At 32.7% G+C, this 119,242-nt stretch overlaps 3 protein-coding genes across 5 annotated transcripts; 1 reads left to right on the forward strand and 2 right to left on the reverse strand.

Moving 5' to 3' along the window:
• Positions 1-1,438: 1,438 nt before the first annotated feature.
• Wdr59 (WD repeat domain 59) lies at positions 1,439-78,712 on the reverse strand. Of its 3 annotated transcripts, XM_076462455.1 has the most exons (27): positions 78,302-78,712; positions 71,854-71,903; positions 69,348-69,477; positions 61,118-61,203; positions 60,530-60,610; positions 57,501-57,538; positions 55,434-55,522; positions 48,256-48,372; positions 47,674-47,751; positions 47,178-47,337; positions 46,603-46,673; positions 45,412-45,711; positions 42,422-42,586; positions 41,065-41,160; positions 40,603-40,756; positions 40,049-40,287; positions 31,065-31,210; positions 27,778-27,856; positions 26,672-26,784; positions 24,735-24,858; positions 21,910-21,936; positions 14,363-14,467; positions 11,366-11,429; positions 8,394-8,514; positions 6,617-6,759; positions 4,692-4,799; positions 1,439-2,929 (listed from the first exon to the last, which is right to left on the reverse strand). In XM_076462455.1, the coding sequence occupies exons 1-27, from the start codon at positions 78,353-78,355 to the stop codon at positions 2,793-2,795; spliced, it is 3,075 nt and encodes a 1,024-aa protein (XP_076318570.1). In that variant the 5' UTR covers positions 78,356-78,712; the 3' UTR covers positions 1,439-2,792. The 3 variants fall into 3 exon arrangements, with proteins under 3 accessions (XP_076318570.1, XP_076318578.1, XP_076318587.1); XM_076462463.1 differs by lacking the exon at positions 14,363-14,467; XM_076462472.1 differs by lacking the exons at positions 14,363-14,467; positions 21,910-21,936.
• A 3,933-nt stretch (positions 78,713-82,645) lies between these two features.
• Positions 82,646-85,808, reverse strand: LOC143256618 (uncharacterized). Its single transcript, XM_076514089.1, has 2 exons — positions 85,647-85,808; positions 82,646-84,311 (listed from the first exon to the last, which is right to left on the reverse strand). The coding sequence occupies exons 1-2, from the start codon at positions 85,719-85,721 to the stop codon at positions 84,039-84,041; spliced, it is 348 nt and encodes a 115-aa protein (XP_076370204.1). The 5' UTR covers positions 85,722-85,808; the 3' UTR covers positions 82,646-84,038.
• Positions 85,809-99,087: 13,279 nt separating this feature from the next.
• Vha36-1 (V-type proton ATPase subunit Vha36-1) lies at positions 99,088-113,807 on the forward strand. Its single transcript, XM_076462479.1, has 7 exons — positions 99,088-99,373; positions 102,606-102,723; positions 104,025-104,172; positions 104,492-104,536; positions 104,970-105,140; positions 110,444-110,522; positions 110,810-113,807. Exons 1-7 carry the CDS (start codon positions 99,333-99,335, stop codon positions 110,949-110,951), a joined length of 744 nt encoding a protein of 247 aa, XP_076318594.1. The 5' UTR covers positions 99,088-99,332; the 3' UTR covers positions 110,952-113,807.
• The last annotated feature ends 5,435 nt before the right edge of the window (positions 113,808-119,242 follow it).

Here is a 119,242-nt window from a genome sequence, read left to right on the forward strand (position 1 = left end):
CTGGATATTTGAAATCGTAACGCACGTAATACAATAAATTGGAAACTCGTCAAAGGTAAATTAGAATAAGTAACAGTAATTTGCTTTGAACCAGAAGAATAACAACAGAGTTTGAGGTCTTTTGTTGAGCCTCAGTTACACAACTTGCTTCAGAATCCAGATGATTAGAATATTGTTTGTAATTCATTTTGTCATAAGAAAAAGCTAATACATTAATGTCGCCTCAGATATCACCACTCAAACATATTTAGTCCGTATCTATATAAATTAATTAGTTAATATAAATTTATTTCAATGGCTTTATGGTAGAGACTTTCTTTAATGATTTCAAACCAAGTTAGGTTTTGACTGCAATTATAAAAAAGTAAAATAGGTACTTTATTAAAATTAATTATAAAAAAGTAACATAAGTACTTAATTATAAAAAGTGTCATAAGTACTTTATTAAAATTAATTATTATTAAAATTAAAATTAATTATTAAAAGTATCATAGGTACTTTATTAAAATTAATTATTAAAAAGTAACATAGGTACTTTATTAAAATTAATTATAAAAAAATAACATAGGTACTTTATTAAAATTAATTATAAAAAAGTAACATAGGTACTTTATTAAAATTAATTATAAAAAAGTATCATAAGTACTTTATTAAAATTAATTATTAAAAAGTAACATAGGTACTTTATTAAAATTAATTATAAAAAGTAAAATAGGTACTTTATTAAAATTAATTATAAAAAAGTAACATAGGTACTTTATTAAAATTAATTATAAAAAAGTAACATAGGTACTTTATTAAAATTAATTATAAAAATCATAAGTACTTTATTAAAATTAATTATTAAAAAGTAACATAGGTACTTTATTAAAATTAAAATAGGTACTTTATTAAAATTAATTATAAAAAGTAACAAAGGTACTTTATTAAAATTAATTATAAAAAAGTATCATAAGTACTTTATTAAAATAAATTATTAAAAAGTAACATAGGTACTTTATTAAAATTAATTATAAAAGTAACATAGGTACTTTATTAAAATTAATTATAAAAAGTAACATAGGTACTTTATTAAAATTAATTATAAAAAAGTAACATAGGTACTTTATTAAAATTAATTTGTGCCCATTTCATGTAATAACTTCACGTTTTTATCAAATGCTTTTTTCATTTTGTACATTATTTAAACTTATATTGAATAATACAATTTTAGAATATTATGTTTCAGAATCCACTCATAAGTGCTGCTAAGTGTCATACACGTTCAAACTAGGTGAACGTAAAAATACCTAAATAGTATAACAATTTCTTTACATGTGAGCTACAGGCAGTTGAAAATTTCCTTTAAAAATGTGATTAAATTAGAAGTTTGTGTAAATAAACAAGTGAGAAATATAACACCTCAGTAATGAAACACGTAAATATAACACCTCAGTAATGAAACACGTATAAATGGAAATATTTTATAGAAAAAAAACCCTGCAAGAGAAAAATCATGTACACAATACAATAAACTGGGTTCACTGAAAATTGCATTGTTCATGTAACTTTAAATAAGATAAAAACAACATCTGAGTCACTGTTCTAGCTAGAGAAAGTTCAATACAGTTTGTTGTCATACTGAATAGCTACCTATGGCTTGAAAACTGGCTTTTTTTTCTAGTGAAGAAATAAAACAAGTTTCCAACAAGATACAAGTTAGATGGTTACTTTAACACTCAACCATTAAAGATTGTTTGAGTTACAGATTCAGTTGAATAATACTGGAGTTTAAATTCTATGATCTGTTTACATTTAGTTTTGAGAAAAAAGTTACAGAAACAGCTCAATATCTCCAAACATTGTACATAACAAGGGATCAGCAAAGGTTTCCTGCATCATATATTTTCACACTTTATTATAAGCTATAAATTTAAATAATTTGATCTTGGTTTCTACATTCTTAGAATTTTACGAATATTTAAAAAGACATAGTAACCAAGCTAACAAAGATTCTTTGTTTTAGTGAAATTCAATTTTAATTTCTCATAGAGATATATTTAAAACATTTTAAATACCTAAGCATAACAGCTTACTCCAAAATATAATATTTATTTTTCAAGGTTCTATGTGCCAGTTCTTAAACTAGTAATAGTAGAAACTTCAAATAGTAGTACAATTCTTGGTACACTAAAACCAATAGTCTTTAATTATGATATTTTTACTACTATTTGTGTTTACTGACCATTTTTATGGATATATTACAGGTGAGCAACTATTATTCTGGTTCAATGAAAGCTAATAAAGCACAATTCATGTTAGTATTTGAGTCACTAACATGTGAATTGTAATAATGTTTTTTGTCTGATGAATTTCACACACAGTTCTACACAATGACAATTTATGTTAGTCACCCTTAACTCTGAAGTGACAGAAAGAAGACAGCTTGTCAACATCACCCACTGCTAACTCCAGTGAAATAGTGAAACTTTAATATCAGCCTTGTGAGGGTTAGGGGATGGGTACCACAGAGTTAAGCACTGCAGTATTGCATGCTAACAACATTATCTTGTTCAGCCATTGTTGTAACAGCTCTAAATAAAACATCAGGGTGAAAGAAAACAAAATCTTCACACACTAATACTGCTCTTGGATTAATGTATTTCAAGTTTTCCAGAGAACAAACAAATAGGCATTTAAGAAAGGTAAAGTATACCAGTTTTGTGGTCTTTCTATACACCAGAACAATTAATAGGTAGTTTACTTTTAGTTCTGGTAAGATACATTTTTACAAGTTTTACTAAATCACAATATTATAGCACAAAAACATTACTTTTTTCAACACAATGGCATCCACACCCCGATGGACAAACCTCCATTTCCTGGAACCATGCTAACATATGGTTTGTGTGTCCACCATGACCACACATTAGGCAGAAGTTTGATGAACCTAAATAAAATACATTAATAATCTGTTAAAATCAACTGTTCATTATGACTACAAATCAAAGAAATGCAAAATTGTTCTATTGTAACCACACATAACAATTTACTACCAATCAACAATACAAAATCTTTCCTTTACTGGTGTTTGATTATGCTTAAGAAACTGATTTAAATATGATGTGTTCATGTGTTCATGCTACTATCTTGCTAAGAGTACAAAGATATTTGTATCCTTATCTTTAAACACTGTTGTCATTCAATATAAAAGCTTATCTCAAAAAATAAATTATTGTCACATGAGACTAGGTGCAATTTTATTTGATCGTATGAAAATGTTTCATTTCAGCAAGCTGATGGACTGCTTTTGAAATAAATTTGGATGAAAAGGTAAAAGTTTTGTATTTCCAAGACATTAATTATATAGTTATTGAAGTATAGAAAGCTAAATGCACTGTATAGAATTACAAGTTTGTCTCCATTACAAGTTTCTTTCAGTTATATGCAATCAAATATCTGTATCAAACCTTGTATTTCAACTATTGTTATTTCAGGAACTTGCATTTTGTTTTCAGTTACAGGCAGTATTTTCAAGCAATTGTCAGACTAGAAAACAACACTTGGGTTAAGTTCTCTTACTGAGCATTTCTATCTAATCCTTGTCATTCTGCAACTAGGCAATTAGATTATCTTACCGAAATTTTATTTAGTCACTGTCATTCTGCATTTATGGATTTTTATTGAGTTTATTTAGCCACTGTCATTCTGCATTTATGGATTCTTATTGAGTTTATTTAGTCACTGTCATTCTGCATTTATGGATTCTTATTGCGTTTATTTTGTTGCTGTCATTCTACAATGAGAAATTTTCTAACTAAGTTTTTTTGATTCCTTCTGAACAAGGGATTCACACTTACTGAGCTTTTTACCTGGTCATTGTAATTCTGTTACAGGCCTTGTGGAACATCTATTAGCCACACACAATAATATATTAAATAACTTTCAGTTAATTAGTTTTCATAAGAACTAAAAGAGGACTCATCACTGTATGGACAGTTCATAACTAAAAAACCTAGAATATTGGATTGTTAAAAACAAAAAAGAAATGTAACAAAATAATCAAGTTTTTGAGAGAAGTCAAAATTTAAAAAAAGGAAAGATTACTGAAAAAATATAGAAGCTCTAAAATAAGGTTAACATCCACCATTTTGGAACAACAATTTTGAATACTTTCACATGTACTCTTCAGTCAAACATTTTGTTGGATGAAAAAAAAACAGTTTGTTTTGAATTTTGCACAAAGCTACTAAACAGCTATCTATGCTAGCCATCTCTAATTTAGCAGTACAAGACTACAGGGAAGACAGCTAGTCATCAACACCCACTGCCAACTCCTCTTGGGCTACTCTTTTACCAACGAATAGTGGATTTGATCGTCACATTAAAACGCCCTCACGGCTGAAAGGATGAGTATGTTTGGTGTGATGGGGATTCGAATCCACAACCCTTGGATTATGAGTCGAGCATCTTAACCACCTGGCCATGCCAGACCTTGTTGGATGAAAGAGGACACATGAAAGTGTCAAAAGTTGCTTCCACATAAATTTATTGTTTAACAATAGTGAATATTAGCTTTACCTTAGATTACTATAAACTGTATTTTGTATTTACCTCCCATTAGACAAAGCTATCTTTAATCACATGCATATTTTATTTTGAATTAAAGTGCTGTAATGGCTGACACTAGCAGTATTAAAAACCTACATTACCTTTGACAGCAACATGACAAATCACACACTGAAAGTTATATTCCTTGCAGTGAAAACATTGTGCTCCTCTTCCATCTTTGTGACAGTGTTGACAGTCAGTCACAAACTCTAGAAAAGAATGACTGACTTATTTTAGAATTACATAAGGTATCTTTTTCTTTAGATTCAGTAGTACACTGTACAACAGAAAGGTTAGCTTACAGGCAGTTACAGACTCTGTAAAAGCAGTTTTCTTTAACAATTTGTCTAAATAAGCCACCTATTTTCAGTGGTCACAACTAAAATTTATCTTAGTAATTAATACAATACGTTTAATATAAAGATGTAACGAGATGTATTGAAAGTTACAAGAGAAAAAAATTGTAACATTTAGAAAGTACTAATTTATTAGTTGGGTATCAAAGGTGTGATCCATATTTTGTTGTCATAATCACAATAATATAACGTAGTTATATGCTAGTTTATAAACTTTAGGTTAGTTTTAAATCTTTATACTAAACTAACAATGAAAAATAATCAAAACAATAAATAACACATAATATATAAATAAGTGGTTTAACATTTCCTTAAAAATGTAAGTAGAAAATTAAGGTAAAAATGTGATATTTTGTAAAATAACTGCAATGTCTAGAACTTAAAAAAACAAAAAAGATTATTTAATCTACCACAAACTTGAATAAATATGGTGTAGAAATGTATTAGTAGGAACTTCAGTTTTGAAAAATTAAAACAAATTTATGTCCACAAAATCTTGTAAGCAAGTGCAGCTAATAGTTAAAACTTTATTGGAGTTTTTCTTAAGAATTGTGAAAGAAAATTTAAGTTTGAATAAATATGTATCTCAAAGTTATGAAATTAAATTACTATCCTTCGGTATTCCCTATATTTGCTGAGACACGATGGCCAAGTTTTAAAAAAAAACAAAAAGTGTAGTCAAGTAAAAATAAATAGCTTTTAATAATTCAATAATTTATAAGTTACTATCTCTAGGTATTCCCTACAAGTGTATACCTAACATTGCACAAACATCAGTGTTTACTAAAGCAACATTAAATTTCCAACAATACTTAAAGTATTATGAAATCCCTGGTGATTTTTTTTATCAGTCGAAACACTACTGTGAAGACTATTATGACAAAAACATTCAGTTGTTTTTCTATCTTGAAGATTTTAATTTTTTTCTTATCACTCAATGAAATTACCAGAGATAATGAACAGATTAAAAGATATTTCACATATTTTAACATAATAAAGCTAGTTCTTTAACATATTTCACACTTTAATAAGTTTAATAAATACTCAGTTTTGTAACAACAGCAATAGACCTGTACTTGTTTCATTTTTTATGTAGTTTGGGATTACAAAATAATTTAGGCAAGATTTTTCAAAACAGATACCAAAGTCTCATTATATCATAATGTGTTTCTGTATGATACTTCATCAGCTTTATTGTATTTGCTTAGTGGTAACAAATCCACCATTAGAAATTCTTCAGAAAACAGACTAGTCAGACTCTAAAAGAAAGTGTAGGTTAATTATAACAGTTAATTACACACTGCAAAAGAAAGATAGTTCAGAAAAACAATACCAAGCTGTAAGATGGTCAGTTTGATGTTACAAGAGGATGGATTGACCAGTCAGTTTACAGTTAATCACAAACTTTACAAGAAAAAAAAAAAAAAGAGGCCTGACAAAGTTGACAGTCAGTTCTAAATTTTGTATGATAATATAAATAAAGGTTAATACTAAAGGTATATGAAGGAGATACAAATGGTTTTTAATACAAGCAGTCAACATTCAGCTTCTTAAAGTCAAATTAACCAGAAACTTGAAGCATTCTATATTATAAAAATATGCTGTCAAATAGAGGGAAAGTACTCAGGTTTTTCACAGCATATATTTTATTATAAGACCTTGAAACTTACCAACACCTTTATGTTTTTCAGGAACTGTTAATACATTTTTCAACACTAGAGCTCGCTGCTCAAGAAGTTTCCAGCGATATAAGATTTCAGCATAAGCCTTCTTAAACTGGTCATACTGAGTTGTCAACTGTGGATCAATCAGCCTAGAAAGTTATGTTTTAGAGCAACTATCAAGGTCACAGTTGTAGAACATTAACATAAATCAAATAGGTAACTTGTAAACAGAAAGTTAATGAAAATAATTAGCGACTTCCTAATGGATGATTTTATATGCAAAAAACATTGTATTACCTATTATCATTGAAATTGTTTATGTTTTAGAGCAACTATCAAGGTCACAGTTGTAGAACATTAACATAAATCAAATAGGTAACTTGTAAACAGAAAGTTAATGAAAATAATTAGCGACTTCCTAATGGATGATTTTATATGCAAAAAACATTGTATTACCTATTATCATTGAACTTAACACCAAAAGCCCTGTGTTACCTATTATCACTGAACGTAACACCAAAAGCCCTGTGTTACCTATTATCACTGAACGTAACACCAAAAGCCCTGTGTTACTTATTATCACTGAACGTAACACCAAAAGCCCTGTGTTACTTATTATCACTGAACGTAACACCAAAAGCCCTGTGTTACTTATTATCATTTAACTTGTGTTAGTTAATGTCACTGAACTTGACTAAATATATCGTGTTAGTTAATGTCACTGAACTTGACTAAATATATCGTGTTAGTTAATGTCACTGAACTTGACTAAATATATCGTGTTAGTTAATGTCACTGAACTTGACTAAATATATCGTGTTAGTTAATGTCACTGAACTTGACTAAATATATCGTGTTAGTTAATGTCACTGAACTTGACTAAATATATCGTGTTAGTTAATGTCACTGAACTTGACTAAATATATCGTGTTAGTTAATGTCACTGAATTTGACTAAATATATCGTGTTAGTTAATGTCACTGAACTTGACTAAATATATCGTGTTAGTTAATGTCACTGAACTTGACTAAATATATCGTGTTAGTTAATGTCACTGAACTTGACTAAATATATCGTGTTAGTTAATGTCACTGAACTTGACTAAATATATCGTGTTAGTTAATGTCACTGAACTTGACTAAATATATCGTGTTAGTTAATGTCACTGAACTTGACTAAATATATCGTGTTAGTTAATGTCACTGAACTTGACTAAATATATCGTGTTAGTTAATGTCACTGAACTTGACTAAATATATCGTGTTAGTTAATGTCACTGAACGTAACTCAAAAAAATAGTGTGTTAGTTAATATCACTGAATTTGACTAAAATATTGAGTTAGTTAATATCATTGAACTTGACTAAAATATCGTGTTAGTTAATGTCATTGAACTTGACTAAAAATATCATGTTAGTTAATGTCACTGAACGTAACTCAAAAACTTTGTGTTACTTAATATTACTGACCTTAACTAAAAATATCATGTTAGTTAATATAAAAACACTGTGCTATTGATTGTCACTAAAGTTCAAACTCAAGAGATTGTACTAAACATAAAAATAACAGAAAAGTTAAATCAGTTTAATACAAAAACTGAGAAAAGAATGAGTAATTAACTTTAAGTCAGATCTAAGCCATAACTAACCAAAAATCTGTAAACTAGTTATAGTTAAATAGATACCAATACATTAGTGAGAAATTTTGACCCAAATCAGTAACATTAGAAAAATTGTACTCATGCAGAAACTATTTCATGTATTCTCAATAATCAGCCGACTTACTTCACACACGATTCGTGCTTTTCTTGTTCAGCTTCCTTTGTTTTAAACATAGCATCCAGGAGCCTAAACTCTTCCACTGAATCTGTCCAGCTGTTGGACCTGTTTCTCTTTGTTTTGGACACTAAAATTGGACAGTGAAGTTATTGTTACAATGACCATGAATTATCTACTACTATTTGATTATGCTCTGCATTAAAGTAATAAATAACTGATGGACTAGGGATGAAAAGCAAGTTATTTACATTTTAAAAGATCAGTGTATTTTGATGAAATATAAAGTATACACATGTATAGATGAAACTTTAAAGCACAGGCTTGAAAAAAATACAAATTTTTGTGTCATTTGTCCATCACAAATAAGAGACCTTTCTTCAATTCCAGATGTCATTGCTTCTATACAACAATTATTACCTCAACATTTGTAAAATTAAATATCCAACTATTAACTATTCTTGCAAGATGACTAAATGTAGTACAACCTTCACTTACAATAGTGTCAGATAACATTGAAGAGTACCATGATATTTCATCCTAAAAATGTGAGTGTAATTCATTTCTTATATGTATTCTCCCACTGATTGCTACTAACCTCTATATCATACCTAATGAATATTTATGGCTACTACTGAATTCCAACCTCCAAGAAAGACTTAAAATGAATTGAAAGTTCACTAAACAAGTAATTAGTACATCACTTAGTAAAGTTTTACTTTAATAAAGTAAAAAAAACCCTAAAAATTCCTTTTTTAAATAATGAGTAAATAAAATGAAAGACATAACTGACAAATACATAACAAATAAATTAATTATTAATAAAGGTGAGTATATCATAAAAAAGTTATTGAATAATATTATTTACCATTTCAGCCAGCAAAACAAATAACCCACAATGAACCAACACCAAGGAACAGTTCTCTACCGATATTAACTATCTTCTTAAATTACAATGTTAATTGCCATATGTAATATATAAAATATATGCAATATCTCTATCATCACATATCTATCACTGGTGTCATACCCATGACACTGATAAACAAGTCACTTTCTCAAAAGTCATTCTTAACCTGTCAATGACATTGAAACATTATTTGTTTGATGTTTTAAATAAGTTTATTTTAACACCCACATCAGATATCCCTACTATATACATTTGCTTCAACAGAGTTCCTCATCATTGCGAGTAAATGTTATTTTTGTTTACAGACAACTTTATACTAGACTTATCTACAAAACAAAGGTTTAATATAAAAACATTAAAACCTACAGGTGTATTAACAATGTTAAAATAGATATTGATCTTATTGGCGAGCTGTTCCCTGATACAAGTCATCAAGAGTGGGTGTCAGAAATTTCAAAAACAATGAATTCTCAAGCAATGTTGAAGAAAATAGTATTCTAAAGATAGCTGATATTAGTTTTGGTTTGTTTTCAATTTCACGCAAAGCTACACGATGGCTATCTTCACTAGCCGTTCCTAATTTAGCAGTGTAAGACTAGAGGGAAGGCAGCTAGTCGTCACCACCCACCACCAACTCTTGGGCTACTCTTTTGACCAACGAATAATGGGACTGACCGTCACATTATAATGCCTCCATGGTTGAAAGGGCAAGCATGTTTGGTGTAACAGGGATTCAAACCAGCGACCCTCAGATTACGAGTCGAGTGCCTTCACCACCTTTAGAACACATTTTTACTTTACCCTGATCAACTGATGCTGCTACTTACAACATTCCCAGTGCTGAAGGATCAAAGTGGGTCTCTTATTATCAGAAAGAAAATATTATCATCTTCATTATCGTTTAGAACACCTTGAACATTCTTATAGAGTTTACAAAACATGGAATAATCTTTGAAGATTCCCAAAATCAGGAGTGCGATAATAAGAGAAATACAGGTCACCAGCATATGGGTGTGCAATGTAGGTCCTTCCAATAAAATATTTTTCACTTTTTGTGGCCATTGCAACTAATTAAAAACGTTATCTCCTCTTCAAAGAATATACACTATTTTGTAAATTTTGAAGTCCTTCATCAGTATCACTCTCAAACCTCCTTTCAATGCTAGATGGGAGTGCAAAAATAGTAAGGAAGTATTCCTCATGCAACTGTAACATTAGAAGAATAACATGTATCATAAGGATTTCTATTTTTTCTAATAGTTCAGTATTATACATTTATATAATTAAGCAGTCAAAAAGCAAATGCAGGTAAACTATGAAAACTAATATTGTTAATAATTTAACCAAATTCTTCTTCCATACAGAGGAAGCGGTTTTTTAAAGAGCAATATGAACAAAAGAACTGACAAAAGATCATCAACTGTTAACAATTACTAGAGACTTTGGTCAGATGGAAAAATGTCTTCCTAGTTGCAAATCTAAGGACCAAAGACCTTGAAGCACTTTGCTTTATTTACAAAAATGGTTCAAGAGCAGTGTAGCTCAATATGCAAGTTACTCTCATGTTCTTACTTAAACTGTTGTATCCACTGATAAGATTTTCAAAGTTGAAATTAATTAAAGCCAATCTAAGACTGACTGTGTCTCAGGAATGTCTCCATTGAAATCCATATTGCAAAAGGATGAATTTTTCAGAAAATTGTCAAAGAATTTGTAACAAATAAATTGTCATATTTTGTATTATCAATATGGTTGATATGGGTATTAAAACTTTAACTAAAATAAAGTACAGAATAACGTTTCAACCTTCTTTGGTCATGTTCAGCCATTTGAGAATACATTTTTACTTTAACTGTGTTTCTTATCACCACAAATTGTTGCATTTTAATAACTATATAAAAAGTATGTGAATGCAAACATTTGTAAGTAGAGAAGAAAAATTTCTCACTTTTGCACAAACATTATGTATTGAAAAAGGCCTACAATTGAACATCTTGCACGAGATACATAATTGCAGTAACCTAATATCATGTTTTAAGGTAATATGTTTTGTAGCAGTTGCACAACTTACCAAGACTCCAACCATCCCAGGAATTGTTAGTTGGGACTACTGTATGGTAAGGTGAACCACTAGGCTAGAGGAAAAAAAATCTTCATAAATAAATAAATACAAGCAGAAACAAAATATTGTCTCACAACAAACAAAATCAGAGCATACTGTATGCACATTAAAACCAAGTTTTCATGATCCAGGTTATGCTATCCTTTAAATCAATTAGATAAAAAGTATTAGAAGACAGACACACACACACAGAGGTTGAGTACATTATATTAAAATGATTTTCAAGCCTAATTACATTGTTAAAGTTTATGTTCCTACATTTAGTCTTGCTCTACCTGAAGACCATGCATCTTCACTCATATCTGCAGCATAGATTCCACCTCACAAGCATCTAACATAAGTCTGTCATGTTAAGAACACACTACTCCTTGTTGCAGGTTTTTTATAATTAATCTATTACAAGAGGACAATTATTTACCAGTGCCAATTTCATCACACACAAGTCCATAGGTGCTGTAACCAGCAACTTCCTTGTTATTTTGTATGGATTACAAATAGCATGAATAGTCATTTCATTTTCCATCTGACTGATGTATGTGATGATTGAACAAATGTCTTGTTTTTAAAGTAGGAATTATTCTTGATTATGATGTATACTGTCTCCTGGAGCAAGTGGATGAGAGTATTTATTATGATCACAGATAGACTTGTTGCAGATTTTTTTCTGGATGCTCCTGGTACCCCAAATTGATCCTTATTCATTATTTTTCAATGGTCTTAAGTATAAAAATATTTATGAATATTTTGCATTGGAAAAGGCTCTTACATACCTTTTCCAAAAGCAAAACATTTTTGGTGATGTTGCTCTACCTATGAAATGCAAAACAACCTTAAAAATGTAGTTGTGACACACAACATTCATTGCTTATTACATTGGTTGTGGGCTATCACATGCCTTGCATATTCAAACATTATAATATAGCATACTCAATCCTCTGTATGTGAACAACTATATTAGAAGAATAGTTTTATTTGTATCTTTATAAACAAACATACATAAATAAAGTCAGTATTAATATGTTAAGCTTGCCACAATATTTAGTTTGGAACTCTGCAGAAAGTAGTGGTCAAAATAAAGCATGTAAATAAATGTTTGTAATTGACCCACACACAAATATTTGAGATAAATTAACATCAATAAGCCACAGCTGTAACAAACAATGCAAATATTTCATATCATACTGCCAAAAAATAAGCCAAAACAGCACATGTAACTACAAATCAACACATGTAACTACAAATCAAACCAACTTGCATGTGAATTAAACCACTAACAAAACAGAAACTCTAAAATATTTCTTTTTTTTTTGTAATTTTATTAACATTTAGAAATCACATAATATAAATAAGGTATATTAACTACTTATCTTTATCCATTCATTTAAGACTATTTGCAATATGTATCATTCTTCTTTGTTAATTTACGATTTGTGATATTTATCATTCTTCTTTGTTAATTTATTATTTGTATTATGTATCATTCTTTGTTAATTTATTATTTGTAATATGTATCATTCTTCTTTATTAAATTACTTTGATCTTATACTTTAACTATTTTCACATGAAGTGAAACTAATACAATTCTTGAAACATACAAATGATATTATGAAACACAATTCCAAGCTTTAAACATTTATCTCACCACTAATTCTAATAAGAATTACAATTTAAACTGAAAAAGTCAGTTATATTTTTTATCTTATTTTATACTATATACCTCCCTCCTATTAAAAGATGAAGAGACTAAAAATCACTTTTAACATATTCCTTGGGCAATTACATAATTTGTATTGTAAACAATTAGAAAAGGATCGTCTTGTGATCTTCACCTACCAAAGCTTCTGAATAACAAGTTTTACAAAGAGAATACAGGTCACCTTTTAATAATCTATGGTTTCACTCCTAATACAGAAATTTATAAATGTTTGTTTTATGTATTGAGTTTCATTAAATTATAGATTTTATTTACTAAAACCAGATAACAGTACTTGTTTCTTTCACAAAATAATTCTAAAGAAGCCCACTATGAAAGTATAAAATAACCTTTTAAAGACCATGTACATTTTAAATGTTACACAAGAAATTCTGTCAAAAATAAAACATTCTGAAATTACTAGACTGAGAAACATTTACATAATTGTGTAGGTAAAGAACTAAATCAGTTCACATGACTTATTAAAATGCAAAGTAAACATGTTAAACTTCACTGAATTTCTGTTTCATTTGATCCAATAAGATGTGTTACTCCCCAATCTCTTCAGCAGATCAATGTAACCATAACTTTGTTCTCGTTATTTTTACAAAAAATAGCTGCTTTAATATTTAACATTACAACAAAAATATTTAATACAATTGTTTTAAAATTATACTCAACGAAATATAAACATCAACTGTATTTGCATAAAATAACTTTTTCCAAGTAATTTCTTTATGGGTTAGTATTGAACCATTCTCAGATTAAAAGTGAGAAGTCCCATGTTTCTAACTATACAAAAGTAGCAATATTTTTTTTTTACAGAAACATTTACTTAAAACAATAAAACAACTTTTCAACACTACAAAAATTATTTACACAAACTTTAAGGTGAATACAGGTAAATAAGCTCTCTGATATTCACTCAGTGAATATTTCTAGGATGATTTTGTATAAACACAAACAGAAAAACAAAATCAATAAGTAGGTAACCATAAACTACCTCTTCAGCTACACCCTACTAATGTGGGGATCACAGAACCTACTAATGTGGGGATCACAGATGCAAATCACCAATGGACTGAAAAATCCGAGTCTTTTTCACAACATCTAAACAGTTACTGAGGTGAAATATCATTGAACAGCATGCTAAACACATGACAAACTATTGGGATAAGAATTAGTGTATAACCAGCAGGCAAAGGGATTCTGGGATAACACACACAGTTGGATTCAGAACCTGGAAACTGTACCCTTGCTGTTAAGACTTTGGCTACTTGTAACAGAGCCCTGCAGCTAAGAGTCCTGGATACTTGCTGCTGACAGTCCGGGACCATGGAACCCTCTGTGGCTGGTTCCTTCAAATAAGCCCATTCTTTCTTAAAAACAATGAAGTATGAAAGGCTTCATAACAAAACAATATGTTCCAACAGCAAGCTTTGGTATAGGGTTACTTTTGGAACAGAGTAAGCCCAAAGAAAAACTTATTAGCAATATTTGTGTACATATTTTATAGGAAGTAAATAAATTTGAACAGTTTATAATATTCAATTTCTCTTGATTTTAATTGTCATACAGACCTGGAAAGGTTCACATATGATGTTAACAAAATGCTTACTTACAAAACTGTAGAAAAGTTTAAAGTAACAATAGTTGTAAAACCTTCAATGCTTCAAGATCAGTGTTGTGGATTTTTAAAAGAAACTTAAATCTACTAGAGTAGTGTTTAGTAATACAGATACATTAATATGGGAATTAAAATTTATCACAACTTAAAATTAGCCAGATTAAATTATTACACAGATTAAAGACTAATAATGCTTCAAAGTTAAACTAGGATTCAAGTACTGTTTGCTTTTAAACACACCTTCTTACCTTATTTATTAACTGTAAATTATAAAAAAGCAAGAATATCCTTTTAAAAAAATAAAGGTGCTGGATTTGAAATATTTCCCAAAACAATTTTTCAAAAAAATCACATGATTGCTAATAATCAGCAAAAGCCAACAACACACAAAACTGAATAATTAAGTTTCCAATACTGGAAGGAGAAAGGTCAATGATAATTTAGTTGTTTTTTTTAAATCACCAATATTAATTAAAAATTAACTTAAAATAATGTGTTCCAATAAAAATGTGTAATGTTCTAGAATTAAAAAAAGCTCTGCAACTGTATTTATTAAATGTGAATGTAGTACATTTCACTTCCATTGTTATATCAATCAATAATCTTTGTTTTTTAACAGTATGAATAGAAAGGGACATATGGGAACACTTTTATTCAACACCCATGTATCATACTTGTAAATACAAGCTAATATCTCACTTTCTTGTGGCAGTTCTGTCCTGAACAAGTTTCTTTATTTGGCCAAATGATGTAATATAGACACACATTAGCATGTTTTAGTAAGTGATAAATTTATACATCTATTATTCACATTATATTGGGAATTCAATGACCATAAATAAACAGGATATAAACCATTGTTGACATGATATTAAGTTTAATCTAAAACGTCAAAAGTTTGCATTAGTTTAAATTAAGGCTTGTTTACTTCATGTTAACGTCAGATAAAAAATCACCGAAACGTCTACCTCCGTGTCTTTTCACTGATTAACAATTATGCTATAGCACTGATAATAAATTTAACAAGTTGTATCAGATCAAGGTAGAGTTATGATAACATCCTTACTGGTTTATGCATTTATTCATATAATAGGTTGCTTTTTGAGTTATTTCAGTGTTTGTAAAACTATATAAACTTGTTTAATGTTGTATCATCAAAATAGAAAAAACGCACTAGCAATATTCAGTGTAGACACTATTGTTTTAACTTCATTTAAACACTACATAAGTAAAATTAAACCAGCTGGAACCCACACAATTTTATTTATCTAAGCCAAAATGTCAGAACTGATCTACTAATTCAGTCTTTTAAACATAAATAAGAATCAAAATACACATTCAGGAAAAAAAAACCCACCAAACTCTGAACAGTAAATGAAATAAACTAATAGCTGACTACAAAAACAATTATTAGTTGAAGTAAATTTTTAAAACTTAGAAATTGAAATATGAAGAAACCCAATAGAGTACTTATATGTATAAAAACACTAGAAATAATACATTCAATGATTTGTTCAAAATAAAAGGTGACAGAGAAACTTAAAGTCCAGCAAAAATAAAGAATAATGAAAAAAAATATCTTGTAAGGACTTAGTTACTGCATACTCTCGGAGATGTATAAACACAGAATAAAATTCTCACAATCTTTAAAATAATACATTTTGTCAGTGTTTCAAAACAGATTTAATTTCTTAGAAATAGAAAAATGAAAATAATAAATTAAGAATATGTTCAAATTTTCAAGTGACATGTAGAAACTCTAATACCTAGCCAATTAACAATTTGTGTGTTACAAACCATTTTCATGAGATCCTATATCTGTAGATTAAAGTTCTAATTATCTAAAAAACAAATCAATATGGTATAAAAGTTATTAAATAAATACAAAATTATATTGGTAGGAAATACAAATACTTAATAAACCTGAATTACCAAAATACAGTAGTTACTAAAGGTATCTATAACCCAAGTCTGTTTATTTAAAAAAATATGCATGGTTAAGTAATTCTATTGTAAAACTACAAAAGGAAAACAATGAATGTTTGGATTACATTTAACTAAATGAAAAAAGAAAATAATGTTAATTTTTTTATACATGCACAAGAAAATATGTTAAACAAAAAAGACAGTGTACCATGTCCAAAACTACACAATAACTACCTCTATGTGGCCACCACAAATATAATATCCAGTTTCTAGTGTTACAAGTCTTAAGACGTACTACTGGGTAAGTGGGAGAGGATTTGGCTTTTGTTTTGTATTTTGAATTTCGCGCAAAGCTACATAAAGGCTATCTGCGCTAGCCATCCCTAAAATAGCAGTGTAAAACTAGAGGGAAGACAACTAGTCATCACCACCAACTCTTGGGCTACTCTTTTACCAATGAATAGTGGGATTGACTGTCACATTATAATGCCCCAATGGCTGAAAGGGCAAGCATGTTTGGTGCAACGGGGATTAGAACCCACGACCCTCAGATTACGAGTCGAATGCCTTAACCCACCTGGCTATGCCAGGCCACTGAGAGAGAAAGGAATATAAAAATACCATTTACAAAAGTATGAATACAAGAAATGCTATTAAATGCTATTTCATGCTACTTTTGCTAGATGGGAGGATAAATCTACAAATATGTTAAAACAATTGTTTCCCTCATTGGAACATAATGAAATCGAATTGCTTAAGTGTGTGCAGAAAGAGGAAATATTTAAAAGCTTTAATTAATTCATTACATTCAATTAACAAAATAACTTACAATTACAAATATCCCATTACCAACATACCTAAAAACACAATAAAACGATGGAAAATATGAAACTTAATTTCATTCAACAGCATGCAAATCCTGTTCTACTACTGGGCCAAAAAAGTACATGTTCTACTGGCCAAAAAAGAAACAAAGTACATGTTCTACTTGGACAAAATAAAAAAAAATTCAACAAGGTAAAAATAAAAGAATAAAGGTACAAAAAAAATATGTAAATTTACCATTTTTTGCCCTATTACCCCTTGACTTGAATCAATATAAATAGTAACCCAAACATTTCAATTGCAAAAGGAAACAGGGAGAAGATGTAAAAATAAATAACAAAAGCTAAGTATCTTGCCCTCTTCCACCAATTCATAAAACTAAACAGTGACAAGTAATACACAAACACTTTTTTATCAAACATTTATAAGTTGAGGATCATTTAACTCCACGTACAACATAGTTATATTTTCTCTTTGTTTAACATAACATGTTTAGTGTTGTTCCTTATTAGGAGCAGAACTTGTATGATTCAGAGAAAACTACCACAAAGTAAAATCTTAATAGAATTACAATTATTTTTGCTTCTCAAGTCTGTTTCTCTCTATTTCCAAAAGCTCAGAACAGACTGCTTGCTGAACCATAAACAGTTCAATAATCTTGCTTTATGTTTAGCAAGTTTTGTTTCTTCAACAAGGATAAGTATTTATCACTCTTTGGACAACACGTTAATGTTTTACATCTGATAAGAGAATGTAAACATGATTTGAAAAATAATAATATTGTCAATATTTCAGATTTGCCAAAACCTTAAGTGTTTTTTCCCCTTTATTCTTTTCTTATAAATTAACTGAAAACATTACCAAAAGATACATTTCATGTTTAAAAAATAAAACATTAACACCAATGTTTGAAAAGATGCACGTACCGTGGCTTGATAGTAGACCAAAAGAAGGTTAGGTAAAACAAATCAGTCAAAAGTCATCTTTCTTTAATATCAAATGAATTTTCTGAACCTGTTGTACCAAACAAAGTTCTGGCTCCACATATTAAAAGGGCCAACATGATATGATAATTCAATAGGTCATAACGTTATACCTCCCATTAAACCTTTGCATAATTCTAGCAAATGAAATGTTTACTGGTCCGTTATTAGACATTATTACTAAGAATTTAGTAGAAGCATTAATTCTGATGTATCAGTACAAAATATAGTTGTATCATTACATCCATAATTCATCATTGTTTGCCCAATAATGCCTCAACTCTGTATGCATACACAAGTATAGTCTCTGTCGACTTTGTCACACTTCTGTTTATCATTGTGATGTTAGTATATGAACAATGTTTTCCTTTCTTCTGAAGTAAGATGGACAATAAACATGTATTAGAATCAAAGCTATCACATACCATTACCAAAGCCACCTGGTGGCAGTACCAGGCTTGTCACATCATTTGTTGTCCAAGGTCATGATTATTCACAATCAAATCTCAAAATATATTAAGATAAATCTAAATTCATCAGTCACTTATTTTTCAAATTAAAAGCCTCAGGTTGACAATTCTAGCTACAGAAAATCATAATCAATTATGTTGTTATAAAGTTGCTCTCCACATTTTCATTGACTAACTTTTTAACTTTTGTAATAAATAAATTTATTATATATAATAACTATAAGATACCATAAAAACAATTTTCATCATTGCCCATCACAAACTTTTATGTTTATGCATGGCTGTAAAATGGTAAATATTAAATTACACCAGCTTAAAGAACCTACACAATAATCAGCTGGGCAGAACAATTCCAGCTCAGCTAAGAGGAAGGCAATGGTTTTCAACCTAACATGACTCAAACAGAGATTTGTGTGGCATACCTTTTATATAGGTTTAAAGAATTTCAACTCTAAAATCACTTTCATACTGTTTCACCAAATTTTGTCAGCTCTCTATAATTGTTGTTTTTAAAAATTGTGGTACTCTGACTACCCTATGAAGTGAAGTTTGTTGTATGGAAACAAATCTGCACACTTAGATGTCATTGAGTCTGCCTGCATGTAAGGAATTTTAACACATGTATTAATTTATAAAACCACTTTGACTGCTAACAGTGTTATTCATTCAATGAGTTTTTATCTTATATATCTTTCAGTTCTGTAGTATGACCCAAAGAACCCAATATCCATATGAGCATGTAGATTGTAATAAAAAAACACATTAGTAACAATAAGAATTGTACAGTAAACTCAAATACATTATTAATGGTTCATGTACGATGTAAAAACAAAGAAAAGCTGTGATCAAAGTGTCAACAAAGGAAACATGAAATTAAGCATGGGGCTAAATATAACAGTGTATTACCTAAGAGGTTCAAATACTATCACCTGGTGCTGGTTTGTTTTTTCTTATAAAGCATTACAAATCTATGTATAAATTAGTGTTTATAACTGTATTTGACAATAAATATATGTTTTAAAAAAACTCTTTCAAGTTCATTTTTAAGTTTTACTTTCAATAATGTGTAATATAAAACAGTTTACCTTAAAGCTGTTAATATTATTAACATGAAACACTGAATGAGTAATATACACTGGTTTATACAAGTTAAAACTATATACATGTACTGTCTACACTAGTTTATACAGGTTAAAACTATATACATGTACTGTCTACACTAGTTTATACAGGTTAAAACTATATACATGTACTGTCTACACTAGTTTATACAGGTTAAAACTATATACATGTACTGTCTACACTGGTTTATACAAGTTAAAATTTCACACATGTACTGTCTACAATGGTTTATACAAGTTAAAATTTCACACATGTACTGTTTACACTGGTTTATACAAGTTAAAACTATATACATGTACTGTCTACACTGATTTATACAAGTTAAAACTATATACATGTACTGTCTACACTGGTTTATACAAGTTAAAACTATATACATGTATTGTCTACACTGGTTTATACAAGTTAAAACTATATACATGTATTGTCTACACTGGTTTATACAAGTTAAAACTATATACATGTATTGTCTACACTGGTTTATACAAGTTAAAACTATATACATGTACTGTCTACACTGGTTTATACAAGTTAAAACTATATACATGTACTGTCTACACTGGTTTATACAAGTTAAAACTATATACATGTACTGTCTACACTGGTTTATACAAGTTAAAACTTCACACACACACACACACCTTAGTACTGTTACTTACAGTAAAAGATATACTACAAGTATTACTTCAGTTACAATTTACTTTAAAAATGTTATCTAAAGTAATTTCATATTAAGTGTCTTACATCAAATTTTATGACAAGCATCATCTAAACACAACTTACATAAGAATATTTTTTTATGACCACAGTTTAAATTGTAATACACATTACCAGTTCAAGTGTTATGTAAAATTTATATACAAAAATAAATCAAGGTTATATGTTCACATGTATTAACTAAAACTAGGGTTCACTGGTTACATATGGGTTTCAGACAGCATATTTACTAATACGTCTTCATGCAAGATATCAAATAGCTGACTATTATTTACTTAACAAGAGGATACCATGCAGATAGAACAAGTTATGTCTAACTTACTGTCCAAGAAGAGACAATGGGATAATAAAGCTGTTGGATTCTGCTACCCAAGATAGAAACCAACACAAATTTATTTTGAACTCATTAATAAACAACAACAAAAAAATACCATTTTTTTAAATTTACAGTTAATAACAGATGTACAGTTAATAGGCTTTACATGTTAAGAGCAGATACTATTGGCTGATCTGCAACTTGGGGAGAGTGACCAATTCTGCTTCAATGGCTATAATAAAATATTATAATGTCTTCAAGACTAGTTAATTTAGCTGACATAGACATCAGGGAGAAGGATTAATTCTCTACTGTTAATTAACAGTTTGATGTCATAATGACACATACCAAATTAAAAGACACTATCAGCTGACTTGAAACTTGAAGGGAAAGACTGGTTGATTCTTAATTTCACTCAATTGAAAGATGTTATGATGAGCAATTAGCTAAAGAAGAAAAAAAAAAAGTCAGCTAATTTATAACTTGTGTAGAAGAACTGGTTCTCTATTTGTAATTAGCAATGGAGTTTCATGCTCACATACGGTGGGTAAGCAGGCAAAATAAGCCTGTTTATAACTTGGGTAGTATGGTCAGTTTTCTACTCTTAATTAAGAATGGTATTTCATGCTCAAATATGCTAGAAAAGCAAGTAAAATATATTGACTTAAGATTTGTGTACAAGGACCAGTTCTTTGCTATTTAATTAATACTTGGATGCCATGCTTGGTAAGCAACCAATACTGGATCTACAGAAGACTAGCCAAAAAAAAATTTATTCCAAACTACTGGGGTTTCATTGAACTAGCCAACATACCTTTTGCCACCATTTTCCTGACAGATGCTACAGTAAATAAAAAAATTACAACATGAAATACACGAAAAGTACAAAGAATAGATTTTTCAGATTGCTTCAGTGACTAACAGAACTTTAATATAAGCTCAGAAAATAAATTTATTGAACAAGGTTTTTTTTCTGCATGCATGTTTTATTGTTTTTAGAAACAAGCTTCATATGCAAGTAAAACTTAATGACAAAGTTGGAAATCTTTATAGATACAAAACAAATGAACCAAAACTTTGAATACAACAGTAAACGAATGTCAATCATAATACTAATGAAGTAATGAAAGTGTTCAAAATAATTAAAAAATACACGTCTATCACAAAAACGTTACATTAACTTGCAACTTTTTGGGCAGAAGCCCTTTATCAGGCTTTTTTAAACAAGGTTACAAATGGAAAAGGTTTAAAACTGCCTGAAGGGCATATGCCCAAAACATTGCAATATAAAGTTTTGGTCAGAGACATATATTTTTAAGTTTTCTTGAACACTTTTTGTAGTCATATGACTAGAATAGTGATGTATACTTTTTAAATCATATTATCAATCAAAAAAAGCTTATTTTTACCTTGTTGCAAAAAGGTTGTTTACCTATCATAATGTACTGTATGGTTATTTAAACACACAGATCCCAACATTAAAAAATAACTTAAAAGTAAGTGTAAAAGAATAAACAGTAATGCATAACAAGATGTTCTCAGTACTCAATAACTGTTATGGTGTGAATGCCTTCAAACTAGCAAAGTGTGATAATAATAATTAACATTTGTCATAAGACTTTAGTACTAAGCCTATTATATTCTTGAAGCTGTATTATTTGTCTAGTCCCTTAGGGATCTTCCAGAATTAGAAGAGTGAAAAGTAGTAGTATTCCAGCCTCCCTGTCTGTGCCACAGAGTCTCTCATGTACTCAGAAAAGGGAGATACTCTCAGCCTCAGGATCCCTTCTGTCATCTCTCGTGACAACAACAACAAATGCCTGGACAGATGTCACAGGAATCAGCTGATCACCGGTAACATTAGCAGAAGTACACTCAACCTCCTGTTGACCAGAAGGGCAAAGGCAGAGAGGATTTGTGACCTGCTGGACACACCCTCCGAGATGCCCACCGGCCAACCCAAGTAATGCTTTTACCCATCCACTGCTGACATGGTGGTGTTCTGACCATTACAATCAGATAGATGAGCTCTGGATTGAGTGAAATGTATCAACAGCAACAGATATGGCTAAAACACAATGGTTGAAATTCTGGTTTTATACATTATTCTAATTCACTAAAGGATGAGATAAAAGATGCAGTGTTTTATGACAAGTACAATACACTTAAAATGTGTTCGTGTCAAGTATTTACACTGCACACATACATATGCAAAAAATTTACTGTATGTCAAACAGCTCATCTGATGTGACACTAAACAAAGTAGGAACAAAATTCAGAAAATCAAAGGTGTTCATCACACAAACGGATGACTAAAGAACAAACCTATTATAAATAATTTCACAGAAAATGCAATGCCTCAGTGTTAATTATTTGAGGATTTAGAAATCACATTTGTTATTTCTGGTTTGTCCAAAATCTGGAACAAATATATTCAGATTATCCAGCGTTTCAAATGAAAAAATTATTTGATTTGTTCAGAAAATAGAATAAGTTGTGTAATCTATTTTATCCAGAAGTATTTCTGGATTTTCTGGATTTTTTTTCAGATCCTGAAATAAATGTGGCATACTTGTTTTGTCCAGAGTCAGTACTCTGACATCTCTAGTTTATCCACAATTTAAGTAAAGAGTATTATATTATCTTTGGCTTATCTGGAGTTTCATCTGAATGTACCATCTTTGGCTTATCCAGAGCCTGCTTAAGTATGTCACTTATAGTTTACCATGAGTTAAACTAAAACGTCAGCTTCTTCCCTAGGATGGGAGATACGAAACGTAAAACGTTCTTACTGACATGACAATTGGAACTAAATATATAATTAGAGAAAACTATATTAGTGACAAATATCTGTCACACAAAAAACTAAATACTATCTATAATAACACAAAGCACCTGTGAGTAAGCCTTGTCATCATAACAGTACCATTTACAAATGTTCAACTGAAAGTTATCTTTATGTACTTTCATTGATATAAAGGTTATAACTTAGTGTAAGTTTCTCAAGACATTGAATAAAATTCAGTTCAAAGCAAAGATTTTTCATTCCTTAGGTAGAAGACATTAAATCAGCCATATTTTCTCTTTCTTTAGAACTAACTACAAATTACCCATATTTTTAGTGTCAGAATGTTACTAACTGAATGGTTATTAACAATATTATATACTGTTCCAATAACAATGAACAGTGAAACACTACTCTTCTGAACTTTATTTCTGACAACTATGTAAACTTAGAAAAATTTTTATGTGCAAAAAATGTCAACATAGTTATAAAGTGTAGCTTCTGAGGCACGTACAGTGTAAAATTTCTCTAGATATCGATCCATTAACACAATTTAAAAATAACATGTGAAACCTTAATTTTAAGTATTTGTCTTCAGAATTAAAATTACACATTTTTTTCTTTATCAACATATTCCAGTACTGAATAGCACTATTACAGTAAATTTCTTAAAAATCTTATAATCTTATATGTGCCTTGTGACCTTAAATGATTGGTATTTAAGATGATCTGTCCGACATCTCGTCACTTCATGCAATAAGCAAGATAAAAAATAGATTTTTCAGTGCAATAACAAACTAAATAGAACACTGAAGTTTGTTAGTAGATAAAAAAAAAATTGGTACAAAGTTTACCGAAGTCAATCCAATGTCAATGACCAAGTGGCTTCTCCTTAAAATGTCTTCATGATAAGAGTGGAAGACACAACACAACATTGCTGCTGTCTGAATGTCGTGAATCTTGATAAAGTGATTGATACTGAAAATTTAAATACATTTATACATAAAGATATGTAAATGAATATAAATATCAAATAAAAATCTCTGATTTAAATCTCTATTTAAATGCATTTATACATCAATGTAAAAGAATATAAATATCAAATAATGTAAATCTCCAATTTAAATTTCTATTTAAATACATTTATACACCAATATAATATAAAATAACATGAATATCAAATAATGTAAATATCTCTCTCATATTCAGCATAAATAGCATTTTGTTCAAAATACATTTTCCATTGACAAAAAACTTGAAGTATTTTTAATGGTACTTTTACAAAAAACATGAATAAAAAGAAATTTCAAATGTAACATTTATAACCCTAATTCTGTCCCTTTTGTTTAATTACTTATTACAAAAAGTAATAGATGCTTTACCTCTTTTTAAATTGGTTAACTTATAATTATTGCTCATTTTCAGTTTTAAAGGAAGTAAAAATGAAATTTTGATCACGTAATTATTTATCACAATTTTATTCAAGTAGCCTGCACTTTGGGGTTGGTTTTTTGTTTTTTGTTAAGATTACAGATTTGTGAGGCTGTAACATTGGATAGACTTTGACAGTTCAGAATACATTACCAAAGAAAGGTTTGAACTTTTGATAGTACTAGATTACTAATGATGTTACCATAATTAGGTTCATATTTGATTCAAAACCCTCTTCTTTTACAGGTAATACACTTAAATAAAACATTCATATGTAGCTTAAAATATATTACATGAAATCCTAATTGTGTTTTTACACCTTGAATAAAAACACAACACATTTACGAACACATACTTGATGCCACATGCGATACTGATTTTGATATACACTGTAAGAGCACACTTTTGTGGCCAATCAAAAACTGCAGCCAAAACCAAACACAACAAATCTTTAATTAACAGTCACCATTCAAACTAAGCTAACAATCATACTCTTTTTAACATAATAAAAGTTTATTAGTTCAACATACCTAATAAACATAAAAAACAAAAGCAAAGCAACAACATTTTATCAGAAAATAAATATGGACTTCCAAGAATACCAAAAAACTATGAGTAAATGTTATTATCAATCTTATTTTTCTAAGCTTTTGCTTTGAAAAGTGGGGGAATATGAAGGTAAACAAATGCTCATTTTATAACATAAAAATCAGTGTTAGCCTAATTTGTTTGATTCATGGTTATCCTACCACAACACATTCATTAAATATTCATAACATTTTACTGAAACAAAGCAGCAAATTGAATGTACTCCCTCTGTGGTCCATCATGATGGTCTGCTACATATTATGCTTTAGTGGTGTGTTTTTAAAACACCTTTTATTTAAGTAATGGGCATTATACAAACACAAAAATCCATTTTTGTCACAAATGACATTAAATGTGTGATTACTATTCAAACATTGTCAAACTATTTCTATTCATGAGACAAAAAATTCTGAAAGTGCTTGATAGTTGCCTGATGAATCTTCGAACACATCCCTACTAATTGGAAAATTGTCTAAAATATGATGCTTATTACCTTTGAAATGCTTAGTAATGAGATCTGGCAGCAGACTACACATTACTCAGGCACAAATATGAATTCAAATAAGTTGGTAACATTCAAGTGAACAAAATAAACAATATCATACACATTCACAAATCACTTTCATACACAACTCAGGTGGAATAAGGGTTATCGCCAATAATATATGCAGAATAAACGTATATCGTATGCACACACACACACACTTCATTCATGTTGTCATGAGGACATACATATTAATCTAACAAATGTACAAACATCAGCATAATTTACAGAGACTGAAGAAGTTGGCGTCCAAAAGGATGTTGGGACCATGGAACTCCATCATCTGGATCACTACTTGGAAACAATTCAGAACTAGCAATTAAAGCTGCAAGTTGCCACACCTAATAGAATATCAAAGCAAATGTTTATCTACTATTACTAAAACAATAAATAAAAGAACTTAGTTTAGAATGCATGTTATTTTCTTTTAACAACTTATTTACAAAACATTTCACCAAATCTTTTTAAAACTACTGGAAATGAAATTTAAATTTTCAACCTGAATGGCAGTTTTTATACACAAAAGAAAACTGCCAGACGACAGACTCTTTGGTGTTCAAACTGATCACAGAGAAGGTACTCAGTTGCCAACACTTGCTACTAAATAGTAGTGTCTTGAGCTTTACCGTATATAATTGGATTGATTGTCACTTTTATAACATTTTCACAGCTGAAAAAGTGTTGCATGTTCACCTACATCCTATCTCAAACTTTAGACTCTTCAATTCACAACCTGGCATCCCAAGCAGTAGGTCACATCAAGCCTTTATTATGGATAAGATAATGTATTTTAAAACAAAAAATTACAATACCAATCTTATCACATTGACATACATAACACATGCATCATGACTAGAAAATACCTTTCTTGGTGTGTAGGCTTAATTCATACATTAGAACATGTGTACCACTAATACAACTACAGCATTAAATACCTATTCCACCATTTTCACAATGGAAACTTGTTAGTTTATAATGTATGGGTTTAACTTGTTTGTTGGAGTGTACGTATCACTAACAATTATAGAAATAAATAAATGGCAAACTTATCTTCATGATAGAAACTTGTTAATTCATTATGTGTAGGTTTAACTCATCTAATAAAATGTATGTACAGCAAAACATGTATTGAACAATACAAAAAAAAATTTCATTTATAACTTCAAGTTTCCCACTTTAGCATAAAAGTAAACAAATATATTCCCAGCCGATAACTTCTGGCTTCACAGACAAAATTATAAACTACCAGTGATACAACATACACATAAAAAAGAAAGTTCGACCAGTGATACAACATACACATAAAAAACAAAGTTCAACAGTTCAAGTATTACCTGCACAAGATCTTTCCTACCAAATTCAGCAGCCACTGATGCATTTTTCTTACAAACTGATTCAGTATCACCACCTAGACTAAAAACATTATCTACTTCTCTATAAAATAAATTTTAATAAAACATAGATGCACACACATATATATTGACTTTACAAGTTTGAATAAAATAAGAAAACATCTTACACAGCTTTAAGCTTCTGTTAGAGCTTATGCTTTTACTGTTTTACTTTAGAAGTTTTTATCATTCATTAAAGAGATTTTTTTGCATTATATGATGAGGATGTGTGATGCTTGGAACGTTCCCAAGTTATAGAATCGACATCACAGGATAAATTATCTTGAATTTTCTAAAAGCTTGGGAGAAAATTGTGTAACAATATTTAAACATTTGAGGGAATTGGTCATTCAATCAGTTGATTAAGTGAATTAGATACTTTGGCAATGAGTGATTAGTTCATTTATTATTCAGTAATTAGAAACTCAGTCTAATTTAGTATTTAAAAAAAAGATTAAATTCCAACATCAAGACAACATGCACTTGAAGTCGGACTGGACGATTGCTTGAAATGATGAAAGACAGAAAAGAATAGCAAACAGGAAGACAGGGAATTAAAAGGTGTAAGAAATACAGATAATTTAAATATTAAAATGAAGGAAATAGAAAATTAAATAAACATCATGAAGAAAGAACAAGAACAAATTTACAAAATATTAACAAAAAAAAAAAGGACAAATGTAAATGAAGATGAAGAACAAAAACAGAAAACTAACACATGATCAAGTGGTAGCACTCCGCTTGTTTTGAGTTTCGTGCAAAGCTACATTAGGGCCATCTGTGCTAGCCATCCTTAATTTAGCATGTAAGACTAGAGGGAAGGCAACTAGTCATCATGATCCACCCACCAACTCTTGGGCTACTCTTTTACTATCAAATAGTGGAACTGACCATCACTTTATAATGCCCCAATAGCTGAAAGGGCAAGATAATATTCCAATAGTGAGAATGACAATCACATGATAATACCACCATAGCTGAAAGGGCAAGATAATAATCCAACAGTGGGATTGTCCACAACATTATAATACCTCCATGGCTGAGGGTGAGGTAATAATCCGAAATTTAAGAAAGGAATTAGGAAAGAGAAAATATTAAAGATGAAATAAGAACAAAAATACATTAAACTAGAGATGTCATTGATGATATTTAAAAGGATTAAAATAGCAAAATTGAAACAATATATAAAAAAACAACTATAACTTTCAAAAACTAACACAGTACAGAAAAGCATTAATAAAATACAGAAAGTTTAAAACAGTAAAATCAATAAGCTAGAAAAGACCATTAGAGCTAGAATAAAACATCAATAAAAAAATTGAAATGTGCAAGAATCAAACAGCCACAACTCTCAGTGGATCAACTCAAGAATTCCATATTCTAACATCTTTTACTATGAAATAGAGAATAAGAACCAGATACTATTTAGTCTATACCTACTACCATTACTGCTGGTGTTCCATATATGACAACAGAACTTTGCTGGTTTACTCCAACTATCTCATTAATTACTCCAATTCCATAATTTAGTAAGCTGGTTTAACACCACCAGCTAATCAAGAAACCAGACTACGATAAAAGGTACCACAAGAGACATAACTTCCAAAGTGAAAAAATGAACAGCATTTATTTCACTGCCCATTTAAAAAAGCCAGCCATAACAACTGTTAATCACTGGTGGTTGACACATCAGAAGGAAGTTTCCAAAACAAAGAAGAATGAGGAAGGATAAAACACTTGGTCAAATTTGTGAAAAATGTGGAAACTTGTCAAACCATTTTAACCAGATGCTCCATATGAATGATGGATTCATTGGCACATAACTAATTCACAGATACTATAGTGCATTAGGATATGCAAATGAGGTTAAAGAAGAGTAGGTAACTTAAATGAAGTTCTCCAGTTGAACATCAAACTTGAACTCACATAAACAAAGGTCTGAACATCAAACTTGAACTCACATAAACAAAGGTCTGAACACCAAACTTGAATTCACATAAACAACCAAAGGGACAATCCAGAAGTTACAGGATTGTCTAGAAGAAATGAAAGAATCAAAGTGTTTATTCAAAATAAACCACAGGTGTTGCAACTCCAACTTGATACAACAGTGTTAGAAACTGTTATAAGAGTGGAAAACATGGACATTAAAACCAAACAATATTTTTTGAGAATAAAAATAGTTCATCTGGCCCTGTAGAAATAAGGAGTGTATTATTTAATGAAATTATTCCAGAAGCCAATGAATGTACTGATAAGAAGATTTGGTGTATATCAATTATCACTGGTTTTACAGCAATAATTGCTCGATCTGACCTGGAAATGAATGGTAGACTGTGTTACCATCATTTTAATTTAAGTTTTGTGTTGTTCACTACACTGAGTTGTCGTGACAGTGACAGTATGTGATATCTAGAAGTTTCCCAAGTTCTAGAATTAACATCACATGATAGATTACTTAGATTTTCTAAAGCTTTGTGGGAAATGTTTTATTAATATTTAAGTACCATGAGTAATAAACCAGTTATTCAGTCAGTTGACCAGTGAGTGAGAAGTTAGTAACTTAGTCAACAAATCTGTTATCAATAAATTGGTGAGTGTTAGCAAGTTGCAAGTTCTGTTGTAAATATAATGAAGATTTAACAAGTTTAACCCGTGTGTTACATAAACCATTAGTATTTAAGATTATGTGTTAAAATGTTTGTGAAGTTAGGCCTGAAAATGAACAAAGCCTGTATACAACATTACTGAAAATATAACTCATTGGTATGTGGACTGGGCTCCACATTACTATAGCAAAATAATCTAAAATGAGTTCGTCCAACAATAGACCCCCCACCCCATTAAAACTCTTTACTAACTTATAGAAAAAATACAATATTAATACAAAGTTTCATGTATCAAAATCAAATAAAAATATAAGATTGTACTATACAGTTTAAAAACATTAGAATAATTTTTAACCAACTCCCAACTCTTACTGGGCAAAGATATGGAAGTATAAACATCAAATATTTTGTAGAATTTATAAATTTGTAAGTCAAGTTAGCTTTATTTAGATTGAGTACCATCATGTTAAAAAATATATATTAACCCACTGATGATTTTAATTCCAACAACAAGTTAATTTCCTGCACTCTGCATCTAGAGATCACAAGTACTGTAGTGTAGTCATTTTAAGAACATTCCTTACAATCAAATAAAATATACTTTACAGTTCATCTACTTACACATAGTGCTGTGCTAAGACTGTACTTATAGGCATCAATCCAAGAACACTATATAACATAACAGTACCAAGTGTAGTTGTTTGTGTTTGTGACGAAGACCTTCTCTCTCTCTTATCACGGAAGTGTTTTCGATCTATCTTAAGTTTCTAAAGTCAAAACAAAATGACAAAATCAGGAATAAATATGTCTAGAAGACAAAATTCATTTTCAACTAATCAAACATTAAAACTCTACCAATAAAATGTAATACCATCATTTAATAAAAAATTTTGCCAGGTTTAAAAACATATATTCAAATCATATTTTTATATGCGCCTATGGATACATAGTACTAATTTAAAGGGGAATGAAAAACACAACAAAATTAGCGAGAAAAATAAAACCTAAAATAAGAATAACACCAAACTATTTATTAGTAGTAGTATTATTTATTACAAAAATCTGAAAAAAAAGCTGAAACATTTATGCATTTCATATATTTTCAGTAATGTAACTGCACATCAGGAAAATATACTTAAATGAATTCTAACTTGAAAAAAGGTAATGAAACAGATATGTCATCACAGAGATACATCAGGTGACACAAAGACAAGGCACAAGAAGGCACATACTGGGGCTTTAACGTGTTATTAAAAAAATTTGATTAAAGTTGTGGAAACTGAAAACGTTTTGGAATTAAAACAACCAGAAGATGTAGAGAAGATGACTATGTTGGAGAGAGTCCACATGCCCACCTGGAGAAGCTCATCCAAAGGTCATCAAAGAAAAAATGTAAAAAAGGGAAATATTCTTTGAGCATCAATATCCAGAGACAAATATTTCAATGGAAGAATTGATAGACCTATCCCATAAGAAGAGGGTTCTGTGGAAAAAAAGGGGTCCCACAGGGCAGGAAGAGATAAAGTCAGGAACCGCTAAAGGAAAAGATCCATGATAAGGTACACCAAACAACCCAACAAGGCACAGCAGTCAAGCTGGGTGCAAATGGTTGACTGGGACTGAGGCAAAAAGTAGGAGATTGAAGAAAAGTATAGTGTACCTCTCAAGCAGTAAAAACTTGGAAATGGAAAGATTTTTCCAGGGAGAGGAAACAAAATGAGGTGGAAGAGGGGGCCAGAAACATCTGAAAAACACACATTGAAACAATGGTAACTGTAGAAGAACGTAAGTCATGAAAGAAAAGCAATACATAAGCCAGAAAAATCAATGGCTTCACTACAGCGTGCATGACATTGTGTAAAACCTCATTAAGGTCTCAGTCAGGCAAGGGAGTTTGAAAAGAAGGACTGAAGAAAACACAGAGGGGAGGACAGGAAAAGAAATGCCTTTAGATACTAAGAAAGGACAATGGTCATGGTCTCAGTTTGGAAAGACTGAGACCATATATTCATTCAATAGCAGTTGAGTAAAGTGGGCAGAAAGGTGTTGTGCAGAAATACCACCAGCAGAAAAGGATGGTGGAGGAATCAATGGCAAAGGACCTGCTACATACAGTTACAACTACAGTGCAATGATAACTAGTATATGTTGAGAATAATGGTACATTAGTGAAAAGTCTGACCCAGTAGGAATCAAATCAGGCAAAATTCCATGCATGAGGTGGAGGGAGAATATTCCTCTATGAAGAAGTGTAAGAGTGATGAGCAAGAGGAAGAGAGGAGAAAATCAGAAGAGAAAAAGATGGGATGAAAATATCAAATGAACCAAAGCTAAGCAGTCAAAAAGGTACTAACAACAGGTCCCAAGAATGGAAGTAGTGTGTAAATGTGAGGCTCAGAAGTTGGAGATGATCAGGTACAGAGAAAGAGATAAAACTAGGCCTGGCTGAGAAATCAACAGTCAAAGTCAAACATGAGGGACAATGGACTATAAGAAAGAAAGCCCAGAGCTGAGAAGAATGGCAAAATAATTCAAGACAGACATGGCCAAACAAGGATAAACCCTAGACAGACCTGGGAATGTTTTAGCTGAAAAAGACAGTCCATCATCAAGATTGAAGCTAATGGCAAAAGATAAGAATAGGCCCAGAAGTGTATGGTTAGTGCCCAAAACAGAAAGAACCTGGAACAGGAGCCACAATGGTAGTTGGAACAGGAAAAACCGTGGAATAAATAAGCTGAATGGAACATGACCAAATGAACCAATGCCTGATGAAGAGCAAAATGATGTGGAGTAAACTCTTGTCCAGCATCTAAACAGACATCTTATTCTCATCAACAAATGTACCTCACTCAAAGAGAAAAGCATCAAAACAGAGAGAGAGAGATATGGTTTAAGTTACGGTAAGAGAACACAGGAAATAGAACAGCCAGGGCTCATTTACCATAACAATTCCTTGAAAAGGGGCTCACAAAAGAGAACAAAGGATTCACTATAGTATACAAACAAGAATGTGCCCCATAGAAATGAGGGGTTATAAGAAAGCCAAAGTCTTCAAAAGCAGAATTCCTCACACAGAGAAAGAACAAGTGTAAAACCTGGTAATCTGATATGCCATAGCATATCTCACAAATAAATAAGATAGGCTAAAGTCAATTGAGATGGGAGAAGAAAAAAAATGTCCAAAAGTACCCAGCACTGAATGGGTGTGAGACAAGACCCAAATCCTGAAGTTATTCTCAACCTTAACCAATACATCAAACATGATTAAACACAATTTAAAAAGTAATAGTGAACAATACTGTAGATAGAGTCAGGGGAAGGAACTGGGAAGAAAAGTGAAGAGGAGCAAGAAAAGAGACAAAGATGGAAAATGACTGTTGATGGAAACAGATCAACAGCAAGTGATGTTGTTGTTGTTTGGTGTATTATGGTGCAAAGCAACTAGGCTCTCTTAAGCAAACAACCAGTAAAAAAAATTAAATAACAGTAAAAGTATTATAAAGTGTAAAGGGAAGTTAAGTTAAAACAAAAACAGTACCCCATCATTTGTAAGGAGGACAGTGTCACCATCGCCAATTACATTGTCCAATGTCAGAGGTAAACCCATGGTAAAAACATGTCTTAAATGTCGCTGTTGCTCACAGTAAAAAATACAGCACAACAGAAAAATGCAAGCTACTGTGATGTGTTTCACACAGACCAAACATTGGTGCATCAGTCCCAGATAAAAGAAAATGATGAGTTAAAAAACTGTTACCACTGCATAGCCTAGTTAGGACAAATTCCTCCTTATGATCCTTATGAAAACAAGATTGCCAAAGTCCAACACAGGGTTTTATTTGGAAAAGCTTGTTACCACGTTGCTCTCTCCAAGTCAACTGCAAACTGGCATTGAGCCAAGCCTTGACTACTGGACCATAGTCCATGTATGGAACAGGCATGGTAGTGATAGCACCAGAGCAGACAGACTTAGCTGTAGTGTCAGTGAACTCATTCCCATAAATACTGATGTGGCCTATTATACAAAAAACTGGAAAGAAGTAGATGATACAGAAATTGGACAGTCAGTTTTCAATATCGATGAGAACAGGATAAGAACTGACATGAAACAATTCCAGGGCCAATAGTATGCTAAGCAAGTTTATATAAATAGAACAGTTTCTGTACTGCATAGCTTCTACGTGATCCGGGGCAAGAGAAATGGTGTAAAATTCTGTTGTAGAAAGGATCCTGTGTGCAACCACCAAACCACAACAAGCCATGGCAGAATCCACAAAGCCACCTGATTTTGAATCATACCTATTAATGGAAATGGAAGAATGGTTCAAAAAATGTTCGGCAAATAGAAGACAGTACTACAAATCAGGAGTATCTGCCTTCTTCAGATGACTCAAAGAAAGGTCACTCTTGGGGATGGGCTGGCCTGTGGAAACAGCAATGTCATTCAAGAACAGAATCAATTCAGCCAGCTGTACCTGAATATGAAGGTAAAAAATGAACAATGGCAGACCATCTGTTCTGACAAACGATGGCCCATTGAGAAAGGAAAACAAAACCCCAAGTGGAATGCTGTGGTGAGGATCAAAGTTTTGAAGCATACAGTAAAGACAGCTGCAAATGGAGGGGTAGAGGAGGTTCATGAGACTCAGTGTACAAACTCTGAAACTGGAGAAGTGCAGAGCTGAAGCCCCATGTGGTGAACAGGATCCAACATCTTCAAGGTTGAGACTATGGCAGAGCCTTAGACCAGAGATCCATAGTCCAGTTTTGATTGAAAGAGGGCACGATAGATCTTTAGCATAGAACATCAATCTGCTCCTGCTCCCCAAGATATGGAAGAGAGGACACAGAGGATGTTCAGTGCCATTGTACACTTGACATGTAGCTGCTTGAGGTGTGGAATGATAGCTTATGGGCAAATACAAGTCCAAAGAACTTTGCCTCATTGAACACAGGAACCACAACTTCACTAAGATGGAAAAACCTCATGCTTAACGACTGATATGAGATGTGGAAGTTATCCAGTAATGGCATTAATCTTTATAATGAAAAGTGTGACTCTCAAGATACAGCCCTGAGGGACTCCAAGTTCCGGGAGGAAAGAACAAGAAAGTATCAACTCACATAAGCTTGTAATCACCAATCCATTAAAAAAATTTAAGAAAAATTGGCAAATAGCTTTGCAACCCATATGAGTGGGTCTTGCAAAATGCCATATCTCTATATAGTATAATAAGCTTTCTCTAAGTAAAAAAAAAAATAGAAAGATGATGATATTTCTTGAGAAAGACTTCTCTGATTGATGTTTCAAGTCAAATCAGGTGGTTCACAGTGGCACACTGTTATTGAAACCCACACTGAGAAAAGATTGTCTGATTTGAGGAACCAAACATGATGAGCACTAACCATCCTCTCTAAGATCTTACAGAGAGAATGGTAGTTTGAAGAAATCTTGGGATCCTTTCCTGGCTTGGAAAAATGGAGGACAATAGCCTGGCACAAAGCATCAGAAAAAGCATTCTTGTGCCAGATCCACTTAAAAACAACCAGAAGAATAGTAAGAGAGGTGCAAGAGAGATGGCACAGCATCTTGTATTGAATAAAATCAGGTCCGACTGATGTCTTGCCAGACTGATGAAGAGCAAGCTTGAGTTCCACTAGTGTAAAGGGGCAATTATTGTCATAGAGATGATCAGGCCAGAAGGAAAAATGCAATAGCTCTGCCCATGTCTTGATGGCTAAAAAGGTGGGGAATGAATCAGAAGTGCTAGATGCAGAAGAAAAGAGTATTGGCCCAGAGTGGACATCAGCAACTTCCTGGCCATGAGAAAGCAATATCAAAGGGAGGGCAGAAATATACTATCCACTAACCTCTTGAATCTTGTCCCATATGACTTTGGAACTGGTGGTAGAAGAGACGTTAGTCGTGTACCAAGATTGCTTCTGGCTTTGACGTCATGCCTACAAAAGGTATCCCAGGCCCATTTTTGAGGCTTCCATTGCATGTGGTAGGCAGAATTCTACCATGAATGAGGATATCATGGAAAATGTGTCAAGGTTTTATAGATACATTGAGCAGCTTCCTGGACAATACAGTCAATCATTGTTGCCATGCAGTTGTCTGTTGATGGCTTACAAATGATAAAAAGTTCTGAGAGAGCAGTGAAAGAGAGCCAGCTGGCCTGGTCTAACTTCCATTGAGGCACACAAGTCAGGTGAAATTGACCATGGTCAGTCTCTCTAAAAACGATTACTGCCCTATGGGTCACTGCTGTCAACTCTCCAAGAAAAGTAAGAGAAAAGTTAAGGAGAGCAGACAGAGATCAATAGCAGTAAAAGACTAACTAGGTGCATGAAAATAAGTATAAGAACCAGTATTGAAGAGAAAAAAATTGTGATCTGAAAGTATATGCTCTATGAAAAAACCCCTTCCATCAATATTAGCACCACCCCAGAGGGGATTATATCCACTGAAATTCCTCAGCATTAAAAACGGAGACAGTAACTGTTCAATGAGAACAGCATCTCTAGAAGACAGGTAGAGAATACAAATAATGATGGCACAACCCAAGAAAACATAGATGGCTACAGCGTCCAAGGGCGTATCAAGTGGCAAAGACTAACCAGCAGTGATATCCTCCATGCACTCATCCATCACACAACCTGTCATTTCTGTACAAAGAAACCTGCCAAAAGGTGACTACATCAGCAGGTTTCAGAAACATTTCTTGTAAGAAGAGACACACTGGATGATAAGATTCAAATTCTTAATGTCATCTATATTTGAACAAAAATCCTGACATTTCCACTGTATCAAAGTGGCCATTTTTATTTATGTGGAAGGAAAGTGGGTGGAGAGCCCTTCTGTTTTTGACCATGTTATTTTTCTTTATTGGAAGAAGGTCTATCAGTCTCTCTGGATCCTGCCCTAGATCAAGTAGGCCTGTCTCTGTCTGTGAATGAAGATTCCGTCCAGTGACTGAGGCTATGAATGAATAATCATTTCACATCTCGGGGCTGGACAAAAAGATGGACCCAAGGAAATGCCCGAATCCAGGGGGCAAAGGAAGTGGACCCGCAGGCACTGGAGAAGAAGGAGTGGTGGAGGCAAAGATGGGAACAGACATAGATTCGTCAACTCTTTTAAACCAGGGAGAGCAAAAGATTCTTCAGATGTTATGCAAACAACTCTGTTGGAGGCACAGAGAGATCTGCCTGCACTCCTACTATAGCAGTGAAACAAAACGCATTATCAAATCTCTGAAATGGAGGGGAGGACAATATTTTCTGAGTCTTTGGGTATGAGATATTATTCACAGTCTTCAAATGTTTCACCTCTTTCTCTTTCATCCACTTACTACAAGAATTAGAGTAAGAGGGGTGTAAACCACTACTGTTAACAGCGTGTTTCCAGTTTACACTAGTAGGCATCACAGTGTTTGCCACCACAACAAGCATATGTTAAAGAATCACAGCATGATGTCTTCAAGTGACCATTCCACTGCCACTGGAAATATACAAGAGGGTTGGGAATATATGGCTATACCTTATAATTCAGATAACCTGCTCACACTGTGGCAGGTGGACGTGGATGTAAACATCAAAATCAGAATATTAGTTGGCAGCATAATTTCATCTTTGTGAGTGGATATTTGGCAAAATGCTGAAACACCCTAGCTGGGAAACCAGCAAAGATCTCTAACTCGGGAATGTTCTTCAAGTCACTCTCAACAATAACTACTCTCAAGAAATTCAGGATAGCATGAGAAGTAACCTCAATGGATGTATCCCCAATGCCTGAATCATCTGCACATCTGACAAAGAGATAGAGAGACAAAGGTGCAGGTCAGGAAAAAACAAAAGTTTCCAAATATCACAAGGAAATTAAATATAAAATGTTTTTCTCTTATTATATTTGATTTGTTTATTGGACACATTAATATACAAAATAGTACTTATGAAGCACTAATTTATAAATTATTTATTTTGCTTAAAGTTTTTGGTGATTTAAATAATAAATAGACTATAAATTGTCAATAAGTTCAAATTTTGAGTGTATATTAAAGTAAGATGAACTGGTAACTGCTTCCTCTGTGTAATAGAAGAGGCCAATATAACATTCATTATGTGTTGTTTTTTTAAATACAAGTATGAATTCGAAAAAATTCATGTAAGAAGCATTTTATAGTTTAAAGAATATATTATGTAACAAAAATGTTTTTAGTTAGAAATAAGGTTTTTTCTCATCAGGAAAAAGCTAAAATCAACTGAAAAAAAGAAGTACTTTACAAGTTGTAGTCCAGATTCTTCCCAACAGTGCTTTCATCAGTACAAGGTCATTACTGGTTATGTACAATATAGTAGAGTGTATCCATATGAATCAATTGCAAGTTCATAACTTCATATTTAGCTGATACTTAAAAACTAAATTTTTAATATGCATTTTGGAAGCACTGTTTCCTTTGCTTCCATTTGGCACAATCCTTTGCCCATGTCCTAACAGCAGAGTAACAAAGTAGGAGGGATAGAGAAGATGTGCAAGTGGCCAAACAGAGAAGTGAATGAACATCTACAGAAGCAATCAGAAACATTATGAAATATCTCAGGTAAAAGGTGGAATTACGAGAGGGAATATGGAAGGGTAGAGAGAAAAATACAAACTTGAATATAGAGAACTAAAAGTGAAATGACAGGCAAAGGGCTTGATACTCAAAGTTTGTCAAATGGATAGTAATGACAAGGAATTGGGAAAAGACAAAAAGTTTATAAATCAGGACAAAAAGAATCATAAACATGAGGGCTTTTGAGACGTCTGGTCACAAAAAAGGAGTTAAAGAAAACAGTATAAAACCTAACAACAGGCAAAAGACAAAGAAGCAAGATATGCCCAATAATGTCAGAAAGTGATAAAATGAAAAATAATAAAGAACACAGGTATATCAGATGGAGATGAACACACTTGAAGAGAAAATTCAGAAACAGATTGAAAGGTTAAGGTCATTTCATGAATAGTAAGGTACTACCTGAAGCTAATCAGGTGAAAGTTGTAATCTAATGTATATATTCCAGATTGAGGAGAAAAAAATTTGGCCAACAGGACAGAATTACAAGGTCCATTAAACATGTGGTAATTTACAACATGCTGCATAAGAAATGCAATTACCCTGGCAGTAAACAAGCCTTCAAAAGCTACAGCAGAAATAATTCCTAAGGCCATATTCAGGACACAGTATAAATCACCATCATTTGAGATTTTGTGATAAAAAATTATAGATTTTGAAACAAAAGCTAAATTCAAACATGTCTGTAGAATACAGTGCTGAAGAGAAGAATGAGGACTCGCAAGTGGAAATGTATAATGGGAGTTATTGCTCATGGTAGTGTGTGGTACGATTCACATGAACTCACAAGAAATTAATGGGGAGTTGCCTCAAGGTTAGTGACATGCAAATCTCCTTTGTAGACACACTGAGGATGATAGCTAATCTGTGTGAATGGTGAGTTACTGTGTTGGAAAAGATGGGTTCCCTATTGAACTACGAGTTAACAGAGGAAACATCAATATGTGGTGATACCACGAAAAATATTAATAAAGCACTTACATGAGCTTTCTCTTGATAATAAAAAGAGGAAATTGAAACAGAGGAGTCACCCGTTGGACTACGGGCAACTGGAGGATACATGAGGTGATACTGGGAAGAAGTGGGTGTGCTTCGACTTTTTATAGGCAAAATGTGGGAAGAAAGATAAGCTCCCAGGGCTGAAAGTGATCTGGGAGTCAGCTCAGTCGGAGCATTCATTCTCTGGAGGTGTGGGGGGCGACCAAAACACACAAGAAAATCTGAAATGATTAAGAAAAAAACATTATCATGAGCTTGAACATTTTTTAACGATCATCCATCACAAGTTTTTTGTACTCGCCTTCAAATATAATTAAATTTCATAGAAAATTACATACATAAATTAGATTTTTTTGAAAGGTATAACCAGAATTAATATATTTTAAAATTTGTTCCAGCAGTTGCATGCACTAAAGTGCATGTAATCTGTGATTAAAATACTCAAACGAAATCAACCTTGACGTACATATTTCTTATCATCCCCGTAAGCTAAGATTAGAATCAAATTTGAATTAAAAATCCTTTTAGCCACTTACCACTTCCACAAAATCTAGCTCCTGATGTGCGAGGAAAGGGTACACTTGCATCTTGGAAGCTGCCATACACTGGAACACTTATTCCAGGATACTGCTCTTTTCCAGATTCAATGTGGAAAGGACTTGTTTGATTCTGCTGATCCTGACCATCTGACTATTTAAACCAATAAAATTAATAAACAACTACTGGAGATAAATCATTTTCTTGTGTATTTAAAAGAAAGAAATTAAAAGGGAGGGATGTCATGCAAGTGTTCCATAACTAGAACTGTTTTATCTCTATTCACCAACTACAAAATGTTCATAACACCAATAACTTTGTCCCTAATACCTTCAAGTGATTTCTTTTTCACGAATAATAAAGTGAGTGACTCAGAGAGGTTGTAAAAGGTCAGAAACTAAAACCTGTCCCCCCATTTAAAATAAGTTGAGCTTATTAATTTAACGTTTACTTTTACTTACAGTGCATAATTCCAATGTAGTTACCAGCTGTCTGAGACATGGCTCCAAACAAGTCCTGTTTCGTTTCACTTGTTGAACTGATGTTGTTCTTAATACCTACAAATAAAATATTCTGTTTAAGGGTTCTTAATTATTTGTTTCAAAGTTGTTCTTTTTTTGTTTTACTTAAATCAAAGTATCATGCATGGAACATAGACGTAAGTAATGAGTAAAATGCCTACAACCATTCTGTTTTTGTATGAGCATGTTCATCATGTGTGTATATATACACATACATATATTCAGTAGCCTTATGGCCTTATAAATAAATTAATAGAATAACAAGAAAATACATCAAATTAATCATCAATCTAAAGTCTGAAATGCTTGACTTTATTTTACTTGAAGGTTAATCATTCAAAAATTGATAACACTATGTAACAAAATTGTTACTTTTTCTTGTTCCTGGACAGAAAGTGTTATTTTCCAATTGCTTATGCCTAAATGGAAAAGACCTATTTTTATCTTCAAACTGTTTTTGTGACCTGGAAGCATATAACAAAAACATGATGGGAGACTATATTTGGGGCTAATATGTAAAAGTGATTTACATTACAGTCACAAATCTCAAAAAACTACTCACTTCTAAACATTTTTGTATAACTTTAATATAAATATATGTAAATCTTGATTCATATGTTGTTTTATTCAGACCTTATGAAAATGAAAATTGTCAAATTTGTCCGTTTTTACATAGAAAATAGGTTAATTTCTAAATTTCATTATCCAGGTCACAAAAGCAAAGTTTGAAGGGAATAATGGCCATTTTCTGTACTTTTATAACATAAGCAATTAACAAATAACACATACTATCCAGGAACAAAATCTGTGTTACATAGTGTAATCAAGTTTATTATCTGTCAAATTAATTCAAATGTTGCTTCATAACCACAATGGTAATGAACTTAATGAGGATTCTGAGAATAATTTTGCTATTTTTCCTGAATAACATTGGGAAATAACATATACCCAGTTCAGGTAAAGGTTTGGAGACGTACAGTTTATGTTGTTGTTTTTATAAACACAGTAACAGGTAATACAACTGGTAAAGTGCAGAAAAACTGGAGTCTATACAGCAATTTCTAGTACACAATAAAAACAGTTTTTCAGATTAACCTCAAGTACTCAGAAATTTTACAGCAAAGTTTAGAAGTATAATATACACAAGACAGGAGAAAACCAGATTTCTTTAGACATTTATATGACTGTCTGTTGGAAATGTTTAGATTTCTTTTTTACTAAACATAACTTAAAACAACTAATAATTTTCCTCCCTCCCTCTCAAAAAAAATCAACAACACTATATTTTTAACAATACCTTTATGAGCTTTGTTTTAAGATTGTTATTCACTGTTGTTCTTTTGGAAAACTGAAAAGTTGGAGGAGCCTTGTAAGGATAAGATACTGGAAAGGTCAACTTGAGACACACACAGTGCTTTCCATGAACTGCTGTCACTGTGCAGGTGCGCTTAGTGGGGTCCATCTGGTAAGACACAAGACAAATGAATATACTAGACAGAATCAAGACAATAAAAACTTAAATCCATTTTAATATATTTTGTTTATGATGCATTTTTAAATTATTCATTTTGTGTTTACCACCACAGGTAAACTACATGATGTCCAGGTTGGTTAAACAGGATCCTTTAATAGGTCAGTAAAGAATATGATAACAATTACTACCAGTTGTACTGTGATGATATATATCACATCTGTTACCAAAACACAAGTATTACTTAGTGTTCACACATTATATTTTACAGTAGGCACCATAAATCCATGACAGAGGCCATTATTTGAAAGAATCTGAATCAGACTTTAATTCAATATAACTATACAAAGGTCTCCTAAATATTTTCTATAAACAATGCCCTCGTCACAGTAAATGTTTTCAGCAACTCACAAGCTACAGTAATTCTGATTTAAACACATCTGTAAAACATCTGAATCTAAACTGATCATAAATAATAATGTATGATATATACTTAAAAATTGCATGAAAAAACTTTAAAAATCAACAATATGACAATACTGCAGAGAACTGTCAATAATGGAATGAAGTATAGTTCACAAAAGAACCAATATTTCTTAAACCTTCTGAAAAACTTGAACTTTTCTCAGACAGCTGGAATCATGTTTCCCTTGTTCAGAAAAACTTCCTCAGTTGGTATCTTTCTCTACTTAAAGTCTTGGAGTAACAGACTGTGGCTCAATGACATGTCATGCATAATGTTGAATCTTCATTTGCAATTGTTATGTACCTAAAAACAGTATGTTTTCCCAGAATGTCTAAGGCCAATTATAATGACTAACCTTTAAACTAGTAACTGATTCCATTTAGTACCTCATACGAGCATTTATAGAATTCCAACACAACATCTATTGCTTCATTTTGTCTGACTAACTTCTGCTTTAAAAGTATCCATTGTTGAAAGTTTGTTCATTCAATAAGTTAGTCTAACTTACAGTTCATCCAAAGAAGAATTTCTCACTTTACTTTATTTCCAAAATTCTACAAATTTAACTTCACAGTAAAAACTAAAAGTCCAGTCATGAAGCAGAAAGAACTTCCAAAAGCTTCAGTAGTTATTCTTACAAATATGGGATCAAACATGATGCTACTGTAAGTTTCTTGCTGCAGTTTCTTAGGTAACCTTCTACATCAAAAGTTGCTGGTTCAACTTTTAAGTTCCAAAATATTAATTAAATCTAACTCAATTAAGAACTCACTCTATCCAAATTCTCTTCACACTTATTTAAAAAAAACAACTATGAAAATAGTATTCTAAATTATAAAATTTGGAAGTATATAATTACAAATGTTATTCCAATGCACATTTTTCCATTTTCTAAAGAATGTTAATGTACAGTTTATGTGAAGTCCACTGAATTCAGTATTCAGTCTTTCAAGAATCAGGAGATTTTTGTAGAGCTGGTTGTCATTCTTGACTTTTTATCCATTTTACAACATGCCTACTCCTAACACGATTAACCATAGCATTCTCAAGCTATTCTATAGTCTGCTTAACTTCAAAACATTCTCTAAACTTACTTTTGAAATGTCACATCACCTCCTATGGAAGTTATCCCTGATTACCACCATGATCTCAATACTAACATGTATAAATTATGATTAATACAACCAACAGTTATGCATGAAATTAATTACTGTGTTTTCAAAGCATTTAGATAATTGGTGTAAAACAATACAGTAACATTCAAATTGTTTATTTAAATTTTTTTCAAAATATTTACTTTTTCATTTTTGGGTGAAACAAAAACTGATAAAAAGGCATAGGAAATTTCAATATTAACAACAGTGCTTTGTCTATTCACCAAGCTTATTCTGTGGTTGTTGATACACCAGTATTAGCATCTTGTTCCTTCTATTTGTTCTCACACACACACACACATACATGGAAATTAAGATTTCCTGATAAACTGTTTAGTGGACTCAAACAATGAACAGTACAAAGGTTTTTGGTTCTGTTTTCTTATATTTTTTTAAAAAGGAAGTGTTCTTACCTATGAGCACTGTTCAAACTTTTTTAGTTTTTGTTTATTTGTTATTGACCTCAAAGTTATAAAATGGGCTATCTATGTTGTGCCCACCACACTTACAAAAACCTAGATTTTAATATTATAAGCCTTCAAACTTACTGCTGTGCCAATGGGTGGGCACATCTTATATTCACTTTATGTATTTATGGTTTACATTGAGAAGTCAAAGGACAATAATAAAATAAATTTTCAAAATATGTACCTTAAAATATGTAGTTCTGATTTTAAACAATAAATTTCTAATAATGTTTTTTTAACTGTATTACTCTCCTGATACTTCATTAAATTACTGCTCAAGTTTCTTAGTTTTTTCTACACTACTCTTCATGCCACTCTTACAATATACCCCAATAAGCTCAACTGTTTATGTGCAACTTTTAGACTTGAAATCACTTTTAGGAGTCAATCCCTAATATTAAATAGCTTACACTGAATTTCTCTCCAAGTTGTTTAGAAATAAATAGGTTACTCACAATTACTGAGAACCGAAAATATGACGTTTTACTGAAATACCACAAAGGATTAATATGTTTAAAGAAATTCCATTAGTGTTACCAGATTTTAAGTCCCATAAACAAATCATATATAAATAGCCATGTTTTCTCAAACACATCATGATAAATATTATTCTAATTACAATATAAATAAAAACATCCTGTATCTGATTGTAGTTCTGGTTCGTAAAAGAAAAATCTATCACACAAAGCCACTACTTTTTGTAAGACCGATGCTTTATTTTTTACGTACCTCATCAATGCTAATGTTTGGAATATTCAAATTAATCAGTGTAAATTCTTGTTGAAGAGTCTGTGGCTGAGATGGTAATGGGCTCTGGGCAACTGGAGATTTTTGGTCGTTCAGTAACTGATCATCATTTTTATCAGTAGTGGTCTCAGGTGGAGTAATCCGACCTGTTCCATCAGTATCCCGTAAACTGGTTTGAGAAGACTGACTGATGGTTTCAGCTGCATCCAAATCATTAACAGCTACTGCTCCCAGAGAAATGTTTTCTCCATCTTCTTCAAGACACTTTTCACGTCCACACAGCTGTTTGATAAAATAATATTCAACAACCACTTAGAAGACGAATAATAAATAAACAATAGTAATATGAAACTAATTCAAGAAAAGCACATCAAATGAAAGAAGAAAACTTAGAAATTACAATAATTAAATGCACAAGTAAAAACAGACTTTCTTATTTTTCTGATTCACTAAGGCCCAAGTTAGAAAGCATGTACAATTAATATTTCAAAACCCTGGTATTAAAGCTGGATAAATTTCCCACATAAGAAAACTAATAAAGTACAGAAAAAAAAGCTTTCAAATTTCTCAGAGGTCATAAATGTAAAAAAAAAAAAGATTATTGTAAATAAATCTTAACTTATACTGAAAAAAATGTATAAGATTCCTAAATATTGAAATTTGTTTGTTTGTTTGTTTGTTTTGGAATTTCGTGCAAAACTACTCGAGGGCTAACTGCACTAGCCATACCTAACTTAGCAGTGTAAGACTAGAGGGAAGGCAGCTAGTCATCACCACCCACCACCAACTCTTGGGCTACTCTTTTACCAATGAATAGTGTGATTGACCATCACATTATAACATCCCTACAGTTGAAAGGGAGAGCATGTTTGGTGCAACAGGGATTTGAACCCATGACCCTCAGATTATGAATCAAATGCCTTAACCCACCTGGCCAATAACTGGTACTTGAATAATATCAACGTGTTTTTTTAACCTACCTCATGATTTGAAGGTATACGTGTACATAATAAATTATTACCATCACAATAGCTTCATTTAATATTTTTGTTCAGATCACATGCACACACCTTACACTGGATCCTGGTTTTATGACAAAAATGACATTTTAAAACTTTAATTTTTACAGACTATTTTACTTAAGTACAACATAAACCTTAGGCTAAGACTAACCTGCTGTATCTGTAAATCAATGCTCCAGACACGTAAACTTTGATCTTTAGACCATGTTAGCAGTTGATAATCTTTTTTTTAAAAAAGTGAAAAAAAAAACAATTTTAGTAAAATATTTAATGACAAAAAACTCAATGAATCATATCTAACATTCAAAATAATCACATAAAGCATGATCTTTTTTGTTGTTATACAATAATCAATTCTTCACTACCTTGATAATTGTGTATGTTCATTTTACATTTCTTGAAAAGTCAATGACTATTTCCAAGCTACAGAAAAATAATTTTTGAGCTGCATAACCTACACAGTTTAAACTGATATTTGAATTTTAAACCTAAGACAAAATCATAATTATCATCTCACCTTAATTATGCACTTAAAATCTTTAAATAATCACTATAAAAACCTGAGATAAACACTATTTTATAAAATAAATACACCTTACCTTTATCCCAGGCAAAAATTGCTTACCTCAGTGTTACTAAGTTTATTAACCTACTGACTAAAAAATTATTGTGTGTAAAGTTTTTAACTTTCTCAAATAATTGCATAAAAGAACAATTTTAAGTTACCTTCTCCTGACTTAACACACCCAAACTCTAGGACAACATCAGAGTGACCCACAAAAGTGTGAACAGGAAGAGCCATGCTAGAAGTATTCCAGAGAACAAGGCTGTTCTCTCCCCGTCTCAGCTGAGGAACGACAGCTGTGATCATCCCTTCTCCAAATGGCTTGAAATTAGCATCAAACAGAATCAAAAAAGTTTAAAACTATCTAGAATTTCCAACAATGAAAATGCTTTTCTGCTCATACAGTGGTCATAATACAAACATGTCAAAATGTCAAACTATTTTAAGACAAAGACAAAAACATCTGCACAGGTCAGGAAAATACCAGTGGAAGGAAAAAAAAAACAATGAAATAAAAATATTTCTATAACATTACATTTCTCCTCTTTGGACTTTTAGAACTTCATCCTCTTGGGAAAAGAATTAATAATCAAACAGGGTTTATTTTTTACTCTAATATTAGAAGCTACTACAAAGTGAAACAAAAGATCTACTTACAGTATATCTAGCTCTCCAAACTGGAGATCCAGTAACTAAATTGCTCTCAACTTTTCTAGGATTTGTCACATCCCAAAACTAAAACAACAAATATATATCAAATATTCATTTGAGAAGAAACTAAATGTTACTACTACTTGCACGTTTTTGACTGAAAACAGGTTTTGAAAATGTTCTTAAAAATTATAAATTACTGTTATGACTTGCAGTTTAGAGATGTCATAAAATATACTTAAACATATCTTCACTAAAACAGAATATTTGTTTTCTAGAAGATATAGAACAAATTTTATTATCAATTTAAAAATATTTTTGAATATTACATAAAAAATTAGGCATAATATTAAAACATTCTAAATAAAAGCAGCATTATGGTAAACAATTTATGTTACTACCAAAATACACAAGTTAATTATTTAAAATTAATTAAAATATTCCTATGGTAACAATATCTGCTTTATTCCTCACAATCACTTCTTCTCTTATTGCATATAAAATACCAGCTGCTGGTTAAATGTGCAAATGCACATACTAAATCATTAGCATACTGGAAGTTTCATATGATTCATTCTTAAAAGGTACCTTTACACTGAAATCCTGGCTACAAGATGCCAACTGGTACTCTTGTGATGGGCTCCAATCTAAACCATATATCTTCGAAAGATGTGCAGCAATGTACTGGACTGGGCTTGTTCCTTTCTGTAACAAACATTATGACCATTTCCTTTGAGATTCTTTCAACATGTTTAATAATATCCAGAAACAATGAAAATCAAATGTTCCCTGTTTTCAACCCCCAACTTATCTACCTTCAGGCGTATTCAATTACATCGGGTGTAAAATATGACTAGGAAAACAAATTTTTAGGAAAGCCAACTTTGATGGAATGAAACATGATTTGGCTTTCATAGACTGGACTAAAGAGTTGGTAGAGGACTTTCAATAGGTATGGGAAGCATTTAGGAAAAAATTGATATGCAAACATAAAAATATTCCATACAGAAAACAAGGAGAATGGAGTGTAATAAACCATTATGGTTAATATATACTTGAGAACATTTTAGGACTAAACATTATCAATTCAAGAAATGTAAACTTACTGGAAACAAAGAGGACTTGAAGGACTACAGGAACTTAGCAGAGCTGGTTAAAAGAGGCATTACAAATGCATAAACTGTATATGAAAAAGAGTTAGGCTGAGAGGGTTAAGTCAAACATAAGATATGATGTAAGACCAATGTTAGGATGGGGATTGGGGCTCTTAAAAACTATAATATGGAGCTGATCTCAGACAATTATGAGATAGTAAACTTATTAAATTATATATTCTTTTCAGGTTTTACAAAGGATGATGTAAGTATTATGCCTCAACAAGAGCACTTAATGTATGAGAAATATATTGATGTAAAAGAATTTAAGTTAAGAAATTTTAAGAGTGAAGCTGGGAAATCTTAAAATTGGTATATCCCATTAATAAGTCAACTTTTATTCTAAAGTGTTAAAGCAACTTAAAAGTTTGGTTTGTTTGGAATTTTGTGCAAAGCTACACAAAGGCTATCCGTGCTAGCCTTCCCTAATTTTGCAGTGCAAGACTAGAGGAAAGGCAGCTAGTCATCACTACCCACCACCAACTCTTGGGTTACAATTTTACCAATGAATAGCAAAATTGACAATAACATTATAATGCCCCCACAGCTGAAAGGGTGAGAATGTTTGGCGTTACTGGGATTCGTACCCTTGACACTCAGATTACAAGATGAGTGCCTTAATTACCTGCCCATGCTGGGGCCTACAACACAAAAAATTTTATTTGTGAACCACATTTTTTATAGGTCATTGAATATTAAAAGGGTATAAGAAGACTAGAAATTTGGCAATGTTAATCCAATATTAAAAGGAGGTAATAAACATTCTCCAGGTCATTATAAAGTGATTAGTCTTACATAAGTAGTTGGAAATTTTTGAAAAGTGTAATTGAAGATGCATTGTGGAGTCAGTTAACTCTCTCCACACAGTCAATTTGACTTAAACATGACCTCTTTATACTTGTTTAAAGTCTTTATAGATTTAATATTTCTAAATGTAAATATAATGTAATCTTCAGAAAATTTTGTACTCTTTGAATTAACACTAAGTCTTTCACAAAGAAAAAATCATATTTTTAGTGAATTATTTTTAATAAACTAAAATAAACATTTGTCCATAAATATATTAATTTTTTTAATAGTCCTTGTGCAAAGTAACTTTCATGTTAAAATTAAAAATACTTTTTTCATCTGAAAAATCTCAAATTTCCTCCTGTAATCCATAAAACCTTCTAAATACATTTCTGAAATTTTTTTAGTAAACTTTATATTTTATCTGTTATTTTCTTTACCATATCTCAAAATAGGATCTGTCAATTTGACCGATCTCGTAACCATCAAAACCTCTTTTTTCCCTTCTAAAATGACTTCAAATTGTAACATGAAACAACATTCATTTATCTTAATTAACTTTAAGCTCTTAACAGTATACATCTATTTATAATTAAATTTTATTGCTCTCTGAACCATGTCTAACTATTATCCACATCATTATGAGTTGTAAATCACTCTGGACACCATGCAGCTCACGTAACACTATCAAACTACATTATCTGCATGCTACTTCCTTGCATGCCTCATGAAACTTTATTATATTATTATTTATTTCACCTAATTTAAGCTTAACTAACCTGAAAAAAACACTATTTTTACATTCTAGTTACTTTTATAATAAAGAATAAACATGAAAAACACGAAATAAAGTACTTATTCGATCTTATTTTTTCTTGCTGCTGATTGTCAAGGACAAGTAAGCTTACTTTTTTATAATAATGCACTAAATTTTTGTTCAATTAAATAATGCACCAAAGAACTGATATGCAAAAAGTAGAAAATTTCCCCTAACTTTCAAAATGTCTGGCTTTCTAGCTGTGCAACAGAGCCATTACAAATTCATTAAAGCTAATAATTAAGTTTCTCATGTATATGTTGCTTGAACTTCTGAAACTGACAATATATGTTTATAACACAATAAGTCATTTGATATATGAAAACCTTGACTTTATATAATTATAGGTAATGTATCATTAAATGTATTAAATTCTGAAAGAGAAGATGTAACAAGTTGTTATAGTAGATATCTGATTTTCTATTCAATAGCTTTATAACCCAAAAAATTGAAGACTAAAAATTATTGTTCATTTGCATGAAGATTGTTCTATAGTGAGTAATTAACATTTAAATTCATACTTTTTTTCAAAGGGTGGTATGTAAAATAGAGAAGACAAGATGCCTAAAGAAAATATGTCACATATGTTTAGGGAATTGAGGATTTTTTTTTATAAATATTGCCTTGTAGAATTAGGAACTTAAAACTCACATACTTCTAAAATGTGGATTACTAGCTACCACTTTAGGTTATATTAATTAGTATAACATAACCAAAAATTATTTTAATAAAATTTTGAATATAAGATGTTGACATTTTATTTCAAGCATAGTAAAGAATACCCAGAAAGAAAGGGTTAAAGCAGTTTGATAAAGTATCAATGAGTCAGCATGGTTTAACTAAGAGAAAGTCTTGTTTAACAAATCTCACATTTTCTGAGGATGTTACTGAAAGGGTTGATGAAAAAATATACTGTGGATTTGATTTACATTGATTTTCAGAAAACAGCTGATAAGATGCCTCACAAAAAACGTGTTACAAAAATTAAACTTGTGAGTGTGGCAGAAATGTTAAGTTAGATAGAAAATTGACTGGAGAGTAGAAAGCTAAGTAGTTATAAATGAAATTCAGTGTCACTGGATTTCAGTTATAAGTGGTTTACTTCTGGGCTGTGTGCTGTGTCCTCTGCTGTTTGTGATTGGTATTAATGATACTGATTCTGGAATGAGTAACAAAATTTTAGAGTTTGCAGATAACATTAAGATTTTTGGGGTGGCTAATTTTATCAAAGATACTGTACACTTATGGGGAGATTTAGATCACCTGACATATTGGCCCACCAATACATAGTAGATGATGTTTAACTATCCAAAATGTAAGGTGATGCATCTATGTTTTCACAATTCAAATTATTGTTACAATGTAAACTGAAATATATTAAACACTTGTTGAAGAAAGAGGTCTTGGTGTTGTAATTAAAACATCACTTAAGTCACCTAAATAGTGTACTGTAGCTAGAGTGAACAGAATTTTGAGTAGCATCTGTAGAAATATTGAATACACGACAATGTACATTATTGCTTCACTGTGTAGATCACTTATAAAGCCTCAATTAAAGTATTTTTTACAGTTTTGAGCTCCCTTCATCACACAACGACATTGAATTGTTGGAGATGGTTCAGGGAAGAGCCAGCAGGATGACAGATACCTAGGATGGTGAGACTGTCCTAAGAGGAGAGACTAAAACCTCTGTGTTTGTTTTTTCTGGAGAGAAGAACAGTCAGAGGGTTGGATTGAGGTATTTAAGATTATAAAGGGCATTGATAGTATACAGTACTGGGCAAAAGTGTTAGGACAAAGTGAAAAATTAGAGTTTAGGCTACTTTCAAAGAACAAAGGTAGATCACAGGTAAAACATCAAAATTTTATTGACCTTCATATCTAGCCAACAGAAACTCAGTGGGAGTGGTCGATTTCAGCAAACAATTAATACTTCGTGTGTCCTCCTACTTTAATAATTGCAGTCTTGCCAAGTACTCAATACTGTAAATCTGGACAGATTTCTGTCTTTTGGTGCATGGTTGTTTATTACATGCTTGAGACTAGTGTCAGTCTTCCTTTTGTCTCAAACACTACATATACAAAAATACTTAACATCAGTATCATTGAGTTTAGGTGTTCTTCCTCTTCCTTTCCTATTTTTAAATTCACCTGTCTGAGTCTGATGATCTAGGGTATCCTTGACAATGTTTGGGGAGCATTTCAAGTTTGCAGCAATTTGTTGAATAGTCCAACAAGCATCACATAAAGCTTTTATGTCAACTTTCTGCTCTACTGACATTTCTTTATGCTTTTTGGGCTATGGCATGACAACAGAACTTAAAACACTGTTAAACACTCATGTAATCAAGATTTATTTGTGAAGTGCTATTAAAATGCTTTATGATATATATATATATACCACATGCTGGCTTCTTTCTATACAACTAAGACACTGCATGGGGTACCATAACATTTAATTCCCGACCCTAAATTTGATCAGTATGTTCATTCAAGCAAACCTTTACAACATTCCCTTGGTATAAGTATGTGGGAATTCTAAAAAATAAGTATTCTCACCCTTGCCCATTTAGTTGTTGAGGAATCAGCAAAGTATTACCATAGCTTTAAATTTTACATTCATGGACAAATTAGCCCAATAAAATGGACAAAATAACACAAAATATTCTCTTCTCCTAACACTTTTGCACAGTATTGTAGATCCATAAAACTGTGTTTAGTAGCAAAAAAAACAACAGAATAAGAGATCACACATTCACAGGGGTCTTAAATGTGTTTTCTTAAAACAAACCAATTTCATACAGTCTGCTGTGTCCACGAAGGGGAATTAAAAAAGCCCTCAATTTTTAGTGTTGTAAATGCATAGGCTTACAGCTGTCCCACCAGGGGACAGCATAGGAGTCATCTGCACTTTATACAACAATACTTTTCACATAGAGTGATTGGGTTTTGGAATGATCTGCCTTCAAGAATAGTTGAAACAAAAATTTAACAAAGTTCAAGAAAAGATTTGTTAAATACACAAGTAGTAAAGGGTGATTACGTTCAGGATGGGGTAAAATAAGCTCCTTTGTGTCTCTTTAACATTTTATGAATTTCAGAAGGTTTCTTAGTTAAATGCCTAATTTTAAAAACAAGTCATTCAGTGAAAAACACATTCATATTATGGAAGCAGCAAAATCTGTACTTTTCATCTAAAACAATGCTTATTTTTTAAACAATTTCACTACTGAACAAACATTTCTTTAACCAATAAATTTTAATATTAGTGGGAAAAAAGTTGCTTTAACCTCTCTCTATAAGTATCTTTTACAGTGCATTACATTCAAAATTTAATTTAATACTTTCTTTTTTATGCAATGACAGTAAATATAGCATAAAAATATAGCTAGTACACCATACTTAAGTAGTATACAAGTTTTAAGTTCTTCCTTTTGTAAGAGTATCAAAAAAAATCTAGAATTACCCTGACTGTAGAAATTAACATTTGCTCTCTAGGCATCCCCTCTAATTTATTTACCACCCCTTCAAAAAATACAAATTTATCATAACTTGCTCATTATAACATTGTTATCACTTAGGCAAAACATAATTTTCATGGCCTTCAATCTTACTTGGTTACAGAAGCTATGAAGTAGACAAACAGACCCCTTTTGCTACACCCACTGTCATACTGAGAACCTGCCAATAGTTCTCTCTCTCCAATGTTCAATGCTATAGTATTTATAGCCAATAGAAAGCAGAGTTTTTCATCTTTGAAATGATGTAATATGTTATTTTGTGTAAAAAGAACTGTCACTTTCACTTTAAGCTTGATTCCCATGGGGAATATATCAACCAGCTTAGACAAATTTGTAATAGTTCTTGCCAAATAGTTTGAAAACCAGAACAGTTATGATAGTTATGGGTCATTGTCCTCTTTTTGTACATTATTATTCTGTGTTATTTGGTGCATTATTAAATTAAAATTTAAAAAAAATTATTTAGTGCAGCATAACTATTAGTACAGAAAAATAGGGTAGGTGTCATCAACAGCCAACAGTACAAAAACGAAGACCGAGGTACATACTTTTTTTCTTGTTTTTCACATGTATTCTGTTTATTATAACAAAAGTAAAATGTAAAAACAGGCAACTCGTGTTATTTAATGGTTAGATTAGGTGAAAAAATATAAAAATACAATAAAATATTTTCAAAAAGTATACTTGCAAATGGTTCATGTGTGATGTACTTTGAGGGCATAGCACGAAGTTGCACATTTGTCAAGTGATTTATAATGGCGTGAATATTAGTTAGACAAAGTTCAAAGATCAATAAAACAAAAATTAAGTATGAATAGATGCATATTATTATGAGTTTAAAACTATTTAGGATAAAAAAATGTATTACCATATTACAAGTTCAGGTTATTCTAGAAAGGTAATTTAGATTTGATTTTTTTTCTTATTTTTGGTAGTAAGAAAGACAGTTGAACTAACCAATATAAGAGTAGGATAGATAAAATATAAAGATTTATTGAAAGAAAAAACATTTAAAGTTTATTTAGAAGGTTTTAAAGAATACACAAATACAATTAGATATTTTTTAAATAGAGAAAAGTATTTTAATCTTAATGTAGAAATTACTTAGCATTCAGAGAAGTATACAGAAACAACATATATGTTCATTAAACAATTTTTAGTAAAAATATTTCATCACCAAATATGATATTTTGTGTACAAAAGACTTGTAACGTTTACTAAGAGTCTGCCAAATTTTGTGAAGATACAAAAAGTCTATAAAAAATTAAGTATGAATATTAAAGTGAGTAAAGTAGTGGTTACAAGGTCAGTCAAATCAACCTACCTCGTTGTAAGACCAGATAAAGTGTCTATACCCTTGTATTAACTGAAGAAGATATTATATTTGAAAAAAACAATATGATGCACAAAGCACATAATATATTTTACTTTTGCTTCCTAAAAACCATGATCCTAAAACTATGATGAAATAGTACTTAAATATACCCGAGGATCCCAAAGTCGGATGTCCCCTTCATGAGCAGTTGCCAGAAGATTTGACGTCACTTTGTTCCACTTTACTTGTGAGGCTCCAACTACACGAAGAAAAATTTACATAATTTGGAAACTTTTTACGAGCTATCAAAATAATTCAAATCACATAAATCAATATTCCAATAAATGCTAGCTCTATTTATACAAAACTCCTGAAACCTTTCATATAAATTCTCATGTAAGTATTTGTGCTTATTTACTACATAAAGTAAGCTTTGAAAAAGGGTGTGAAAATATACTTGCAATAAAAAAACTCTTCTTAAAAACTTAAAAAGCAGCAACCAGACATTTTTATGATAATCACATCACTACTTGAATGTAGTGTGCACAATGAAATATATATCTATACAGGACAACCAATAATTTTTTAAACACCATTTAGAAACTACACCAGGAAAGCCATATGATATATACATATGTACAGTTTGTTGCTTGTACAAGAATTATGCTTATAATTTTTTACAGCACTGACAACAAATTTCAGTCTGAAGCAGAATAACAAATATAAAGATGTGCCATGTGATTAACCAAATTTAAGTCCTCTACATTACTGAAGAAAGATTTGAACAATGATAATAACAGGAACCATCTATAAGTAAGGCAACATACCAAAAGTTTCAAAAGCTTCAGATGACAGGGAATGTCCAACACACTCACCACACAAAACAAAACATTCTCCAATCAGTGGAGTAGGTAAGGAGAGAGACCTGATCAGCTGCTCCCCCCCCACACCACTATTGCAATAATAAATAAACTCAACAGCCACAATGAAGTTAATACAAAGAGCTACTTTTATATTTATACCAACTTTCCACTTTGACTCGAAACCTTTCAACTTCGACCTGTGTGACACATCTGAAGCCAATGACAGACTCACATGAAATGATGTGAAAGGACATTTAGAGTTGGGTGTTAAAAGTAAGTAGCAGAAATTGGTCACACTGCCACTAATTTGGTTGCTACCTATTCCTACAAAGTCACCCTGACCATTACACAGTGTATACCATGTTCTAAGTACATACATTTGAGTTCTGAAAGTTTATACAAAACTTTGGTGAGGTAATAATGAATACTGTAATAATCTGTCATGTTATAAATAAGTTGTGTGACATGAGAGTTAAGATATTGGTATTATTTTTAACAGCATCCAACCATACATTATTTTTAAGTTCACAGCCAGGAAAAAAAATAGATACCTAGCTTGCACAACATAATATACATATTTATTCTTATCTGATGACTGAATAAATGTTAGCAACAAATTCTAATTTTACAACACTTCATACATTTAAGTAAGTTAGTATATCAAATCAGCCACATCAGATGCATTGCTAGGTTCTTAAAAGATTAGAAACTCAGCCCATAGGCACACAGATTTTCAGTGTTTTAGTAAAATATCAATTGTGGCTTTCTATTCTGATATTTCAAGACACCAGTGGGTTTTCAGGGCATTGTCCAATACAATCAGGGCATGGGCCCCATGTGCCAGTGCCCAGAAATGCCTCTTAGCTATATTATTAACCCAATTAGTGCTTAGTTCTGATTTATACAGGTAGTTTGGTTAAATGAGAAGTAACTTAAAAACTAATCAAATTGTTATTGAGTATTAATGAGTGGAGACAAAATCATTACTTGAATATATACAAAATCTGCTGGTAGCCTTAGTTATGGCATTTCATTTACATACAAAAAGGTTGAAATAAAAAAACATGTATTTCAAATTATAATATTAAATAGAAATATCTCAAACAAACACTATCTGAAGTACAGTACAGTTAGTTTATTGGTTGGGTTACTTAATTGTTGACCGTAGTTTTAGTCATCATCCTACCCCAATTTAGATAGCTTGCCCAGCTTAGATTTAGGTTGGGTCCAATTCAGCATAATCAATCTAATACAAAGTCTTTTTAAGTGCTATTAACTTACTATAACTGTTATACAAAATATTGTATACCTAACTTTATCAAAAGAAATTTAAACCATATTTCTGTTTGAAAGAGAACGTTTTTTTGTACTTACCAATAGTTGAAAAGGAGGCAATGGGTTTCCTCGGGTCTCTATATATATTATAAAGTGAAATCATACAAGACTTTATAAAATACATTTTATAGTTAAACTAAGGAATTTCTTTCAGAAACTTAAAAATATTCAAACAATTACTAACATGACACAGTTAAGATGTACATTTATTTCAACCAGTTGTTTTTTTCAGTTAATTTTATATTCACTTAGTATATGCTTGATATTGAAATAAACTTATTTTTAACCCTTTGAACTCTGGGCTTTCCACTCTCTCAGCACCATGACACTGGACTCCTCTGACAATTTTCAACCATTATGAAAAGTTTATTTTTAATTTCAAAACTAAGAAAATCTTACAAGGTGACTTCCCAAAACATTATAATACTTAATTTCGGGTCTATAATACAAAACAATGAATTTACTGATTCATAATATTTCTCACAGTCTACCATCATTGATGCTACAGTTCAATGATTTATTGCCAGAACTGAACTTTGAAATGACAAGCCTCAAAGCAGTTCTAATTGCCAGATCCAATGCACAGGAACACCCCACATGATTTACACCAGTAAACTTTTTAGTATGCTTTGGCTTGGGCTTTTAGATTCCCTCTCTTGTATTTCTCTGCACAGACAAAGCATCTGTTGTTTGAAGTTGCTCCTTGTTTTCACTCAGGTAAGTGTACTGGGACACGTGGTTCATTCAGCAGTTGTGTCTCATCTTATCCAGACTTTCAATAAAACATATGAATCTGCGCATGACAGTGTGTCCCCACTAATTCATGACACAGTTTGTCACCAAATAGACAGAAGTTATGAACATGCTTTCCAATATCCTTGTGTGGTTTGTAACAGTTTTATATAATGTAAACATTCTAGGCATACTAGACAAAGAATTCACCATAAATTGTCTTGGCCACTTATAATGGCATCCTCATCTTTGGAACTGAGAAACCTGGTCTTTCTTGTTGTTTCAAACCATATAGGTATTATAGACCTTTATTAAAGATGTATATGGCACTGGCATGCATTTGTCTTCCTTGTTGTCATGCTGCAATACTGTTACATCAGCATCATTGATATACTTTTTTGCCAAAAAGTAAATTGGCTTCTTATCATACCACACAATGATGGCTGTCTTACCACTGTACAACAATAAGAACTGCAGTCCATTTTCTTTTTGACAAGTTCCTTAGGAAATTTCTTTCTGTTAGTCAAAGCTGTACCTAACCACATAATCATGTACATTGTTTCTCAAGCAAATACTCTGCAACATTTACAAAAGTGTAAAATTGATCAGTTATTTGCAGTGACTGCATCCTTCAAATGGTTTGCACAACCAAGCCACCAAGCATACTGTCATGCCCAGTGCTGTCTCCAATGTCCTATCTTCACCAACTTTCCCTGTATACACCTTTGCACTTACAATGTATCCACTTTTGCTTTTGCATAAAAGAAATGTTTTTAGGCTCCACTTGATCACTTTGTCTTTAATATATTGCTTATTGCTCAAAGCATTATTTTGTGGGTATCATTCCTTCATCCAGTGACAGTTCAGTCTGGCACATAATATCATTGAAAGTTAGCCACGATGATGTCAAAAAATTGGTCTGCTCTTGTATATTTTGTCTGACTTGTAAACATTCAGATTTCTTCTGTTTATATGGTGCAACATTGACCAGATAGCTAGAAACTGATCTCGAATGAAAATCTTACTGAATCCAGGTGTAGGTGTAATCCAGCTATCTCTCTTCTTCCGGTACATCTCACATCTGTCTTTGTACATCAGCATCTCCATGGTACGTCAACAACCAAAGAAATTTTTTAGTTTAAGAACAATGACTGGATGAAATGATTTATCATAGTAGATGTTAGATTTTTCTTTTACATATTCGGCTTCACTACTGGTTTCGTGTACGATGAGGTTCTCTCCAAATTTGTCCAAAAATAAATAACAAAAATTCAGTGGCATACTCTTGCTTGAAATTAAATTTGGGATGTTTTTTGGACCTACATTTTCCAATTGTTTGAATGCAACATTTGTAGCTGAAAATGAAGTAATGCCAGTTTATTAAGTCAACTGACACTCATTAGGAACATGATGCTAAACAGGTAATTTGCTATCAGAAGTTTCGATATCACTATATTCACTTTTAAAGTCACTGCCAGTACAGTCACTGTCTGGAATACACTCCCGAATCAGATTCCAACAACAATTTCCTACTCTGTGCAGCTGTAAATCCATCTTTTTCACAATTTCACATTATTGCTGTCTGGTTTTTACCTTTTCTTTCTGTCTCACTCGATTGTTTGGTTAGAATTTTATGTTTCACCATGACAATATTATCAAAATGATACTAAAATATCTAATGAATTATCTTCACTTTCACACTGTAGATGCAGCAACAACCACTAAGACTCAGTCTATTTTTGGAACAGAAAATCCAGCAAACTCAGAGGTGTGTACTGAGTAAGCAATAATTTAGCACTGACTGCCTTACCAGTCCTTCAGGTAATACTGGTAGATAGTCAGGCTGGAAAACTGGCCTTTTGGGTAAATACACCTCTCCATTGGACCAGTTTTATGGCCTGTAGGATTCAAAGAGTTAAGATTCATAGGTGTAATATAAATTGTATGTTTATTTTTAAAAGAAAATTATGACAAAATATTTTGAAGTAAATATTTTTATATTAAACATTTCATGGTTCAGTAAATAAGAATTACTAATCTACAAAATACTTTCAGAGAATTTCTTATCTTATCATGTACAAATGTTGAAATTAATTAAATAAAAATGAGTATAAAAAATCAAATCATTGTTTTACCATAATAATATATCTTCAGAAAGGTTTATAATACCATTAAACCATGAACAAGTTGGTGCTAGTATACTGTCCACAATCATCAAAAGGAAGGCCTGACAATATATCAAGAATATTCATGCTCGGACAAGGTTACATCGAGTTTCTTTTCCTTTCCCTTATAAATATTTACTTTAAGAGATTCATAACAAAATGTCAACTAACCTGATGTCCCACAGATATATAAATGTATCAACTGAAGCTGTGGCAAGGACACTGGAGTCAAAAATAGCCCAGTTGATATCACTAGAATAACAAATTGAATGTCAATTATTACATTTAACACTACAATGTGTGTATTATTTCTAATGCTATTATCTGTTAAACATACCACTTGGAAATTATATACAATACTAGCATTTGAGCATTACTTGTAACACTATTATAATGTCAGTATTTGATAATATATATTTTTATAGACATTATTCTACCATCATATGTTTAATCTCACTAAATCAAGGGTCATATTTCATAAAAACAAAACCTAATTATAAGAAATGACCTAATTTTAATTTGTTTTCATTAAATACAAAGTATCCAAATAAGTAAATGCTTTGATTTGGTTTCAAAAATTAAGTTGCATTTTACTTACAATTTCAAAAAGCAAAACAAAATATGTTGATTTTTAAACAAGAGACAATTAAGATTTTATAAGCAACATGCAATAAACACACTTCTTCTCACACTGCTAATAATGAAAAATTAACTTAATCTTATAAATTAAACCTTATAAAATGATGAGCCAAAACTTACGTGATTGTACGTGTATGATACCGTAGTAAATTCAGGGATATCAGTTCACCATCTTTCCAAGTCAGAAGTTCAGCCTTCTGGTTACACTGTAATGGGTTTGTTTCATTCAAGAGATAGTACATTGGTATATTAAAAGACTAGTAAAATTATATTAAATTAATTTTAAAAATAGGTTTTAATCCAGTATTTCTTATGCTATTTCAACAAAATATTATTATAAATATGATATTAACATATCTGAGCTGCAGAACATAAACATATACAGTCAACTCTTGATTATTCTGGGTATTGGAAAAGAAAGAAAGCACAAACAAATGAAAACAGAAACTGAAAACCTCCATTAAAATTACACATTTTAACACTGTAGCAGAAAACTGAATAAAACAGTTTGTAATCTTAGCTTATTTAGTGAAATGATTTACATTATTTTCCACAATCTTTCACATATTCCAGGCTGTTATAATACCATTGTAATTGAATCCCCACTGTTCCATAGATTCTAAAAGCATATCAAGACACTGCAATGTCTGAGTATCACTTAAGTGCTCACGTGGCTCTTATGCTTTACTACCTCTTTCATGACTGCAGTCATTGTTCTCCCACTTTTGCAACACTACAGTCACAATACCATAACCTGGTTCATGTACTCCTTACTTTTAAACCATTACATCAGACTGTCATCCTCCAAATTATCAGGTACATGTGCACTAACACTGCAACCATTCAACATTAACTTCTTTGAAATCAATTTCTTTTACACCTGGAAAAATGTTCTTCCATGACCAAATGAGTATTATGACTTTTACATTTGTCTAGACTTGAGAAATACCATATATTACATCTAATACTATCAGTTGCTTCTAAAATTCCATCAGATAAGAATCTTTTTCAATAAGGATTTAAACCAAAATTTAAATTAAGGTGTGACATTTAGAATCGATAACACAACAAAAATGAGGCTATAAACAGAAGTCAAAATATTTTCTTTTGACACAAAGGAGCATTATCTAACAGCAACAACACAGCTTTTGGTGGCAGGCATTCACTTTGAAGATGAGGTTGTACTTAAGAAAAATTTCTTGTAAAACCAATCTTTACAAACATCTGTCCATCCATCCTCCTTTTTTGATTATAATAATAAACAGGCAAAATTTCTAGCTCAATTCCTCTAAATGATCAGTTTTAATTTTTCATTCCTAGCTACATTTCCATGGCATGACTGATACATTCCTCACTGAGATTTTATCCCCAAGCATGCCTTTCTTTGTCAACTCTTAAGTTCATATTGGTAGGCCTTTCCAATATAACCAAGTTTCCCCTTCCAATCCTAATAATTTGTGAAAAAGTTAAGCCTGTTGTGTACAGGTTCAGAGACAGGTATTTCTGTTACTCATTTTTGGTTGGACTACTGAATCACAACCACATCTAACTCTTCAAATACTAGACTTTTATTTGAAAGATCCATTCCCAATATAAGTCCATGCTGCAAACCCAGCTTTCCTTGTTTATATTTATATCCTAAACAGTTTGAACACAGATCACAGCCTTTAGCTGCAAATCATTGTTTCTCTAGTTGTCAATCAACTCATTTCTGATTAATCATTAAAGAACTTCCTTTTGTTCTTCTGCCATTTTAACTAGCAATGGTGTTATTAGATATAATATAAAGCTGAGACAGTGAAGATTAGTAGTGATGGTGGTTATTAAGCATAAAGTTGGGATGGTTAAGACTAGCAGCTATAACGGTTAGGTATAATATGTTGGGTTGGTTGGTTGGTTGGTTGGTTGATTTAGTGTTTTATGGCACAAAGCAGCTAGGCTATCTGCACCAAACATCCGGTAAAAATGTAAAAATAAATTAAATGTAGTAAAATACATAAAAGGAAATGAAGGTAAACAAAACAGCACTGAAAAACAGAAAAAGCATAAAACCAATGTTGACACCTAGTCTACAATGTTAAGAGAGAAAGCTGTGTAAGAGAAGTTGTAAAGGACTTTCTCTAGAAAAATGGTAATGATCATAACCTGCCAAGAAGACTAACAGGTAAGTACAAGAACCACCATCAGTCACCTGAAGTTGGTCTTTCCAGTCCTAGTTCCCAGTTATGTGTCATTATGGCCAGTACCAAAAGGTAAAGTTATAAAAGTGTTAAAAGACATGCAGCAAAACTGTAATAACAACTCACCAGAACGACAAACGGGTAGTTCAAAGAGATAGTTCAAACAGCAGCGTTAGTCACCTGAAGTTGGCCTTTCCAGTCCTGGTGTCGAGTTATTTAATGTTCTGGCCATTTTCCAATTTCAAAATGAACTAGAAAGATTGAGACTCCGAAAAGGGAACCACAATGAATAAATATCAAACACTTAAATGAGATTAAAAAGATAAATGGCCATTAAAATCTAAAAATTTTATCAAGGTAGATGGACAGTGTCACAGTCGCCAATAACATTGTCTAATGTTACAGACAAACCTTGGGATAGAACATGTTTAAAATAGTGCCGTCATTGAGAGTTGTAATGATGGCAAGAAAGTAAAATATGGCTTATAGTGATTTGAGTGTTACACAAACTACACACTGGTGCAACAGTTCCAGATAAAAGAAAACAATGAGTTAAAAAACTGTGACCAATGTGTAGTCTAGTTAGAACAACTTCCTCCTTCCAAACCTTAAGGAAGCTAGATGGCCAAAGCCCAATATAGGGTGTTATTTGGAAAAGCTTGTTGTCACGTTGCTCACTCCCAGTGGACTGCCAGCTGGCACAGAGCTGAGCCTTGAATACAGTACCATAGTCCATGTATGGAATAGGCACAGTGGCAATAGTGCCAGAGCAGATAGATTTAGCTGCCGTGTCTGCAAGCTCGTTCCCACAAATACCAACGTGGTCTGGTATCCAGTAAAACTGGATAGAAGTAGATGTTAATGAGAAATGGATCAGTCGGTTTTGAATATCAACAAGAACAGGGTGCAAGCCAACGTGAAGTGATTCCAGGGCCAGTAGAAAACTAAGTGAGTCAGTATATATAGTGCAGTTGGAGTACTGCTTAGCTTCAATATGATACAGGGCAAGAGATGTGGCATACAGTTCAGCAGTGAACACAGAAGCTGTAGAGGAGATTCTGCACACAACCACCAAACCACAACAAACCATGGCAGAGCCCACAGAATTACCTAATTTGGAACCATCCCTATAAATTGGAATGGAAAGATTGTTTGAAAGATGTTCAGTAAATAAAAGACGGTACTTCCAATCAGGAGTATCAGCTTTTCTCAGATGACTTAAAGAAAGGTCACATTTGGGGGCTGTAATAAGCCATGGTGGGATGGGCTGACCAGTGGATTCTGCAATGTTATCCAAGAACAGACAATTCATCCAATTGCTCCTTGATGCAAAAGCCAAAAGGAGCAATAGCAGATCATCTGTTCTGAAAAAACATGGGCCACTGAGGAAGGAAAACACATCCCCAGGTGGGATTGTTTGGGAAGGAACGAAGTTTCGAAGAATACAGTCAAGACAGTTGCAAACGGCGAAGTTGCAGAGAAGGTTCATGAGATTCTACGTATAAGCTTTGAACTGGAAAGGTGCAGAAAGCCCCAGTACAGAACTGAAGTCCTTGATAATGAATAAGGTCTAGCATCTTTAAGGCCAATGGTCTGGCGGAGCCATAGACCAGTGATCCATAGTCGAGTTTCAATCAAATAAGAGCATGATATACCATTAGCATAGAATGTCAATCCACTCCCCAAGTGGTGGAAGAAAGGACATGGAGGATGTTCAGTGCTCTTGCACATTTAACCCGTAGCTGCTTGATATGTGGTATAAAGGGTAGCTTACAGTCAAATATAAGTCCCAAGAAATCAGAGACCATGGGCAGCACACAACTTTACCGATACAGAGTTCAGGATCAGGGTGAATATCCCATTGGCAGCAAAAGTGCATGCAAACAGTTTCAGAGAGAAAGAAGGTAAAGTCATTTGCTGTGGTCCACTTCAGTAAATAATTGAGGGCATTCTGTAGTTGCCGCTCAATATACCTCATGTTCAAGGACTGACACGAGATGTGAAAGTCCTCAACATAGAGCCCATTTGCAACAGTGAGAGGGAGTTGTTCAGTGATGGCATTAATTTTTATACTGAAAAGCGTGACACTCAGAATACAGCTCTGAGGGACTCCAAGTTTCTGTAAAAAAGAATGGGAAAGTGTCAAACCCACACAAACTCAGAATCTCCTGTCCATTATAAAAATTTTAATAAAAATTGGCAAATGGCCACGTAACCCATATATATGGAGGTCTCGCAAAATGCCATACCTCCATGTTGTATCATAAGCCTTCTCAATGTAAAAAAATATTGATACAAGATATTGTCATTTGAGAAAGGCTTCTCTGATTGACATTTCAAGTCAAATCAGGTGGTCCATAGTGGAGTGCTGTCATTGGAACCCACACTGGGTGGGAGAAAGGAGGTTGTTTGATTCGAGGAACCAAACAAGACAAGCATTAACAATCCTCTCTAAGGTCTTACAGAGACAGCTTGTCAAAGCAATTAGATGGTAGTTTAAAGAAATCTTGGAATCCTTCCCAGACATGGAGAAAGGCAGGACAATAGCCTGGCACCAGGCATCAGGAAAAACATTCTCCTGCCAGATCTGGTTAAAAACAACCAGAAGGATAGCAAAACAAGCAGGAGATAGATGATGCAGCATCTCATAGTGTATATTATCAGGTTCAACCTATGCATTGCGAGACTGACGAAAGGCCAGTTTGAGTTCCACTAGTGTAAATGGACGATTATAGTCATAGAGACAATCAGCTCAAAAGGAAAGAGGTGATTGCTCTGCCTGAGTCTTGATGGCTAAGAAGGTGGAAGAAGAAGCCAAAGTGCTAGGTTCCTGGCAAAAGCTTTCACCTAAAGTATCGATGATGCTCTGGAAATCAGTTACTTCCTGGCCATCAGAGAGCAAGATCGAGAGGGGGACAGAGTTATATTGCCCACTGACCTTTCGAAGTTTGTCCCAAATGACTTTAAAACTGATGGCAGAGAATATGCTGGTTGTGAACGTAATCCAAGATTCCTTCTGGCTTTGACGTCTTACTCATTGAGCATGTGCACGAGCCCACTGGAAAGTGATATGGTTCTAGAGTGTGGGATATCTACAGATAGTATTTGAGCCTTCCATGCCATGTGGCAGGCAGGATTCCACCATGGACGAGGATATCATGGGAAATGTGTCGAGGTTTTAGGAATACATTGAGCAGCTGCTTGTATAATGCAGTCAATTACTGCTGCCACACAGTCATCTATCGATGGCTTACATATGATGAAAGGATCAAATTCTGTAAGAGTAGTGTAAGAGGGCCAGTTTGCTTGACCCAGTTTCCACCAAGGCCTGTGGGTCGGGTGGCATCGACCACAGCCAGTCTCTCTCAAAATTATAGCAAAATGATCACTGCCTCATGGGTTACTGTCAACCCTTCACAAAAAGTGGAAGAATAGTGAAGGGGAGAAAACTGAGAGATCAATAGCAGTAAAGGACTGACTAGGTGCATGAAAATAAGTATAAGAACCAGTATTGAAAAGAAAAAGGTTGTGATCAGAAAGCAGATGCTCTACATAGCGACCCCTCCTATCCATATCAGCACTTCCCCAGAGGGGATGATGTCCATTAAAGTCCTCCAGGATGAAAAAGGGAGACAGCAACTGTTCAATAAGAGCATCAAGGTCTGATTGATCATGTCTCTCCAGGTGACAGATAGAGAGAACATACAGTGAGGGTATTATTCAAGGAAGCACAGATGGCTACAGCTTCCAAGGGTGTGTCAAGTGGCAAAGACAGGCTGGGCACATGCTGATCAACCAACAGTGCCACTCCTCCATGCACTCGGCCTGTCATTTCTGTATAAAAAAAACTGCCAAAAGGTGACTGTATTGGCAGGTTTCAGAAATGTTTCCTGTAAGGAAAGACAAACAGGATGGTAAGAAGCAATCATTGTTTTGATGTCATTTAGATTAAAATGTAAACATCTACAGTTCCATTGTATCAAGGTTGCCATTTTTATTTACGTGTAGGTGAATTGGGTGGAGAACCCTTCTGTTTATGTCTTTTTTCCTTACTTTCCTTATTCGAAGGAGATCTATCAACCTCCATGGATCCTGCCCTGGGTCAATTGGGCAGGTCTTTGCTGTTGAAAGTGGATTCCAGAGACTGAGAATGTGAACAAATGATTGTTTTGCATCTTGGGGTGAGAGAGGAAGATGGATCCAAAGAAATGCCTGTACCTGGAACCAAAGGGTGTGGATCTTGGAGTTTGATGGAATGTATATAAGGGACAGAGATAGGTGTTGAAGTTGATTCATCAACTTTCATAACCATGGAGGTCAAAAGACTTTTCATTTGTTTGGAGAACAATTCTTTAGGAGGCACAGAGATTTGTCTGCACTCCCACAGTAGCTGTGGAATGAAGTGCAGCAGTATACATCCGAGATAAGGTGGTGGACAGCAATTTTCAAGCCTCAGGATAGGTAATATTATGAATTGTTTTCAAATGCTACACCTCTTTTTCTTCCAACCATTTAGGGCAATAATGAAAGTAAAACAGGTGAGAGCCATTGAAATTGATGCAATGAAGGTCTGTTTCACACGCATAGGTATCATGGTCCTTGCCAAAGCAACGAGCACATGTCAAGGAACCACAATATGACATCTTCGAGTGACTGAACTGTTGACACTGGAAACATGGGAGAGGGTTTGATATGTATTGGCATACTATGCAATTAAGATAACCTGCCTTGATGGTGGCAAGCAGATGTGGTGACGTAAATGTCAAAATGAGGACATTGGTCAACACCATAATTCCATCTTTGGGAGTGGAGATATGCCTCACTGCAGAAACTCCTTGGGTTGAGAAACCAGCAAGAATCTCTGACTCTGAGATGTTTTTCAAATCCCTCTCGACAAAAACTCTTCATATATATGCAAAAACGGCTCGTTTGGGTTGAGAAAATATTTTACATAGAAGAGCGAACAACGTTTCGACCTTCTACGTAAAATATTTTCTCAACCCAAACGAGCCGTTTTTGCATATATATTTCTCTACAAGCGAGTTTTCTTGACATCACCAAAAACTCCTCATGATGAATTCAAAGTAGCATGAGGTGTAACTTCAATAGGTATATCCCCAATTGCCTTTGAATGCAACAGGAGTTCACTGTGTTGAGATATGGATGTTTCCACCAATATGTCACCAGGTTGAAGTTTTTTGACTGACTTTGTAGAACCAGCAAGTCCCTCCTGTCCCTTTTGAATGAAAAAAAAGTCATTTGCACTAAAAGTTTGTCTGAAAGTGAGTGCAATATAGGAAAATGAGGTACAACAGGTGGTACAGATGGTGAGGATTGCTGCTCAGAATCTTCAAAACATGGTCATTTACCTTTTGACTGTTTTTTCACTATTTTATTAAGAGATTTTTAATTGGAGTATCCATAATAAAGAAAGGGAAATTTCAGTGCACACTGACCCCACCCACCATGGGGCCCTACAAGGGAACACACTACAATGTCAAACAAACACACTGTAGCAACGCCAGGGTTTCGTGAGTGCTATACCCAAACACCAGCATCAACACCTGTTGAGAACATCCAACACTGGTACTTGGTTAACCTTAGCCCAAGTGGACCAACTGATTGACCCAATGGGGGCCACCCCAAGGCTGCCCATCTACAGGAATTCAAGGCCAAAGTGGTGTGTCAGGGTTGGACCCTTCAACCACCAGGATCCTCTCTTCCCTTCCACGGGTTGCCACACACAGCAAACACATGGGTGGATGTTTAGATCCCAGAGGAGGTAAACTGAAAGAACAGAACCCTCCCTGGAAGGTCCCCTCACCATGTACAGGAATCCACACCAAGGGATATATAATGTTGGGATGGTTAATATCAACAGTTATTGTTGTTATTAATAATACCGCCACACTAATTATGCCACACGTTAGTTTGAAGATACACTGAAGCTACTGTATGAGACTTAGACTTGGTTTGATAGTTACAGGAAAGTGTACAGTAAGATGCTGTCATAAACATGTAGAAAGAAATTAAGTTTTTCGTCTTTTTCACAACATGAATAATCAGGACCTGACTGCACTGTTAAAGTAATAAACTTCACTGCAATTGTACAACGCCTTTTAAAAGTACAAATATGTACATGCTATATTCTGAGGAAACTTAACACTTACAGCTAGCACAAACGTATCTCGGTGATGAGGACTCCATTCAGCAGTAGTAATTTCCCACTTGCTCTGACGTAATATCTTCTTCTCCACAGACAGTCCTTCCTCCAAATTGACTATAGCAACACACTTCCTTCTAAAAATTAACTACAATCAATAACATTCGCTAAAGCAAAAAACATTACAAAAAATCTATCAAATTACAAAATTGTAGTTCTATAATTATTCACAGTGGTGCCTCTAAAACAGTCAAATCCATATGCATAGTATCTTGTGGTGAGAAACAAAATCACTAAACTTGCTATGCTTTTAACATGTTAATCCACACATTTCAGCTAATGAGGATGTATCAAGATATTTGTTGTTGACAACTAAGAACACAGTGGAAGAGATTCTCCGTAACTCTACTTACATTGTTACAAATGTTCCATGTGAGAAACATTATCACCTATACAATAATTTTGGTTTTATGGTTTACTTGAAAAGTAAGACTAGAAGAATGTTCATTATGGTTAATAAAAAATATTATACAAAATTTGTTTGCATATTTTCATCTGCACAAATATACATACACACACACACACACACACACACTCAAACACCCACATATTATATATACACACACACGCGCTCAAACACCCACATATATACACACACACACGCACTCAAACACCCACATATTATATACACACACACACGCACTCAAACACCCACATATTATATATACACACACACGCACTCAAAAACCCACATATTATATATACACACACACACGCACTCAAACACCCACATATTATATACACACACACGCACTCAAACACCCACATATTATATACACACACACGCACTCAAACACCCACATATTATACATACACACACACACGCACTCAAACACCCACATATTATATACACACGCACGCACGCACTCAAACACCCACATATTATATATACACACACACACTCAAACACCCACATATTATATATACCCACACACACACACTCAAACACCCACATATTATATATACCCACACACACGCACTCAAACACCCACATATTATATATATACACACACACACGCACTCAAACACCCACATATTATACATACCCACACACACGCACTCAAACACCCACATATTATATATACCCACACACACGCACTCAAACACCCACATATTATACATACCCACACACACGCACTCAAACACCCACATATTATATATACCCACACACACGCACTCAAACACCCACATATTATATATACACACGCACGCACACGCACTCAAACACCCACATATTATATATACACACACGCACGCACTCAAACACCCACATATTATATATAGACACACACACACGCACTCAAACACCCACATATTATATATACCCACACACACGCACTCAAACACCCACATATTATACATACCCACACACACACACTCAAACACCCACATATTATATATACCCACACACACGCACTCAAACACCCACATATTATATATATACCCACACACACGCACTCAAACACCCACATATTATATATACCCACACACACGCACTCAAACACCCACATATTATATATACCCACACACGCACTCAAACACCCACATATTATATATACCCACACACACACGCACTCAAACACCCACATATTATATATACCCACACACACGCACTCAAACACCCACATATTATATATATATACACACACACGCACTCAAACACCCACATATTATATATACCCACACACACACGCACTCAAACACCCACATATTATATATACCCACACACACACGCACTCAAACACCCACATATTATATATACCCACACACACACGCACTCAAACACCCACATATTATATATACCCACACACACGCACTCAAACACCCACATATTATATATACCCACACACACGCACTCAAACACCCACATATTATATATACCCACACACACTCAAACACCCACATATTATATATATATACACACACACACACACACTCAAACACCCACATATTATATATATACACACACACACACTCAAACACCCACATATTATATATACACACACACACACACTCAAACACCCACATATTATATATATACACACACACGTGCACTCAAACACCCACATATTATATATACACACACACACACATATATATTATATACACACACACACACTCAAACACCCACATATTATATACACACACACACACACTCAAACACCCACATTATATACACACACACACACACTCAAACACCCACATATTATATATACATACACACAGATAGATAGATAATTTTAACAGATAATTTGACACATTTGTCTTATTTGCGCATTATACTTGGCCTATAAATTTACACTGCAAGTAGCACATACAGTCTTAGAGCCAACAGCCATATTCCTAATTTATAAACAGGCCTCCATAAAGTACTACTTACTGTCCTGTACAGATCTATAAAACAAGCCATACAAGTAATGATATGACTAACATAAATATATCTACAAACTCACCCTGCAAGCACCAAATACTGTCCTGTATAGTCTAAAGCCATCGCTGATGCCTTCAAATCACAAACGTAATAATGACATTAGAAATCAATGCATATATTTTGTATACATTTTTAACAGTGCTTCCACAAGCCAGGCACCCAGGATTGTGGCTGAATGGCAGACCTTAATGCATAACATAATTCCATAATAAACTAAAACTATTTTTAGTGTTTTTCTGGTTGAATTAAAACTCTACACAAAGTTTAAAACAAATTTACAGAGTTATGATGTTATTGTAAGTTTTGTTTTTATTCCCATGATATAAAGTAATAAACACACCATGCAGTGTTTTGTTGACTTGGCCAAGATCAAGAATAATTTATACTCTTGTTTTTGTTATTTGATTTCAGAGTAGACACAAGATCAGTGGAAAAATTACTACCACCTTGATTAATCGTACTCTACTGCTTTCAGTAGAGGTTCCTTACAGTAATATTGTAGGTTGCAGCTGAAAGATGAAAGAGTCATCTAGCTATTTCAAAAGCTTGTTCTCCAATCTTCAGTCTCTCTTACACTTCTTTGAATATCATTGACTAACACAGCTGTACAAGTACAATTTTTCTCTGAATACATTTTCCTGGCAGATGTTGAACATCACTGGCAGAGAAGAATAGTCTTGTATCATCAGATTTCTTAAAAATGTTGTTTGTAAGACAATTTGAATCTCCTGGGAGTAATATAATGCAGAGAATCCTTAATATAGTCAAACAGAATGCAAATAATTGTTCTTGTTAATAGCACTGAAACTTGGTACCTTCCATCAAGCTCCTTCATTTGAAAAGCATGATATCACTGTGGATTCAATACCATATAACTGCTGAATTGAATAGGCATGTTAGAGTACTACAACAATGCAATGCCTCGCTTTCACATTTGATTTCTTAAATGAGCTTTGTTGTTTCTTCAGTATCATAAAATCCAAGGGATCCTCAGAAGTATTGCCAGACATTTCGTCTTCATCACTCCTCAATGGAATAGTGTAATCAATCCTTTCTTTCTTCCATCTTTATACCTTTAATTTGTCATACAGCTTGGTTCCCACCTTCTTTATACCATCTTAACCTCTCCACTCTGACATCAAGGACATTTCCCAGAAGTACCACACATACACACTTTGCACTTACAATCCATTTCCTTCTTTTCCTACTTTTTGTTCAATCAGATTTTGGTAAAAGGGATAGCTAATAAACAAAAAATCCAGTATTACTTGACGAAATAGTTTCTGCAAATTCCTTAGTATCTGACCCATGGAAACACTGTTAATACGTTTACATTTTCACTCTGTTACAATCTCTTAAACACAACACTTCAATAACATTATCTAAAGAATCCATTTCACTCATGGATTTATCTAAAGAATCCATTTCACTCATGGATTTATCTAAAGGATTTCTTTTAATATTTCTACCATGAGTAAAGAAAATTTTAAGTGTACATATTTCTAAAATCAAAATTGATTTTAATTTTAAATTAAGTGCACAAAACAGATAAAATTGAGTCCATATTTCTTACCTATTTTGATGTCTATACACTTAAATATAAAAAATTTGACTGAACTCCTATACAAAAACTGTGAAATATTTTAAGACAAGAAAATTAATGCATTACTTAAATCTGTTTGTGAGATGACATTTTTTAACCTTATTCTTTAAAGTTATTCTATCAATTCTTATGCCTTTGTCTCAGTTTGAGCTAAGCATATTAATAATACTATCTTTAAGTTATTTTTAAACAATGTAAGATTTTAAATTTTTTTTTCTGCAAAAGCTTCATCAACTCCTGCACTGAAAGATAAACAGTTGAATAGTTGCATTTCTTACAAAGAAATTAAAATCTTCAAATACAAATCAACTTTATTCACAAATTGTGTGTTTGTTTGTTTTTATGCACAAATAAATGTGTTCTTTTGAAATCCTAAGAGAGCAGGGTCTAAATATAACTGATTAAAAAATAAAGACCCAATAAAGACTCTGGAGATTTAGAAATCAAAGATCATATATACACACACCTCTGTCTCACTGCTAGGTTAACAGACAACAGGTAGGTGCCTGAGGTGAGAAAAGTTGCTCATTTCATTACTATCTTTGAAGGAGCTGATATAAGTTACCCCAGGAATTATGTAATTTTGTCTTACTACTGTACCGGAAAAAAATTATAAAGATGCTGATAAAAGAAACTTATCAAAATTATTTTTAATGTCACTGTAAAAAAATGCCAACATGGACTTACCAAAGAGAAATTTTGCCTTACTATAATATGTTATTTGTTAACTGGATAAAAGGTACACTTAGATTTCCAAAAGGCTTTTCATAAGTTTAACTAAATTAATTGACTGGATTATACACAGTGACTTTGTAAAGTTAAACCTTGTTATTAACAAAATCAAGTCAAAATTGGACCTTTGTTATTAGTGGAGAACCTCAGTGGTCAATCCCAGGGTTTCCACATTTTATTTACATTAATAATACTGATAGAGCATAATGTATAGATCAGTAGTGTGTGCTGATGGTATTAAACTGTTGAGTACTTCTAAATTTATTGAAGATGCTGAAACACTGTAGAAAGACTTGAATAAATTGGCAAAGTTACTCTTCATGTATTGCATTTGGTTGTTATAATTTGGTCTATATATTTAATATATGTAAGGATTAATTCATTGGGAAACTGAATAAAAATAATGCATCAGTAAAGTTACAAGAATATCTGGGGAGAACATCAAGATAAAGGTCTCTGATATTATTGTGGTATATTTTGACAGGATTTTAAGAGAAACAGCTGAGAAAAATAAAGAAGGGGTTTAAAGTTTTACTTTACTTGATAGTGGACATGCATGGACACCTTTGAAGCACCAAAAGGCCCTTTGTTATCCATTATATTACATAAACTAATAACCTCCCTCAGCTTGTACACAAAATTTCAATATATACCAATTAGTTCATTTTTTTCACAGTTAGACAGTTTATTCTCTAAAAGTATTTACAGACTTTTTAATAACTATGCCCAGATAGTTTTTCTCATCATCTTCACATAATTTACCTTGCAAGGCTATAAGAATAGTCAATGTTGTGATAAGACAACCAAGGACTTGTTCATCCATCTAGGTTGTCCCATTATTTAAATTATATAAGCTCAAAACTACCCTTCATGATTCAAATATTTGTCAAGCCTTTCCTTGAACTCCCTTTAAATTTACTACTTCCACCATGTTAAAAAAGAAAATCCATTGTAAAGATGAACCACCTCTTCAGAAAAATTAAAAAATTCAGATTTTAATGTCTTCATATGACAGCCTCTCCACCCCATGTATCATTTTACAAGTTCTCCTCTGACTGCCATACCAACAATTCAACATCATACCCAAGGTAAAGAGCCCAAGACTGAACACAATACTGCAAATGTAGTTTAATCTGGGACTGAAACAATGAAGTGACCATTCTTTCATCTATGTCACTGAAGAAAAGCAAAATGAACAAAGGATTTAACACTGGACTTTATAACATTAATCTAGCATGACTGAACTACATTTGCAATAACCCTCATTTCTTCCATCTTGCCACATTTGTATCCATCGAGCTAATTTATTAACTAAACCTATAAAGACTTTTTTCGCTTTTAATAAGCCTTTTATGTAGCATCTTATCAAATGCTTTCTAAAAATACAGTTTCACTAAATCTATACCTTTACCTTCACTTACATAAGCACTAACATCTTCAAAGAATTTCAGAAGATTAATAAAACAAGAAAAAAGTGTGTCCCCTAGTGAAAATATTTAATATTGAACAGAATATTAAACTTTGTTAAACAACTTTACAAAGCATCTTTTACTGGGCTTTCAAAACCTTTTCCACTCACTGATATAAGACTAATAAACATATAACTCTAAAAATGTTTTATCACTTCCCTTGAAAATACAAGTAACATTATCCAACTTCCAATCGTCTAGCTCCTGACCACTATTCAAGAGTTCACAAACAAAGTAGTAGAAAGTACTTTTTCTCCAAAGGTCTTGGAGAAATATTATCTGGTCAGAAGCTTCATCATTTTTAAACTTTCCAGTTTTTTTGTCAAGAAGCTAAGAATTAATGTGATCGGTTTCTTTTTAGCAACTGTTCACAACAACAAATACTGCTTAAAACTTTATTATCATGTTGATTATTAATTTTTAAATTTTCAGCAAACCTATCTTGATCTTTTATAACCCTCTAAATCTTCCATCATATAATTCACTTTAAACTTCTTAAGTTTATTATTATTTTCTTTCGTTTTCTTTTTAGATGCTTTTACTCTTTTCACCTATAAGGAATATGATTGTCTTGAATATTAAGAATTTAGGTTTTCCTCATTTGATCCGCATCTTCCACTTAACCCAGCTGCCTAATTTACAACACAAATCTAGCCACTCTTCTTCAATTTAACTTAATTTTTCTAACTAAATGTCAGTGTTTGTTATTTACACTGAGAACAAAAACACTAAACTTAAAGTAACATCATTTGCCCCCTATTTTTCACCCTTTCAACCATAAGAAGTTTAAAATAAATCTAAGAATAAGTAGAAAACAGCCTCGTTCTCTATAGGTTTCCTGCCCAAGTGGTGAAGAAAACAATCCAGAACAGTTCTAAAAATCTATCTTCCTCATGGTTTGACTCTTAAAAAAACCCTCATTTTATAAGCCTGAAATTAAAATTATCCATAACTGGGACTTGATTAATAGCTTAAAACTTAATCTCACTTCAGAATTTCTCATTAATTCAATCAGTTTAATCTGATGGTTTGTAACAAACTCCCACTAAAAAGCTTCACCTACATCTGCCAAAAGAAACCTAAACAATCAACCTCCTTGCTTTTATTTTAGATATCCTTAGTTTCACATTTTACAAAGAAAGCAACTCTAACTTTTCTTTTTAGCAGTTTATCCCAACTGAATAACTCGCATGTATTTTAAAAGAAATTTCCATAATTGATATTGTACACAATTAACTAAGTTATTCCCATTATACTTAAATTTCCCATTTAAACCAGTGCCCTAAGGTCTCCTATTTTATTTCTTATACTTTAGCATTGTAATAGTAAAAATTTAACCTGCCCTTAAAATTACTTCTGCACTTTCTTCCTACACTAAACTTCTATATTTTTTTTCTCCATTTAGTTTTCTCTTGACCCTTACCATTGTCCATTCCTAGTTTAAAACTACTTTTGTAGCCAAGTCCATAACCCTTAAATAAAAGCCAACCTCTATCTTATTTAAAGGTATACCATCTGTTCCAAAAAGCTCCCTTTCCCATTGTACCCATTCCAATATAAATAACTTTACTTTTATTAAGATCAGAAACCAAAGTGACCAACTCAGAAAGTGGTCTAAATCCACAAGAAAAAATAAAATACAATGACAGCTATATTTTGGATGTCTAACAACTAGAACACATTTTTTGTAGTATTATGATGTTCATAATTTTTTTAAGATTTTTATCTATTTTTTATTTTTTCTCATAACTTCATTCATTTTCTTTTGCTCCCAAATTTGTAATCAATCTTAAATTTTCATCATTATATTTTGACTCCATCATACATTACACTATTCTAGACAGGTTCCCCAGGTGAAAATCAAATGTGGCTGTAAAATTCACAATTATTACTTGTCCCTCCCTAGCACCACCAGTTGCATGTGTGAGTGTATGTGTTTTCTTATAGCAAAGCCACATTGGGGTATCTGCTAAGTCCACTGAAGGGAATTGAACTCCTGAATTTAGCACTAAGTCCATAAACATACCGCCAGTTGCTTTTGAACTAATGAGTAGACCATACATGTAGATTGAAATGAAAATGTTGAAATAATGTTACTTTCAAGTTTGAAATTTTTTTATGTTTATGTTACAACAATGACATACGTCCAGAATATTTCAGTTTTCATTAAAAGAATTAAAAAACAATTATTATAACATTTAAGTTTAGTAATGACTCCTAGTGAAAGTAAAAATGTTATGTCCAACATTGGCAATAAGACACAGCTGGATGAAAAACTTTTCACTGTGGTGTAAATAACATTTTATCAAAGTAAGTCTACACTTTAATTTACTTAACATCAGTGAAAATGACGTGTTGTAATTTATTAATATAATACTACTATAAAATTACAAGTCTATGAACAAATACACAATAATATTTTAAATTCAATTTAGTGATAACACCGTTACTTACTGTTAGTGTTAGCATCACAACTTTACATTAGAAATAGAACTGATAATATTAATACTAATAGTGTTACTGTTGCTAAAGGCTAGGCATAATCATAATTGTTCGTAACACAAATAACAGAATCAAATAAGCGGAATACAACTATATTTAACTTAAATATGCGAACAAATTGTGAGAGCTAGTTTAAAGCAACTTCTGACTAATTTAGTAGATACCTGCAATTCTCGATGTTCCACAACAATGTTCTCACTACTCCACCTCCCTGCCATTTCGGATTACTTCAATATTTTAAAAATCAGAATTCGCGTTAACTCAAATAGAAATCTTACAGTATATTTTATTATTGAAAGGGGAGGTCGTGAAAGTTACATAGCCAATATTAAGCTTCAATCCAAAGTCGCTATTCCTAATGTTTTTTTTTCCTTTTCGTCCTTACCGTACGCGTCTTTTCGACAAAACTTTGTTTATCCTTGCACCATGCTACGGTATCCACATGTTAAATTATTTCTGTGCCTCACAACTGATAAAGCACAACCTCTAAAACAATAACTACACGCGCTTCGCAATACATGGTAAAAGGCATAAAACGACATATAACTTTTTTTACTAAATCAGCTGACGTAAGTACGCCCTCTATAAGGTTACACTGAAAGTATAAAGAATGTCTGTTTAAGTAAACAAACATATATTTCATGGATGACAAAATGCTCATTACAATATAGATATTTTGAAATAATCTGGAATTCACATTTTTAAATATAAAATTTATGATCGTAACATTAACAAAAGTTTCAGAGGAAATACAGAAGGAAAATCGGGTTATAAATACATATATAAGGATCTTTAGGTTGCATACTGCATCTTTCGTCTGGCTCTGTTGACTAAAAATTGAAATGTGTTGAAAAATGACAACTAATGCAATCCTAGAACATGGAATATTTTATTTAAACCACAACGTTTCATCATACACCAATTTTAAGAACTTACAGCATCACAGATCACATGCTCTACAGAAGACAAGATATATTTATTTTTATGTCTGATTTCCTGTCATAGGATGTTTTGTATATTTGACATTGGGTTACATAAAATAAAAAAATATGGAATAGTGACACGTACAGACATGAACAATGTACACTGATCTCAAACAGTAAGTTAAAAAGCCATAAGCATCACACATAAAAAGTAGAAAGTTCCTTGGATTTACAGTTCCAAAAGGAGGGGTTTGATTTGCTTCAGTGGACATTGCAGATAACCTGAGGATAATCTGATTAATACTGATGAAAAGATAACCAGCAGTGGCTCAATAGACCATCATAAATGTCTTTTACCTTTAAATCTAGCACTTTCTTATTCCTCGTCTGGCTCATCCTAAAAAGCCAGATAAGTACTCTTGGCAATTTCATTTTAATTTTTAAGGTCAGAAGAGCATAAAACACGTGACTAGACTATACTGACTTTTGGTCAAGTCGATTTCCCAGAGAATCATTAACAGTATATGAATATTACTAGTTAATGTGCATTGCACCTCTTAACTGCTGGAACTCAAACAGAAATAAAATGACTCCTTGGAGCACACGATGAAGTCTAACCAAATCAGAATCATGAAACATTTTTTTGTTGCCATATACCAAAGCCATGCCTAGTCTGCACTCTGATACATTTATTCCTTCACTGTTGTACCTAGTACCGTTTCTGTCATATGATGGTTTTTTGCTAGCTGTGGGCATGCAAACTCATAAACATCAAATAATGCAGACATTAATCCTCAATAGATTCTTCTGAACATTGAAGAACATCCATTATAGGTAGAGAATCAAAAATCACGTCTACAGGGAGCAAGACTTCTTCAAGTATAGTGACCTCTGTTCATTTGCTCTGTACACCATCATGTCGTTGGTGACGTTTTCATTCCAGTCAGTTTGGTCAGGATTAATCTGAGCAACATATGCTTAACATTCTAGAACTCCCTTTCCATTACATTATCATACTAAATTGAAAACATATAATGAGTGCCATCCATGTATAAAACATTCTACATAACTCAAGTAACAACTGATTGTTGAAGTTAGCTCTCTAAGCCAGTAATTCATTGAGTTCACCTCTATGTGTTGAGTTCTTATTGTTTACACAATTCCCAACTAGTCTTTATATACTTTAAAAGTCAGACATTCATCTTCGGATGTGATATAAGAAAGTTTCTAGCTACTAAGAAAGTTTGTGTCGCTTGTGCCTTTGTTCAGACCACTTGGAAGTTGAACAGCTGAGTGTATATAATTAAAAAATAACACTGGTAAAACGTTCATGTTTGAACGTATCACTGCTCCTACAAGTCCTAATTGCTTTTCAGCCACTGTTGCACTCGCCTATGTTTGCAGTCAGATGCAACTTAAGCTCTAATGGTTTAAATCAGTAGGTGCTGTTGTGATCATTGCTTGTGGCTAACCTTCTTGAATCTGTTGTTTCTGTCGTCCTTCTGGTTCTTTTGGAGCTCATTTTGGTCAAGAAGGCAGTGTTTTCTCATGGAAAACCAAGGCATTTATATCACAACATCATACATCATTTGGTACAAATATGGTGGTGGTCAACAATTAACTTGAACCATGAACTTGGGAGCCATCATGGAAGCTAGAGAGTGTCTTAGAACTGCATCCACTGCTTGATGGTTTCTTCCGCTTTAGTGTGTGGTTCTATATGACCACTTCAAATTACATTTCCACATAAAAATATACCCTTGAAAGACTAGATGTCTCCCATACACATGTAGTATCACATTGTGCTGCTTTACAATTCACTGATAAGTTCATCAGTTGCTTGGGAATGTCTTTTCATACAGTTTCTCTAAATCAGCGTTTCTCAAAGTGTGGTCCGAGGACCCCTAGGGTCCCCGAGAACATTCTTGAGGTCAAAACTATTTTCATAATATAATTTTTTCAATGAAACATTTTTGTGCGTTTTGAACCGAGTGACAGAATGAGAGTGGAAAAGGTAAATAACATCTTAGTACGTTTCGAGTCTTTGAGAAGAAAGGTTGTGTCTTCAAGTTCTAAGATTTTGTTCTAATGTTTTCATACGTAAGCGATATTATTTTTATCAAACTTTCATTGAATTTATTTAGGATTTAAATGAATTTTAATCTTTGTTGTCGATAAATTTCGATTGTTCTCTATTTTATCTATAAATACCGATAAATATTATACTTAAGCTTGAATAAATTGCAATTTAACATTCTAATAAAAAATTTGGAAGGAGAGATATAAGTGCAAAGAGGAATCAGACAGCAAACAATTGTTCAATCTTTTGAGAAATAAGCGCACTTTGTTGTCTTATTTTGCAATAATATATAAAAACGTTTTTTGAAAACTTTTCTAAATTTTATCTGAAACTCTCATTACTTTATAGTTAAGTTATATTTTATTCTAAATTAAAAGAGCATTTATTTATAAAATGTTTTTCTTATATATTTAAGAATGGATCGTTGGCTTAAGAAAGGGAGATTGGAAGACTCGCTTTCTCAACCCACAGCTGCACCGTCTATGTCCAAAAATGCTGAAAAAGATGAAAATGACATATCAGAGAGTTCTCTGACTCACAGAAGGGAGGAATCTACTCCAAAGAAACTGGACGAAACTGTAAATAAGAAACGGAAATTTGACGAAAGCTATCTTTTGATATTGTATAATGAAATTTGTCAACATTTGGAAGATCTGCAAAACTCAGTGAATCAATATTTTCCAAATGACCAATGCATGGTGTTACAAAATCATACATGGGTAAAAGATCCATTCAAAGTGCAGGGTAGAACAATGAATTTTAATGTAACAGAGTACGAAAAGTTCATTGATATGGTTTCAGATTCCACATTGCAACTCGCCTTTTAGAAACTACCACTTGTCGAGTTTTGTTTTAGTATCAAAGAAGAATATCCACAATTATCTGAGAAAGTTGTTAAAATAGTCCTCCCTTTTCCAAGTACATATCTGTGTGAGGCCGGAGTTTCTTCATATGCTTCAAACAAAACAACATATCGTAACAGATTGAATGCTGGAAACAGATGTGAGAATCCAACTGTTTTCTATTAAGTCAGACATTAAAGAGATTTGCGAAAGTGTAAAACAATGCCACTATAATCACTAAAAATGTTTTGTTTTGTTTTGAAAAACATAGTTATTTTTCATAAAACATATGTCATGTTTAACATGTAATGGGTTTATTATTGTTATTTTTAAATGAATTAATAAATAAATATTTAAAAATTTTCTCAATTTTAGTTTCTAATATCGGTAAATATCGATAGATATAACCCACATATACACAAGCTCTTTGAGGGTTCTCAATAATTTTTAGGAGCGTGATGGGGTCCTGAGTCTAAAAAGTTTGAGAACCGCTGCTTTACATCATCCACATAAATATCTAATTCACAAATATAAAATGGACAGTAATAGAAATAAACAAATACAAGTCAACAAATAAATGAAATTTCTATTCACAAAGTCGTTCATTTTACCTACAGGAAATTTTCTATGGCTTTTTTCGACTGCTGGTGCTGAGAGGAGTATTTAAAACCTTCCCATAAGACAAAGACAAGAGGAATTCTAATGTACCATTGAAATCTAGAATATAGGTTTAAAAGGATTTTATAGCACTGTCTACAGAACATTTATAAGGAAGAAAACTCTATAAATCATATAAATTTATACATATGTTTGATATACCCTTTAAGATGGGTTGATCCCTTCTGAGGAATTGATATCGATAACCAAAGTGATCCGAATTTCTAGTAAGTTACATGTTAGGCCCGGAATGGCCAGGTGGGTAAAGACGTTCGACTCGTAATCTGAAGGTCGCGGGTTCCAATCCCCGTCGCACCAAACATGCTCGCCTATTCGTTGGTAAAAGAGTAGCCCAAGAGTTGGCGGTGGGTGGTGATGACTAGCTTTCTATAAATTTCAATTGTCCATAAATATTTAGATATATTTAGGTGATTTTTTTTTAAATTTCCGAGCACGTGTTTTCATGTAGTATGAAATTCATAACTACTTCAGCCATTACAATGAATTCTGCGCGCAGTTAGTGACACTGTTTTAAATCGAATGTACAAAGATCGTAAACTTGGGCTAACTATTTTACTTAGGCAAAGGTCACATACCAGAATGACTGTTCAGTAATGCATATACTTTTTTATCCAATGTCTTTGTGTCATGTGACGTCATATTTATTTCAAAGGGATCCAGGCGTGACCTAGTGTTTATCGTGCCGGACAGTGTATCTAGTGATTCATAGTTCTCGTCTCGTTGCATTAAAAGAGTAAAAATCAAACCACACTTTCCTCTAGAGTAACCAAAGAGTTGATGGTAGACAATGTTTAATAACTGTCTTCCTTCTGGTCAGTCATTTCAAAATTTTCCGTGACTAACGCAGATATCCTTTTGTAACTTTGCGTTTCTCTCTGGCTGAGACAGCGTTAAGTCTATGGATTTACAACGCTAAAATTAGGATTTCTATTCCCCTCGGTGGGCTATCTTCTGTGGTTTTGCTATATAAGAAAAACACACACGCAGTTTTCCATTCAAATCTGAAACAAATAACTAAGATTACCTTTCAATATGTATAATGAGAATTAAAGTTGACGGAGGTAACCCACAAGAGAAAAATGCCCCACAAGGACTTTGGTTTAAACAAACGCTGTAGTACCATAATTTATGTACCTTTTAAAAGACAGGTGGACATTTAAATATTACAACATACTTGAAGTGTTCGCAAAGTTTTATTTTTTTCCAGAAATTCATAATTACTTTAAAATTACTTGAAAACCTAGCAACACATTTCCGCCAGCCCCTCATTTCAGAGTTAGAGAATCAATGACTAATAAATGGATGGTATTGCAACTGTGCTGCACCAGAAATCGTTGCTGAAATGTGTTCTTGACCGGTTTGTATTTAGTATTGAAAATCACAACTTCTTGAAGTGAAGTAAAGAAGCGAACACCACAATCCAGATGATTCCTAAAATAACCAGTATCACAAGTGCAACTATCTTGCAATTATCCCAAGGTTCCATTTTGACTTGTTGTCTGCCTTCCAAAGAATCTCCTGCACCACACTTGCACTCCTTGAAGTCTTCAAGACAAGTACACGTACTTTGTATTTTCTTCATAGGAGTCATTTTTATAAACTGTGAAGATGAAGATACTGACATCTGGTGTTCATTGTCGAAGCTGTTAATCTGAAGCATGAAACAAAAATGAGATTAATATTTGTTGTTGTTGCTTTTAGCAAAGAAAGTGGTATTTTTCGTTTAAAACACAAAAGCTTTTTTTCAAGACTAAAACTTATTACATGATTTTGATTGCACATGATTAAAAAGCCTATACGTGAATTAATCACAACAAACAGACTGAATTAAAGCAGGTTTTAACCATCATTAAAGTACGTTAACATAAAAATACTTATTGTTCCTGATTCAGTGATTGTTATCACACAAGTAAGTAATTTTTACGTAAAAGTACGTGATGGATCAAACTTTGAGTATCTTTTGTTTGTATTTATGGTAAAGCTACTATTGCTATCAGTCGAAGTTCCTCATTTTGGATCATTGACCCAGAGAGAAGGCGCCAAATTCTATACCATTCACATAAAGAGAATGACTGTCACTTTTATAATGCCCTACAACTTAAAGAAGAAGATGAAAATATCTCGTAGTATCGCCTGCTACCAAATCAATTGGCCAGCTCCAAAATTCAAACAGGGTCAACCAGTGCTCTCTTTAAAAAAACTGCTGCTAACCTAACAAAGAAGATACAATAAAAGATATATGATTATTAAAATAGTGATGTTTGTTTTTAATACGACAGAAATTTCCGTCTTTAAAGTACTAAAATATTAATTACAGCGAACAACAACTACGTTTACAAATTTTTGTCACATTTCTAAAATGTCGATATTTTAAAAATATTACATATTGTTGTTCTTTGCATCGAGTTATTAAGTTTAAATATTAAGAAAAATGTTTTGTTTATTCTGCATTTTTGAGACGACACTTTTATGAAGTACTGTTGTTGATTGTTTGTCTTATTAATTTAGGTTAATAATTTTAGAATATGTCCGTGATACAACTTCTGAAAAGGAGACAACGATAGTCATGTTATTTGTGTATTTTCTTTGACAAATAATGCCATCTACAGATTTGGATGACTAAATTAACTATTCTTATATAATTTTAAATTATATGTTGTGAAAGACTTTCGATTCTCACAAGCCGTCGAGTGAAAGTCCGATCAATATTTAAAATATTTTATTTTTGCTTTGTTTTCCCAGAAAAGTTTTTCTCTTTTCATCTGATTTCGAGCAGCGTTCGTCTGCTGCAATAAGTCTACTGATTTACAACACTAAATCAGGGATTTGATTCCTCTCGGTGGACAGAGCAGATAGCCCGGTGTGGCTTTACTATAAGAAAACACACACAAAAGCATATTTCTCCTCGAGAATATATTCAACACTTTACCACACGTACCATTTTTTTTTTGCCATCTAATATAATTACCCAATATATAATACTTACCGAACCGTAAGAAGTAATGTTAGACGAAGAGTTAATCTGAGGTAAAATGTTTTCATTAGGACTGCTTGCACTCATTTCACTTTCATTTAAATGCTAGAAATGACCAGTTTAGTGAGAAGATAAATACAGTATGTTTGAGATAGTGGGCTGTCGACGTGGCTCAGCGAACAAATGAACCAAATCAATGTGCATGTTATCGTGAGAAACGCTTGTGGATGAAATCACCTTGTCAGATTAAAACTCGGCCAGCTGTCAAAATAAACGATTATCATCCGTGATCGTCATGCAAAGGTTAGCAATGCTTTGTTAAATAGCAAGCTCCAGTTCAAAGTACGTGTTAAACATTATTCGCTGTTGTTATATATTTTTCATAGAATAAAATTGTTAGTTAATTTGTAGCTTTCACAGACCTGCAGACTCGAAAGTCATATGAATTGTTTATGACAAATATAAAAACAGAAATTTTACACAAACATGGCGTATATTTTAATAATTACTGTTAAAAGCAAGAATGGAAATAAGTATAAGCAAGTTTGGGCATAACTTATGTTAATATGTAATAAGCGTAACCCAAGAAATTATATATACCAATCAACACCTCAACGTTGTAAAGCCACGCGTGAACAGGCAATGTTATAAGTAAATAAGATAAAATGTATCTAACAAGTCTCAAATATTACTAAATCGTATCTTCTATAGATATATATATCATGTGTTCAGAGAACCGGTTTTTAACATATGGTCCAGTGACCCCTGGTGGTCAGCGGGCTCCCTTCAAGTGATCCAAACAAATGTTGGATAATTACATAAAAGAAAGAGAAGTATAGATGATATAAAATAAATTGGTGGCCCAGAACTTAAAAGTTTTAGAACCACTGATCTGCTACAAGACACAAAAATATAGAAATTATCGTTTTATGTGTTCTAGCGAAACAAAGAAAGTCTGGTATCCCACAAGTTTACAGGTTAAATACTTCAACTGATGGTCCACATGCAATCTTAAACTAAGCCACTTATACGGGGCTCTAATTATTTGTTTTAACAAGTTATCTTCCAGACATCCACATAGAAGGATATGTGTATTTCATACTCAAGGGTGAAGGTTTGCTCTGCCCCCCACTGGCATAGTGGCACACCGCTAAAATCCGGGTTTCAATATCTGTGGTAGGCAGAGCGCAGATAGCCCATTGTGTAGTTTTCACTATGTAGCCTTTGTTGTGCAAAAGAAATATTGAACATTTATGAGCTCGAGACATCTGGTAAAAGCGGATTTGATTACTTGTGGGATGAAACTACATGAACTTTTGTAAACATAAACATACACGAATAGAAATATACTCTATAGTAGCTATGGAAGAGTGAAATTGTGACACACACAATTAACAAAGTTATCAGAATGTTTTTTTTTAATTATCTGACTTTTTCTCTGAGTGATGTCAGTGATTTTTTCTCTGAGTAATGTCAGTGATCGATCACTCACCAAAATAAGAAGCAAAAACGGATAACTTTCATACGTTGGGTGAAAAAAAGGCTAAATACGTGTTTGTGTGTGTGTGTGTGTGTGTGTGCGCGCGCGCAAGAATTTGTCTTCCCATAACGAAACAAGGCCTAGCATGACCTAATAGCTAGCACTTATGTCTCGAAATGTACGGATCGTGGGTTTGAATCCTATAACAGAAGCCTCCCATCTGTGATTGAGAGAAACTAGAGGCACAAAGAAGAATGGTTATTCCTCCTGGGTTAAATGTAACATCAAAGCTATGAACAAAGAATGATGCTTCTACTTCAAGGATGCTGATGGAGGCCTGGCATGGTCAGGTGGTTAAGGCACTCGACTCGTAATCCATGAGGCACGGGTTTGAATCCCCGTCACTATTTGGTAAAAGAGTAACCCAAGAATTGGAGGTGGGTGGTAATGACTAGCTGCCTTTCCTCTCGTCTTACACTGCTAAATTCGGGATGGATAGTGCAGATAGCCCTTGAGTAGCTTTGAGCGAAATTCAAAACAAGCAAAGTAGTGTTCATGTTGTATGGCTTGGGTTTCGTTATGTTATTATGTATGGGTATTTAAAGCTCTAAAGACGGGTTTGATTTATTTAGATTTAGAGTTGTATTATTTTAATTTTTTGTATAGTTTTATTGTTTAATATACAGTTTTGTATTTCTTTAACTTTGAGGATTTTTGGTTCTTTCACAATATCTCTCTCATTAGCCAATCATACAATAACAACAAACACTTACTCATATGTTTTAATTTATGTTTACAATGTAAAAACTGCGTCTCTTTCTTTGAAACAAACTGAGTTAGAATTTAAAGAAAATAAACACATACTTTACATCATAACATTGGTGGAGCCTTCCATTTAGCAAACCCTACCCATTCACTCTGAGTGATGGCCTGGCATGGCGTGGTTACGGCGCTCAAATCATAATCTGAGGGTCCCGGGTTTGAATTTCCGTCACACTAAATATGCTTACCCTTTTAGCCGTGGAGGCGTTATAATGTCACAGTCAATCTCACTATTTGTTGGAAAAAGAGATGACAGTGGGTGGTGATGACTACCTGTCTTCCCTCTAGTCTTCACTTCTAAATTAGGAACGACTAGCGCATAGCCCTTGTATAGTTTTGCGCAAAAATTCAGAAAACAAACAAATAAATAAAGACTGATGAAAATCAGTGAAACTGAAAATACCATACAGTAGATAGAAAAGACACATTTTGGTGCTAAAACTGCAAATGCTATGCTTTTGAAGATGAAATAAAAACAGAGGAGGTGCAGCCTTTAGGGAGGGCAGTCTTGTCTGAAAAAAATCCTTTCCTGAACACCAGACTCTCATTAATACTGCAAAGATCCCTAACAACATTCATTTCTGTGGTGCATCCAGAATGGTTGATGAGTTTCTAACCGTGATGTTGAGCTTCAGCACAAGTGAAGCGCAAACAACAATGTTATCAGGATGATGTATGGCTTAGGGTGCTCAATACCAAGTGGAGTAACTTTTGTAAAATTCTAGTGTATTTACTGACCACAAAGACAGAGTCCCATCTGTAATGTCATACTCTCTCAAAAGTAGTAAAGAAAGAGGCACTATTGGTGGATGAACTTCACGAAAAATGAGTTGCTTTGCCATTAGGAAACACAGAAGGTTCTCAATAACGAAGCTGATGATCAAGAGTTTCCACACAAAGGAAGTACCCTACTAAGCCAAGGGCTAGATGCAAGGTACCTTTGGTGTATGACATCTGTCAACAGGAATTATATTTCTAGCAGGTTATATAGCAGGTTCTTATAGAGAAAGAAATAATCTGTAGGACATTAAGAATTGGTTTGGTTTGTTTTGAATTGTATGTAAAGCTACACGAGGATTACCTGCATTAGCCATTAGCTATTTCTCATTTAGTAGTGGTAGACTAGAGAGAAGGATTACCTGCATTAGCCATTAGCTATTTCTCATTTAGTAGTGGTAGACTAGAGAAAAGGCAACTAGTCAACACCACCCTCCACCAACCCTTGAGCTATTTTTTACCAGCAAATAGTGGAATTGACATTATAACATCCCCACGACTGAAAGTGCAAAAATTTTCAGTCATAAGGATTTGAACCGTCAGATTGCGAGTTTAGTGCCTTAACCACCATGTCATGCCAGGCCAGGCCAACAGTAAGGAACTTCTATGATATTAATCTAGCTATAAATGCAACCACAAGTCACAGAGTGAACCAGAGATTACAGGATTGATAGATGCACCATACCCAGTAATTCATTTTGCTGCCAATCTCTAGTTAGAAGTTGATGCTTAAAAGACCGTGGGGCTCCTAGTGCTCCTTTGTTTGACAATAACCTCATCATGTAGGACTGTTCAGAGCTTGGCAGATCATCAGTCTGTAGGATGGAGGTGCATGCTGAGACCACATACAATTATGGTCTAGACAAACAGTATTTACGTGGATGGCCAAAGATAATACAACAGAGCATTTGATATCCTATTATCCTATTTTATCAGCCAGCTAGATATGGTTCTCAGTCTCTCACATGCACTAGTGGTAACGTTGAAGTATCCAAGTACTATACTGTATGTATAGGTCAGAGGAAAAAGTGGCCTAGAAAGAGCAAATAGCAGCAAAAAAAAATCTTGTTTTTTCCTTCCAAAGAATATTCCTGGATAGCATCAGTCATTTTCTTGAAACATAGCAAGGTGATTGATATATACTTTGCATTGTCCATTATTCCACTTAGAGGATCAAGAAATATCCTTTGATCGACACTTTAGAGCATCTTCATTGCTGATGTGTTGATAGGGCAATGGATAACCTGAGCTTGTGCCACTGAAGAGATTCACATAGATCAGGATACTTATTTCAATTATCATTTATTCTTTCCCCTTATTTCCACCAGTCAGATGACTTGGTAGCGTGAGTAAAACAAACTGTCAAGTACATGTTTGCAAAGTTTATTACTTTCATTAAAATCAGTTAAGTCAAACACTTACCGTACATAAATATGAATTACTTGACAGAACAGATTAAGTGAATGTTCATCAAAACTACTTATGCTTAAGCTGGAAAGCTTCCCTTCAGGAGATGTAACATATGGTCAATCATTTAATGCTGAAATGACAAAGTGACCATGAATACATGTAGAAGGGCTGGATTTTCAATGACTTATGTGCACAGTTCTGTGCATCTGGAACTAGAATATGCTATAACAGAAGAGATCCTATGGTAAAACAGTCAAAGAATGAGCCTTTTAACATGGAGACTGGGTACGTCCTTTGGTACATGCCAGTGGCACGAACGTTGATTGGATACAGTTAAATATGTCTTGGTTTAGTACTTCACAAATTGATCGGATGACAGATTAGATCCAGTGTTCATTTGCCGTGCACAAACATATACAAGATGCTAACAGATGAATCACCCTGCCTTAGTTTGACTGGACAGCACAGATTGGAATCAATGAGGATACTGTTTCAAAGCATCTCTACTGAACTTACATGGAAACAGATGCTAAGAGTATTTATTTTTGCAATATAAAATAAGCTAAATGAAAAGTTTTTTGGAAAGGTGAAGGAAATCTCTAAAGGTTGGCTGAAATGCTGACAATGACCTCTTAATTATTATTACTAAAATTAACAGCTAGGTCAGTTAACTAGGATATCCATTTGGATGTCAAGTGAATGAATGGAAGGAAATAACATGAAACATTTCTTATTCTGTAATTTTTTGTTAGTTTTGCACAATGAAATATGTAGACAACACTCTTTGTGAATAGTACTGAATTAGCAAAAGCAATGAAAATCAGTTGATTGAGAAACTAATGACTAAACTGCTTTGAGATCCTTGCTTTATGAACTGTCGGGTAATTTTTAAGTAGTGGAAAAATAGTCTAACACTTTGCAAGAATCATTTGCTGTTAGTTGAGTAGCAGCAATATTTGGGAATAGGTCATAGAGTGCTCTGGAAATTCTTACCAGTAAACTGGAATGTGCATAACTCCTTTTATGTGTAATGCTGAAGTTTCCTTTACAAGCAAAGAAAACGAAATGAGTTTCTGTAGATTTTAAAGAAATAGACCTTGTTTTTTGGACATGCTTATATTTACCTAACTGAAATGAGTGGATTGACGTTTTTAAGGCAATACAATGTCCAAGTGGTCCACCATTGGTAGCTGTCTCAAACAGTAAAAGTACATTAAAGACAGTTACATGTAGTTGAGGGTTGATTTGAATGTGTATTAACATACATGATAGTGAATAGATGGATATTAATCATTAAATGAGATTTTCAGCTTAAAAGTCCTCATGCTGGTAATTATTTATTTTATGATAAGTAAAAAAGGCTATTAAATTTCAACACTTAAAGTGAGGATGGCATATTGCTAAAACTTAGCCATTGATGTATAATTCATAAAATCAGCCCAACTGGGCTTACCATGGTAATGTAAGTCTTAAGTAAGTCTCAAGTCTTAAATAGTTCGCTAAAATGTTCTGGTATGTGATGATGCACAGAGATTTCAGACATACGCATAAGGCAATGTACATTTGTATATATGTGTGAGATGTTGCACACATATACCAAACTTTATTCATAGTTTTTTATGGCTGCTATGTGGCTAAGTGAATTATTTACTAAAAACACTAGTAGACATTGTTTAAATAAGAATATGAAAATTTAATATGAATGTTAAGACCTAGAGTTGTGAAGTTAACAGCGGTTATTGGCCTTACAAGATATAAAGTGGGTCTGCAGTTACATTAATTCAAGTATAAGAACATTTCAATTTCAACATTAAAATGATTGGCACGTAGTAAATGTTATGGAAAGGAGTAATAGTAATGACTGGACTCATGCCACACCTGCTGAGAAATATTTTGTTGTTTAACAAGTAATGGACAGAAACATTTCAGTTTTTTTTTAATGAAATGTAAAAAAGTGGGTGAAATTACTTATTGAAAGTAAAATTCACAAACAGGGGCATGCAGTGTAACAAATGTAAACTTGTGCAATCAGTATTTTCTTTTGTTGTCATTGGATATATTTAATCACGCTATTTGCAAGTGTTCTTAACATTATTCCACTAAAAGATAATAATCATAATGCTCGAAAATCTAAACTGTACATGTCATCCCAGCTGTAAGAAGTAAAAATTACGCAGTATTGGTTTGTTGTAACTCTTCCTTGTGATAAACTTTTATTTGTCAAGAGGGAGGGAAAGCATTGGTTTCGATAAAGTTTTATCCTCCGAAAAAGCAGGTTAGTGACTGTGTGCTTTCCTACTGACTTAGACTCTATTTTGTATGGAAACTGGATAGTAGCAAAGGAAATGTGGTGGGGATCCAGGTTAGCTGTAAACCATAGTCACGCTTTTGGTAACATCAGAGAATACATGATATCGATCAAGCACGAGACTTGAGGATACCTGTCTCGACCAAGCTATCCATAGGTAGTAAAGTTATGGTTTTTTAGACAGAGTACAATAATTTAGTTCTGCAGTGTTTGTTGTGTTTTCTTTTGCACTATTTCCTCAAGAAAACAACCTTAAAGCAAAATATTTTTGTAATCAGGCCACTACAGTTTTAATTCTACGTTTTAACCAAATTACTCTGACAAATCAGTTTGTTTGACCCATCATTCTAACTTTTGTATTTGAGATCAAATTTCTAAACTTTCTAGCTATTCTTGTTTTCTTTCGAACCATCGAAGTCACCAGCCACCATCATACTTGTCATCTAGCATGTGAATACCAAATATAGTAAATGCAGAGGTAAGATTCCAAAGTAAACTGAAGTTTAAGTGTAATGCCCAGATAAGTTTTATGTATCCCGTTCGAAGGTGTTTTGTGAAGAAAAAATAAAAGACTATTACATTCCTCAAACCAACAGGGCTTGCCTAAAACTACAATCAACAAGATGACTGATCAAGAATTTGGAAGTAAAACAAACATCAGCACCACCATTTTAAGGACAGTAATAACTATGCATTCCAAAACTACTATATTGACTATAGAAATGGTGATTGATATGGCGATCACTACCATCAGCACCAAGGCTATAGAGTTGTGGTAAAAAAAAAGCATTCTCCACTGGGGCTTGGACAAAATTAACGAATAACTAACACACATACTGCAGTTTTGAAATACCATTACCATGTACATAGAGGCCTAAACATTACATAATTGAAAAAAAAATCATTTACTGAAGCCACAAAAACTGCAAACGCAGCTCTCTGATATACACTCGTAAGGCTCTAATTAGAACAAGAAAAATTAGCTGCCAGATCACGATGGTGCTTCACGAATGCATGGCTGAACTGGAATATTTGCCTTTGGGCATTCTATAAGTCAGTTCCAGCTTCCTCCCTAAATTGTTTTTTTTTTTCTTAATTTAATTAAAGTCCTTAATTCGTGTAAAGTATATACGTGTATATTTTAGGTGTTAATGGTATTAAAAAAATTTTTTATTGTCATCTCGCTCATGGTTTTTCAAACTATGCTCCTCGGGAGCCCATGGGTTCCGCCATAGTAATATGAGGCTCCACCAGAAAATTTTAAAATGTGAATATTTTTTCCTAAAACTATAAAATTTAATCAGAATACGCTGTTCAAAAAAGTAAAATATATCTTTAACATAATACGTTTATCGCGTTTTGGGCCTGTTAATATTTTATTCTGCTTAATGTCAGACGATTTTATTTAGCTTAGGGAAAGTTCTCGCGGTGAAAGTGATAATACCATCTCAATAAACTTCGACAGGGGTACCACTGGTTTCCAGTAGATATGGTACTATCTCAAGATCCTGTCATTGGAAATGCAAGATAGCCATGTAATTTCGTATGTAACATCGGTCAAGCCTGGGTATTGATGCGAAAAGCCAAATCTGGATTAGCGGTTAAATCTCGAACTAAATGAAACATGACGTCATAGCTGAAACCTGTCCAAATTTGCAACATTGTGATGCAATTAGATGCAGTATCAACTGTTTCAGGGTATATTTTTATGAAGTATAATAATATTTATGACAATTATAATTGGTAATTGTTAGGTTAGGTTAAATTCGTTGTAGTTTAATTACACAAACTTGTTACCAAATGAGCTCTATTACGTCATACTCCCGCATGACGTCATGTTTCATTTCTTTCGAGATTTAGATGCACGTTAGATCTGGATTAATATTTTGTTATTTGGCTTAAAAATTTCTGTTAAAAAACAAAAAAAAATGTAAAATAACAGGTTAACCTCTTCCTTTAGAAAAATATATTATTCTAGCGGCCTAGCCTTTTTTTTCCACAAATGTTTATTTCTAACTTCGTTATGACGACGCTGATCTTAGGTCACCATGGAATTGTATGATGATAAAACCCAAATGCTTGAACACATTTTCATTAAGAAGCTATTTTGTGTTCGTGAAAATACTTTTGAAGCGCCAAAGATATAAGAATACGTTTTTAGACAAATAAATAATTATTAGTCACCCTTATAATGGATATGTAGCTGAATATCAGAAATAAATCTGATACAAGTAAAAATCGTCCTAGGCCTAGGCCTAATACGTATTCATCGACGTTATCGTCATGTACAAGCACTTCAACTCACGATAATGCAAGACGTACCGAAACAAGAAAGAAAGTATGGTGAAAGTTTTATTTAACATAGTTTTACATGGACGGGTAATGAAGATGGACCTAGTGGGCTGTGTGTTGAATGTGGAACAGTGTTGAGTAACAGTAGTTTGTATCCAGCAAAGTTAAAACGGCATCTCGAAACCAAACACTCCCAATTAAAAAATCCAACTTCTGAGTAATTCAAAAGAAAGTCTTTGCAATTAAATGCAAGGAAAGTTACATTTCGGTCGTTTGTCCATCGGGAGAACAAAGGTGCTGTTATTGCTTCATGTTATCTTAGTCACCGTATTGCAAAAGCAGGTGTAGCTCATACAATTGCAGAAGATTTGATACAACCATGCGCAAAAGATTTGATAGAGTGCACGATTGATGAGAAAATTCTTAAAAACATTAACTCTGTGCCCATTTCTGAAAACTTGGTTTCTCGAAGAATCAAGAATATGTCAGCAAATTGCTATACGGAGTTAATAAGGCAAGTTATAGTGAGTCCATCTTTGTCGCTTCAGATGGATGAATCAACAGATGTCGCAGGTTATGCGATGTTTCTTGTGTTTGCTTGCTATATTCACGAAGCTAGTTTTAAAGAGGACATGCTAATTTGCAAGCCTTTGCCTACTCAAACAACAGGCGAAGAAATATTTAAACTGATCGATTTATTTATGGAAGAACATGAAATCCAATGGTAGCTTTGCTCAAGTATTTCCACTGATAGGGCTGCAGTTATGATTGGAAAAGTTTTAGGCGTAGTGGCACGCATAAAAAAGACAAACCTGGACATCGAGAGTATCCACTGCTGTCTTCATCATCACGCACTTCCAATGAAACGAATGCCAGAAGACTTAAAGGAGTTATGAGGTGATTTCATAAAAATAGTTAATTTTATAAAATTAAGACCGCTCAATGCGAGGATCTTCAGTTTACTCTGTGTGGATATGGGAAGTTTGCATAAAAATTTGTTCCTTTATACTGAACCCGATGGCTTTCTCGAGGAAAAGTGCTTGATCGGTTTTACGATCAGCGTGAGAATATAGGTTTCTTTTTATCTGAATGTCATTTTGAACTTGCATACAAATTAAGGGACAAGTGCTGGATACAGAAAGTGGTTTACCTTTTGGACGTATCTGCCTATCTAAATGAAGTGAATGTTACAATAGAGGGTACCAGGGTAACGTACTTCAAAGCTCGGAGTAAAATGGAAGCGCTCCAACGTAAGCTAAGACTTTGGAGTGAATGTATACTTATGGAAGAACTTGATTGCTTCGAAAATATCAGGTTTTTTTTTTGTTTTATTTTTTACTTATGAATAAATTTCCCTTAAATGAAGATGCAAAAGTTTCGGTCTTGCAGCACATATCTGATTTGTGTACAACTATTGGATAGTACTTCACTCCTCATTTAGAAAAAATTACTGTGGATTCAAAATTCCTGTGTTGATTCTGCAAGTACTAACGATTTGCCTTTGAAAGAGAAAGAACAGCTTATAGAAATTTCAACTGATTAAACCGTAAAAACAAAATTTCAGCAGAAAGAAATTACACAATTTTGAATCCAAATGGCCATGGAATATTCTGAAATAAGTAACAGAGCTTTGAAAATTTTGATGCGTTTTCCAACAACATATCTTAATGAGCAAAGATTTTAACTGTATACAGCTACAAAGACCAAATTTAGAAACAGACTAAATATTAAAGATGATTTACGCTTACAGGTAACAACCATAACTCCAAATATTGAACTACTTTATGAACAAAAACAAGCCCATCCGAGCCTCTAATAAATAAATAAATACACTGTGGTTTTACTGATATAAAATTTTCAAGCTGAAATTTTTGAATAATAAAGTAGTAGTGAAAATATTTTCTTTAAATATTGATATTTTAAACAAATTTATATTCTAAAAGCTTGAAGCAAATTTTATCTGGTGCTAGTGACCAATTGTTTTAATTTTTAGTGTATTTTTTAGTTAAGGCTCCGGAATGTTTTTTTTTTTTTGTTCTATTTCTGATGTGAAGCTCCACTGGTCTACAAAGTTTGGGAACTCCTGATCTAGCTGGTAACTTGATATAAATGGTTTAGCTTATAGTGTATACATATATGTTTTGATGCGTGTACATAAAGTTGTAAATTGTATTATAAAGGGATGTTTTATTATGTTCTAATAGGTTTGTTCTATTTTGGTTTTAATATTGTGTAAATAGCTTATGCTTAGTTCTATTTTGGACGCATATAAAGGGCTTTCTTTTGTTACTGTATATAGATAAATATGATCCACTGATGTAGTGTGTTAAAAATGTCATTTTAAAGAGATTTAGTTCACTTTTTAATGGTTGAAAGGATTTTAATTATTTAATTGTCGTGGTTACATCGTGTAACCATGCGTTGGCATCTTTGTGACGTTATATCAGCTGTGGTTGTCACGTAACTTGCTTATTTTTACAATCCAGGTTATTTTAGTGTAATGCATCACATTTTTACACAAATACACTCTAAAGTTCTATTAGCTACAGGGCACTGCTTTGATTGCTTGAGTGACCTATTATTGCTATCTTTTTCTCTTTTTTTTTCAGCCACGATACTGAGTGGGCTTTCATCTATATTAGACTTGCGATCCAAATTATGATAACCCAGCTTCATTACACTAGTTATTTAATTAAAAATCATTAACTAAAGGTTTATCCATCTTACCAATTGAACCAAATTATTTTGTAATACTTATTGCCTTCAGTACAGCGTGAAAGACCAAAGATATTACTAATTATGCTCCTATCATTTATCATTAATGTATCAGATCATCCCTTAAGTGATGTTTGATTTTAAGTTCAGAAAAAGAGAAAGTATTTCAAACGCTTTTAATCTCATTCAAACAATGATAGATGTCCCATTATTATTAATTACTTCCTGCCAACGATTAACAAGCTTCTGAATGCCACTTCTATAAAATTCTTGGGATTTAGAGGAAAAGAATGAAGAGAGGGTAGTTTTGACATCTTTATGTGTTCCAAGCTCTTTTCCATCAAGATAGTTCTGCAAACTTCGGAATAGATGATAATCAGATGGGGCAAGGTCTGGAGAATAAGAAGGATGTGGAAGTTTTCCCAGTCTAGCTCTTCACTCTTTGCAGATATTATCCTTGCTGTATGGGGGAAGGGGGGAAGCTGTGCATTATCCTGGTGCAGCACAACACCTTCACCATTGATCAAAGCATTCCTCTTTTCTTATGGTGCAGCATTCGAGCGTTCTTACTGTTAACAATAGAAGTCCGGTGTAATCGTTACGTTGAGTGGCAGCATCTCAAAGTGGATCACACCAACAATATCCCATCAAACGTTTAACAAGATTTTTCTTGGGTGGAACTCCATTCTAGGCTGTGCTTTAGCCAGTTTACCTGTACTGAGCAGCAATTAATAATTGTATGATATAACCATTTTTCATCTCCAGTCACTAACCTGTCCAAAAACGGTGAGATACGTTCGTGGGAGTGAACCAATGTCCACTGGTGCTCTATGGTCAGCTTCTGTCAAATCATGGGGAACCCATTTTCCAAATTTTGACACCTTTCCAAGCTGTTACAGATAACTGTGAACTGTTGAATTAAACCTCTGTGCTAGTTTTCAACTGTTACAGCACAATCTTCATCAAGTGCAGCCAGCAGCAAGTCATCATTAAACTGAACTGGACGACTTGAACATGGTGCATCACTTAAGTTGTTGTCACCTTATCTGAACTTCTGAAACCGCCTTCGACATTTTCTTTCGTTGAGACACTCCACACCATAAGCACCTTGAATGTTTCGTGCAGTTTCTGCTGCACTACTGCCTCATTAAATGCCTAATGTGCTCCTCAGACATATCCATCTTCATAAGAGTTTATTTAATTAACGATCTGAAAAAGTGGGTTAAGTTACTTTCTTTTATTTATCTGAGCATTTTTATACACGTCCTACTACATATTTTAGTTGTTAAAGCCTTCTACAAAGACAGTAATGATGATGCACTTTCTGTATTAAATTTTCGGACATCACTTATGGCATAACCTGATACATAATAAAACATAATGACCTAACCATTAATTCTTGAGATTGTTTGTTTGTGTTATAGCAAAGGCACCCTGGGCTATCTGCTCTGTCCGTGCGGGGAATGGAATCCCGAAACCCAGCACTGTTAGTTCTTAGACTTACAGCTGTCTCGTTTGAAGACTTCCTGAGGTACTTCCTTTAAAGTAAACACGGAAGTCCACAAGTGTTTTTTTTTTGTTTTAGTTTTTTTTGCTTAGCATTATGAAAGTTAATGATAGTGTAATCCTTTATTAAATAAAATAAAAAAGAGGGCGCTATTTGGTAATGTAGTCGACTGAACTGAGCTTTTACTGATTTGGTCAGGTGATCTTAATACAAACTGAAAATTGTTAGAACTGGTACTGTTGGGATAATTGTGCAATTGTGATTTTGATAGGGTTTGTCTCTGAAAAAGTATACAAAACAAATACGAAGTAGTAATAGATTTATAGTGAAGGTGTTTGGAAGAATTATAATATCGTCATATTTATGAAAACATAAAAAGGACGGAACATGAGCACCAAAGATCGTATCCCCGTATTTCCTTCGAGAATGTAAATATTTTTAACTTAAAATATAATTGGTATTGTTACATAACTAATCCACGAGTAAACTGACTTAGATTTTACTTTGTTTTAGGACAGGATAGAGAATATAATTACTGACGTCATAGTTATACAGTCTAGTATTACCATCACTAACGTCAATGGCACAGACAACAGTTCATATTATATATACTCTGCAAAGTGTGGCTGTTATTACCTGTGATTTTTATACATGTGTTTTAATATATTTTGCAGATGAAATATTTTGAAAACGTTGAACCATCAGATATGGTGGCAAACAAGACTACAGAATTCATATCACTGCATATATTTTTTCTTTTAACAATGTCCATATTTTATCGAAAAATTCGTAACTATATTGTCATAAATGGAGCTTAATAAAAATGTTTTCTTTGTAATAACTTTGATGTAGAATTATCTTTCTTTCGTACATGGACTAAGTTTAAATTTTAGTTAATGCAGTGCAGTTGGTCAAAGATTTGTATATTACATTTATATTGTATGCTATGTACAGAAAATAATTCAATTTTAGAGGTTCCAGTAATGGTTTATTTTGAAGAAATTAGTTTGATTTTTCTTTTCACTTTATCAGCAAGTTAAAACTATTAAGATCCTGACTGTACATTGCTCCTGGATGACTTCTTTTTATACAGTTATATTTATTGCGGCCCGGCATGGCCAAGCGTGTTAAGGCGTGTGACTCGTAATCTGAGGGTCACGGGTTCGCATCCCCTTCGTGCCAAACATGCTCCCCCTTTCAGCCGTGGGGGCATTATAATGTTACGGTCAATCCCACTATTCGTTAGTAAAAGAGTAGCCCAAGAGTTGGAGGTAGGTGGTGATGACTAGCTGCCTTCCCTCAAGTCTTACACTGCTAAATTAGGGACGGCTACCACAGATAGCCCTCGAGTAGCTTTGTGCGAAATTCAAAACAAACAAATATATTTATTGCATAACAGAATAGTATACTTATATGACATAATGTTTTTTTTTTATATTAAAATTGTAAATTTATAAAAATGAAAATAATAAGGTTTAAAGGTATTTAAGAGTTCATGTACATTACCTCTTGAAGTGTTTGTGTTTTAAGATATGGTGACTAGAGGTGGGCAGTTAGTAGGGTTGTAAGAAAAGTTAGATTTTGACCTTAAAAGATTCAAAACACATTATCAAATTGAGGTTTGGACTTTAGATAGTACTAATTTCAATAAGGTAGTAATGGTGTTGCTACAACTACAAATTTCTATTTGCTTGAAAACCTTTTTAGTTTGACACATAATCTATATAAATGAAATAAAAAAATCCAGTGTACTTAAAAGAAATGTATAACAATAATAACGTTTTTATAATTTGAATGGAAATTGCACATTGTATGTGTAGTTGATACTGTGTACAATACTTGTATAACTGTATAAAGTGAGGTCAAATTGTAAGAGAAGGTTAAATTGTAAGAGAAGGTTAAATTGTAAGAGCACTGTGTTGCTGGCAATTAAAATCTGCAACAGTCTTAAAGAAATCAGATCTTTAGTTTAATAATCATTATTCCACAAAAATTAATGAATAACAAAATGAAATAGAGCAACACTGACCAGTTTAATTGAAAAATAAATATGAACCTTCAGCTCTCATAAACAGTTACAAAAGAGTCATCAGTAACTATTTTTGACAACAATGAAGATTAATCAGATGTACAACGTAGAGAAGGGTGTAAGGTTACATTGTTGCTTATTTAGACATTAAACTTACTGGTAAAAGCATATATTTTGTGTTTCTTACTTATCCTACCATAACTGTCTCTGTACGTTTTGTACACCAGGCAGTCAGTAATATTTTGTGACTGTATCTCTTCAGTATAACCCCTATTCTCCACCATAATGATTTGCTCCAATGTACAGGAGCTGCTATGTACTAGCATTTTAGTGGTGTTTGTTTTTTTCCCAACAAAATAGGCATTATGCAGGTTAAAAGATGCTGATTTCCATGAGAGTGACATTTAATGTTTGATTAACCTCAAAACAGTTTCTTACATTTCTTAGATGTTTATAACTATCTTTGATTCCTATCTAGCAAATGAACCTTCAGCCACGGCTCTAGCAATTAATATAATTTGTTGATTGATTAATTTGGAGGCTTGTTAATTGATTATTCTCATGAGACATGGAAAATTCAATAATTGAAAATAGTAATTTTTGGAAACTTTAATTTTGACTAAAAAGTTATTTCTCCTGATGATATAGAGTAATTTGATGCTCTACATAATTAAATTAATAGCGACATTTTATAATTAATGTTTATACTGCAAATGAAAAAAATTAAAATATGCTACTGCCTGGTTAGAAAGGACAACAAAATGTTCAAATATTTACTTCCAGTACTTCTCATATTTAAATATACATAATAATTAAAATTTTTACCTTACTGAATCTTCCCACTGCCAAATTATACATCCTGATGACAGTTTATCTTGGTATTAACTCTGTATCAAATTGTCTGTCTAGTTTAGCAATAAAATTACAATGTAGATAATTCTTTTCCCTGTCTGTAAAATAGTTATTTTTCTACCCTATGTTTTTTGAATTTTGCACAAAGCTACATGAGGGCTATCTGCTAGCCATCCCTAATTTTGCAATGTATGATAGAGGGAAGGCAGCTAGTCACCACCACCAACTGTTGGGTTATTCTTTTACCAACGATAGTGGGATTGACTGTAGCATTATAATGCCCCCAAGGCTGAAAAGGTAAGCATGTTTGGTGTGACAGGCATTCAAACCCATGACCTTCAGTTTGCGAGTCAAATGCCTTAACCCACCTGGCAAGGTAAGGCCCTACTCTTTGTGTTTCTTTGATATACCGTAACCATTTTGCATGGCAAACAGATTACCTTCCAAAGCCCAACTTTGGAATATCTTTTAGAAGTAAAGGCTACTAGTTTATGTAATAGGATATTGTAACCACAGTGTAAAATATTGGCAATCATATTTACACTGTCATATAACATTAAAAATGTGCTTTTGTTCATGAATAATCTAAATATTGTGGTAGCAAACTTTTAAAAACTGTTTAAAATTTCAGTGTTGATGTATGTGTTGTTTAAAAAGAATAAAACTGTTTTGTAATTAAAATTCCACTTGTTATGTGATATTGTTTGGTTTTATTTATTGTAAAATCTCTCTCAGGACTTTTTTTCTTCCTTTATTTTCTTTCTTTCTTTCTCCTGCAGGGCCATGACAGTCATGAAAAGTCGCTTAAAAGGAGCGCAGAAAGGCCATAGTCTTCTGAAGAAGAAAGCTGATGCTCTGCAGTTGAGGTTCAGAAGTATTTTACAGAAGATAATTGAGGTAAAATGTTTACAATCATGTCATTTCCTTCAATAGATTTATCGCTAAAGAACTGTTTAGTGTAAGTAGATTCAATATTTTAATGCTGAATATGTTTTCTATAAAAAAATTAATTACCACTGATGAAAGCACAAAATATTACATTTGTTGTAAGACAAACCTGGTAAAAGTGACTGCCATTTTTATGTTTGTACAATTAAGTTTTAGTGGTGTGTGTCCTTGTATGCAACTCAGCCTTACCTTGCTCGTAGGACAGTGAGGGATCTATTACATATTATGATGAATTTATGTGTAATAAAATCTTGAGATGAAAACATGTGAAATAGTTTTAAACATAATTGAATTAATCCTGTTAGAGAACATATGAGGTATTATCACTGTAAGATTGCCGTATAAGCATTAATTTGAAATAATGGTAATACAGTTATAATGGCAGACTAACAATTGAAATACATTGCGAAACAGAACAGCAAAAAACTGTTACATTGACAGTGCTATGCTAAAATGTTTTGTTACAGAACGAAATATCAGTTTTAACATTCGGTGTCACGTGTTCAGTTTGTCATTGATTTGTGGTTATGGTAGCCTATTTTGGTAATAATACTTCCTCTGGTAGAAGACTTCTTAATAGTCTTTCATTGTATTAGAAGATTGACTTATTATCAGGCTGTGTAGTAAACATAAAACAGACCAGAACCGATTCTCACCTCTGTTCAAGACGAACCTTCGTTTATCAACACGAGTTTTATGACGGGAAAGTATTGTGAGAAAAATGCTTAAAATCTGTGTATGAGAAACTTGTTAAAAGCAAAGTATTACCTTTGTTTGTAATGCATTAAAATATAAATTATTTTGTACTGTGTGAGATGTAATGCTAAATGTATACAAAGTTTCCCTTAAAACAGAATCAGCTACTTACAACTTCGCTTGTGTACTTGGACGTAGCAACTTTTATTTATTGCAATGCTGATCTTGATATTATATAGTGTAATTATTCCTTCTGAATCAAAAAGAATTTATAAACTTTGGTCAGTAAAAAGTAAAACTAGTATCGTCATAAGATTCCATCTAAAACTGTGCAGAAATCACTGTGGTATTATTTCTACATTTGTTTAATGTGCAACGTCCAAAATTATGAAGTTTTAACACTATTTAAATTTTCTTGTTCTCCCACCCCTCCAACTCACACAAACACACTTGACCACACTTGTGGTTACTTGTCTTGTGGATCAGTATATGTTATTGTTTGTTAATTTGTACACGTGTGTAAATAAAGTTTAATGTAATATATATGTTTATAGACAAAAACTTTGATGGGAGAAGTAATGAAAGAAGCTGCATTTTCACTCGCCGAAGCAAAGTTTACGACAGGCGACTTTAACCATGTTGTTCTACAGAATGTAACCAAAGCTCAGATAAAAGTTCGAAGCAAGAAAGAAAATGTTGCAGGTTTAGTGTATATTATTATGTAGATTATTATTTTGTTGGTCTTACCAATAAGATAAGTAGCATTAGTAAAAGCACCAGATAACAGAGAAGTTCCTTGATATACTGTTAGATCCTATGTAATTACTGACATAGTTTCCACGTTCTCAATTTTTTTATTTGATATTAAAAAAGGTTTTTTTTCTGTTAGTTGTAAAACGTGCATGTTTTATTTAAATTGAAACAAATTCTGTTTGAAAAGTCAGAATGTTTGTGAAAACCTACATCAGAATTTGTGTTTATTACTAAAATGTAAGTTTCTTAATTTTCTCTGTTCTGGTAGGAACAAACCTCCCAGTTTTTGAGAGCTATCAGGATGGAGCTGACAGTAAGTACAGAACTTCTACTTTACCATTATATATTTCTGAAGAAAAGAAAGGTCACAGGTCACCATTAGAAAATTATCTTAAGGTCTTAACTCTGAGTTGTTAGTGTTAGACATTTTAAAATGTTATTACAACATCTTTGTGGGTTGTTGTACTTTATTTATTATAATTTGTTATGCTTTCATCAGTATTTGCTGTAAGAATATGTTACAGTTTGTGAATAAATGGTGTTTTGAGATGTCTTGTATAGTTTCCCTATGTTAGTATATTTTTTTCATTTTGAATCATTATAAACCCTTTGCATATTTGGACTTTTATGATCATTGTTGTGAGTACAGCATGTAAGATTAATTTTGTGATAAAAACAGCTTGGATATAAACTTTAGTTCTAATATTGGTGTTACTTGCTGTCTGAGACTCTGAATTCTTTGGTAGCTTATGAGCTAGCAGGTCTTGCTCGAGGAGGGCAGCAGCTTTCAAAGTTAAAGAAGAACTATGCCAAGGCTGTGCAGTTGTTGGTCGAGTTAGCGTCTCTCCAGACATCCTTTGTCACTCTTGATGAAGTTATCAAGATCACTAATCGTCGGGTAAATGCCATCGAACACGGTGAGTTTACCTCAGTTTTGTGATAGGTGTGATATTGATAAGTATTTTTTAAAACATTTCAGAAATACCAACTTCATTTCAAGGCGCTCCTTGTAATACACGTTTTCTACAAAATATTTATTTAGTAATTTGCAAAGTTAGATGTTATACTTTTGTTGCTGCTTCAAATGAAGTGTAATAAATACTTCTGATCTTAATTTCTAACTGATAAGAAATGTTTTGAGATGTGATTTGGCTTTTGTAGATTGAACTAAAGAATTGGGAGAAGATCTTGGACACGTGGGAAGTATTTAGGGAAAAACATATGCATATGAAACTTAAATATATCCTACAGAATATAAAGGGCAATGGATTGGAATAAGCTAATAAGATACCATATTGGGAATAAACATAATAAATTCAAGAAATTTAAACTTATTGAAAATAATAAGGGTTATAGGAAATCAAGAGAGTTGGGTAAAAAAAGTTAAAAGGGGGAAAACTGTATGTGAAAGAGGGTTGGCTGAGAAAATTGAACAATAAGAAATTCTTTAGGTATATGATGGGTAAGCAAAATGTTAGGATGGGGTTTGGGCCTATTAAAAAAGATAGTGGAGAGCTGATCTCAGAAAATTGAGATGGTAAACTTATTAAATTGTATGTTATCTTCAGGAAGTTGCAAGTATTATGCCTCAATCAAGATGCTTTATGTATGGGAAAAATAGTAATGTAAAAGGTACCATTTTAAGTTTTGAAATTATTAGAGAAAACCTCCAAACTTAAATACTCTGGATCCAGAAAACTTTTATCTCAGAGTTTTAATAAAACTTAAATATTTTATCTGTAAACCTCTAACTAATATGTTTTGTAGATCATTAAGTAGTGGAAAGGTATTAGAAGTTAGCTAATGTTAGTCCAATATATAAAGGAAGTAATAAACATTGTCCAGGTAATTATAGGCCAGTTAGTCTTACATCTGTAGTTGGTAAGATTTTGGACACTGTGATTACAGATACATTGCAGAGTCTCTTAAAGCAGTTTGATATAGTGTCAAAGAGTCAGGATGGTTTTACTATGAATTCCTTGTTTAACAAAGTCTTCTGACATTCTTGTAGGATGTTACTTAAAAAGTTGATGAAGGAAATACAGTAGTTTTGGTTTACCTTTATTTTCAGAAAGTATTTGATAAGATGCCTCACAAAAAATTAAATCTGTTGGTGTGGAGGGAAACGTTAAACTGTAAAGTAGAAAGTAGTAATAAATGAAGTTAGGTGTCACTGGATTACAGTCATAAGTGGTTTATTTCTGGGCTCTGTGCTGGATCCTCTGCTGTTTGTGATTGGTATTAATGGTACTGACTCTGGAATGGCTAACAAAATTTTAAAGTTTGTAGATAACATAAAGATTTTTTGGGTGGCTAATTGTATCAGAGATAATGTAGACTTACGGGGAGATTTAGATAATTTGCATTGTGCCAGTACATGGCAGATATTTAATTATTCAGAATGTAAGACTATGCATATAGGTTTTCATAATTCAAATTATTGTTACAATTTAAATGGGTATTTTTTAACCCTTTTATGATTAACTAGGAGTAACATACACAAGTATTTATACTATAGCTTTTAGTGCAGTATGTACGCCTTCATGAAATTTAGACTTTTAGTAAACGTCACAAGCTTTTTGTACACAAAAAATGATACCTTTTTAATGAAGTGTTTCTAGTAAAGATTTGATTGTGAAAATATCAGGTCTGTTTCGTTACTAGTCCAAGTGTGAAGTGATTTTCATTTTATGATTAAAAACCATTTCTTATTTCAAAAATCTCATTGTGTAATCTCTAAAACCTCACAAATACATTTCAAATGCTTGTTTTCAGTAAAATTTTATATTTCGTCTGTTATTTACTGCACCCTAACTATGTGGGGTCTGTCAGATTTACTGCCCTCATAACCATCATAAAGAATTAGGAAATGTGTTTTTTGTTACAGAATTACTACAGATTATAACACAAAAACATAAATGTTTAGTCTAAGTAGTTTAAATCTTATAACATTATATATTTCTAATTTTTATTATATTGACCTTCTGGTCATGCCTGGCTAACATTACAGAACTTGCATTAATGTGGCTAATGTGCGCTCACGACGGTGTTCAACAACATAAAATGTACCTTTAGTCTTTACAAAATGACCGGTTTTGGCTGCACTTTATTGGATTGTTATTTGGTAAAATACAGTCTCACTTTAGTTATTATAAGTTATATATCTGTGTAGACTATTACTATTTATAAATATGTTCATCAACTTATTTTTTTTGTTAAAACATAGAACATGTAAATAAATAATTTTAGCAAACAATTATATCTTCTGTTTACAACAACTATTGTACTCATTTGGTGCTTGCCATAGGTTGCTAAGCCTTTTCAGATAAAGAAACAAACATAAACAAACGCAAAATTAAAGAAGCCTTACTTATACAACAACTTAAACCCAAAATAAACCAATATAAAGGAACGCCTTTATACCTATATTAATATAATAAAATAAATAAAATTATATATTCAAACATCTAACACCGCCCTCTACATTCCGACACTCAGTTACACAACCCCTTCCAAACATGTGGTCAGCTTCCAGTCAGTTACCTCTTTCTTTGTGAACCTGACGATGATCGAAGAAGGTCGAAACGTTGTTCACTCTTCTATGTAAAATATTTTCTCAACCCAAACGAGCTATTTTTGCATATACTTTTCAGATTTTGCTCTTAGATGATATGAAACAAAATATTCTTTTAGATTTTTACATATACAGTTAAATTTACAGAATTCCACTATAAGTTATCAAGCTTAGTGAACAAGCTGTATTTAGGTATTACAAAAAAAGGAATTTTCGAGCAGACTAAAGACACAATATCCCTCCTTGAATATTGATTCAAAAGAATTTGGAAATTTTGTAACAGATTAAAATGGTTGAGAAAGCCATGAGTGGGAGATACTAAACTGTACATTGGTTATTTGCATGTCATATATTGAAGTATATATAAGGGACTGTTTTCAAAAGTCAAGAGGTGAACAGGACCATTGTGTTTGATTCAGCAGGTGAGTCATATTTCAGCAAAATGAAAAGATACAAGGTTCTTATTTTATATTCTACCTTGTCAATATTAGCAGTTTGAATTCATAATTTGCATGAAACTGTAGAAAGTGGTTTGACATCACAACCCTCTGATATGAACCAATTCTGCATTCAACATTCCATGTGACACACAAAAAAAGTCTGTTTAGGTGTGTTTTAACATATAATTTTAAATTAAATAACATATAATACTAAAAGTTGAATTGTAGTTGAATTGAAATTTGATACCAAACTTAGTGACATGAATTCATAAAATAATAGTTTAATAACATTTTGAATGGAAGTCAACAAATGCAGTGACATGACCTTTAACCTGTTGTGATATGGTTATATACTGTGGTTGAAGAAGAAAGATCTTTAGTATTGTATTGTAGCGAGCAACAGAGCTAACAGGATTTTGGGTACCATTTATAGAAATATTGAACACAGTTATTGTTTCACTGTACAGATCACTTGTAAAGCCTATTTTAAAATATTGTGTACAGTTTTAAACTCCTTTCCTTAAAAATGACACTGAATTGTTGGAGAAGGTTCAGAGAAGAAAGAGCCACTAGGATGATACCTAGGATGGTGGGATTGTCTTAAGGGGAGATATCAAAATCTCTAAACTTGTTTCCCCTGGAGGGGGAAACAGAGTATTTGACTGAGATGTTTAATATTATTAAGGGTAATATATATGTAAAAATGGCTCGTTTGGGTTGAGAAAATATTTTACGTAGAAGTGCGAACAACGTCAAAACGTTTTTTGCATATATATTTCTTTACAAGTGGGTTTTCCCGACATCACTGATTATTAAAGGTATTTATAATATGGATCCATCAAACGTTTTTATGTTTAGCAGTGCAAACAAGAGGACAAGGGATCATAAATTCAAATTTTGGCAGCGTAGGAATTGTTTGCTGTTTAAACAGTATTATTTTTCAAACAGGGTGGTCAGCTTTTGGTATGAGCTGCCTTTAAGGATTGTGAAGGCAGAAAATTTAACTGAGTACAAGAGATTGGATGAATGCATGAGCATAAATGGGTGGTTATAGTTGGGAGCTGAAACAAACATCCTTGATGTGCTAATAAGCTCCGTTTTTGGTGCTTTAAAAATTTTACAAAATTGTACAATTGGCTTTTCCAGCATCATGAAAAGTATGTTTTGAACCTGACTGTTCCACATAACTCACAACCTTTTTAGCGCTATATTAAAAATTTATTGAACTTTAATATCAGTGTACATCGACAAACTTAGCAAGATGCTGCAATGTGGAATTCAAATTATTTATATTATCGACACTTTAACTTCATAATTCTCATCTTAATTTTTCTGTGTCATGTGAAGTGTTTGAGCCTTCATTTCTGAACTTCAGAATCTTGTAAGTTAAGTAATAGGCATATACTATTTACAACCAGTTATGAGCATCCCACTAAAATACAAATGGTTTGAAAGTTGTTTATTTCTAGTATTAGATGTGGAGATGTTAGGAAAAGTAACTTGGAACTGTCTGTTAAAATCTGCTCACACTGTAGAAAAATAAATATTAATTTTATTTCTCACTTTCATTTCATTATACAATGATGATATTACAGTTAGTGTTAGGACAGAGAAAATAAGAGAACACAAGGTTTTACATAAAACACTTAATACTCATTTAGGAATTTCTAGAGGATATGCAAGTAAAATATCAAATAAAAAGAGGTATGTTTAATTCGCAGCATGAAAATCTCCTTTGACTCAGATTCAGTAAAAAGCTTTGTATATACACAAGTATTTAGTAAAAGAAAATTATTGCTTATTACAAGTCTGTTGTAAAATTCACTTAGTGTATTCAGAGTTATAGTAGGTTTTGTGTTACAGCAACATGGTGGCTGAGATGAACATGTTAATAGAATAGACATAAGAATTATATCAAAATTGATGAAATTTCATGCAGTGGTAGGCTTACTGAAAAAATTCGGTGGTATACTTCAATGTTCAATCTTATTTTATAAATGATTTAAATGTTTTAATCCTCAACATAAAAATGTTTACAAATACACTGAAATGGCTTCATTTTATCATTGACACATACACACGTTAATCACTTTATATTATAAAGCTGTGAATTAGTGTTCAATTGACAGATTTTAACTTTGGTATATATTACAAATGAAATTCTTTATTTTGTTTGTGGTTACTGGAATTTGCTTTGTTTTCTTAGTGATTATTCCCAAGATTGAAAACACGTTATCCTACATAACATCAGAGTTGGACGAGCGAGAACGTGAAGAATTTTTCAGGTAAGTTATGAGTTGTACTTTACATATATTTTTATAGAAGTCCTAGCATTTAATTGTTTTATTTTTGTAGTACTTGCTTGTTTAGAAGTTATAGATAATTTAAATTTCAAATGCAAAATCTCTCATCATTTCATTTTAATTGGATGATGCCGAAAGTTACCGATGTTTTTGTTGTACTTCTGTAAAACGTTTACTTGTGAAAACTGGGACAATTAAAATGATACATTAAATCTGGTAGATTCTATTACTGTAATACAAATACTAGTAATGTGATTTTTATCGTAAAGGTTAAAAAAAGTACAAGAAAAGAAAAAAAAGGACAAAGTGAAAGCAGAAAAAGAAAAGGCTGCACTTCGGGCTAAAGGTGTTGTTACAGAAGAAATACCAAATATGTTGGAGGATGAACATGATGAAGATATCTTGTTCTAAAGTCTTGGAAAATTAGTGTTAATGTTATGTTGTAAATGATGTGATTTTGTATTATGTAATTATCGTATATATATATATATATATATAAAATTGTGTATCTTAATTAAGGTATTATTCCACGTTTAGTTTTAAAAAATGTTATTGTTTGTAGCGAAACAGTTTGTGTGGTGTTAAAATATAAGTAGGCTATTCTATTTAACAACTACTGTTAAAATATTTGTAAGAATAACAGCGAGAGAACTGATTTCAACCGTGTTCATATGCAGAAGTTCGTATTAAACATTGCTGTAACACAGAAGAAGTTGTAACACAACTGTTGGACATTAGTCACTTTCCAGCAATCCCTTTGGTGATCCAACTTTTGATCTGCCCTTTTATTCAACACTTTTAGCGTTGCCTTCATTCAGATAGTGTATTGTTTTTTAACTGTTTAATGCTGCATCGTGACCTTTCTCACCATTTTAAGGAATAACTGGTTTGTCATGGTACAAGTTTTAAACAGTGTAAGCTGATTAATTATTTTTTTCACTTAATGCAGACAATTTTGACTTTATTACTGAGTAAGTGGAACTAATTTAGAAGAGTGTTTCTGTGTGCTTCTCCTTAAATGTATTAATTTTCCAAAATGATGCAACTAAAAACGTTAAAAACTGGTACTGCTCTAACATCATCACACCTTCTAAAGTATACATTTTATTGTAATAACTAATTGTTTATTGTCTGACTAAAGAAACCTAAACATGATTACTTGTTTTATAATGATGATGATCTGCACTGGTAAGTCTGGGAGGGGGGTGTAACCTAGTTATTATGGAAGCCACTTCAAGTGATGAGATTATAGGAAGTGGCACCAGACCACTGGACTTTTGTTGTTGTTTTTTCAGAGGAAGGGCCAGATCTCCTTTGTGCTATAAAATAAATAAAAATCTCTGTATGGACTTCATTATTCAACCAACCTTGCAACCATCAGTTAATCATAAAAGTATAAGTACTGTTGCTTTCAATGTAATAAATGTACCTTAAGGACTTTTGGCAAACTTTTAACAAATATTACAAGTCTTGTATACAAAGAATTAGATTCTTTAATTAGTATTTTCACTGAAGATTTGTCTCTTAATATATGAAGTCAGAGTGAGAATCAAGCTCTGCCTGGTCTGAGTTCAAGGTGATATTCGTGTTAAGATTAAAAATAATTATTTTCACCTTGCAGTTTTCTTATTTCATATATGTAACTTCTAGAATTTTCTAAATGAATATCAAAAGTTTTTAAGTAATTTATTATTTTCTCTACCATAACACTACATACTTGATCCATTTGAATGGTAACGTAACCACACACACACACAAACTAGATTTAAAATTACTCTTTTGTTTAAAGGATGACTGCAGACTGTAACAGAACTTTACATTTGTAAACAACCTAAGGCTTATAACAGTTTACATCTGTTTTCTTTTAAATTTATTTCTCTTTGGACAATGTTTAATAAACCTATGCAGTAAAACAAGAAATTACCTCAACAATGTGACTGAAGTTTCATTAAATAGAATATTGAACTGCCTTATACACATGTAGTTCATGTACATCCCTCACTGAGAAAATTTTTAATTTATTTTTTCGTATCTAATCCAATTAGTTTTTAATTTTTTACATGTTATTAACTTTTGTAATAATTAGTGAAAAACATTTACACAAAAGACAGGAAATACAGAACTTTATGTGGGTCTTGTAATTTTTTTTGCACTCAGAATCATAATAAAAGTTAACTCTAATTTATGGTAGATGTGTTGTTAGTAATTTACTGAATTTGTATTTTATTTCAAGTGTTCAGTTTAGAATATAAAGTATTGAAACATAAAGAATACAACATCCTTCAACTATTATTTATTTGGCTTTTTAATTCAGTGTCCCCTCGTTGGTAAATTTACAAACTTGCAACACTAAAATTGGGGGTTCAATTCCTACAGTGGACAAACAGGTAGCTCAATGTGGCTTTGCTCTGAAACAAACAAAACAAGTACCTAACTAAGGTATAAAAGTGTGTTAAAAGTAATTCCCTTACTATGTTTAAGTTGAACTCATTAAAAGCAACTCTACATCTGTAGGTAGATTAATTCATAAAGTGTTGTTAGAATGACCTAACATATAAGCCATTCAGTAAATTAAACTATTCTCCTTCTGTTAGTTATAAATAATGTAATAGTAAATGTCAGAGAAAGTTACTGGCATTTTTGATGGAAGATGTGTGATATGAGGACATTATATGTTTGCTTGACTTTCTGTTGTACTTTTTTAATCTATAAATCAAAATGATTGGAGGCTATACATTTAGATGTGCCTCAGTAACATCAACAATATAACTGTGCAATTAATGTTAAAAGTTAGAAGTTGAAATAGAGATAGAAGGAATGTTTACATGAACAGTTTGGAGTGAACAAATGCCACTCGGTACACAGAAGTAAAGGTTGAGAATGTATTTAAGTATTTCGTTTTGAAATTAATAAACTAAGTCTTGTACTAAAATGTAATTTACTAACTATGTATTGCTTCCCAGTTTATTGACATACTTTAGTTATAAAGTGGTCCAGTTAACTTTTGAATGCAACTCTATGAACAAAGTTGTGACATGCACACTTTTACCAACTTGTATTGAGAGAGTTAATAATGGATGAAAAAAATTGTTTTTCTTGTCTTATAAATGTAATAATTAAATATTTAGGACTAATCTATGAAAAAAAATCATTACAACTGTAAAGTTGGAAGATACTACTGTGTATAATGTTTTGTTTAGATGTGAATTAAAGCTTGTAGAAGATAGTTTGGTTAAAGTGACAACACAATAAATCGTTTATCAACCAGCCTTGTTTTACTATTTAGCTTACTTTATCAACAGGTGGATTCTCATTGAGATAAAATTGATGAGAAAGATAGTTTTACATGACTATTCATATAAAGAATGTGTAAAACTTTGAAGTTCAATGGTAGTATTACAAATAAAATTTTAATAAAAAATATTTATTTCAATCTAACTGGTCTTATAAAATCAGGTGAGGGTCAATTTGAATTGGGAATTACTTCACCCCATAAACTCGCGATATAAATAACAGTTTCACTACGTAAACAGGTAAAACAATAAATTAGATATTGAACATCTACCTCTTACTGTTCAAATAATGCTGAAACACATTTTCTTTACCTGTTTTCTATATTTCTATTGGTATTTGCACATTTATGGTGAGCCATTTTATTGTATATCAATGCTTCAAACATCACTATGTGACGTTTAGAGATGTGAAGTGCAGTAATAACTTTGTGATTTTCTTTCATTTCAGGATGAAAGAGCAAATTTGTTTTCCTCTTGTTAAACGACAATTCTTTCCAATGATTATTATATTTTTGTTGTAACAGTGCAGTATTACTCAATTATATGACAAAATGAAATGTTTTTAACTGGCACAAAAGGATTCTCTTATTAAGCTATCCAGTGAAAATACAGTTATGTAATAGAACCCAATCTTGTAATCTTGAAGGATGTTGACAAACCTTTTGGTGAATATTAATTATTGGAAGCTTAAATTTAGAGATTGAAATTAGTTTTGGCAAAATTACTAGTTACTTATTTTTTTACTACTTCCTATATTATATTTAAATTGAAGAATAATAATTCACAGCTGACTGTAATGATCAAACAGAGTAAATAAATGCAGTGTATAATGACTCATTATTTTACAAGAGCTGACACATAATTAAGTGTTAGACTAATTTGTAGCAGAGGAAAATTGTTTTATCTTTGTTTTTTCTTTTAGCAGTGAGGACCTGTACAATCAATATGCAGTTTTTCAGGACCATTGATTTTAAAGAAAAATCAAATCATCAATATTGAATAACAATGTTGTAAATCATACAAAATTTTATGGACCAAAGATTGGGAATCATTGTTATAAATTCAACTGGATACTGAAAATGTCCTTTTTTTTTTTAACCCATTTTGCCCACACCTTAATAAGGATTGGTTTTATTGGATCACATATTTTAGCAGAGAATTATAGTGACAAATACATTTAAGTATATTCCAAAGCCTGGCATTTCCAGGTGGGTTAAAGCGTTTGACTCATACTCTAAGGGTTATGGGTTTGAATCCCCATTGCACCAAACGAGGAGGAGGAGCACAATGTTTTCACTGCAAGGAATATAACTTTCAGTGTGTGATTTGTCATGTTGCTGTCAAAGGTAATGTAGGTTTTTAATACTGCTAGTGTCAGCCATTACAGCACATTAATTCAAAATAAAATATGCATGTGATTAAAGATAGCTTTGTCTAATGGGAGGTAAATACAAAATACAGTTTATAGTAATCTAAGGTAAAGCTAATATTCACTATTGTTAAACAATAAATTTATGTGGAAGCAACTTTTGACACTTTCATGTGTCCTCTTTCATCCAACAAGGTCTGGCATGGCCAGGTGGTTAAGATCCTCGACTCATAATCCAAGGGTTGTGGGTTCGAATCCCCATGACACCAAACATAGTCATCCTTTCAGCCATGAGGGCATTATAATGTGACAGTCAAATCCACTATTCTTTGGTAAAAGTAGCCCAAGAGTTGTCGATGGGTGGTGATGACTAGCTGCCTTCCCTCTAGTCTTACACTGATAAATTAGGGACGGCTACTGTAGATAGCCCTCGTGTAGCTTTGTGCAAAATTCAAAAACAAATAAGTGTATTCCAAAAAAGCTCTATCAGATTGATATACAATGGTTGTACTGGCCAAGAAAGATGATTGGTGTCATTATTCTATCCATAGTACCAAATTTAAAAAATTAAGAGTTTGTTGGATTGTTGGAATATTGTCTTCAAAGAGCATTTGTTCATCAGGAAAAAGTACAGTATTATGAGGTGGACATGATTGCCTATAATGTTTAGGACATTTTTTGCCCTTCTAAGAGAATTAAAGGATCAGTTTAATGTCACGAGGACATTTTCACTTCATTACAATCTCCAGCAGGGTCAAGTATTCTCATGTTCTCCGCATCTTTAGTTTACCATACATACTAAAAGAGGTATAACAATGTCTTGCATCTTATTGCATACTCAAAGTACCCAACCTTATGCAACAAGGAAACACTTTGCATCATTCCACCACCTCCTGAAACTTGCACAGTCAAAATGATTATGTTCTCTATAGTTAATCAAAAGTACAGAAAAAGGGTGAAACACAGTTCATTGTACTATATTGTGGCCAAACATAGACAGGTGGTTAGGGCACTTGAAATCCGAGGTTCACAAGTTTGAATCCCTAACACACCAAACATGCTTATCCTTTCACTCTTGGGGCATTATAATGTGATGGCCAATCCCATTATTTATTGGCAGTGGGTAGTTGTGACAAGCTGCCTTCCCTCTAGTTTTACACTCCTAAAATAGTACAGATAGCCCTTTTGCAGCTTTGTTAAAAGTTCAGAAAGAAAGAAACATACTGCATCACACATTTCAAGCCATCCACAACTGCAGTTTGCACTCTATCCACCTAAGCATTGTTGTGTTTTCCTATTCATATGTGGAGTATCCTGTTTTTTGATTTGTTGTTTTTACCATATAACCATCATTTTAATGTACTCTGCATGTTTTAGTTTAATGTTGTCAAATTTTTGTCTGTCACCTCTTACTATCTAAAAGTTTGTTAAGCCTTTTCTGTTTTTCCTTGATCTGTTACGAGCAATTAGTAGACTCAAGTTCTCCTAGAAGCACACAAATTTTTAGCTTTCTTCTGTTTACAGACTATGATGGCACATGTTTCGTAGCATCCAGTTAAATAAGTGATCTTTAATGCTCTTGCTAAATTGGCATGAACATTATGTGACTTCAGAAATCTGACATATCTTTGTTCTTATCCATTCTCTTCCCAAATAACCATGATATGATTACTTATCAGCACTTATAAAGCTCAAACAACCACATAACATGTCTTATATATTCTTATTACTGTAGTTTTCTGGTGAAAGTAAATGGACTGTTAATCAGGATGTCTTTGAGGAGCTAGCCCTACTAAATTAGGCGATCAGTGTTGTAAATGTATTAAAGGATATGTTTAAGAAACTGACATTTATAAGCACATAATTTACAAGTGAAAAACTAATATCTTTAACATTCTCCATTATTTTAACACTCCTAGCAACACAGTAGTATGTATGCAGACTTTCAATGCTAAAAACTGACTTTCACTTCCAGTGGTGGGCAAAGCACAGATAGCCCATTGTGTAGCCTTGTGCTTAATTGAAAACAACAACCATCATTTTAACTTCTGCATGGGTTTGGGACCCACTACAGTATATCCTGTTTCATAGATTCTACTTTTATAGATGTGTAATTAAGGGGCTTTTACTTTTCACTAAAATATAAGTACATTGAACTCTTTTGTTTTAAACAATATTAAAATAAACCTCTCATATCCTACTAGTGCATTATTAAATTAATTGTGACAATAATTGAATAGTCATTTGTGTGCGTGATGATGGTAAAAAATAAAGTATCTCAGCTAGTCTAATGAGTCATGAATTTAATGAAATGCATCATTGTCAATGTATTTAACTGAAAAAATGTGAATTTATAGAAGCATCAGAACCAGGAATATAGCACCGCCTCTTTTACACGTTTGACTTGTACAGCAACTGTGAATTATTAATTTTCTGGAATTCGTGACCCCCAAACTACCTAGGTTGAGCTGATTTGAGCAGCTTTTAATCTCTCATTGTAAAATCTTCATATTTGGCTTCCCTTTGCTGCTTTCTCCTACACCATTATATTTAATTTTCTCATAAGACAAGAAATAACCCAGACATAACAATTAAACTGAAATGATTGATTGGACTTTGCTCTTAAGGATTATTCAGTCATTAATTAAAAATTGTTTTAGGCTAAATATTTCCTCTGTGTGTGTGTTCTCCAACTCCAGTTTATCGTGGTAAATCCATAGACTTACCGCTGTCTCACCAAGGGCCTGTGTGTTCTGAGTCCTGCGTCATGTAAATAAAGGGTAAGTAATCAATTTATTTATTTTATGATCAATAAACATTTTGCAGATCTTTCCAAACTCTTTCAATAACTCCACTAGACGATCAACACAAAAATACACAACGCAATTACATATAATACAGTAAACATATTTTACTTTTTCATATGTTGTTAACTTTCGCACAAAAGTACTCGAACGCTATTTCGTGATGACGAGAACCTTGTAAAATGTATCTCAGGATGGCTGATGTGGGTATTAACACTTTTACCAAAATAAAGCAGAGAACAACATTTCAACCTTATAGGTCATCTTCAGATTAACAGCTCTTTGCGCTTTGGTATCTAATTTTGAAGTGTTTGTTTGTTGTTAAGCGTAAAGCAAATATGTTATCTGTCAGAGGCGTCGCTAGGTGCTTAAAATATTTAGTGCTCGGGCCCATAATCGCGGGAATTGTTGGCATTTTAACACGATACGGATTATGGTTTTATATTCTAATTTTCCAAAACATTAACTGGGAATTTGGGACACTATTAACTAGATTGCCAACGACTTGTGACACGTGTGCTGGGCCCACAACAAATATCTAAACCAGGTTTTCAGTGTTGTGAGCCTTCAAACTTTCCACTGAACCACGAAGGTAGGGTAAAATGAATACTGAAGGGAGGGTAGCTAGTCAAACTCATGGGCTACTCTAATCGAATAGTGGGATTTGTTGTTACTCTTATCACACGCCTACAGCTCAGAGTGCGACTTTTTTGGCTATTAAGAGGCATGAACCTCTGAGACATATTCTGGCATGTTTACTTGGCCTTTTTTTTTTTTTTACGCAGTACTATTAGCGATGTATTTCAGTTTGGATGTTATTTGTAAACTTAAGTTTACGGATTACAACAGTATACGAGTGAAGGCATCTTATACAAGTATGAAAGAAAAATAAAGTAATTTGTTAATACAGAAGTGAAAGAAGAAAAAAAACAAGATAACTGTACTTTTCACTGTGTGATAATGGTTTCACGTACTACTGATGCCTTTGCTGAGGATACTGTGGTTGTGAATAAACGAAGTCTTTGTGAACGTGCAATTATCTAAGTGGTTTTCCTTGAATTTTGTAATTATTGAGTTTTACCAAGTGCCAACGGTATCAATTATATAATTTGCTATTGTTACGTGGACTGGACTTCGGATTATTTTTAACAAAAAAATGTTAAAAGGATACTCTCAACAAAAGACGCCCGCGTCGCGCTAAACATGCTCGCCCTCCCAGCCGTGGGGGCGTATAAT

The sequence above is a fragment of the Tachypleus tridentatus genome, chromosome 1 (genome assembly GCF_004210375.1).
Source record: "Tachypleus tridentatus isolate NWPU-2018 chromosome 1, ASM421037v1, whole genome shotgun sequence".
Lineage (NCBI taxonomy): Eukaryota > Metazoa > Arthropoda > Merostomata > Xiphosura > Limulidae > Tachypleus > Tachypleus tridentatus.

Coding starts and splice junctions, on each gene's coding strand:
- Wdr59 (XM_076462455.1), bottom strand. CDS start 78,355: ATGGCAGGGAGGTGGAGTAGTGAGAACATTGTTGTGGAACATCGAGAA. Junction 69,478..71,853: donor CAGTATTTGGTGCTTGCAGG/GTGAGTTTGTAG, acceptor GTTAATTTTTAG/AAGGAAGTGTGTTGCTATAG. Junction 26,785..27,777: donor GTAGGAAAGATCTTGTGCAG/GTAATACTTGAA, acceptor ATATTCTATTAG/GTGTGGCAACTTGCAGCTTT.
- LOC143256618 (XM_076514089.1), bottom strand. CDS start 85,721: ATGAGTGCAAGCAGTCCTAATGAAAACATTTTACCTCAGATTAACTCT. Junction 84,312..85,646: donor ACATTACTTCTTACGGTTCG/GTAAGTATTATA, acceptor TTCATGCTTCAG/ATTAACAGCTTCGACAATGA.
- Vha36-1 (XM_076462479.1), top strand. CDS start 99,333: ATGAGCACCAAAGATCGTATCCCCGTATTTCCTTCGAGAAT. Junction 99,374..102,605: donor CCCGTATTTCCTTCGAGAAT/GTAAATATTTTT, acceptor TTTCTCCTGCAG/GGCCATGACAGTCATGAAAA. Junction 102,724..104,024: donor TTTTACAGAAGATAATTGAG/GTAAAATGTTTA, acceptor ATATGTTTATAG/ACAAAAACTTTGATGGGAGA.